The sequence below is a fragment of the Rhineura floridana genome, chromosome 11 (genome assembly GCF_030035675.1).
Source record: "Rhineura floridana isolate rRhiFlo1 chromosome 11, rRhiFlo1.hap2, whole genome shotgun sequence".
NCBI lineage: Eukaryota > Metazoa > Chordata > Lepidosauria > Squamata > Rhineuridae > Rhineura > Rhineura floridana.
The window spans coordinates 17796673-17940851 of NC_084490.1; the positions used below are offsets into that span (position 1 = coordinate 17796673).

General features: G+C 43.6%; 4 protein-coding genes and 1 pseudogene across 7 annotated transcripts in view; 2 read left to right on the forward strand and 3 right to left on the reverse strand.

The window, feature by feature from the left end:
- Window positions 1-2522, forward strand: part of LOC133366186 (uncharacterized) — a 22045-nt gene extending 19523 nt beyond the window's left edge. For both annotated transcript variants that reach the window (XM_061588992.1, XM_061588993.1), the window contains exon 2: window positions 1-2522. This exon is cut by the window's left edge and continues 1028 nt beyond it. In XM_061588992.1, coding sequence (XP_061444976.1) covers window positions 1-886 — 886 coding nt within the window. In that variant the 3' untranslated portion in view covers window positions 887-2522.
- Window positions 2523-10109: 7587 nt separating this feature from the next.
- On the reverse strand, window positions 10110-30362 carry SPN (sialophorin). Of its 3 annotated transcripts, XM_061588937.1 has the most exons (5): window positions 30251-30362; window positions 22547-27129; window positions 21811-21961; window positions 13568-13728; window positions 10110-13482 (listed from the first exon to the last, which is right to left on the reverse strand). In XM_061588937.1, the coding sequence occupies exon 5, from the start codon at window positions 13426-13428 to the stop codon at window positions 12259-12261; it is 1170 nt and encodes a 389-aa protein (XP_061444921.1). In that variant the 5' UTR covers window positions 13429-13482; window positions 13568-13728; window positions 21811-21961; window positions 22547-27129; window positions 30251-30362; the 3' UTR covers window positions 10110-12258. The 3 variants fall into 3 exon arrangements, 2 of the variants coding, with proteins under 2 accessions (XP_061444921.1, XP_061444920.1); XM_061588936.1 differs by lacking the exon at window positions 13568-13728; XR_009758359.1 differs by lacking the exons at window positions 10110-13482; window positions 13568-13728 and adding an exon at window positions 16946-17474 and having other exon boundaries at window positions 30251-30361.
- A 21350-nt stretch (window positions 30363-51712) lies between these two features.
- Window positions 51713-73347, reverse strand: LOC133366074 (serine/threonine-protein kinase NLK2-like). Its single transcript, XM_061588765.1, has 11 exons — window positions 70794-73347; window positions 70103-70232; window positions 66702-66757; window positions 65717-65823; window positions 63592-63677; window positions 60705-60914; window positions 60077-60178; window positions 59888-59974; window positions 56887-57085; window positions 53501-53594; window positions 51713-53375 (listed from the first exon to the last, which is right to left on the reverse strand). Exons 1-11 carry the CDS (start codon window positions 71030-71032, stop codon window positions 53327-53329), a joined length of 1359 nt encoding a protein of 452 aa, XP_061444749.1. The 5' UTR covers window positions 71033-73347; the 3' UTR covers window positions 51713-53326.
- A 12164-nt stretch (window positions 73348-85511) lies between these two features.
- Window positions 85512-92103, forward strand: LOC133366527 (zymogen granule membrane protein 16-like). Its single transcript, XM_061589734.1, has 3 exons — window positions 85512-85566; window positions 85690-85828; window positions 91782-92103. The coding sequence occupies exons 1-3, from the start codon at window positions 85512-85514 to the stop codon at window positions 92101-92103; spliced, it is 516 nt and encodes a 171-aa protein (XP_061445718.1).
- A 4970-nt stretch (window positions 92104-97073) lies between these two features.
- Window positions 97074-101323, reverse strand: LOC133367502 (zymogen granule membrane protein 16-like; annotated as a pseudogene).
- Between the last annotated feature and the right edge of the window lie 42856 nt (window positions 101324-144179).

A 144179-nucleotide genomic window follows, 5' to 3' on the forward strand; every position in this document is an offset into this window, starting at 1 on the left:
AAGATACTGTGAAGATGGCAAATATAGTATGGCAACGAAATGCAAGCCAGTCACTGAGGGAAACACGGGCCATATTGCTGCCCACCCCTGGGCGGATGACAAGGCAAACATGGCCATCAAACGCAGGCTGGTTCAGGGCACTAAGATGCACAACAAACACCATGTGACTTTTGACGCCACAAGCAGGAGCGATATGGGCTTTGGAAGCAGTGTGTGCCCCCAGCCATGGACATCTGAGGAATCCAACTGCAGGCCCATCAGTGGGGCGAAAATGGTGTCCGGACCAAGCATGGCTGCCGGACCAATGTTGTGTTGTCATGGCAATGCAGCCTGCACATGCACTGAGGCTGACCCATATCACATGACCCCCTGCTGTGAACCTCAGTGTGAACCCAGTTGCTGTGCCGAGACTACCCACCATGACGGGCACAGAGAATCCTCTGCTGGACCAAAGGAGAGAGGCAGGTTTTCCATCACTAAAATCTGTGGTGTACCCCTCTTTGATGTCTGGGTGGCGCTTACCCTAGCTATGGAGATCTGTTATCTCTGTTCCATTATTCTCATCCAGCTGCCTAAGCTTTGGGGTCGGTCGTGGATGTGCTCCTCGGAGGCTGCCAGCTGCCCCCAACCTATAGAATGCGCGGTGAAAGGGCGGGCTGAAAAACGGGTGGCGCTATGGGGGCTGGCTTTCACCTCCATCCTTTTCATCATAGCATGCAGTGGCTACTTTCACCTACGGATGTGCTGGAACAAGAGGTGCCGCCGAATGTGCAGTGAGAAAGAAGAGGAAAAGCATGAAGAAGTGTGTGCCGAAGAGACTGAGCATGAAGGGCGAGTGCTCAGGGGGGATGTAGAAAGTTGCAACGAAGAGAATGCAGGGGTGTAGTCATCCAGGGGCTTGAGGGGGGCTCTTAGGCCCCTTACTAGTTTGAGAGCCAGGTCCCAGCAGGGTCCCTATGTCTCCAGCATCCTACGAGCCAATCAGCATGAAAGGGGAGTGTGTTGGCCACTGAAAAGAGTCTTCCAGCATGCTTCCTTCTCCCTTCCTGCTGATGGGAGCCAATCAGAATGAACGGAGGTGAGTTAACTACTGAGAAGACTCTTCTCAGTAGCCAGCACACTCCCTTTTCACACAAATTGGCTCCTAGGGACATCTGTTGTTGTGGGAGAAGGCATTAACAAGCATCTCATTCTCAGCCTGGCAGCAAAAAAGGTGGGGGAGAAGAAAGATGTGTGGTTTTGTTCCGGCCCAAAGCCAGGACTAAGAGAGGAGGAGGAAAAGATAAATAATACGTTTGGGGCTGGAGAGGAGCCTCTGTGTGTGGGGTGTGTGTGTGTGTGTGTGTGTGTGTGCGCACGCGCTTGTGCGCTGCAAGGTGAAATGGAAATGAATATGCCTAAGAACGTGTGTGTGGTGTAGCCAACACCAGAGCTTAGGATCAGGAATTTCCATGCCTAAATTTCCTCCTGAAACTCATAAGCTCTGTCCAAAGGCAGTTACTCTGAGTCTTAGTATGGCAGCTAAGAAGAGAAACTCAGCAAAGGAAGTTCCTTATCATACAGTTTAATGATGAGGATGTTGATAAAAAACTGCCTGTGTGGGCTAAAACCCGTCTTTTTCCAATATTCTGGTAAGTGTGCAAGGAGGAGGGGGTGACTCAGGGAGATGGGGGTGGGAAAATCCTTACCTTTTAGAAGGTGACAAAGACCAAAAGGTTACAAGTTTCTATGCTAGATGAGTGCCTGGCCTGCTTAAGGAGTGTGAATTCCTTAATTAAGAAAAAAGCAGGCTTTGTCTTAGTCCAGCAGCAAAAAAACCCCCAGAAAAAAAGAGTGCCTGTGTACCCAGCAGTTTTTTAAAAGTTTGTTTTTCTTTATCGCTGTAGGGCTTTCTGAGTCAGTTACACAGGCCCCGGTGAGTGTCAAATTGCAAGCCAGCTTTTATTAGTTCCCATGTCAAAAAGCCAAGATAAGTTGTTGGGAGAATTCTGTAATTGCAGAAGAGACAATGAATCCTGACGATAGCATCCCATCTACATCATCAAGCAATTTGGTAGCAGCAAGAGATAAGCATGTAGACATTGAATTCAGTAATTCAAGCAATATCTCTGACAGTAATAAAAGACAGTCAAATGGTGACAGTGATAGAGAAGCAGAAAAGTATTTCCAAGCCTGGCCGGATTCGATAATCTTAGAAGGTTGTATAATCTTAGAAGGGGTGTGGCTGTGAGGAGGCATAGCTGTGAGTATCCTGAAGGGACCCTGCACTTCTGAATTTGCCACTACACTACTGGAATAGGACTGAGAAGATGGTGCAAGGCCAAGTCAACCATTTCAGACCTCAGGTGCTGCTGAGGTTAAGGAAGAGGGCTCGGAAGACTCAGAGCCAGTGAGGTGTAGTCTAGGAATGGGATCAGCACTTTGGTGTCAGTTTGATTTTTGCTCCGTTGAACTTCCTTTCAGTACTACTTCATCAGGGATCAATGTTCGTTATTTGCTATAAATACTGATTTGTGTTTCCCCCCCCCTGCAAAAAAAAGATAATAATATCAGTTTTTTAAAAAATATATAATTTTTCTTAGATTTTTTAAAGATATCAATATTTTAAATGAAACATCAATATTAATATATATATATTGAGGGAAATATCAATATTAATGACCATATTGTGAGAAAAATATTGATATTAATATTGATATTTTTGAGGCATTTTTTAAAAAAAAAAAATCTGTTTCAGCTGTGGAAATCCACTAGAAAAAAACCAATCAGCGGGGACGAAAAACCAAACCAAACCAAATAAATAGGAAACCTGGTGTCAAATTCATATTTTGCGAAATTGGAGCGCATCCCTAGTATAGTCGTAGCAGATGTTAATAGCAGGAGAGGAGATTAGGCACTAAGGCAGAGACAAGATCAGTTGTGGTTTTCAGTCATGGCTGGTGCCCATTGTGACAGGGAGCGGAGAAGCCAGGGAGAGCAACAGTAAGTGGAGCCAGACCTGCTTGGTTGGAAGGAGGCAGGCAGGCAGGCAGGCAGGTGGGGGCTAGCTGTGGGCAGACTAAGGCTAGTGGGGCCCTAATGGCCATTGATCGTTATATATGTGTGCCATGCATTCATACAAGGGCTGTGTGGTGCTTTGTGTCTCTCCCTCCTCCACTAACACAGGGAGGCCAGGGTCTCCAGAACAAACCATGCAAAACGTGAATATGTTCTCATCGGGAACCATTTATTTGGCTGCCTTAAACCTGAGTCTTCAGAGGCTGTAGGTGTCTGGTAGGAACTGAGGTGGCAGAGAGTACAAGACAGAAGGGTACACAGAAGAAGAGATGAGCATGGTGTACCATGGGAAAGGAACTGTAGCGAGGCAGAGAATGACGTGTGTGTGTGTGTGTGTGTGTGTGCAGGCAGAGAATTGACATTTATTCATTGATTCTTGTAAGCCCTGCTCAATTCACCTGTTTTCTGACTGTTGCCAAAACCTGCCCACATGCTTCAAGCCACAGCCATAAGGACTAGCGAAAAAGAGGAAAGCAAGCTGTGAACTTCAGGCCAACCAACTCTACATTACATCCCACACAGCTCCTGAACTACATATCTCAAAACTACATATCTCAAAACCAGATTCTTTACGAATGTAGAAGACTTGTATTTGCTGATGACAGACAAACTTCTCTAACCATTTATCACTGCCACTGCTGTGAAGCTCAACGTTTGCTTGATTTTATTGAGCCATTCTTGGTGATAAACAATGCTATAAATGTATTTTACTTTCATGCTTTTTCTTTGTTTAAAAGGTATTTCAGGATAGAGCTTTTCATGACAGCTGAGACTTGTTCAGCCAGTGAGGAATGCCAATTAGTCGACAGAGATTCTTGTGTTAGATGAGGGTGGTTTCACTAGACAGTTTATAAAATTAAAGAGGCTTACATGGGTCTGATGAATGTTAACTTAGTGAGATTGCTATTCATAAAGCAAGATGCTTTTAAAGCCATTTCAACCCCCCATCTCTAGCAAATTACCCATAATAACTCCAAGTTTTCCTCTTCATATCTGTAATCAAAGGAATATAATTTGGATGATGTTCAGAAGAATAAATAGAAAGAGCACAGGCACAGAGGTAAGGACAGTTCATTCCATTTCTTTTAAAACCACAGCATAATTAGTTTAATTAGCCTTGAGGCAATACTGAGTTCAAGGTAGGAGTTACAACTTTAGTGGAAGAGCAATCAAGAGGTTAGGAACACAACAACCATGCTGCAATAGTGCCCCACCTCAGCCTGTAATAAGGCTAGGTGGTGGAGCCTCCATGATATATGGGGAGAAATAACCCCAGAGTTCCTTTGTTTAGGGTCCCTGACCCAGGGAACCAGGTCTTCTCCCATACACCCATACACTACCAACCAGTTTCCATCACAGAAGACCTTGGCACAAGGCCATTGTCAAACTAATTTTATACAAGATAATCAGCATGAGGAGAGATTAGATCAAGTAATTCAGGTGTCCTGAATGCCATCGTTATTTTCTTTGGGATGAAGCGTTATTATTAAAATAGTTTTACATCTTCGTTGGCGTTTATGGCCAACAGCATGGAAGACTTTGTACTTTTACTAATGTATTACTAATTTTGCTTCAGAAAAAATGACAGGGTAGCAAAGGAGACAAGGGCTGAGTAACTACTCAGGCTTGCGCTTTACTACAATGCCAAAAAGACAATTTAGAACCTCCTCTCACATATTGCATCTCCACCTCTCTGCTTGGCACCCCAGCATCGCCCAGAGAAACGTTCTTGAGTCCCCAGAGGTTGTTGGACTACAACACCCATCATTCCCCAGCCAGCTAGTCAGGGATTATGGGAGTTGTAGTCCAACTATATATGGGGAACCAAGGTTGAAGAACGCTAGCCTACAGAACCTCCAGTTCCTCAGAGCACTGAGGCATTTCATCAAATGAGACTCTTGTGAGATGCTGAGGGACTCAACTAAATGCATGCTAGCCCAATACTGTTGCTCTGGCAACACCCCGATTGCTAGCACTATCAGATGACCTTTCTTGAAACTGCACTGTAGCTGCAGCAGTGATTACATCTGAAGGCACACAGAGAGGTCTGCCCATGGTTGATGGCCTATCTGTTCAAGTTAGCAAGGCTCCAGTCTACCCAAATGCCAGCTCCAGGCCCTGAGAGGGTTCCTTCCTAGACATTTAAGAGTGAGATACAAGAGAAAACCCCGTAAGGTTTTGACTGCAACTCAGGGCCGGCCCCAGGCATACCGGGGCCCTTGGATACCTGCCTGCCCTGGGCCCCTGCACTCCCCTTCCGCGATCCGTGGAACTTAAGCATCCGCAGACCGCAAGACAGCTTCCATGCCTCCTGCCATCCCCACGCCATCCCCACGCTTCACCTACCTTTCCGGGTTTTTTTGCGGTGCATGCAGGTTTGCCATCAATCAAGATGGTGGCCGAGGTTTCTCTAAGGCAGTGTTTCTCAACTGGTGTGCCTCCAGATGTTGTTGGACCACAATTCCCATCTTTCCTGACCATTGGCAATGCTGGCTGAGGCTGATGGGAGTTGTGGTCCAACAACATCTGGAGGTGCACCGGTTGAGAAACACTGCCCTAAGGGGCTGAATCCACTGCCGCCATCTTGATTGATGGCAGCAATGCGTGCATGTAGCATGCAACCAAGATGGCAGCAGAGGTTTCAGCCCCTTAAGGAAACCTCGGCCGCCATCTTGATTGATGGCAAATCTGTGCGCCGCAAAAAAACCCAGAAAGGTAGGTAAAGCGGGGGGATAGCGGTCCATGGATGCTTCTGCGGGTCACGGAAGGAGAGCGGAGGGCCCTCTGTAGCTCCAGGGGCCCTCGGGCCAGTGCCCCACCTGGCCGCCATTTAGAACCGGCCCTGACTGCAAGCAAAACTTTTTCACCTACCCCCCTTGTATTCCTTTTCATTTAAAGAATAGACCGCCCCTTACCCCCGCCCCACTACGGATGTGAATGGGGAAGGCACGAGGAGACAAGGCTGCTTATGTTGTATCTAAATTGATCCTAGGCAGCAAACACCACAAACATGTATATTTTCCAGGGTGATCTACACATCTAACTGCCAAATGCAAGACCAGAGGTGGGGAACCTCAGGCCTGGGGGCCAAATGTGAGGCCCTCTAGGCCACACCCCTCTCTAACCCTGCTTTGCACTCCGTGGTTTTGCCTAGCTGGAATGAGGCCTTGAACTCTGAACATGCCTCTCGTCTGGACGGAGGATAGAAGGGGAATATGTGAGTGTGGTCACATCTACACCATACATTTAAAGCACTCTTATACCACTTTAACAGTCATACCTTTCCCCCAAAGACTTCTGGGAACTGTCATTTGTTAAGAGTGTTGGGAATTGTAGCTCTGTGAGGAGTAAAGTACAGTTCCCAGGATTTTTGGGGGGAAGCCATGACTGTTAAAGTGGTATACGAGCGCTTTAAATGTATAGTGTGGATGTGACTTGTGTATAGAAACTAGCCTACTGTCCAAAGGTAAACTTTTTATGTGTTGCTTTGCCCAGTTTTCCCACTGGGTCTGCAGTCACCAATGGCATGTGGCCCTCAGAAAGCTGCCTAGAAGGGAATGTGGCCCTCCGCCTGAAAAAAGATTTGCCACCCCTAAAACTCCGAAATGATAGAATTCAGCACAGACTGGCCAAGTTGTTTGATCTGTTTCTGAAGAAAGAATTGGATCTACCTAGATACTATGTACAAATTCAGGACACCTCAGCAGTGGTTATAGAAGGTAAGAAAACAGGTCCTTTGAAGTGGCAGCTCTGTGGGGAAAGCCCATAGCTCAGAGATAGACATGCTTTGATGTAGAAGGTTTCAGAGTCAACACCTGGCATCTCCAGGTAAAAGACTCTCAAGTATCGGAAAGACTTCTGCTGGGAAAGACCTTGGACTCAGAACTGCTACCTGTCAGAGTAGGAAGCAACAATGGGCGAGAAATGGACCAGTTGTACGACTCAGTATAAAACAGTATCCAAATGTGCTACAGCCATTTCTCAGACCATTCTAAGAGGAAGAAGGGAGTTTCAGTTGCCTAACAATGACTGCATGAAAAGAGATAATGGGGCAAGTGTGGCCCAGGCTAAGGCCAGCCCAAGACCTTTTGCTGCCTGAAGAGAAACCACAGATAGTGCCCCTCCCAACAAATTAAGGTGCCTATTAGGGATGGAAAGATCTATCAATTTCGGTTCTCTCAGTTTCTTATTTTTCCAATCTTAAATTCAGTTCCCCACATTTCTGCAGCAATCTGCGAATTTATTATTAAAAAATCCTCATGAAAATTCTCCAGCATTTTAGTGCAAATTTCCCCTAATAAACACGTTTTTGTCAGCAGTTTTGACTAATGTACACATTTTTGCAAGCGATTTCTCATCATATAATGCATTTCTGTATGTTATTTTCACTCATATATTCATTTTTATGGACACTTTCCCCTAAAATATGGGTTTTTGAAAACATTGATTGGTGAACTGCATTGCAAAATTCGAGTAAGTGAGAATTTTGAAGGATGACTGTGTTCTCTTACTGTTTCAAAAAGTGCCAATCTGATAGATTTGGCTTGAAATGCAAACAGAATGAAATTTCTTGCTCAACCCTAGCACCTAGTCTATCCAAAGTTGGCCAAGGGTGGTGTTTTCTTCATCTGAGGAAGAAAGTCCTAGAAATGGCTTTCCCTTGTTTAATAAATTAAACAGCTATTAAGTTGCTGCCCTTCCATGACATTCAAAATCCATTCAGTGGCCCATGTAGCTAAAAGCTGGCTTTGCTGGGTGTGAGACATATGGGTTTGGTGTTTCTCAGCCTTTTTAACCCATGCCCCCTTTTAGCTAACATATTGTTGGGCGCCTCCCCAATCTTCGAGCGATGAGATCTCAGGGGTCCCTGCGCCCCTCCAGGGTTTGGTGTCCTTTGGGAAGAACGTCAGCGGAGACTGCGGTGTCTTTATGAAATATGGTTTATTTATTTACACACATTCCAACCTGAGTTTAAGATGGAGGGGATTCAAGGCATCGGCAGTCCAATATCCAGCTTTTCCATCTGTGTTGCAGGAGGCATCCTAAAGCCACATCTTGCTTCAGTTGTCCATGCTCTGGTAACCTCAAGATTGGACTACTGCAATGCACTCTACGTGGGGCTGCCCTTGAAGATGGTTCGGAAACTGCAGCTTGTGCAGAACGCAGCGGCCAGATTAATAACCGGGGCTAAGCGCTCGGAACATGTGACACCAATTCTGGCCAGTTTGCACTGGCTGCCTATATGTTTCCGGGCCCAATTCAAGGTGCTGGTTTTGACCTACAAAGCCTTACACAGCACGGGCCCACAATACCTGATGGAACGTCTCTCCCGCTATGAACCCACCCGGACACTATGCTCAACATCGAACACCCTCCTCCGGGTGCCTACCCAGAAAGACGCCTGGAAGGCGACTACGAGGAAGAGGGCCTTCTCAGTAGTGGCCCCCGAACTATGGAACACCCTTCCTGACGAGGTACGCCTGGCGCCTACTTTACTATCTTTTCGGCGCCAGGTGAAAACCTTCCTCTTTACCCAAGCATTTTAAAAATTTTAATTTTTTTTTAAAAATTTTAATATTGTAATATTTTTGTATCTTGTATTTTGGTATTCGTATTGAATCTATTTGTGTTAAATATATGTCTCGTCGGTTATTTAATTATTGTTTTAAGGATTGCTGTTTATAATTGTTATATTACTGTATATCTTTGTTGGTTGTACACCGCCCAGAGAGCTTGCTATGGGCGGTATAGAAATTGAACTAACTAAATAAATAAATAAATGGTGCAGAGGGATAGCCTCTCTGCCTGCCTGCAGCCCCAGCCATTCTCTAGAGCAGCCTTTCCCAACCAGTGTGCCTCCAGATGTTGTTGGACCACAACTGCCATCAGCCTCAGCCAGCATTGCCAATGGCTGAGGCTGATGGGAGTTGTGGTCCAACAACATCTGGAGGCACACTGGTTGGGAAAGGCTGCTCTAGACACAACTAAAAACACAAACCTCTCCTAGGCTCCAGGAGGGGAGGGGGGAAGGCTCTCCTGAAGAGTTTCAGTGACAAAAGGATCTTCCTGGCTCATTCATCAGTTGCTGGGCACCTAATAGGCCCATTAACTACCTGGCCACTCTATTAGCTTAACCATCTGACCAGCACAGCGAGTTCCTCATTCCAAGGCACAGGATTCCAAATCAGAGGCTGGAAGGGGACCCACAGGGATCATCCATTCTAACCCCTATACTCATAACAATATAAATCCCACACACCCCTTCCAATCCAGCTTCCCCTAAATATTTTATTTTAATTTTCAAAAGGATTGAAGTATTGTGACTTTTAATTATAAATAAAAAGTTGGGCTCAATTAAAAAAAGCAAATCAAAGTACTTATAATTGTTTAAACATTATTCAAATTTTACGTATTGTACATATTTTTTGAAACTCTTATGCCCCTCTTGAGATCTTCATATGCCCCCCCCCCCAGGAGGGCATGCCTCATCTGTTGAGAAATACAGTATTAGAAGGAAGTAATTCCTGTCCAGGGTTGAGGGGCATTGATAAAGCAGGGGTGGAGGGAGGAGGTTTGTTCAGGGCTGTTTTGAATCAGGCCAATCACCGGACATTTTGTGGTGGTGAAGTGATATGGGAAACAGAACCATTGGAGAACAGCCAGGATTTGCATACAGTAGCCTAATATTCAATATTAATAAAACAAATTATGTTTATACCCTTTTATTTTAAAATGCATGTCAGTTTTCTCAGTGACTTTGTGCTCATTGGCTAAGAGATTGGAAGGCAAGATCAAATTTGCTTATGCCTGACTGTTTTTCCTTATATTTCCACAAATAAAAAAAAATAGAAATTTCCTTTTTTAAATTTAAATTTAGGAAAGGGCTTGGAATATCTCTGAGGGGTGCCATACCTTCCTGTTGCTACAGCCCTGGTTTGAATAAATATTAAGGTATATTGTCACTCAGAACTGCTCAATATAGTGAGCTTCAACAGCATTACAAACCAGACTCCAAAAAATTAAACCAAAGTAAAACTTTTTTATTGATACACTTTAATACAGTCTCATGCGCTCGCAAAAATAAACCTCTGCAAAAAAAAAAAGGGAACTGCAGTTGAAAATACAGTGAACTCTACAGAGAGAAAGTTATTAAGAAGCTGAATGGAGGAGAGAGACAAATGAGTAAATGGCACATGAGCGTTTGCACAGCTCATCCTATTTTCAATGGGGCTTGTGCAGGAAAGCATTGTGGATTGTTATGGCCTGACAACGTATCTACATTACAAATCTAAACTGGAGCAAAATCATGTTTTCTCCACCAAGCATCTTGGCATTTCTAATTTCGTGAGGATTAAAGCATCTATCTTGCAGTGCTCTAACACCTTCAGAAAACTGTAGCAGAGAACTTTGGAAGAAAGTCATGACAGCCAATTCAGTTTAGGTGCATAGTGTAGATAAACATTCCCTAAGTGCATATTCACAAAATCACACTTTTATTTTGTATTAATGAGTATGAGAGGATTACCAATTCTGATCCCAGCGAAAACAACTGTGAGGTTTGTGGCATCTTAAGAAACTAAACAATTTATTGGGAGGCATAACCTTTCATGGACGAGAATCTTTTTTATCAGACACATCTGCTGAAATGGCTTCTAATCCATGAAATTTTATAACCAGATTACTCTGTTAGCCTCTAAGGTATCCTAAACCTCTGTCATTTTTTCCTGCTAACTGGGAACAATCCTTAATAATGGGCTGTGAGAATCCACTTTGGTGCACACCTGTAATGGTGACCCAGAATTAATTAAATATATCCTGACTGTACTCATCTTGGTGTTGGGATGAATTTAGGAGCACCTAAACTCTGGTTAACTTGCAATAGATCCTTAAGAACTTGAAAATCAGAATTCATCCAGGCTATTTCATTTCTGCAACTCTCCATATGATTCATCTGTATATTAGTTCGCCAGTTGTTAACTGGATGACTTACATGACTGATTATGCCCCACATGGGACTGTGACAATCTTCAGGATCAAAGAATATCACCCCTAGAAAAGAGAGATAAGAGTTTTCTAACAGTATGCACACTTTATCTACTCCATGCAGAGGCACGACCTACATATCTGAGCTACAGCAATGTGCTAGTTAGAATGCTGTTTTCTGTTTTGTTTGTTTTGTTATATGCTGGAATGTATGTTATTTTTTTTCTAAATTGACCTTACTTTTGTTTCATGGCTTCTTTGGTTTACCCCTGTAATGTTCAAAAGCTCCTTTTAGCCGGAAAAAAGAAAAGCCACTGGCTGCTTGAAACCATGTTCTTTTTATATAATACAAAGGAGTAAGCAGAATGGATGGAAAATACTTGGAAAGACACCTGAATTAAATAAGAAGTGTGTATATATAAACCTACATACATTTTACATCCAACTGTTGTAGATCCTCAGGAATGTCTATCTGCCTGGAGATAAAGAAAAGGATTGGGTGGTTTGAAATGTGCTGGGATATCTGGTTAGCCTATTCGCACTTGTGTTAAAGGTCTGCCGCCCCCAAGTGGTTCTGAGAATAAAGCTCATGAGCCACCCACAACTATTTTCAACATCATGGAAAATGTAGCAAAACTGAAGTTGTTCATTTGCTCTCTTTCTGAAAACAGCAATCAAAACTTTCTGCTACAAATAGAAAGCCTCACTAAGGCTTGTTTTTTCTACCGCAGCCTCCCTCCTATTTAGAGCCCTGGATTTCCCATCTCACAGACAGAGAGAAACAGGTGTCAATGTCCTCTCCATCACTGCCCCCCCCAAAAAAAACTGCCCTCCACCTTAACTCAAACCTTTTTTTCCTGTAGAAGGAAAATGAGGTTTGGTGAGACTGAGGCAAAGTTGGCTGGGAAACCAGAACTCCTGATTTATTTCTGTATTTGTCTCCACCCTACATATACTATATAAACAGGAAAAAGGATGCGGTCAGAAATTTCTGAACAATGGTGGTGCAAGATTTTCTCTCATTCACTCCCCCACCCTTCCACTCGCACATAACAGACCAAGAGACAAGGAAGACGATAAGCCAATGAAGCGTCCTAATCTACTGGAACGGGTGTAGGCCATGGGAGCGTTCAACTGTAGGAGGAACCTAAAAACAAGGAAGTGTTGATGCGAAAAAATCTACTCCTGGTTTGCTGGGGATAGAGGGAACCCTGTCTCTTAAGGGGATTGCATGGTGAGCTCCGGGAGTTTGCCATTAGCTTCCCCAGATGCCTCTGGACTGGAGGCTCGCCCAGCATCTCCGTGAAGCAGTTTCTGGCTCTCCTCCTTCTCTTCTTTCCCACCTATTTCTTCCATGGCGACTGAGGGCACCCTCGACTGACGCTTACCAGAGAAAGTGGTGAGGGTGTTGCGCTTTGTCTCCCCTTCCCCTGCAGCCGCTGCCCCTTGCTCTACCTCCCCATCCAAGCCTGAGTCATCTGGCACTGCCACCTGCTCTGCCCACCCTGCGTTGAAGCTGGTGGAGCCAGAGCGGCGACGGCGCCTACAATACAGAAAAGCAATCAAGAGGATCAGAAGCAACAGGGCAAAGATGACTATTGGCACAATTATTCCAAGACGGCTCTTCTCTGAAGGGCTTGCTGTCGGGTCAGAGCCAGATCTTGTTGTTTCTGTGATAGTTACTGTGGTTAAGGACCACTGACCAAGACCAGATTCTGGTCTTGTGGTTAAGAGCCACTTTCTGGGACCACGGGTGCTGATATCATATGTTTTGGTGTCATCAGGCACATACTGTTTTGGTGTCATACTTGGCATTATTTCCCCCTTAGTCTTTCCTGAATTTGCCCTTGGTTTGAAGACTGATGGCCGTCCAAACGTGGTCTTGAGAGTAGCTGTTGTTTCACTGAAAGTCTCCTCCTTGCCAGTGGTCATATGGGATTTTTGTACCACAGTTGCTTTTGTAGCATGGATGATCTTCTGGCTAGTAGAGGAATAGATGTCTGAAGTAGTGATGGTAGCTCCCGGTTCTGTTGAAGCTAGGCCATAAGTTATAGGGGGCAGTTCTGAAGATACCTTGTGCACTAAACTCAAATCCTTGCTAATGGATTTGTTGGGAGACAAAATTGTAGGTACAACAGACTCAGTGGGATGAGGCAATGGGGAAGTAGGCTGCTGCTCTAGAAAGTGTGTGGTGCTTAGACCCTCTATATCGTTTTTTCCAGATGTGAGAATTGTGGTGACTGGAGGGATGGAAACTTTGGTGATCTCAGGCAATGTGGATAAATCTTCAGTGCCATCAACATGTGTGGCCATGGTCAAAAGAACAAGGAAGCCAAAGGGCACACTGTAGGCAATTATTTGGCAGAGATGGGGTCTTGTTGTTTCCATAGTAAGAGAACTCCAAAGGACAGGGCCTCTCCTTGGCTAGTGAGAAACAGCAACCTGAAAACAACATGTAAAAAGTTGTAAAAGAAATTTCCAGAAGAAATCATTGAAAATGGAGGGGAGAAAGAGAATATTTCAATACCTATGCTTTTAAATTAGAGACAGAAACGGCCCAATCTGGCAAAGGAAGCAGGCATCTACACATCAGTCCATGTGATCGGTTGGGATTTCATGCAAATACCATATGATTTTTCCAATCTTAAATTCAGTTTGGCCTATTTCTGCATCAGTTTGCGATGGTTCCTGCAAGAACATGTGCATGCAATTTTTGTGCATGTTTCACCTAAAATATGCATTTTGCAAGTCTCTTTGCATAATATGCACATTGTTGCAAGCAATTTCCTCTAATATAATGATTTTTTGTACGTTATTTTCACCAATATATGCATTGTTGTGTTCAGTTTTGTACCTTTTTTGGTATGCATGTTTTTGTTGGAGAACTACACTGTAAATACTTGGAGAAGTCCAAATTTCAAAGGGTTGGTTTGTGCATTTTGTTTGGAAAGTACAAATTAGATAGGTTTGAATTTATATCTAAATAGGTATGAATGAATTTCTCCCTATCTCTAGTGTGCATCCAGATCCTTATGTCCTTCTAGGTGCAAAGGATTTAGTGTGGCCTCTACTGGTGTAACACAGTTTGGGTGGAAATGAGTTCTCCCACTGGTCTTTCAACAGGGATGGGAATCCACATCTCTATCTGCTTTCAGTGAGGTCACTTGTCACATGCAGCAACTGACTGAGCATGACTCTATCTGGATTGAGGCCACAATTTCTACAGGGCTTGTATGTACAACCATATTTAGGTGGTATCAATGTAGCCTCGGTGGCACAAAGTACCTTCCATCAGCTTCGACTGGTGGCCCAGCTGCGCCCCTATCTCAACAGGGATAGCCTAACTTTGGTTGTCTACATACTGGTAACCTCTAGGTTAGACTACTGCAATATGTTATACATGGGTCTGCCTTTGAAGACGGTTCGGAAACTCCAGCTAGTCCAGAATTCGGCAGCCAGACTCCTGGCAAGGGTAAGTCAGTCAGTACATATAACACCAGTTCTGGCACAGCTGCACTGGCTACCAATTAGTTTCTGGGCTCAATTGAAAGTGTTGGTTTTGACTTATGAAATCGTATGCTGCTTAGGACCTCAATGTCTCAAGGACTGCCTTGACCCATATGAACCAACCTGGACCCTGTGCTCGTCATCAGAGGCCCTTCTTCGTGTGTCCGCTCCATGGGAGGCTCAGAGAGTGGCAACATGAGAACAGGCCTTTTCAGTAGTGGCTCCCCCAGCTGTGGAATGCTCTCCCAAAGGTGACATGAATGGCACCATCTTTATCCATCTTTAGGCACCAGGCAAAGCCCTTCCTTTTCATTCAGGCCTTAGGCCCTTGGGATGTGCTAACTTTTTTCTTTTGTTTGGGCTTCAAGTTTTTACATTGTATGGTTTTAAATTTGTGTTATAGTATGTTTTAAAATATGTTTTATATTGTATGTTTCTAAATCTGTTGTAAATCATCTACGGACTGTTGGGTATTAGGTGACCATCAAATGAAACAAATAAATAAATAGGTCTGTGGGCTCCCTCCCCTTTTCCCCACTAGCTGTTTGGAGTGTGAGTCCTGCACAAGACACCCATTTCTATCATTGCCATCAGTTGACTGCATTTCACCAAGTTGATGCACTAAGTTTCATGGCGATGCTGTAACTTGGCTTGTGGGTATGAAGGAGAGCACCTGCACCATGCGCTCAGAGGGAGAAGGATGTTTTTAAAAATGATTATTATTATTTCAGTCCACATTTCAACATCCTATGTCACCTTCTTTTTTCAACAAGCCTTTTAAGTGAAGATTGTTATCCCAATCTTTATCTGGATTTGAAATTGTTTTTATATAGTTTTTTATTGTTGAAATTCATAAACAAAATGAAATAAATAAATATAATCTTCAAATGGATGCCTCCTCACAAGTGCAGAAAAAGAACGCAGACAAAATGTGACAATGGGTACAGAATACAGCTTTCTGAGACTCTACATTTGCCATTTCAACAGGCGTTCCTAAATGCGCTGTAATTATAACTCATGGCTTTCGTTTCCCTGGTTTCTACTCATATCTGGCACCAACACCAGGCAAGGCTGGGCATCTGCCAAGTCTCACTGATGTTGACAGGGTGTGCCAGATCAAACCAAGCACTGCGCCCATCCCAATTCCCAAAGGCCACCAGGATGGTGGAGGTGAACAAGAGGCATCCCCCCTCTCTCTTTGGGGGAATGGGAGCCCCTCAGAGCCAAACAACATGTGATATGGGAGATTGGTGAATGGATCTCCTGGTGTCAAAGTGGGATGGAGAATTTTGTTTGGTTTGCATTTTTAAGCAAACTGGCCTGATTTGCACATTCCAGACTAATAGATCGGAACATAATCATCCTTCACATTTTGCATTTCTCCAAATTTTGCAGTAGAGTTTTCAGATCAGAAAATGTACCAAAATGCAGTAAAATGTGTGTTTTAGGGTAATATACAAATAAATAAATAAATATACATATAAATGTGTAGATCAAGATAAAATACATATGCATTTAAGTACGTATTTAAATACAAATTTTCATACAGACTTTTTTTTTGAAGAAGGATTGCTGCTGTTGTTGCTGGTGATGGTGTTAAGGGGTTAAGCACACCCCAGCACCAGCTTTGCTGTCCCAAAGGGATTCAGCCCCCCACCCCACCCTGCTCATCTGCTTTTCAGATCTGCTTATATTGGAAGATCAGATCACAGAGATCTCATATGTTGTGTCTTGTTTGGCCCTGACTCAGGGAGCTCCACAGCCAATCCCCTGCCCAGGGGCTGCCAATATCTGGAGCTGACCCCATCCTTTCTATGGTCTTGCAAACAAGGGGTAAAGTAATAGAAATGTGGTTAGCAGCTTTGAAATGAATATGATATATGTAGTAGAAGAATTAAAGAATTGAAAGCAAATCTAGGAAAGAACCATGTGGTAAATAAAAGGATGCATTTTCAAGGGAGATGTAGGAGAACTTTAAAAATGGGGCTCCAGTCCAGGGACATTCCTTAGGAGTATGGACAGGAGCGCTGGCTGTTCTCTGCCTGGGGATGTGGGGGCAGACCCTCGTAACTACAACAACCATCCCAGAAGGCATTACCATAAGTAACAACACTTGCTGCCGTACAGACAAATGTCTCACTCCCCACATCCACCCATATCTGCAGTAAGGTAGCAACTTACGCATCAACAAAAAAGAGGAAATGCATCATCAAAAGAAAAAAAGAACAAACAATGACACATATATATGTATAGATGCAAACTTAGAAATAATTACTATAATTTAAATAGAAATACAATGCATCTCTCCATAGCAGAGAAGACGGTGAGCAGATGACCTGTCTACCTGTTCCTCCTGCTATCCAGGTGCTCACTGTTGATGGGCAACTTCAAGGCCCCTCCTGCTCTCACTTCTTAGGGTTCTTTATCTTTCAACTGGACTTGGACCCAGAGATGTAGCTAGGGCTGGGTCCTGAAGCTAAAGTCCATGGTCCTGAAGCTCAGGGGACGCCCCTTCCCAAACGGTCATCCAACAACCAGCAGATGATGGGGGCAGTGGCAAACAGATCCCACTGGAGCTGACACTCATCACCACAGCACGTTTTCTTCTTAAAAATGTGTACGAGTTAGAGGGCAGTCAGCCAGACATTTACAAAGTTATCAGGGTTGGGAAATTGGTTTATTATAGAAGCAGTTGTAAAGTATGGCATTGTGGGAGGGGGTAGAGAAGAGAGGGGAAGTGTTCATTGTGTACTTCACAAGACATCTAACTGTAATGTAAGACCATTAAGTTCAGGGACTAAAATTACCGAGTTGCACCACTACTGGGACCAGGAAGCCCTTCAACCAGGGGAGTCCTTCCGGTACAGGACTGTCTTCTGTAAAGTAGATCACGTAGCCACCTTTTTTCAGCAGCCTACTGGGTTGGCCTACCCCCAATTTAAATTGAATGAAGAGGAAAGGAAAGAGACAAGAAAGAAGGAAGAAAAGTGAGGCTAATGAGCTTTTTGGGCAACAGGAAGTCGGGGATCGCAAGGGGAAAGCGTGGGGCAGGCCGACAGCTGAGAAAGGCAATTAGGGAAACACCCTCTGTGCATGATTCCGCGCTTCAGGTTTCCCCCTCTAGTTTTCATTTGAATATGTTATAGATGCAAGTGTTTTCTATACTTTTGAACCTACGGGTTTGATGAGGGATGACTCAGAGCTCAATGGCAGAGCACATGCCTCATACCCCAAAAGCCCCAGGTTCAAGCCCCGACATCTCCTGCGTTGGTTGGCTGGTTTGAAATGGCTCCAGACGGCAGATCTACGCAAGGGCTCTGCCTGAGACACACACTGAGGTTGCCAGACTCAAATGGTTTGGAGGGACAAAATCTGCCTGCCCAGCAGCGCCACAACCAGGATTTTCCACTCAAGAATAGGGATGGGTGAGAATTTCGATTCAGTTGGCATTTGAAGCAAATTCGCAATTTCCAAAACAATGTGAGAACTGAAACACAGTCATCCTTTGAAATTTGCACTTATTTTAATTTTGGGATGCAGTTTGCCAAGTAACATTTACAAAAATGCATATATTAGGGGAAGGTGTGCATAAAAATGAACACATGAGTGAAAATAACACGCAAAAAGGCATTAAATGATGAGAAATGGCTAGCAAAAATGTGTACCTTTGTCAAAACTGCCTACAAAAATATGTTTGTTCTGAGAAATTCGCACTAAAATGGTGGGGAATTTTCATGAGGATTTTTTTACAAACAAATTCGTTGATCACTGCAGAAATGTAGAGAACTGAATTTATCACTGGAAAACTGAGAAACCGAGACTGACAGGTCTTTCCATCCCTACCCAGGAGAATAACTCCTTTTGAAGTGGCCAGTTGTAGGAGCAGCATAGTTAACTCCTCACAGAGCCCCTTGCACCGATGTGCAAAGTTTCCAGGGCCAAGGGTATGGTCTAAAAGCACGTGGGGCTTCCATCTTGCGGATGAAAAGCAGTTTTGAGTCTGAGCAGTGCCTGGATGGGAACCTACCAGAGAACCACCTGTTCACACTACCTTGAGTTCAATGGTGAAAGAAAGGCAGGGTACAATTGTATGAAGAGGAAAAAGTAAGGCCTTCCCTGCTGAAATCCTGGGCAAGCAGTGGCCATGCAGACTGGGCCCAGAGGAAGAAGGCAAGCAAATGGGCAGCGCTGATCATGTGCCCCAGACTGCATGGCCACCAAGAGGGAGAGGCTAGCAGAGGCTGCTGTTCCCTCTCCTCGCTCTTGTCATTCTTGTCTCTTGTCACTCGGAGACAGTAAGCAAATAGGCAACAATAGCCAGGGCTGGCAGTTAATGCCCTGCCCTGCTGAGGCAGGGGATGTGGCAACTGCCTGACGATACCAACCCTTGACACCCCCCTATCCCAAAGCTGAGATTAGAAGCTGCAAGGCTGTGTGTGTGTGCCTGGGGAATGAATAGGGAGCTGACAATTGGTGGTGTTGGTGATAGCAAAGGCATTTCAGAAAGTAAAGGACTGTCTCTTCCCTGTTAAGATCAACAGGGAAGACCCAGCTGAGGCTTCTCAGAAGGAAACAAGCAAGGGTGAAGTCTATGATACCAGCCTTTTGCTTTTCAGCAGAAAAACCTGAGATGCCTAATGGAAGAAATATTAACTATAAATGGGTCATAGCAGGCCAACGGAAGAGGCCTGTCTCTGGACCAGGCTATGGTCTGAAGGCATATGAGGCCAGCTCCCTGCTGAAGCTAAGCAGGGTCTGGTCTGCTCAGTGCCTGGATGGGAGACCGCCTGGGAATCATATGTAAGCTGCCTTGGGTTTCTGTCATGAAAAGAAAGGCGGGGTAGAAATGTAATAAATAAATAAATAAATAATAAATTAATAAATAAAATGGCGCGCTGCTGCTGGGACTCTGAGAAGCGAGGGGCCAGGTGGCAGCTGAGTAAGAGAAGCCGATGGAAAGGGCCTCTCCCTCTCCCCGCCTGCTACTTCTCCTTCGAATATTTCTCTTATATTTCCATAATGAAAAACGCTAGAAGCGGTTAAAAGAAAGAAAGCAGAAACAAAACGCACGCACACACAAAACCCTAATCCGGTCAGGGTGCTGCCAGCCCAAGACATTTCTCTGCCTGAAGCAAAACCCAGAGGGTGCCTCACGCCTGCTAGGCCCAATACTTTAAAAAGTATTGCTGCACCATTTAGACACCAATTTCTCTCCCACCCATCACCTTTCATGGTACCCTCTGAAGCAGATTGTATCAGCCTGCTGCATTACAGGGCTGGATCCAAGTCAGGGAAGGATCCTGGAATAATATCCCTGAATATCCCTGACAGCAACATGCCCCTGACAGTAGGAATGGGAGCAAATGTTGTTTTAGTTTCTCTTAGTTCTTCAGTTTTCCAACCATCTGTTCTCCACATTTCTGCAGCAATTTGCCTTGTTTAAAAAAATCCCCATTAAAAATCACTGGGAATTTAGTGGAAACGTCTCCTAAAATACATATTTTTTGTATACACTTTTGACTAAAGTATACATTTTTGTAAGCGATTTTCCCTAACATAATGCACGTTTGTACATCATGTTCACCAATGTATGCATTTTTTACGCACAGTTTCCCTTAATATAAGTGTTTTTGTACACATTCTTTGGTTGGAAGATGGCATTGCAAAATTCAGACAACTGCGAATTTTGAAAGATAGTTACGTTTTGGTTTCAGAAGTGCTAACTGGGTAGCTTCTCATTCAAGCGCAAACAAAATCAAATTCCTCCCCTATCCCTACTTCAGGGTCCACAGAAATACCACCAGGGAACACAGGAAGCTGCTTTATCCCAAGGCAGACCCGCTGGCCCATCTAGCTTAGTATTGTCTGCACTGACTGGCAGTGGCTCTCCATGATTTCAGGCACAGAATCTCTCCTCGCCCAACCTGGAGATGCCGACTGAGCTCTGCCACTGAGCTACGGCCGTTCTCCTGTCAAGGGGATGCCTTGTGTCTCCCATGTAGTTTTGGAAAGGGGAACGCTTGCATCGTACCCTGGGGGAGCATCGTGTGCGAGTTCCTACACAGGAAGCTCAGGCAAGAGATGCCAAATGCCCTCGTGTGATGTCTTCCCCAGTGTGTCTCTGTCACTTCTGAAGCTGTCGTGAGGTACCTCAGCAGAGGCGGATGTCCGGAAAAAGCAGGGGCTGGACACTTTCACTCATCCCTGCAGCATGGTAATGGTGACTTATCACTATCGAAAAATGATGCTGACTATCCACGTTGTGGCACGTGTTTTTCATGAGCGGGGAAGAGGTTAAGAAATGTGTCCAGCTTCCATTAAGGAAAGCTTTGCTGTAAAACCATAAAGCTGCCTGGATTATGAGGGTGAAAACAGGACCAAAAAGCCTATTTTAGCCGTCATAATTCATGAGGGCAAGCGGGGAGGAGAGGGGAAGAGAAATTTAGTGGTCCCATTAGTTATCCAAGGTTACAACCTCATTCCTGGCAGGAATTCTGTGCCCTTAAGAGCTGCACAACCCACAGGAATTCAGCTGGAACAAGCTCCCCTCCTTCATGGCACAAAAGCATGCTACACCTGTTGAAATTCTGCCTGTCACTCCTCTGCTATACACACAGGACGTCTGCTAGTCAAAAAGAGGATCACATACAGTCCTATGGAGAATGCCATGCCAGCTTAAGACATTTTGTCACCCGAAGCTGAACCCAAAGAGCATTCCCCTCTTGCTAGAGCCAACACTTTAAACATTCAAACTCCTGCCTTCCTCTGTCATGGTGCTACCTGAAGCAGGTTTCTTCACTCTGCTGCATGGCAGAGCCGGCCCTGGGAGGCTGCGTTTCCTGCATATCGCTGCCTCTTTTCCACTGCTCTTCCAGCCCATTCCCATACCTATTGATCCCAGCACGGGGTAGACCACTAGTGGACAAACTGTTTGATCTGCATCTGACTTCAAATCCCCGCTCTGCCAGGAGGCGCAGTGGGTGAGCTTAGGCTAGTCAATAACCTTCCTCACAGGGTTGTTGTGAGGAAAAATAGACAACGCTTGTGCCAACCCAAGCTTCTTGGAATGAGGGCAGGATGAAAATGCAACAAATGCAATTCAGAAATGCAGTCCAGACCCGTCTCAGTTCTGCAGCCACTGCCGTCACACACACACACTTTCCCCCATCTCTATTTCCACACAAAGCTCCTCAGTTGTGCCATAGCCCCATCAACAGCTCTCCATCCCACCACGCCCCACCCGACGAAATGACTCCATTCTACCTTTTCCTAGGAAGGCTGGGATGGCACCCAGCTTTTGAGGGAAGGTCCTTGCGTGGCCAGCCTCAGCTTTGCCTCCTCCGGGACAATTTTTTCGCTTGGTCAGGCAGGAAGGAGTAAATGAAACCGAGAAGGTGGTGGCAGTGGAGAAATACTGAAAAAGAAGAACGGTTACACTCACAGAGGAAGTGGCTTTGTGCGGTTGGCAACACTGTTAATTCCACCCATTGTGTAGATTGTGGGTGCTTTTTTGGGGAGGGGAGGCTTTTAGGCCCAAGTGGAGGGATAGGGGAAGCCAAGGGGCCCTCTTGCAACCAGGGATCATCAAGTTCCCTCTACCCCTCAATGCCTGGATTAATCCCCACAGGATAGGTGAAGAAATGAGGGGTGCCTCTGAGCTGGTGCAGAGTGCATCTTCCTCGCCAGTAAGTAAACACAATCAGCCCTCGCTTCCTGCATCCACTGGGGGGGGGGATAGACAACCACAGAGTGGCCAAAGAAAGTAAGATTGATGTCATTTCTAGCAGGGCTCATTTGCTTTTACTAATAGCTGTACAGCAGGCAAAAAACCAACTGTACGAAGAAGACAGGAAAGGAGTAGAAGAAAAGGTGGAACTCAAGTTGGAGCAAAGTGTTACCACAGAAACACAGAATTCACAAGCCCATTTTTTCCCTTGAAAGTCAAACCCTGACAGGGAGGGGCAGGCAGACTGGCAGAGGGGAGGGGGCTTCATCCTACCAGTCAATGATCTTGGCTGTGTTCAGAGTAGAGTAGCCCAGGTCCCTCTCTCCACGTCTGCTCATCTGCAAGGCACTGACAGGCTTCTTGAAGCGCTTATTTCCCATTAACCTTCTTCCTCTTATCGCTGCTGCACTGGAAGGGGGGGAGGGAGGGCCTTCTCAGTGTCTGCCTCCCAGCTCTTAACATCCAGTCCAGATAATATCTCGGCGGTTCCATCATCATCTGGCAGATGCTATAGAGACAGCCAGTGTGGTCAAGTGGTGGTTAGAGTGTCGGACTAGGACTTGGGAGACGAGGGTTCGAATCCCTGCTTGTCCATAAAGCACACTGGGTGGCCTTGGGCCAGTCACTATCTCTCAACCTAGCCTACCTTACAGGGTTGTTGTGAGGATGAAATGGGAAAGGGGGAATCATGCACGTCATGTTGAGTTTAGAAGAAAGGTGGGATATAAATGAAATAATGAACTGCCTTCAAGTTAATCCCGACTTATGGTGACCCTATGAATAGGGTTTTCATGATAAGGGGTATTCAGAGGGGGTTGACCATTGCCTCCCTCTGAGGCTAGTCCTCCCCAGCTGGCTAGGGCCCGCTCAGCTTGCCACAGCTGCACAAGCCAGCCCCTTCCTTGTCCGCAACTGCCAGCTAGGGGGCAACTGGGCTCCTTGGGACTATGCAGCTTGCCCACGGCTGCACAGGTGGCAGGGCATGCTACCCTTGAGCCACTCACTGTGGGGTGATCTTTAGCTGCCTCTTGACACCCAGGAGACATGAGCAGGGATTTGAACTCACAGACTCTGGACTCCCAGCCAGACTGTCCTCCCCACTGTGCTATACCAGCTGTATAAAGAAGGTGACAGAACCAACTTCCTGGTAAGGTCCACCAAAATTGGGAATTTCAGCATTTACGAGCTGACCTACACAGTTTGTCTTTGAGCACAAGTATTTTGTTTCCCAAACTGACAGAGCGGTGGGTGGGTGGGGCTTAGTCCACATGAGGATCTTGAAATGGGAGATAGGAGGGATTTAACCACTTTCCTGCTGCTGCATTGGGGCCCCAACACATGTATTTTGCATTGGGGAAGAGCTCCCATTGGAAGCTTTAAAAGAACTTATTGAAGTTTTAATGTGCCACTTTGATTTTGTTTGATTTTATTGGCTGTTGTTCAGTCTCCACACTAAACAATTCATTGGATGTTTTTATTATGACTTTGGCGTGTACCTTTTTTAAATTTGAGGGTGGGGATAAAGGCCCAGGTGCCAAACGCAACCCTCCAGGCCTCTTTATGTGGCCCTCAGAACTCTCCCTGGACTGTACTCTGCCCCTCACCCGTCCTACTTTGCACCGTGCTGTTTTTGCCTGGCTGCAATGTGTCCTTGAACTCTGACGACTCCTGCTTGCCTGGATAGGGTTGAGCAGAGGAGTGCGTGGGTGTGTGCAGACTCTAGCCTACTGTACAAAGGCCAAAGGTACATTTATTGTGGTGCCCACTTTTGCTACTCATCCTGCCCACCACCTGCCACGTTATTCTTGGAAGGTGGCCCAGAAGGGGATGCAGCCCTTGGGCTGGAAAAGGGTCCCCCTCCTGTTTGAATATGTTGAGAATTCTGTCTAAAGAAGGAAATTAATCCTCCAAATATATATATAAAAACCAGGGCTAGCCTTGCCATGGAGTGGGGTGAAGAAAAGCAATCTCCTTCAGGCAGCACCGTAAAAAGGCGGGAAGTAAATAAAGGCAAGAAGCAGTGGCCCACCAGACGTTGGACTACAACTCTCAGCATTCCTGACTGTTGGCCATTCTGGCTTGGGCTGATGGGAGTTGCAATCCAACAACTTTGGAAAAACCACAGGTTCACCAACCCTGTTCTAAATTGTTGGCCCGAGTGAAGTATACACATCTGGGCTCCACCTCTGGCAGCAAAATGTCTTGGTCTTTGATTTTGTGGCATGTAGACTCTCTGTACCCATCATTGTTGTGGGTAATGTCTATGCATGCATGTAAATCTCGTGTGTCATGCATGTAGGGCCACCATGATCATAGACACCAGGCAGCACAATCCTAACTTTGTATATTCAGAAGTAAGTGGGACTGATTCCCAGGTAAGTGGGGTTAGGACTGAAGCTAGAGGGTCCCTTTTGCATCTGCTTGATATCTGCACTCTGGTTCTTCTCATCACATCCGTTCATATTTTTAAATCATTCTTTTAATATTTGTTTCCCAGTATGAACACACAGGTGAAAGTTCAAAACACCAGTATCAAAACTATATGAATTAAATTAAATTAAACTTTGGTTGCAGGAGGAAGGGGGTTAAGATAATTTGTTTAAAATCCTATGAAAAGTAAATGCAAACTCAGTAATATATAGCAATCTAAAATGACCAGGAAATCCTTCCCAGTTCCCTGCAAGATCTCAAATATATATATGCATAATCCACTTTCAGAAGTAATACTCAGTGGAAGTTTTAAGCATTTCCTCCTCAGTTGCAATCTTGGTAAAAATCCCCCCAACGGCAATAAACCTGAGTGGGGCGTGGGGAAAGTTTCCCATTGGTTGCAATGGGAGGCTTTCATCTAATGCTAATTACCATGGAGGGGGAGGAGCAATATCTATCCATATTCCACCTTTCTTCCACCATGGAACCCAAGAAGGATTTTTACCAAGACTGTGGCTGGGGAAGGAAAGATTAAAACCTCCCCTCCCTGCACAATGCAATGCCAAAAACAATCACACACAAAACATTCAGGTATATCATTAATGCAACATTTCTTTGTTTTGCCCAGATGGTTCAAAAGCTATTTCCCCATCCCACTGCTCAAAGCAGCCAGTTGCTCAGAAACTTGATTACAATTAGGGATGGATAGATCTGTCAATTTCTCTTCCCTCCATTTCTCATTTTTCCAGTCTTAAATCCAGTTCTCCACATTTCTGCAGCAATCTGAGAGTTTTGTTTTGTTTTTTAAAAACCTCATGAAGATTCTCCAGTATTTTAGTACTAATACACATTTCTGTAGGCAGTTTTGACTAATGCACATTTTTGCAAGAAATATCATCAAATAATGCATTTTTTCATGTTATTTTCACTCATATATTCATTTTATGCACACTTTCCCTCAACGTATGCAGTTTTGGTTGATGAACTACATTGCAAAATTCGATTAAGTGCTAATTTGGATGGATGGCTGTGTTTCGGTTCTCAAGTTGTTTTGGAAAGTGCAAATTTGATCGATTTGGCTTGAAATGTGAACTGAATTGAATTTCTCCCCCATCCCTCATTATGATGCAAGGGAGATGTGAGCAATATAGGCATGAGGCTTAGCAGAGAGCAGGAGTTACTGGCTTTTTCATTGGCTCTGCTGTCCTCAGTGACCTGTAACAACAGCCTGAAATGTTTAGATTTAGCAGCAGAATCTTCTCCAGGGGTGGAGATAGTGTGATGAGAAGCATTTCGCTTGCTCAATTTGGACATTTCTGCCTGTCATTAAAGGCTGCGGGCCCTGAAGAAATGAAAGTAACAAGGGAAGAGAACTGGCAAGCCGCAGGAGGGGATGCAATCTGGGGCAATCTGATCATACAGCAACAGTTGAACAACCAAAGGGAAACAGAAAACAAGATCAACACAGGAAAGACTAGGTGGGGAGCTGTAAAAGTTATGCAGGTTAATCTGCATCTTGTGCGTTTTCGAGGATATGTTGGTATACATATGAAACTCTTCAGAAGACAGGAAGGTAATCTAGAGGTGCACTCGCGTCATTATAGCACAATCCAAGACCTTGAGAGGCAGATCTCAGAGCTATTGTTTCAAGAAATACAAAATGTACACACACACACACTATATTTGGGGCTTATGTGTGTGGAAGTGGAGGTCTCCCAGGCCATATTTGCAGCCCATAAGGCAATCCTACCATATCCCTTAATGAGCTGGCTTCATGATTTTGAATCAATCAAGAGGCTCAGAAGAGGCTCAGAAGCAACAGGGCAGAGGTAACTATTGCCACTGTTATTCCAAGATGACTCTTCTCTGAACGGCTTGCTGAGAGACAGTCATCAGGCTCAGAGCCGCTGGCATCAAGTGTTTTGATGTCATCCGCCCTCGTTTCTGTTTCCTCCTTAGCCTGTCCTGAATGCACCTTTGGGTGTGTGCCAGACAAACTCCCAGTGGTGTTCTTGAGAGTAGCCCTCGTTTCTGTTTCCTCCTTAGCCTGTCCTGAATGCACCTTTGGGTGTGTGCCAGACAAACTCCCAGTGGTGTTCTTGAGAGTAGCCGTTCCTTCACTCAAAGTCTTTGTGACCACCAAATGAGAGGCATGGCTAATGGATGTGTTTGCAACAGACTCGACAGAATGAGGCAAGGAGGAAGAAGAAGGCCCCTCTTGAGAGGATGTGGGGTTGCTCTCGGTTGTCCCAGGTGCTTCTGCATCAACACGTGTGGCCGTGATTAAAAGAATAAGGAAGCCAAAGGGCACGCTGTGGCCAATTATTCGCTGGAGGAGGCATCTTCTTGTTTCCATGGTGGCAGAACTCCAGAGGGAAAGGCCTCCTTGGCTAGCGATGTGTGGCGCAGCAGTGAGAAACAGCAACCTGAGAACAAAAGGTAAAAGAAATTTCCAGAAGAATATATTGCAAAGAGAGGAGATCAGGAGAATAGCTCAACACCTCACTTTGAAATTAGAGACAGAAATGGCAAAGAGCAAATTTCAAACGATAGTTGCATTTTGCATGGAGAATGCAAATTAGGTAGGTTTGATTTGCTATCTAATTGGGTACGAATTAATGTCTCTCTGTCTCTAGCGTGTGGCCACGTCATTATGCCCAGCCAGATGCAAGGGTTTCATTATGGCCTCTACTCGTGCAACACAATTTGGGTGGAGGTGAGCTTTCCCATTCGTCTGTCAACAAGACATTTCCATCTACTTTCAGGGAGGTCACTTGTCACATACAGCGACTGACTGAGCATGATTATAACTGGATTGAGGCCACGATTCCTATAGGGCTTGAACCATAAGTCGGTGGTATCAATGTGGTCTGTGGACTTCTTTCCCCCTTCCCCACTAGCTGCATGGAATGTGAATGCTGCACAAGACACCTATTTCTATCCTTGACATCAGCTGACCACATTTCACCACGCTGATGTATTTAAGTTCCATGGTGATGCTGAACCCTTGTTTGTGAGCACGTAGTAAAGTAGCTGTGCTGTGTGCCCAGAAAGAGAAAACATTTTAAAAATATTATTATTCTTTCACAACTCATATTTCAACATCTTAAAATGGATGTATCTACACAAGTACAGGGCAAAAAACCATGTAATGTGGCAATGGGTACAGAATCCAGTCTTTTGAGATTCTGGACTTGTTTTGTTTGGACAGACATTCCTAAACATGCTGTAACCTTATTGCTGCTCACGTCTTTCAATTCTCTGATTCCTCTTCTTTCTACTCATAGCTGGCGCCAACACCAGGCAGCGTTGGGCATCTGCCAAGGCTCATAGATGTTGACAGGGCCTGCCAGATTGGACCAAGCACCATGTCCATCCCAATTCCCTATTATAGCTCTCTTCTCAGCTTTCCTAGAAGGTCTTGAGGATTGTGGAGCTGAGCAAGAGGCACCCTTTCTCCCTGGGGGAATGGAAGCCTCTGAGGGCCAAATGACATGTGATATGAGAGATTGGTGAGTGGTTCTCCCAATGTCAAACTGGGATGGAGGAGAATTTTGTCTGGCTTGCATTTTTAAGCAAATTGACTTAATTTGCACATCCCAAACTAATACCCAGATCAGAACATAATTATCCTTCAGATTTTGCATTTCGCCAAATTTTGCAGTACACTTTTCAGCTTGAAAAATGTGCCAAAATGCATTACAAAATGGGTATTTTAGGATAAAATATGTTTAGAAATGTTTGCATTGGGACAACATGCATATTCACTATGCATTTTGTGACAAAACATGCATTTAAGTACACATTTTCCAATTTCCTGTACAATATCTTTTAAAAATAGCATTGCTGGTGGGGGGAGGGGGTTCAGAATACCAAATACAATTGATTTCCCCGCCTTGATCATCTGTTTTTCACCTATATTAAAAAAAAAAGATAAGATCATGGAGAGCTTATACACTGTGTCTCTTTTGGCCCTGACTCAGGGCGCTCCACAGCCAATCCCCTGCCCAGGGGCTGCCAATATCTGGAGCTGACCCCATCCTTTCTATGGTCTTGCAAACAAGGGGTAAATTGGTGACCTGATTTGTACTACGTTCATATCAATGTGGTTATCAGCTTTGAAATGAAGATGATATATGCAGCAGAAGAATGAACAAAGAGTTGCAAGCAAATCTAGAAGGACAGAACCATGTATTGAATTAAAGGATGCATTTTGAAGGGAGATGTAGGAGAACTTTAAAAAGGGAGGCAGTACGCCTTAGGAATATGGACAGGAGCTCTGGCTGTTTTCTGCCTGGGGATGTGGGGGCAGAGCTTCGTAGCTACAACAACCATCTCAGAAGGCCTTAACATAAGTAACAGCACTTGCTCCCAGACGGACAAATGTCTCACTCCCCACATCCACCCACATCCAAAAAAGAGGAAACACATCATCTAAAAAGGAAACAGAAGATGGCGCAGAGTTACACTGAATTTGCATATGTAAACTTATATGTAGCTGCAAATGTAAATATAATTACTATGTAATGTGAGCAGATGACCTGTGTACCTGCTCCATCAACTCTTAAGGTGGCAACTTCAAGCAACCCCTGCTTTCCATCCTTATGGCCCTTTAAAAGGGGCTTGGACTCTTGGGTGAAAATAGGAGCCATCATAATGCATGAAGGCAATGGGGGGGAGATGGACTGGATAATTGTATTGGTCTCATTAAAGTTATCTAGAATAGGAACCTCGTTTCTGGCTAGGGATGAATCTAGGCGAATCTATCAAATTGCCCTTCCCAAAGCAATATGAGGACCGAAACACAGCCGTTCCTCAAAATCTGCAGAAATCCAAATTTTGCAATTCAGTTCTCCAGTCGAACAATGTTTACAAAAATACACTCTATTAGGAAAAATCACTTGCAAAAAATGTGTACATCGGTCAAAACTGCATAGAAAATGTGTTTATTAGGAAAACTTTGCACTAAAGTGTTGAAGAATATTCATGAAGATAATTTTTTTTAAAAAAGCAAATTTCTGCAGAAATGTGAACTGAATTTAAGATTGGAAAAAAGAAAAACCGAGAGAACTGAAACTGCCAGATCCTTCCATTCTTATTCCTGGCAGGGCTTCTGTGCTCTCAACAGCTGCACAACCCACAGAAATGCAGTGGATAGAAGTACCCCTCCTGCATGGCACCAAGCCATGTTGTTGAATTTCTACCTGTCACTCATCTGCCAAATGCACAAAACCCCATGCCAGGCAAAAAGAGCTTCACATACAGTTCAGTGAAGAATACAATGTCGGCCTAAGACATTTTGCCACCTGAAGCCGAGCCCAAATTGCTAGGGCCAACACTTTAAAAATTCAAACTCTTGCCTCCCTCTCTCCCAGAAAAAAAAACAGTGGAGGTGAAAAGGTGGAACTTAGACTGGAACAAAACCTTACCAAAGAAAAATACAATTCCCAACCCATTTTTTCCCTCGAAAGGCAAAAGCTGACAGAAAAGGGCAGCACATGCAAAGAACAGGCAGAAGACTGACGGTGGGGGTGGGCTTCATCCTACCAGTCAATGTCTTGGTTGTCTTCAGAGCAGAGCAGCACCAGTCCCTCTCCCCAGGTCTGCACATCTGCAAGGCATCAACAAGCTTCTTGAAGCTGCCAAGTGCTTATCTCCTCTTGCACGTCTTCTTTTATCGCTACTGGACTGGGGGGGGGAGGGGGAAGGCTTCTCCATGTCTTCCTCCCAGCACTTTAATATTCAGTCCAGAAAATGTCTTGGTGGTTCCACCATCATCTGTCAGATGTTATGGAGAGGGCATTCTCAGTGGTGGCCCCAGGGGACGAACCAGCTGCTCCCTCCTGGTCCAGCAATATGGGAAGAAGCACACATTCCCCATTCCTGTTCTAAACTGTTGACCCGAGTGCAGGATACATGTCTGGAATCTACTTCAGGCAGCAAAATGCCTTGGGCCTTGATTTTGTTTTCTGTATGCTCTCTGTACTCACTACTGTTGTGGCTAAAGTTTGTGCATGCATGGATGTGTTAATGCTTATAGGACCCCCATGATCACTGAGAGCAGACAGCACAATCCTAATCTTGTTTACTCAGAAGTGAGTCCTATAGAATTCAGTGGGACTGACTCCTGGATAAGTAGGATTGCAGCTAGAGAGTCCCTTTCTCATCTACCCATTATCTGCCATCTGGTTCTTCTCATCACATCCATTCATATTTTTAAATCACCATTTTAATATTTTGCTGTTTAAAAAGAAACAAAGACTCCAGTATGACCACAAAGGGGAAAGTTCAAGACATCAGCAAATGCTACATATGACAATTGCATACGTTAAATTCTGATTATTAAGCCCTGGTCAGCTGAAGATGGAGGGTGGAAGGAAGCAAAAAGATAAAATCTATAAACAGTACTATAAACAGTAATACAATTCCAGTAATGCAAAGCAAATCTAAAATGATCAGGACAATGGACGGGGGAGAAATTTGATTCAGTTTGCATTTAAAGCCAAATTTATCAAATTTGCCCTTTCTGAATCAATGGAGTTCTCCAGCCAAGCAATGTTTACAAAAATACATAAATTAGGGGAAAGTGTGCATAAAACTGATCATATGAGTGAAAATAACATACAAAATGCATTATATTACAAGAAATCGCTTGCAAAAATGTGTACATTAGTCCAAACTGTATATCAATACATAGAAATTCGCATTAAATTCTAAAGAATTTTCATGATTTTTTTGCTGCAGAAATGCGGAGAACCAAATTGAAGATTAGACAAATGAGACGCTGAGAGACTGACATTGGCAGATCCTTCCATCCCTCCGTTCAGGGCTATCATTCCCAATTGTGCTTTCCCTGATGCTAGGAATGGGAGAGACATTCAATGCAGTTCACATTTAAAAAACCTTCCTAATTCACATTTTCCAAAGCAAACACAAAATGAAACACAGACATCCTTCAACATTCACATTTCTCCCAATTTTCTGATCATTCTCCAGCCAAGCAATGTGTACCAAAATGCATGTATCAGGGGAAAGTCTCCATAAAAATGCATATATTCGCAAAAATAACATACAGAAATACATGGTGTTAGGGAAACTTGCTTTGCAAAAATGTCTTTACTAGGAGAAATGTTCACTAAAATGCTAATGAATTTTCATGAGGACTTTTTTTAAAAAAAAATTGCAAACTGATGTGGAAATGCACACAACTGAACTTAAAAGTGGAGAAAAGAGAAACTGGGAGAAACACAGATTCATCCATCCCTACCTGCCACTCCCCAAAATATGAATTGTACCAAAATAAATTAATTTTTCTCCAAATCATCCATTAACAGAAGCAATACTCCATGCAGTAATCTAACCGTGAAGTTACTAGGGCCTGGGTTACTTTTCTTAAGTCAGACATTCCTAAGAACGGTCGAAGTTGACGGACCAGCTTTAATTTGGCAAATGCAGCTCTGGAGACGGCCGCAACCTGAGGTTCTAAAGTCAAGGTTGAATCCAGAATTATGCCCAAGCTGCGGACTTGAGTCTTCAGAGGAAGTAGCACTCCATCCAGTGATGGCAGAATTTCGGCTTCTTGGGGGGGGAACTTTTTCCGATAAGGATGACCTCTGTCTTTTCTGGATTAAACTTCAGTTTGTTTCTGGTCATCCAATTCTGCACTGCCGTGAGACATTGATTAAGGGGGTGGACAGCCTCTTTAGCATTTGGTGGAAAAGAGCAATAGAGCTGTGTATCGTCCGCATACTGATGGTAATGAATTCCAAATTTTTGAATGTTCTTGCCTAGAGGTCTCACATAAATGTTAAATAACATTGGGGATAGGACAGAGCCCTGCGGGATGCCATATCGTAGTGGCCAAGGCTCTGAACAGTAATCCCCGAGGGCAACTTTCTGAAGCCTGCCTTCTAAGAAGGAGCGAAACCACTGTGAGACCATGCCTTTCAGTCCAATTTCAGAGAGACGATCTAGCAGGATGTCATGATCGATAGTATCGAAAGCGGCTGATAAATCTAATAGAACTAGTAGGGACAAATTGCCCTTATCTAATTCTAGCCGAAGGTCGTCGATTAATGCGACTAAGGCTGTTTCTGTCCCATGATTTGGCCTGAAACCTGATTGTAAGGAGTCGTAGCAGTCGGTGGTGTCGATAAACATTTGTATCTGTGTATCTACGACTCTTTTGATGACTTTACTCAGGAAAGGCAGGTTGGACACAGGGCGAAAATTGTTTAGCAATGTGGGATCAAGAGAGGGTTTTTTTAATAATGGTGTAACGATAGCTTCTTTCAGGCATTCAGGTAAGTGGCCTTGTTGAAGAGAAGAATTAACAATTATGCTGAGCCAACTTGCCAATTCAGCTTTAGATGTTTTTATAAGCCAGGAGGGGCATGGATCGAGTAAACAGGTCGTTGGATTCATTCTACTTAGAAACTGAGGGATGTCATCTGGAAGAACAGGTCGAAAGGTGGAGTAGACGGAGGGGCAGACAGTTTCTGGTATGATGTTAGTTGTGTCTGCCACCTCAGTATAATCTAAGGTAGAACGAATCTGGTCAACCTTAGCCTCGAAGAATGTGGCAAATTCTTGGCAGCGGGCCTGGGAATAGACTGAATGGGAAACGGATTGAGGCGGATGCAAAAGACCATTCACTTGCAAAAAAGTTCTTTTGGTTGGTTTCCCGCTGAGGCAATTGCCATCGAATAGAAGGGTCTTTGAGCTGCAAGTCTAGCAGAGGCGTAGATTTTGGCAAATTTCTTTGCATGTATTCGATCAGCTAGGCTTTTTGTCTTTTGCCAACGCCTTTCTAGACACCGATAGGAACGTTTCATTTTTAATAGATCTTTCGAAAACCAGGGGGCAGATTTAGGTCTGGCTATTTTCAATGGGCGAAGAGGAGCCATTGCATCCACTGTTTCAGTCATCATATTGTTCCACGAGTTGGTCAAGGTATCAATTGGCACTCCCATAGAAGGACTTGCATAGTTCTTTAGCCTGGCTATGAACGTATCTGGGTCTAATAATCTTTTGGTGCAATATAGTTTAGTAGAGGACGTAGTCCTAGGAGAAGAAAATGTTGCTGATAATTTAAATTGAATCAAATGATGGTCAGACCATAGCAATGGAGAGATCACAATGTTATCTATTCGGAAGTCGTTTATATCTAGGTGTGATTGAAAGATGAGGTCAAGAGTATGGCCTGCAGTATGAGCAGAGCTTGGAAAAGTTACTTTTTTGAACTACAACCCCCATCAGCCCCAGCCAGCATGGCCAGTGGGTTGGGCTGATGGGAGTTGTAGTTCAAAAAAGTAACTTTTCCAAGCTCTGAGTATGAGTTGAGGCCTGCACTAATTGTTGTAACCCCAAAGTGGACATCATGGTCAAGAAATCTTGTGCTGACCGAAGAGAAGGAGAGTCCGCATGAATGTTGAAGTCTCCCAACATTAAAAGTTTGGGGGACTCCAACATCAGTCCTGAGATTAGATCAAATAGTTCCGACATGGAATCAGTTAGGGAATGAGGAGGACGATAAATTAATAGGATTACAATAGGATCCTGATGACCAAGCTTTAGACCAAGGAATTCAAAACCTGGATAATTTTTGTAAGGTGATCTGGATAAAAAGATGGATTCACGATAAATAAAGGCTACACCCCCTCCTCGATTATCGAGTCTAGGCTGGTGGAAGGCAGAGTATCCCCGGGGGGCAAAGGCTGTTTAAATTAGCTCCTCCTGAGTCTTCCAACCAGGTTTCGGTTATGCATGCGAAATCAGCGCGTTCATCTTTAATAAGATCATAGATGAAGGCAGTCTTGTTATTAACTGATCTCTCATTAAAAAGTAACGCTGAATAGTCAGAGTGTATTGGTTTGTTCAGGACGGGATTTTCAGCTCTTTGTGAGACTCGAGTAGGAGTTACTATGCAACGCGACGAACAAAGGCTCTTAAAGTGACGAGGAGTGGTTGGTCGATTATATCTCCCTTGACCTAATATTGTTGATATGGGGGTGGCGGTGGTGGCCATATTTTTAGCCCACTCATTTTTGGGTCCATTGGGTGCTAAAGGGGGTCCATAAGTTTTAGGTTGCCATTGCTCAGTGGTTCAACATAAAAAAGATTCTTGAGATTGAGATGACTCAGCGGTTGAAGTTATAGACTTGGGACATTCTGCATTTATATACTCCATGGTTGAGGGAGAAAATACTGGGGAGGTAATCAACGTAACATCAGCAACACCCACCTCCAGATCAGAGGTGGGTTGCTTATTCTGGAGAGTTAAGAGAAGGTTCTGTAAATTATCAATAATGTCACTTTGGATATCATCAGAAAAGTTGGGGAATTTAGATATTAAGTCATCGACGTTCTTATCCAAGAAAGTAGAAGGTTGAGGTTGTTCATCGGAATTAGCTGGTACCCTACCAGCCGTGGCCCTTTGCAGTTGGGAAGTTGAACAAATAATTTGGGAGTCTGAGATTGAGGCAGTATATCCGGGGACGGCAGTGTTAGATATAACTGGCAGCATAGCCGAGTGGTCAACTGGAGATATTTGCGAATTAAAAACAGTACATTCCGGTATTAAAGAATAAGGAGCGGCTACATTGATGAAATGTCTATGGAGACCTATGTCCAAGTTGCTAAAACAGCATCTTCTCTTTAAAAGTAAGGTCACGGTTTCACTAGTATTAAATGTGAGTAGAACTGACATGCCCGTTTGTGCTTTAGACAAGATTTCAGCTTTAATTAGATCTCTGGGATTGAACAAATTTAAATTCTGAATCTGCAGAAAATGCTGGATATATGTCTTGATATTAGGAAGTTTATGAGCTTGTTGTAGCTGGGTGCTCTAACCCCACCCTTTCAGGTTTGTAGCCAATAAGTGAAGTCAGGGTTGTGATTGACAAGGGATTTGTTGACCTCCAGGCAATAGCTAGAACCCATTGCAAATCCAGAAAACTCTTGTCTTTTTCTGCTAGTCTGAAACTCTTGTCTTTTTCTGCTAGTCTGAAAATCTCATAAATTGTGTTAGTTTATAGCTTTCAGCGGTAGCAAAACTCCCTTTCTCTCTGTACGCAAGAGATGTAGAACAAAAAATCACAGCAGGATCTTGGTAAGCAATTGTTTACTGTAAATAATATCAGTTATGATTATATGTGCATGCAGGGTTTTTTAAATTACTCGCAAAAATAGTGCATTATACATTTTATCTTTCAAATAATTTTTGAACAGAAATTTAAAAGAAGCGTACATGCAGCTTATGATGCCATTACAATGTGTTACACTTTTCTAATTATGAGGAATCGAACAAGTTTAAATTTTCCTGGTCTGTTGAAGAGGGCAGTTTATTTGTCTAATTCATAGCCTGCTTTAAAAACCTTCCCAATATGAAGCTTTAATCCTATAATCCTTTTTCTGAGAGTAAAGCTGCAATGCTAATCTCACATACTGGAGTAAACCCGATTGAATTCAATAGGACTTACTTTTGAGTAGACATGGTTAGGATTGTGCTGTAAATCAATGGGACATTTGATGAACATAGCAAAAGATTGTGTTTGTGCTGTCTTTCCCTCTCCCTCCAATCCTATTTTTAAAGCAATTGGGCAGAACGTACCTAGGTCACTGCTTTTATTTGGTAGGAAACCAATACTGGTTTTATTTTTTTTTAATCTGCAGTGACCAAGTGGTTTTGACAATAAACTGTTATAAAAATGGTTAGATGTATATTTACATTTCCAGTGTGTGTGTATATATGGAGTCTTCCCAACAACCCCATGAGGTAGGGTTTCAGACTGGAAACTAAGGCAGCTCACAATAAGAAATAAATCCCTTTAAAATCCAATAACCATAAAACAAGTATAAAACAGTTGCAAAACAGCTTAAAGTGGTATGATTCTTAATTTGGGGTTGGGTGAGTGAAGTTTCTTATCACTTGAGGTTGTAGTCCTGTACATGTTTCTCTGTTTGAGTAAGCCCCGTTGAATACATTGGGACTTGCTTCTGAGTAAACTTGCATAGGATTGCACTATAAATATATTTACAGGTTGTGTAAATAATAAACATCTTTGACAATCATGCTTATATAAATATTTCTTCATACTATGCCCCAATAAGTATCTGATTTCACATTATGGTTGTACATTATTGTTTCTTCTGCATTTCAAGTGTGCACTTCTTCCTTGGGGTGGTCATGGTTCCCCTCTGTTGTTAGGGCAGATTAGGCTGAGAGATGGTGAACTGCCCATGGTCACCCAGTATAATTTGTAGCTGATTTCTATTTTAAAAAATTAATTAAAATGATTTACGTGCAGGCAAAGTTTATTAAGTAGATCCACACAATCCATTTGAAGTGCTTGACTTCCCCCAAAGAATCCTGGAAAGTGTTGTTTCCCCATCATAGTTACAGTTCCCACCATCCTTAACAAACCACAGTTCCCATGATTCTGTGGTGGGATTCATGTGCTTCCAATGTGTGTTGAATGTGTTTTAAATGAATGGTGTGGATCTGCCCTAGGTATGTTGTGCATTCATTAGTGAGTTGAAAAGAACAATTTTAAAAGATACTTTTTTAAACAGGGAAGGGCTGTAGCTCAATGGTAGGGCATATGCTTTGCATGCATAGATCCAAAATCCAATCTCTGAAAAGATTATTGCCTAGAATTCTGGAGAGCCGGTGCTAGTCCATGTCATCAGTACTGAGCTAGGTGGTACCAAATGGCAGATTCCTTTGTTCCTAAAAGAGGAAAGAGACCCAAGGGCCACTGTGACTCAGAAATTTATTTTTATATATTTACAACATCGATATACCACTTTATTGTAAAAAAAAAAAAGCAGTTTACAGAAGGAATTAAAACAATAACATTATTGGCAAAAACAATTAAAGACAGGTATTTAATAACATTCAAAATAATGAAACCAACAATGAGTTAAAAACAGATTAAAAACATAATAGCTTCTATTTGGGTAGGCTTGCCTAAACAAAAATGTTTTTAGCAGATGCCAAAGTGTACAATGAAGGTGCCTGCCTAATGTCAATAGGCAGGGGATTCCAAAGCATAGGTGCTGCCACACTAAAGGATAGATTTCTTTCAAGAGCAGAACAAGTACTATGTGGCATCCATAACATGGAAAGCACACCTTGAACTTGGCTTGGTAGCAAATTGGCAACCAGTACAGATTTCAGGGCAGAGGTATTATGTGTTGATAGAGTCTCACTATGTCAGCAGTCATGCAGTACTATTCTGTACTAACTGCAGCCCCCAGGTCAGGTTGTGCTGCATGTGGATTTCTGTGACCTTAGCTGACTGGCTGCCAGGATTTTTTTAGTTTTGGTTAGGAATCCTGACTGGTTGTGGAATGCTGGGTTTTCTGCCTTACTTGTAGGAATCTTGTTGTGGTTGGTATGGTATTGCATTTAAGAAATCATCACTGTCTTTTCTTTTTCTATTTGCATTTCATTTACCTCTGACCTCACTCCCTTACATCCATAGAAACAACAACAATAGTTCCATGCGCTCAGCTCAACCCCCCTTAGACCCACTGATGGTGTACCTTGCTGTTTGCATGATAGTTTGTTTCTTGCCCAATAGTGGTAAAAGAGAATTCACATACTGGGAAGTGTGGCTTCAATTGCTGTTGTTCCCAAGCTGCTGTCTGTGAAGGTAGACCCATGTGTGTTTTCTCTCTGTCAATCATTACTCATTAGAATTGGGTGGCTGTCAAAGTGAGTTTGTCTCCTTAGCTTTTACTCATTTCTCAAACCTGTCTCTGCAGTGAAGGACCAAGTCTGTAAGAAGATTTGGAGCAGCCATGTTAAAAGGCAGGCAGGGCATTCCAGGTAGGGGGTTGCCAACCCTGCTTTGATATTGACATATTTGCAGAGGATCCCTAGTCAAGCCTTGCCAATAGCACAATTCTAATCATATCTACTCAAAAGGAGGTCCTGTTGAGTTCTATGGGGCTTAGGGCCTTAGTAAATGTGTTTAGAATTGCAGGCTTCAGGGGCATCCATCTTTACTCCTGAGTGCTCCCATCTAACATCTCCATACTAGGCTCCCTTCTTCCTACAGTGGCCTTCTGGTGACTGGCCTGGTCTGAGAGCACTTAAACCCTTCTTGCCAGGAGCGAGTAGGCTAGATTAAATGTCCCTAAGCAGGTGAGAAGGAATGATCCTGTCATTTCAGCTGGACCTGGAAACACTCTCATTTAGCTAAGATTTCTATCTTAATTTCAATCAGAAAAAAAAATTTTGAGTGGTATGCTCCAAGTGACTGTTTGATGCTTAATGTATCATGCTTAATGACATCACTAGGGCCTGTCCCCATGACATCACTAGGGCCTGCTCCTGAAATATCAGGTTTTGGGATGCTTCTGACCTGGCAACCCTACTCCCCAAACATGGAGATTTGAGAGAGAGAGAGAGAGAGAGAGAGAGAGAGAGGGAGAGAGAGAGAGAGAGAGAGAGAGTACGCACATGCACCCAGGACCTCATGCATTCGGCCACTAAACAAATCCCACTGGTAAGCTACTACAGAACTTGACTTCATGGTGTTACAACTTTCTTTGGTTAGTCCTGTTTCTTTGTTAGGGCATAATTACGTGTTACATTAATGACATGGTTTGCAAGCATGGATTGTAAAATATTAAACACCATCGTGGAAGGCATGAGTGTCATTGGCAGATCCACTGGGAAGGGAAATTCAAGCCTTTCCTCCGCAGGTGCAAGCTCAGTAAAAAAAACCCCATCTCGCAATTATTATTAGAAAAAAAGGTACACACTGGTGCCAATGGGAGGTTTTCTTATAATGCTAATTGCCACCAGAGGGGGTGGGGAGCAAGCTAGCTATCATTAATATTCTGCCCTTCTTCCCCAACATGGAACCCAACATGTTTTTTACCAAGATCTTGGCTGTGTGTTCCAGTGCTGGTAACAATCACCCTTCCCACACTGGTATTTCTATAATGCAACATGTAATTAGGCCTCTAATTGTCAAGGATGTTGCATGAAGTTCCATGAATGACAGCTACTGGTTAGGAGATGGCCTCCTGATAGTGGGGAATCTCCCTGTGTTTCTCAATGAGATACACATTGCAACTGGAGGAAGCAGACAAGCCATCCACATGGCTCCCTGTTGCTACACAGAAGGTTCATTGTCACTCAGAACTGAGCAACACATAACAGCATGATAAACTAGACTCCAAAAAATTAAACCAAAGTAAAATTCTTTTATTGATTCACTATGATATGGTATCATACAGACACAAAAATATATCTCAGTTTAAAAACAACAAACAGGTCGACTTCCCAGGAGGATCCCTCCGCCTGTGCAGCTCTGAGACGGGCTCCCGTCTTGGATGAAACTTTTTCAGTTTTAAATTCAGTCAGAAGGGTCTTTTCTGACTGGGGATAATTTCTTCCGGATAAGGAAGAAACGTGAGATTTTCCACACAGCTTCGTTGTGATTGTTGGAGTCTGGAATTCGTCAGAATTGTCTGTGAAAGAAGGTCTTCCAGCTGCTCAGTCGGAGCGAGGATTTCTATGCTAGCTCAGCTGAATAAGTGACCCGTTTTTTTTTTCTTTAAAGAATAACGGATTAACAGGCAAGCATCCTCCTGTCTATGCTTATTTCTTTCTTATCTATATAGCTAAAGAGATTTGTCAAAGTAACAGCAATTAAGATAACCTAGGTGAGTTAAGACTTTCCTTTTTTAACTCACGGAACTAAGGGGGAAGAAAATAAAAATAGCCTATCTTTCTTTTATTGCAAAAAGCTGACATGGAAAATAGCATTGTAAAGATTACAACGGATGAGGGATTTCTGATTGGAAGAGAAAAGAAAAATCTTTTTGATTTATAAGACTTTTGTGTAATATATGTATGGGACTATTTTTCCTGATCTACTTTTTTTTTGACGAATCTGCTCATTCTCTCTGCTACTAGGTATTTGGACGCTGTGAACTAAAGCTGTTTTTGCACTTCTGGGCATACAAGAGATAAGGGCTGTCTAGCGTGTGACGCCAGTTAGTTGGAAAGATTAACTCCTTTGTAACTGGATAAAGAAATAAACTGCTCTTTGCTTGGGACATTGAAAATTGAAAGAGTTTTGTTCCTTTGGCTTTAAGAATGACAATTAAGAAGATCATGGATGTACAAGAAGGGGCTTTATCTTTAGATATGTTTCAGAAAATAATGAATGGGATTAAGTCAATAAAACAAGAACTGAGAAATAATAGACAAGCGTAGAAAATTGAATTTCACGAAATGAGACAGGAGCTGAAAGAAATTCAGGATTCTATGAGAAAGGAGAATAAAGATAGATTTGGAAAACCAAAAAAGGATGAAAGAGAAATTAAAGGCAAGGTTCAAATTATGGAGATTGGATTAAATATGGACATGGAAAAAGATTTGGATTTCCTGGCTGTGATGGATCCTGGAGACAAATATTACAGTTTGGAACTCAGCGCTGTCCCTGAAGGAATTGAAGAGATTGGAGATAAAGATATTATCGGTTCAAAAAAATTCCTGGACTGGAAGGATTTGATGGAATTTGAAATGGAGAAAGTTAACAGAATTAATCCCTGTTTTGTGTCAATGGAAAATTTTTCAAGAAATGTACTAGTGTATCATGTGGAAAAGAGGAATAGAGATGCGGCTTTGCAACAATACTTCAGTGATATGTTCGGAATTGATGGCAAGAAAATATCTGTGATGGAGGAAATTCCTATCAGACTTTTATTATATGACTATGACAGCAAGATTATTGGGTGCGTAAAGATGGAAGATGGAAGATGGAACCAATATGGATAATGAAAGAAGAGCGATTTGAAATTACTGGACTTAGTAGAATTGATGAGTTGGATTAATTGACATGTTTATCTAGAAAAAAAAATTGATTGACATTTATCTCAAGGATTGGAAACTTCTCTTTGACTTTTTGTGGAAGATTAAAATGATATGATGTTAATGAGATTTGAAACCAACTAAGATAACCGCTGGAGGAAGGTGATTTTATAATCTATTAAGAGATAGGTTTGTTATATATTATAGATTTATAGCTGAACTATGACAAATCGGAAGTCAATATTTATATATATATATATTTGTTTTTTTATTGTATTAGTTATTGATTTGTGTTTTTTCTTTTTGTATTGTTTTGGTTTTGAAAAATTTGAATAAAAATTAATTGGAAAAAAAAACAGTAACTGAATGTACGGTGAACTCTACACGAAGTTATTAAGATGCTGAACGTGGGAGAAAGGCAAGTAGAAAAATTATTATTATTTTAATTGATTTAATTTGTATCCCGCCCTTCCTCCCAGCAGGAGCCCAGGGCGGCAAAAAAGGCCCTAAAACCACTTTAAAACATCATAAAAACTAATCTTAAAATACATTAAGACAAAACAGCGTTAAAAACATTTTAAAAACTTTTAAAAAAGGGTTAAAAACATTATTGAAAAACATATTAAGCAATTCTGACACAGACACAGACTGGGATAGCTCTTAACTTAAAAGGCTTGTTGAAAGAGGAAAGTCTTCAAAAGGCGCCGAAAAGATAGCAGAGATGGCGCCTGCCTAATATTCAAAGGGAGGGAATTCCACAGGGTAGGTGCCGCCACACTAAAGGTCCGTTTCCTATATTGTACAGAACGAACCTCCTGATAAGATGGTATCTGCAGGAGGCCCTCACTTGCAGAGCGCAGTGATCAACTGAGTATGTAAGGGATAAGATGGTCTTTCAGGTATCCTGGTCCTGAGCTGTATAGGGCTTTGTACACCAAAACTAAAACCTTGAACTTGGCCTGGTAGTAAATGGGCAGCCAGTGCAATTCTTTCAGTAGCGGGGTGACATGTTGACGATACCCTGCTCCAGTGAGCAGTCTCGATGCCACATATTGCACCAGCTGCAGCTTCCAGACCAACCTCAAGGGCAGCCCCACATAGAGCGCATTACAGTAATCCAGCCTGGAGGTTACCAGTGCATGGACAACAGTGGTCAGGCTATCCCAGACCAGAAACGGCCACAACTGTCTCACCAGCCAAAGCTGGTAAAAGGCACTCCTAGCCACTGAGGTCACCTGGGCTTCTAGCGACAGAGATGGATCCAGGAGCACCCCCAGGCTACAGACCTGCTCTTTCAGAGGAAGTATGACCCCATCCAAAGCAGACAACTGACCAATTATCCGAACTCGGGAACCACCAACCCACAGCGCCTCCATCTTGCTAGGATTCAGACTCAGTTTATTGGCCCTCATCCAGCCCACCACCAAGTCCAGGCAGTGGTCCAGGGCTTGCACGGCCTCTCCTGATTCAGATGTTACAGAGAAATAGAGCTGGGTATCATCAGCATACTGCTGACACCTCGCCCCAAAGCTTCTGATGACTGTTCCCAAGGGCTTCATATAGATGTTAAACAGCATGGGGGACAAGATGGTACCCTGTGGCACCCCACAGTACAGCTGCCAGGGGGCCGAAAGACAGTCATCCAATGCTATTCTCTGAGAATGTCCCTGGAGATAGGATCGGAACCACTGTAAAACAGTGCCTCCAATACCCATCTCTCCAAGTAGGCCCAGAAGGATACCATGGCCAATGGTATCAAAAGCCACTGAGAGATCAAGTAAGAATAACAGGCTCGCACTCCCCCTGTCCTTCTCTCGATAAACGTCATCCGTCAGGGCAACCAAGGCCGATTCAGTCCCATAGCCAGGCCTGAACCCAGACTGGGATGGGTCAAGATAATCTGTTTCATCTAAGAGTACTTGCAGTTGCTGCGCCACAACCCTCTCAATCACCTTCCCTAAAAAGGGAGCATTTGCAACCAGTCGGTAGTTGTCACAAACCAATGGGTCCAGGGTGGGCTTTTTCAGGAGTGGTTGAATCACCGCCTCTTTCAAGGCAGTTGGAACCACTCCCTCCTGCAATTATGTGTTGGCCACACCCTGGATCCACTCAGTTAGACCCCCTCAGCAAGCTTTAATAAGCCAAGAAGGGCAAGGGTCAAGAAGACACGTTGCTGGCCGCATCATCGCAAGCACCTTGTCCACGTCATCAGGTCACATCAACTGAAACCGTTTCCAAGAAATTGCAGCACACGTTGCACTGGACACCTCATTGGGGACTACAATATATGTAGACGGGGCATCAAGACTGCTACAGAGGCGAGCAACTTGACTCTCAAAGTGCCTTGCAAACAATTCACAGTGGGCCTCTGAAGGGTCTAAGACTCCATTTCCTGGAGTTGATGTCAACAGACCCCTGACAATACGGAAAAGCTCCACTGGACGGCTACTTGAGGATGCGATGGAGACAGAGAAGTGGGCCTTCTTCGCCACCCTCACCGCCACACAGAAGGCACGGTTATGATGTTTTACTCGTGCCCAATCAGCCTCACAGCACGTCTTTTGCCACTTGCACTCTAGCCGTTGTCCAGCCTGTTTCATTGCCCTTAGCTCACTGGTGTACCAAGGTGCAAGCCGGGCTCCACAGTGCCGGAGAGGGTGCTCGGGGGCAACCATGTCAAAAACCCAATGCGCCTTGCTGTTTCACAGCGTGACAAAGGCTTCAACAGGGTCACCTGCTCTATCTACTGGGAACTCCCCCAGGGCATTCAGGAATTCAGTGGATTCCATTAGACTCTGGGGGCAGACCATCTTAATCTGTCCACACACCCCTGCAGGGAAGAATCGGAATCATAAGTCTAAATTTCACCAGGAAGTGATCTGACCATGACAATGGGGTGACATCCACCCCCCCATCTCCAGACCACCCCTTCCTTCATCTGGAGCAAAAACCAAGTCAAGGCTGTGCCCTGCCCTATGTGTTGGGCCAGTAACAACTTGAGAGAGCCCCATGGTCGTCATGGAGGCCATGAAGTCCCGAGCCAGAACACTAGAGGCAGCCTCTGCATGGACATTGAAATCACCCAGGACTATCGTTCTGGGCTGCGCCAGTGCCACAGCCGAGATGACCTCCACCAGCTCAGTCAGAGAAGCTGCCAGGCAGCAGGGTGGACGGTACACCAGCAGCAACCCTAGTTTGCTGTCTCCTTGGCCCAATACCAGGTGCAGGCCCTCACAGCCAGCTCCAAGACAGAGTGGTTTCCTGGTGACAGAGATGGAAGTTCTGTAGACCACAGCAACTCCTCCCCCCCTCCCCCGTCCCTGCAGCCTGTGCTGGTGCTGCAGCGAGTATCCAGGTGGGCAAATTTGGGTCAGATCAACTCCTCCAAGCTCACCCACCCAGGTCCCGGTAATACACACCAAATTGGCACCTTCATCCACAATCAAGTCATGGATGAGAGTGGTCTTATTATGTAAGTTCATGAGCTCATGCACACCTCCTCCTAATCATTTCTATGGGGCTTTTCTGTGATGCAGGAAAACATCATAGTGGGTTATGCCTTGATACATCTGTAGTACACATCTAAACTGGAGCAAAACCAGAATAATTGCCATGTTTTCCCTTCTAAGGAAATGAGAAAAACTCATGTTGTGAGGATTTTAAATAATCTATCTTGCAATACCTTAGCCACTTCAGAAAACTGCAGTAAGGATGTTTGGAGAAAGCTGTGACAGTTTAGGTGTATAGTATAGGACAGATAAACATTCCCTAAGTGCGCATTCACAAAATCACACTTTTGTTTTGTATTAGTTGAGATGATTACTACCTCTGATCCCAGCAAAACAAATGAGGCTTCTGGCAACATAGAAAAGGGGTCACCCAAGTGATGCCTGTGGGCATCTGTGTGCTTGCCAGTACTTCCTATGGCACCCTCAAAAGCTTTCAGTAAATATCCCGTTTGCACTGGCTCAAGCCTCTCCTAGACTCATAGAATTTGGAAGGGCCTATAAGGCCATCGAGTCAAACCTCCTGCTCAAGGCATGAGTCCAAATTAAAGCATCCCCGACAGGTGGCTGTCCAGCTGCCTCTTGAATGCCTCCAGTGTTGGAGAGCTCACAACCTCCCTAGGTAATTGGTTCCATTGTCATACTGCTCTAACAGTTAGGAAGCTTTTTCTGATGTTCAGTTGAAATCTGGCTTCCTGTAACTTGAGCCCATTATTCTGTGGCCTGCACTCTGGGACGATGGAGAAGAGATCCTGGCCCTCCTCTGTGTGGCAACCTTTCAGGGACTTGAATGTGCTATTATATCTCCACACAACCTTCCCTTCTCACGGCTAAACATGCCCAGTTCTTTCAGTCTCTCCTCAAAGGGCTTTGTTTCCAGTCCCCTGATCATCCTTGTTGCCCTCCTCTGTTCCAGTTTGTCTGCATCCCTCTTAAAGTGCAATGTCCAGAATGGGACACAGTACTCAAGATGAGGCCTAACCTGTGCCGAATAGAGGGGAACCAATACCTCACGGGATTTGGAAACTATACTTCTGTTAATGCAGCCTGAAATAACATTTGCCTTTTTTGCAGCCACATCACACTGTTGGCTCATAGTCAGCTTGTGATCAACAACAATCCCAAGATCCTTGTCACATGTAGTGTTGCTGAATCAGGCATCCCGCATCTTTATAACTGTGCATTTGGTTTCTTTTTCCTAGGTGTAGAACTTTGCACTTATCCATTCATTCTGTTGTTTTCAGCCTACAGTGAACATGCCCCTGAAAATGTGCCCACATTTCATGGGGTGTTTGGGTCTGGTGCCAGATCCCACAGAAAAAATGGCAAGGCTGTAGGTGAGGCTGGTCAAAGATTGCTGGATCATGGATTGCTCAAGCAATGATTCCGATCAGACCAAAGCCTTTTAAGTCTCTGTCTCCAGACTACCTTCTTCAGGTGCCAACTACCTATAGAGAGCTTCAGAGCCTTAAAGGACCAGCCATCTGGCCTGAAGACAGGCACTACTCCATTCCCGAACTTCGTTCCTGGTGCACCACTGAGCTGGTGATGTGCAGTGGGAGATATCTGGTTCTTCTTCTGCAGCCATTTTGTGATATCTTCCCGTCATTTTACAACTGGTACTCATGGCACTGTCTCAAAATTCCAATGTTCTCATTGGCCCCAAAATGTTGGCCACCTAGATTATTCAAAAGCTATTTCCCCCACCCCACAAAGGCACAAGTTGCCCAGAAACCTGATTGCAATGCAAAGAAGAGGTAACAAGCACAGGGCACCAGGCTCAAGAGAGCAGCAGGGATGACTGGCTTTTTCATTGGCTGTGACTCCTGACAAAAAGCCTGAAATGGCTTCAGCAGCAGAACCTTCTCCATGCATAGAGAGAGCGTGAGGCGAAGCATTTCACCTGCTCAATTTTGGTATGCCTGCTTGTCATTCAAGGCTGCGGGGCCAGAAGAAACAAAAATAACATGCAAGCACTGGCAAGCCGTGGGAGGGGATGCAATCTGGGACAGCCTGATAACGGCTCTCGTGCAGCAAGGGTTGAACAAAGTAGAAGACCAAATAAGATCAACACAGGAAAAGTCGGGTGGGGGCACAGCAAAGGTTATACTGGTTAATGTGCGGCTTGTGCGTTTCCAGGAAGGGATGGCACATGTGTAAAAACCCTTGCATGACTACCCCGCTGGAAATTAGATAGCTGAGTTGAGAAGAAGGTAATCTAGGGGTTAGATCAGGCCCACTACTCCAGTCATGAGAGCTCGAGGGCATGCCCTTGGAGACGTTTCCTTCAAGAACTACAGAATGTCCTTACAGCACCGCCCTGCTATATTTGAGGCTTCTGTATGTGGAAGTAAAGATGCCCTAGGGCAGCGGTGGTGAACCTTTGGTACTCCAGATGTTGCTGAACCACAACTCCCATCATCCCTGCCCATGGGCCATGCTTGCTGGGGATGATGGGAATTGTAGTTCAGCAACATCTGGAGTGCCAAAGGTTCGCCACCCCTGCCATAGGGCATATTTCTAGGCAATACAGCAAACCTACAAAATCCCTAACTAAGCTGGCAAACTCTCCCCCTTCTGCAGACAAGATACAAGCAGTGGGCCCATTTTACCAGTGAGAGGCAGAGGCCAGTGGTCCAGCTAGATAAGTTTACTCTGGATTTAATGAATGGCCTTAAAGGGAGGGGGTTAGATGTCCATGTGTATTACTTCAGTTGCAAAGTACACAATTAACATTTCTCCCAGCGCCATCCCATGCTTTAGATCTTCTTCTCCTTTCTGGATATGTTACAGCAGAAAGACCCCTCAGCGTGTGCTGCTTTGCATTTTAAACTCATTGAAATCATAACACTTAATTTTGTTTATTATTCTGTTTAAATGTATACCCCACCTACTTTTCAGAAGAAATTAAAAACAAACAGTATTAAACCTTCCTGGAAGGTTTTAATTTCACTATTAAACCCCCAGATTTACCTCTCTTTCTTGTAATGGCAACTATGCTGGCCCTAACTCAAACATGGAAAACTCTTGAAAAGCTGGATTTGGCTTTATGGTACAGAAATGTCTGGAAATAGCAGAAAAACGAGTGCATGAAGTTTGGTTATTAAGAGGTGTAAGAAAAGCAACGTCTATGCAGTGTAGCATATTTTTATTTCTTATGTTAATAATACAGAAATGCAATACCCTCTCTGTCAAAGGCTATAATAAATATCTGGAACCTATAGAAAATCGAAATACTGTCTTTATAGTAAATACATGTAGTTATCCATTATTTTTTCTTACTCTGTCAGGTAACAGCTATGTTGTATGTAATATTTTCCTTTTGTGACTTCTTCCTGTTTACAAAAATTGGGAAACTGTAATTCACCCACGACATGCGAAACTATAAATATGATTTCAGTATAATATGGAATTGCTGGTTAAATTGAAAATTGTTGTTTTAAAAACCTAGTAAGCTTTTTTTTAAAAAAAGTAATAAAGTATAAACAAATCAAAAGGTTAGCATAAAAAGTTATGAGCACAAGAACGTGCAAAGCATCCATAATTTGCTTCATTCACTCTTGTGCACACCAGACATACTGTTGAGTTTTTGAAGTGCCTGCTTTCGTCCTTCATCAGTACGGGGTTGGACTAGTTGAACTTTGAGGTACCTTTCAATGCTAGGATCATCGGATCCTAATGTATGAGCAGTTTCATGAAGGAGAAGATGGTCCTTCAGGGCTGTCCACTTGTAAAAGAGAGGGGGGCATTAGACCCCTATGCCCAAAGGGTTATTTTGCATAAGAGAGATGTATGAAGTGAGGCAGTTTGGAAAGCATAAAAAAGGGTATTTGATGAAGCAAAGCCTGTGCATTTCTCATTTTTTAAAAATTGACCTTCTCAAAGCCAAGCACACCTCGACCTAACTCCTTGGTCCAAAATTCTCATTTCCAATGACCTGTCATTTTAATCTCTGCATGTTTACACCAGCTGCCAAGGTGCCAATGCTCTGGAACATTTTCGTGTCCCATTTCCCATCCACTCCCTCCTAAGCACAGGCAACCCACGGGTGAAAGCTTGCATTTCACATTGCACAGTGACCTTTGAGCCTACTTGGATTCAGGAAGTGGGGGGGGCAGGTCTTGACATCTTAAGCTTAACCTGGAAAGGAGCACTTTAGGTACGCCGACTATTGTGTCGGAAAAAGCCCTCTAGGTCCTGAAGGGTTACATGTGGCTGGATCCTCCATGTTGGTTCGTCGGGGTCCCAGAAAGGGGCAGAACTGCTTGGGCTGTGTGTCTCCCTATGGAGATCCTCAGTAGAAGCACAGCTCCCTTGTTCTGCTGGGAGAGAGTCCAAAAACCAGTCATTAGAGCGCTGGATCCACAGCGGGACTGTTTCTGATGGCCTTGAGAGGATATCTGGCTCTCTATGGCTCCGGGTAGGCTCAATCCACAATGTCCCACCCTGCCTCCAGACCGATGGCACTCCTCTTCTTTGTGGGGGCAGAGACCCACGGAAGACCCGTTCACAGAGGATGGCGGAGATCACCATGAACAGGCCTGCAACGAAGGCAAGGACTGTCATGATCAGCAAGCAGTCGGTACAGTCGCCGAGCAGGGAGGCAGGGGAGGGTGGAGGCATCTTGGCACTCGTAGGGGGCACCAATATGGAAATGCGGCAGGTAGACCAGTGGGGTTGACCCAGATCAAAGTTGCATCCACAGCCAAAATGGGTTTGTCAGAAAGAAGCTGGACTGTGGAGAAAGCAGGTGAATCAGTGATTTGCCTTACTGATATTGCATTTGGCATTATTTCTGACGCAACTGGAGTTGTGTATTTTAAAAATACAATATGATGTTTTAAAGTGTTTTTAGTGCTTCTGTTTGCCTCCCTGGGCTCCTGCTGGGAGGAAGGGCGGGATATAAATCAAATAATAAATATAAGTAATTAAATAAATAAACCTCAGCCCTAAAAACAAATGAAAAACAGCCAGTATTCCTCAGCCCCAGTAAACTCTGCAAACTTGCATATACTGTCATATATTTGCAAACATTTGTGCAAGCCAAGGGGTGGAGTACAGTGCTGCGAGTCCCAAACCTCAACCCGTTGGAAGGCCTTCTGAGACCTCACCAGGCAGTGACCATGTTTATTTTACCCCTGCTTAACTTTGCAGCCATAAGGACCAGAAACCTGCATTGTTGTACCATGAAAGGTGTGCTGTGTGCTTTCTCTGGGGCCCCTCGGGAACGGTGGTATGCATGCAGACCTGCAGAACTTCGCTTGAAAGGCAGCATGGCACAGGGCTCAAAATGTGGACCATTCTTCTAACCTCTACCCAGCCACAAAGTTCACTGGGTGACTTTGAGCTAGTCACAAAAGGGAGAAAGTACAATGGGATATAAATTTAATAACTGAATTACAATCAAAATAAGATCTCTCCCCGTTAAAAACAAAAGAGTATCAGAGGAATATAGGAAGAAAATTGAAGTCAGGCCATTGGTCCATCTAGCTCAGTATTTTCTACCCTGACTGGCAGTAGCTTCCCATGCTTCCAGATTGGGGACATTCCCAACCCCACCTGGAGATGCTGGGGAAAAACTTCCCGTTAGAGCCATAAGACAATGGAACCAATTACCTAGAGAGGTAGTGGGCTCTCCGACACTGGAGGCATTCAAGAGGCAGCTGGACAGCCACCTGTCGGGAATGCTTTGATTTGGATTCCTGCATTGAGCAGGGGGTTGGACTTGATGGCTTTATAGGCCCCTTCCAACTCTACTATTCTATGACTGAACCTAGGGCCTTCTGCACGCAAAGCAGGTGCTCTTCCACTGAACTGTGGCCCTTCCCCTACAGCAGGGATGAGGAACAGGTGGCCTTCTAGTTGCTGTTGGACTACAACTCCCACCAGCTCCAACCCGTATGACTAATGGTCCATTGGGAGTCCCAGCAACATCTGTAGGGCCACAGTTCCCCACCCCTGCCTTGTAGGACGGGCAGGTTTATTTCTGATATAAGCAAGGGATGTGGGTGGAGTTGTATTAAAAAAGATTCAGAAAAGAAAAACAGCAGTTATTTTGTAGCCCCACTAAACTATACAAATCTGTATATACTGACTTCTATTAGCAAAACTTAACTTGGTGCTAGCTGTCAAGTAAGGAGTGGGCCTCTTCCTCTGCATGTTGTTTTCAGTAGGGAGTTGCCTTTTCTGATCAGGGGTACGTTAGTTCAAGAGAGAAAGTAATTCCATTAGAGCCACCTAGTAAAGGCTGGTTCTGGAGGGCGGGGAAACTGGGGGGGGGGAATCCTCACCTCAGGCATCTTTGTCATTGCTGGATTCCTCGGTTTGTGAATCCCCAAATGCATTGTATGCAGTTCTGCCTCAAAGAAGCTCTGTGACAAAGCAAAGGTTGCCTCTACTTTGACAACAGTGCAAGAAAAGGATGTGGTGGTGACGTCCCAATTGCATCATTTCCTGAGCACACCCTACGAGGCCGAGGCCACAGAAGGGCACTTCCTGCTTTCACTCTCATCCAGACAGGTGCACGCCCCCAAAGCAACTGCCACCTCAACACCAGAAAAGAGATCCAGGTGGGTGATACAGTCAGCGGAAGAGCCAGAAAAAGTGCCTCACATTCAAGAGACAAAATTCATAATAATCATAAAAAACTACTTCACAGGAGAAAAATACAGAGCATAAATTTAATTCAGCTACCATGGAGCACAATTAAATTAGGAAAAAAATTATTACAGCCAAGAGAGTTCAAGTTTCCAGGTTGTTGGTTGTGTTTTTTCTTTTTCAGGGACGAAGAAAAAATACACACACACGCATACACATTCAGGTTTTGAGTATATAAAAACTGATGGGATCATAAATTAATAAATGAAACTGAAAAAAGAAAAATCCACCAGCAAAACGAAAACAAAAAACACCAGGAACACAAAATACAAATTAATAACAACAAAAGTATAACACACACACGCACACAAAACCCCACAAACCAAACACACACTAGGAAAAAAGAGGTAGATTTTTGAAAGGGTGTAAAAATAACAAAGTGGGGGGAATCTAGTAAGAGTGCTAGGAAGAGCAGGGAGGTTTATCTGGCTGTGGGGGGCGGGAAACCTTTCAGATACTCCACCAACAGGATGAAGGCCTGACTGAACTTTACATGAAACCCCAACAGTGTTTAGCACGTGGGAAGATGGCAAATTGGAGCAAAGTGGTAACTCAGTACCTTGTTTTTCTCTTTGCAGTTCTGAGTCAATTGGGGCGGGTACATTTGGAGCCAAAAGAAGTAGACAAGGAAAAGTTTAGGCACCCCCTCACACACACACACTTCAGATTGGCCCCCTCCATGTGCTTTTAGAGTAATTTCATTTGTTTAGAAGTCCACTGGTGTTCCATCACATATATTTACTTAGGCCAGATGTAAGGAACCTGTAGTTAAGAAACATCTGGAGGCCCAAAGGTTCCCCACACTTGACGTAAGCCCAAATTCTCTATGATTGTTAGAACAACAGTTGGAAAAATGTCCAGGGTGGGGGAATGAGGTAAGAGAACAATGGTGTATAGTTATTGGGGCCGTATGGATGTTGCCCAGGAAATTGGGCTTCTTTCCACTTCCTATGCCAGGGTCCTTTTGGATGAGGGCCTTTAGGGCAACTAATAAACCTCCCACTTATTTATGAGAGGGTATCTTGTAGCGAGGAGGACAGGGGCAGCCAGTGAAGAAGAGTATTGATTAATCCGAAGACTTTTTGGGGGGAGGGAGGTGGGAAAATTGCAGAGTTTGGAGCAGAACGGCCAAAACATATTCATCAAAGCAAACTCCCTTCACTCCAACCCCTTTGGGGTCGCAAGACACTACCCCACGTATGGGAATAGAGAGGGGAAGGTAGCTCAGCAAAGAAATGGAAAATACAGGCATGTCCGGGAACGGTGCAATTTGGGGGAGTGGAATGGTTGCACAAAGAGGATACTACCACCTAAAGGGTTTTCCAGTGCAGAACAGTAAAGGTGGAGGGAAAAAGATACCAACTGATGCAAAAATAATCCCTTCCCAGCCCTCCCAACCCAAACAATAATAATAATTAAAAAAGGACAGACTTTTCTCCCCACCCCCAAATGTTTGTCCATGAGTCAAAATATTCAAGAGTGCAGGATTAAGTAGTTCTTTCTTCTCGCCTCTCTCTCTCTTTCCATCTCCCGATGAGAAGGCCGTCTCATTCTGCCCTTCTTCTCCTTTCCTTTCTCCTTTCTTTTCTCCCCACCTCATCCACTGGGAGATGGACAGCGCCTTCATCTCTCCTCCTTTTTGGACACTTTGGAGGAATGCCATGCTGTAGAGCTGCCAAGCAGAAATAAAGAGTTTAAACATCACGGCTCCTCAGACAAGGCTGTTAAGATGGCGGACATGCATAGGGTGTGGGGAATTCCAGCTACACCACCACTAGGGGAGAGCATCTCACTCACCGGATGAAGGTTTTGAAGGCAGCTGACTGGGGATTGATACAGAGTGGGACTCGTTTCCCCCGCTGCTGGTCCAAGATAAACCTGTGCACCAGTTCTGAAAAAGGAAGAAGGGATCCGTCATTCTATTCTTCCTATTTATTTAGTCTGTCATGCCCAGCTCATCTCCATTCTCACCCATGCTCTCGTCATTGCTTCCCCCATGTTTAAACAGATCTTAATGTCTATATTTTGCTTTTTAATAGGATGGTTTGGGCAATCTTAGCTCTACTTTAAAGCTGGGAGACCAAAATATATTCATTCTCACCCAGTGTTCCTTTCTCATCCCCAGGTCTGCTAGACATTCACACTTGGGACGTAGCAGAGGGCCTTCATGTGTCAATATACTGCAGCGCACTGTACATGGGGGCTACCTTGGACTTCTCGTAAACTGCTGTTAATCCAAAATACACAACTATTTGGACTGCTAACTGGGGCCAACCTAAGTAAGCCCATCTTGCCAGTTTTGAAAACAGCCTTGCAGGCTGCTGGTCTATTTCTGAGCTCAATTCAAAGTGTCCTTTTATGTCAGCGATGGAGAGAATGTGGCCTTTCAGATGCTGAGTTTGTTATTACATTTCTACCCCACCTTTCCTCCAGGGAGCTCAAGGTGACATACATGAGTCTCCCCTTCCCACTTTATCCTTGTAACAAATCTGTGAGGTAAGTCAGGCTGAGAGACTGACTGTCCCAAGGTCACCTAGTCAGTTTCCAGGCGGAGGGAGGCTTTGAACCCTGGTCTCTGAGGTCTTAGTCCAGCACTCTAACCACTATACCACAATGAAGGTACCAGCAACATTTGGAGGGCCAGATTCCCATCTCTGTTTTAAGTCCTATACAGCTTGAGGCCTGGATACCTGAAAAACAGCATTTTCTCACATGTACCTGCCTGGGCAGATATTGCTATCGAAGGCCCTTCCTCAGGTGCCATCTTGAATGAAGTGGGTGGAAACTAGTGAGGGGGCCTTTTCAGCTCTAGTGCCCCATCTCTTTCCCAAGGGAAACTCACCTCATGCCTACACTTACAGCCTTTCAGCAGCAGGCAAAGGCCTCCCCACTAACGCCCCCCACACCCCAGGGCCTTTTAAAACATTAATCGAACCTGGTTTTATTCTGCCCCGTGATGCTCAGGTGTTTTTGTTACCTCTGCCATTTTAAAGTATTGCTCTTGTGTGAGATACTGGGGTCCTTTTAAAAAAAAAAAAAAAACACGATTATCCTGAGAATATATTATTGTAGGACGGAATTTTTATTTTTTGTTCAAAGAAATGAAATGTACCGTATCTCAGCACAGACCAGATGGACAATTCCCAGATTTTATGGCTAGGGTATTGTTTGCGCGGTAATGATCTACAGACATTTGGGGTTTGCACACCAGGGTCCCTGTGGAACGTCTGGGGCAAGAGACTGCTGGAGAAAAGGAGGAAGCTTATCTGGCTGCAAGGAAAGTGGGGCGGAAGAGGAAGCTTTTAGATGCTCCGCTGTCAGGGAAAGGGACCAATTAAATGCTGTGGGATAGGGCTGACCCTACCATTAGCCGTCTCAGCAGCTGATTTGGGGCGTCATGAAAGGGCCGCAAATTCTAAGCTCTTTCACGTATTGTTGTATTTTAACTTCCATGAGGAGGCACTTGCATGATTTTCTGCCGCAAGTGCCAAAATAACTTGACTGGCCTTGTGTAGCACAGGGCTTAAGAACATCTGTTTTGCATGCAGAAGGACCCAGTGGTGGAGGGGTTGTTGGGGGCGGAACCATTAGCAGCACTGTGCTGAGGGCACCCCAAGTCTGGTGCCAGCCTTGCCCATTACCCCTAACTGCTGGCTGAGGCTGATGGGAACTGGGAGCCCAACAGCTTGAGGGGACCGAGTTAGGGAAGGCTGGTGCCATCTTGCCTGCTCACAAGCTCCTGGTCTTTCAATGCCCTCCGTGAACTTGTCACCGCCTTCTGTCTCTCTAATCTTATATCCTAACGCATCCCTTGCCCGTGACCTTTCCTCCTCCATCCCTGTCACCCTTCGGGGCCTGGAGGTTTCCTGCTCCTGCAACAGACTCCACACTGTCTCCCTTTCACAGGAACATCGGGATCTGCCTTATTCTGTGCCTGACCATTAGTCCAGGTAGCTCAGCAATGTTTAGACTGACTGGCTGGCAGAGGCTTCCCGGAGCTTGAAGCAGACGCTTCTCCCAGCTCTACCCGGAGATGCCATTGGGATCGAACCTGGGGCCTGTTGCATACAAAGCACGCACTCCACCACTGAGCTGTGGCCGTTTCCTGCCCTGTATGCTTAGAGTTGCCTCCCAGAGCACCTGCATGATGCCACCGTCCTTCAAGCCCCTCCTCAAAGCCTGCTTTTTCCAGGAAGCAGCTGGCTCACCTCCTTGGTCCCCATGCCCTACTGTGACTCAGCCTGAGCTGAAGTGCATGCCGCCACAGAAACGTGCAGCTTCCCTATTTACCCCCGGCCTCCCCCTTCCTCGGCTATTTATTTGAAAGCGTTAATATGCTGCCTTTCCAAATAAAAATCCCTCCAGCGCCACTTTTTCCATCACACACCAACAACCGTTATGATATGCGCCTTGGAGCAGGAACCTTTCCTCCTGTCCTCCGTAAAGCACGACAGATGGTGCTATGTAAATAAAGAATCTTTCTTCGTGTTTACACGGAAGTGAAGTCGCAATGTCTCCAACCGGACTCACCGCTCGCAAGTGGGTCCTGGTACTGCAGCATTTATTGATTATCCAGTAGTAGGGGATATAAGGGTGACAGGACGCGCTGAAGCAATCCCTCCTCCTGGATTCAGGGCTAGCCAAATGTGTTGGATTCCAATTCCCATCAGCCCCCAGCCAGCATGGTCAATGGTCAGGGTCGATGGGAGTTCGAGTTCAACAGCATCTGAAGGACACTGTGCTGGTTATCCCTTGGCTTAGTTTGCAGCCAGCTGTTTTTCTCTGCTCATTTTATCCATTTTTTTAATATACCGTTTTTTTAAAAAAAGCACTTACAATGGATTTAGCTTGCATTGGGTCCAAGGACAAGAGATAAGGAGACAACCCAACAGTACTCATTTTACCAATTAACTCTCTCTTAGCTCTTAAATCCTCTTTTGATTTTATGACTATGTATTTATCCAGTCGGTATGTTTTAATGGTTGGTTGACCACAATAAAATGTTGTTGTTGTAAAGGGTATTATTAAATTGTAATTGTACGCATCATCAGTGTCAGTTGCCTCAGGAGCCTGGTGTGGGAAGCCAAGATAAAAATTAAATTCATAAATAAGGCAAGTGTGGAAGCCTTCGAGCACTCAGAGTCCCACGGGAGGAGCCCTGCTTAGGATGAGGCCAACTCTACCTTTGACCTGCCAGACAGAGGTGAGGTTCTTCTCATATGACCCATCGAATCTAGGCTCTGCCCGGGGCTCAAAGTCACTGGTGTAGACGCGGCCGGAGGAAACGGAAAAGCAGCAACTGCACATGCAGGTGTGGTAGCGCAGACGGCCCTCGTCCAAGTAGGGGTGAGAGAGCGCGTCCTTGGCAGAGATCCTTTTGGCCTGCAGGCGGGAGAAGGAAAGACAGACATCACGCCAGGCAAGAAAGGCTCCCTCTGGACCTGCAGCGTCTACTGAGGAAGGACCCATTGAAAGACATCCCAGCCAGAAAGTTTTAGGCTGCAAGCCTGGGCATCGGTGGCGCCTGGTGCCCCTTGGAACTGGTGGGGCAGAAAACAGACAGCCCGGTGATTGGTGGAGCCAGAGCCAATGACAGGCAGAGCTAGTTTGCCCCCCTCTCCTCCTCCCTGCTGAGTTCTACAAAGGCAATGCTGAGGCTAAGGAGGAGGAAACAGCCAGCCAGTGTCATCCTGCAGACTGGTTGTAAGAAGACGAACCGATGGAGCAGACTGAGGTTGGTAGCAGGGCTGTGGAGTCAGTACATCACACCTTTGACTCAGACTCCTCTATTTTTCTACTGTCCGACTCCAACTCCTTCATAAATTGCAAATGTATATTAATGTATTAATATTAATAAATTAATATTAATATATTAATTTTATGTTGAAGCCAGAGTCGGTACATTTCTACCGACTCCAACTCCACCCAAAATTGGTTCCGACTCCAACTCCACAACTCCGACTCCACAGCTCTGGTTGGTAGGGTAGTGCCCACTTGCCCTACTAGACTAGCCCCCACTGCTATGCATATTTATGTATGAGTAAGCCTCACTGAACTCAGTGGGTCTTTGGCAAAATGGAGCATGTCCAGAAAAGGATGACCAGGATGGTGAGGGGTTTGGAAACCAAGATCTACGAGGAATGGTTGAAAGAGCTGGACATGTTCAGCAGGCGGAAGAGAGGATTAAGGGGAGACCTGACAGCGGACTTCACAATATCTGAAGGGCTGTCATATAGAAGATGGAGGAGGCTCCCTTACTGTGGCTCCAGATGCCAGGACTTAAACCAAAATGGGTGGAAATTGCAAGGAAGTTGATTTTGGCTAAATATTAGGAGAGATATTCACTAGAAAAGACGATAATACTGGGGAAAACAGAAGGGAGTAGAAAAAGAGGAAGGCCAATCAAGAGATGGATTGATTCCATAAAGGAAGCCACAGACCTGAACTTACAAGATCTGAACAGGGTGGTTCATGACAGATGCTCTTGGAGGTCGCTGATTCATAGGGTCACCACAAGTCATGATCGACTTGAAGGCACATAACAACAAACAACACCATTAGGAGAGATTTCTTTAGCGGTAAGGGCTGTTCAGGAGTGGAACTGTCTGCCTTAGCAGGTGGTGGACTCTACTGGAGTTATTTAAGCAGAAGCTGGAAACCCATCCACTAGTGATGCTATAGTTACAAGGTGCCTGTCTGGAGCAGGGACTCAGACTAGATGACCTCCTAGGTCCCTTACAACTTTAAAACTGAAAGTGTGAGTGCACTGAGGCTCAGTCCTGCCTAAGTATATTTAAGACTGCAGCCCACATTAAGCAAATCTTAATGTTTACATACATTTCCATACAAATACATTTCCATACAAATAAAACAAGATAGCCAACAGCATGTAACACCTCTGCTAAAAATCTGCACTGGCTTTCCATATGCTACCAGGCCACGTTCAAGGCTCGTACTGTTATACAACTTAGATCCAGGGTACCTTAAAGTCCACATGCACCCTTATATCGCAGCCTGATCTGAGACCACTCAGGAGTGCTGTTAGTGCTGTTAGTTGCCCCCCACCCCATGTTGCCAATGCCTGACTAGCTTCAACTAGAAGTCAGGCATTTCGTGTCACCAGTCCCATGCTATATGGAACATTCTTCCAGCAGAGATATGGCAGGCACCCTCACTTTTGATCTTCCGTGGGTGTGGCTCTGATTAGCCAAGCCAAAACATTATTAGCCTGGCTTTTAGAACACCGACAGTTGGTTCTTACTGAGCATGCATGTGGTATCACAGACTCAATGTTAATTTTCTTAAATTAAAAATCAGCCATAAACTGCAGAGAAGAAAGTCAGAGTATGGGGAAAGGGCAGTAATAGGATTCCATGTACTCTGTGAACATGGCTGATTTTTAATTAATTTCAACATGAAATTAAACAGCAGTCTGGATTATTTTACTCTTGTTTTAGACTCTGAACTCTGGATTCTCTCTGAGTGTTTTGTGTATCACCATGAAAACTTAGAGGGTTGTTAAGCAAGCGTTTCTGAGTTCAGGACTGTAAGTTTTTTAAGATTTTGTTCTGAAATGAGCTTATGGGAAGGAGCAGAATGGCATGTTGGGGTATTTTCAATTTAACATGGCAGAATGTGAAAAATCCATGCTACTCCCGTGGCTGTATAATTAACTTCTGCTTAAAGCCAGCACTTTTCTCAAGGATAGTTATATTTGGATTTCCTACTCTCAAATGGCATTCCAGCACTCTAGAGTACCTAAATTAGATAATCTAACACTCATATTAAAAGCAACCCACAATGGGTACTGAGGACAAAACAGCAACTAACTGAGGTTCTAAGGCTCAAGTCTGGCTAGATGACCTACATAACAAAGGCTGTCTGTATACTCTGTAGTGCACTCTGTAACTGTGGAATAACAGGAGATACACAGCTTCATGCTTGGGGGTGGTGAATAGGAAGGCTCTGATATCACTGCGACTGCTTGTTAGGGCACTTTTCTCTACAGTGGGAAAAGACCTGCACCGTAACATTTTATTTTTTTAAAAAAAATTATATCCCACCCATCCTCCAAAGACATCTTCCCCCTCCCATTTTATCTTTACAACAATCCTGTGAGGTAGGTCATGCTGAAAGAGAGTGACTGGTGTTAGGATCTTACTTGAGATTACGTCACCAACTCACCGGGTCAAAGACCAACATTCGGCAGAGCAAATGGACGGCTTCATGGGTGGCTTCTCCAGAGAGCATGTAAAGCACAGACAGTGATGGCTGGAAAGGGGAAAACCAGAGAGCAACAGTTGGGGGGGGGCTGGTGTCATTCTCTCTTCTTTCTCCCTATACCCCCACCCTCACAGTCCCAACTATACTCACTGGCTTGTGATTGCCACGCAGGATGTGGGCACGGGCCCCCTCACAGGCTGAATGGAGGGCGGTAACAGGTGGAGTCCCCAGGAGATCCGTAATCAGATCCAGCTGCCACCCACAGAACAGGGAACAGTAATATAGGAGAGAAATGTACTGCTCATTCATTAAGATCAACTACAGAGACCCCACCCCATGAGTGCCCACAAGTATAGCCAATTACATTTGTGGCAAGACAAATGTGGTGTCCCTGCAGAACTCCTTCCTACAAAATAGCAAAAGCCCCCCTCCAGATACAGGCCTTCAAACATGCCTTGAAGTCCAGCCTGTTTTTCTTTAGCAAGTACTTTCTTTCTTGAGCACTGACTCCCAACTCTTGGTGCGTCCTTACAACTTTGGATTTTTAAAGGCTTAAAAAAAAGTTTCACTTTAATGTCACCTGGTGGTCATTAAGGAAAATTAGGACCTAGGTTTCACATAAAGGGGGTTGGATGAACTGCTCTTTCGTGCCAACTGGTGGGCATTTTGTAGAATTACAAGCAATGGTAATGGTGAAATGTTCTTCGGCACCATCTGGTCCCCACTCCACCACCACACACACCTCCTTCCCCAGTTTTCACTTTCCTGTTACAGGTACCTGCTGGATAGGACTCTGGGCCTGGAAGAGGATCCGCCTGCCCAAAAGTTCAGCAAAGATGCAGCCCACAGACCAAATATCAATTGGGCGTCCATAGTGCCTAGTACCCATCAAGATCTCGGGGGCCCGGTAATATTGAGTCACCACTTCTTGAGTCATGTGCTGGGACTCATCTGGCTCCTCTACCCGGGCCAAACCAAAATCGCAAATCTGAGGGAAAGACAAGGAAGGTGTCAAACACTGGAGGGATCTAGAAAGATGACAAAGGTCATAGAGATCTGGCCCAAAGGTGTTTCCAACGTCACTCTGGCGTGTGATGCCTCCTGGCGGAGTGAACAATCTTCCCTTGATACCACATGTTACCCTGGTTTCATTGGGAGGTGTGGGGCTGAAGCCTACCTTGAAGTCATGGCATTTGACCTGGAAGGATTTGCTTCCTGATTCCAGCTGCAAATGGGTAGGCTGTGGTCATTCATTTAGCAGTGAGAAACAGAAAGGCTTTCTGAGTGTGCCGCAACGTTCCTTTCCTTCCTTGTTGTTTCACGTATACCACTAAACTCTGTATCGAAGAAAAGCTGCACTGTGCCTAAGTATGGGCAAATTTGTGCAATGTTGCTTAATTTGAACAGTTGATCCCCGCAGCATTGCTCATTATTTACAGAGCAAAGTGCTTTATAATATTTACCTCCTTTGTCCTCAAGAGCACCCTATGATGCAGCTCTATTTTATTTGCAATGCCGGGGGGGGGGGGCAGGTATTGACAATGACAAAGACTGAAGTGAAGGTGGGCAATTCACTGGAAGCTACCCAATGAATACATTGCAAAGGCAGATCTTGACCCAAAATCATACAAATCCTTTCGGCACAGGGATGGGAAACCTGTGGCCCTTCAGATGTTGCTGGGGCTCCAATTCCCATCAGCCCTGGGCCAGCGGTCAGGGACTCGTAGCCCAGCAGCATCTGGAGAGCCACAGGCTCCCCACCGGTTTTAGAGGGCTGTTTCAGAGGCTAGTACGACTAGAATTAACAGGGAGAAATAGCAAAGAAGCAGATTTCAGCTAAACGTTAGGAGAAACTTCCTAGCTGTTCATTATAAGAACCTTGCAGCATTAAGAATGTGACACCCCAGTACGCTTGTTTTTCTTCTCCCTCCCCATCCGTTTTCCCTTTTGTCTCACATCTGCCTGGGATCAAAGGCTGTGTTATTTTTATTTTTTTATTTTTTTCCCTTTTTTAAACTTAAATAATTTTATTAATTTTCAGAAAAATAAATCATACATCCATTGAGAATAAGGGGTAAACAACATATATGTAAAATAAAATGTCCTGAACTTAATATACAAGCAAATAATCAGTTATTATTTGGTCACCTTTATAAATTCCATAAATTTTGAAATGCCTTGGGAACCCTGTTTTAATTGTCTTCTACATTAGTATATGTAATAGAACTCCCCCACTCTGCCACAAAAGAATTTTTGCATTTCTGTCCTTTTGCCATCTTTAGCTTCTGCGATAATTTCTCTATTAAGGCTAATTGCCAGACTTTACTGTACCACAACGAAATACATATACCTTTCAGATCCTTCCAAAATTGTGTTATTAATAACTGGGCTGCAACTAAAAGAAACCTAATCAATTGTTTATCCTTAAGGGTCTGGTTTCTGTTCAAAAATGGATTTAATAGGGCTAATTCTGGAGTTTTATGTATCACCTGCTTTGTGATTTTTTTCTATTTCTGTGAACACTGAGTCCCAAAATTCAGCCACCTTAACACATGTCCACCACATGTGGGGGAAAGAACCTTTCTCTGAGCATCCTCTCCAGCATAGAGGGAAGATGGTTTTATTAATATGCAACAACTTGACTGGGGTAAGATACCACTTTTGTACCACTTTTAACATTAGTTCCTTTGTGGCCGCTGATATTGAATGGTATGGAAATTTAGTCCGCATAGTTGTTCATGTTGCTTCTTCAGTCTCTATATTCCATTTCCCACATTCTCCTCAGCCCATCTGGGAAGCCCGTATCACTGGGTAGAAGAAGTCTGTAGATAAGGGCACGAATCCTTTGCCTGTGTCATCTACAGACCGCATTAATACTTCCAATCGTGTAAGGTCTCTCAGAGCTTGTCTTTTAATGTCAGGTCACCTTCTAAAATTCCCGACCTCATACCAAGAGAGCCAGGAGACCTGATTATTTCTGAGATCTGTTTGCCAATCTTCTCTAGGCAAGGGGTTTTGCATCCGTATAAAATTCTTTAAGCTTAAATAGCTGTACCAGCTTATACGCCTTCATATTAAATTGCTTATCCCCCACTGCAAAATCTGGATGTCCCCCCAGGGGGATAAAGAGAGATAACCCTGGCATAAACTTGTCCTTACGCCTTTTCCATACCCGCATCATTGTCCTGGAAGTAGAGTTCCATTCGATAAAATCCAATGTAATAATAAGACTGCTGGGTAAATATCTTTCAAGAGAGAATTTCGATTTGGACCCACTATGAGCTCCATTACAACGATAAAAGTAAGTAAATGTCTCAGTTGGTATGCCTCATAATAGTTTTTGAGAAAAGGGATAGCCCAGCCCCCATTCAATAATGTCCTATATCTCAAAAATTTAGCCATTCTAAATTCTACGTTATTTTTATCCATCTGTAAGCTGCTGTGGGACTTTTTCCAGTTAACGAGCAGGACATTAATACTTTAAATAAATAAATGATCACTTAGTATAGAATTTGCCTTCTTCCTAGACATCACATTCTGAACAGAAGTTTTCAGTGAGCTATCAACCATGACATCTGCTGATTAGCAACCTCAAAAGGAATTTGTGGTGGTAAGAGACAACTGCTCCCTAAGGGCTCCCCCTGGTGGCTATAATCCTGAATTACCTTGAGGACACAGTTGCTGTTGACCAACAAGTTCCCAGGTTTGATGTCCCGATGAAGAACACCAGCAGAGTGCAAATATTTCAGCCCTGGTGAAGAGAGGGGGGAAAGTGTCACAAAACTTGATTGAAACAAATGGTCTGAAATGTATAATTTATTAGGGTACCTCCAATTAATCAGATTAAAAAAAAACGCAAGTACTTATAAAAAACTGCAGATGGGCAGCACCATTCTAAAAAAAGCATCCCCTTTTTCTCTCACAAAGGAGGGAATGCTCCTTCTGAGATGATGTATGCAATGGCACATGATCTAAAAACAAAGGAAAATAGGCTTCTTGCTTCAGAACTATTATTTCACCAATATACCAATAGGATTAATAATAAATCAATCAACCACAACTCATACAATTAATCAGCTAAAAATGGTTGTTAATCAGGTCCCGGCTCTGCAAAGAATGATACAGAGTGACCAAAAAAAAAAAAAAAAATCAGAGATGGAAGGGATTGAAAGATGATTTTAAAAAATGAAGCATGATAGAACAAGGTTGAGAAGGAAAAGAATTGAAAAAGCACAGGAGAAGGACAGAAGAAAATAGGAAGAAGAAAGAAAAGAGAGGCATGAAGGAAGGAGGAAAATGTAAGAGGATGGATGGATGGAAGAAATATTTCAGGAATGGAACTTCAGAGCTGGATTAGACATCAAGTCTCCTTTAACGAAAAGCCATGTCATCCCCACACAATACAGAGATTGATAAGGCACTTCCACTAGTTCCCCATGTCCCTGACGTTTGGTTGGCCTTTACTAGGGATGAAGCCTTTGGTGTGGCAGGACCTGTGGAACTCCCCGCCAGTAGAGGCTCAGCAGGAGTCAGCCCTGCCTACTTTCAGACATTTATTGAAAACTGTGTCATTCAGATAGGCCTTTGAAACATGAATTTCCTTTTCCCAACCAGCTTTTATTGATGCTTTTATCAAAGTCCCTGTAATTCCACAATTTTATCAAAGTCACTGATGATACCCAGCTCTATTTCTCTGCAATACCTGAATTGGGAGAGGTCGCGCAAGCCCTGGACTGCTGCCTGGACTTGGTAGTGGGCTGGATGAGTCTGAATCCTAGCAAGACGGAGACGCTGTGGGTTGGTGGTTCCCAAGTTTGGGTAATTGGTCAGCTGCCTGCTTTGGATAGGGTTGTACTCCCTCTGAAAGAGCAGGTCCGTAGTCTGGGGGTGCTCCTGGATCCATCTTTGTCGCTAAAGGCCCAGATGACCTCAGTGGCTAGGAGTGCGTTTTATCAGCTTTGGCTGGTAAGTCAGCTATGGCTGTTTCTGTACCGGGACAGCCTGACCACTGTTGTCCATGCACTGGTAACTTCCAGGCTGGATTACTATGATGTGCTCTATGTGGGACTACCCTTGAGGTTGGTCCGAAAGCTGTGGCTGGTGCAAAATGCGGTGGCATGCTCATGGGGCAGGGTATCGCCAGCATGTCACCCCACTGTTGAAATAATTGCACTGGCTACCTATTAGCTACCGGGCTAAGTTCAAGGTTCTAGTTTTAGTGTATAAAGCCCTATACAGCTTGGGACTTACCCCTTATATACCCAGTTGATCACTGCGCTATGTAGGTGAGGGCCTCCTGCAGATACCGTCTTATCAGAAGGTCCGTTCCACACAGGAAACGGACCTTTAGTGTAGTGGCACCTTCCCTCTGGAATTCCCTCCCCTTAAATATTAGACAGGAGCCATCCATCTGTTATCTCGAAGACCTTCCTCTTCTAACAAGCCTTTGAAGTAGAGACATTATTCCAGTCTGGGTCTGTTTTGGAATTGCTTTTTAATATGTTTTTAAACCTTCTGTTCTTTAAATAGATGTTTTGAATGTTTTTTTAAAAAATGATTTTAAAGATGTTTTGTTTTAATATATTTTTAGGGTTGTTTTGTTTTAATATACTTTAAATATTACTGTTTTTAAAACGTGTTTTTAGTGCTTTTGTTCACCACCCCTGGGCTCCTGCTGGGAGGAAGGGCGGGATATAAATCAAATAAATAAATATATTTGCACACTGTATGCTGCCTTGCTGAATTTTAATGTAAAGTGCAGTCTAGAAATATTTAAATAAAAATACTTACCCCTGAGGATCTGATACAGAAAGACCTTGATGTGATCAGCGCTGAGTGGTTGTGGAGACACTATGACTTTGTGAAGGTCACTTTGCATCAACTCAGTGATGACGTAACTGGTGGACATCGTCAAGGAGGGTGAGGGAGATGGGACCAGAAAATGCAGATATGTGAGTGCCCAACCCTTCCCATCCTGAGCAAAAAGAAAAAAATGGCTCTCCACTGTTTAGTTGAACCAACTACTTCCAGCAAAATTAGGAGGCAGAAAACACAGAAAGGCAAGATAAGAGAAATTTAAAAATGCAGCGGGCCACAGCGCAGACCAAAGAAAGATAACAGATAGGAAAATAAGTTGCAAAATGAAATAATATAGTTAAGGCAATTGAGACAATGGAAGAGGCCAATAAGAAAAGTCTAAGGATGAAAACAAAGAAAGGGAATTATTGAAAAGAAAGCAGAATTAATGATAGGTTTAATTGTGGGGGACAAACAGTAGTAAGAGCAGAAGCAAGAAAAAGAGGCAGGCAAATGAATCACAATATCATTCATTTTAGAAACAAAAAGACCTGAAAGCAAAGGAATTATAGAAAAGGGGAGATACTGAGGAGATCTAAGAAAGGATACGGAGAACAGAACTGAAACGGAGCCAATGACAACATGTAAGAAGCTGTGAAAGAATTGTGTGAGAAAACAAATTGAAGAATGCTCAACAAACTGTAAATGAAGGAAGCTAAACACAGATGGGAAATAAAAAGAAACAAAAAACAAACATAACTGAAGGAGAGAGAAAAAAATGAAACACAATCCCAGAAAATTAAACAAACTTTAAGAAAAACAGTTTTTTAAAAAAAATACATAATAGGAAAAAAGACAAAGAAAAGACATATATTGGCCCCTTCCACAAAGTATAGAGGGGGAGAGTGATAAGGAAAGGAATACTGATGAAATAAGTGAGTGACAGGCCCCACTGGCCTGAGTGTGGGATGAAGGATACATCTCCTCAAAACAGTCGATTTGTGGAGGCTGGAGAATGTCCAATGCTGACAGGACCTGAGGGAAGGAAGAAAAAAACATTCAAAAGGAAACTTTTTTTAAAAAAAATGTCCAGTTATAGAAAGATATGGGGGATAGGATATCTCAATGTATTTGCACTACATTTTGACACCAATCTAACAGTTATGGCTCCTCAACCCTCTTTTATCAGCCAAGGACAAGTTAGTTTGGTGCTTGAGATGGAAAACAAACTCAAGGAGGCATCTAAAGAAGGAACTGCTATAGTGATGGGCGACTTCAAATTACTTTCTTACAGACCGAGTACGTGTGAGTTCCGGCCACAACAAAGAGGTCAAATGTCTAGATACTCTAAATCAGCCTTTCCCAACCTTTGAGTCCCCAGATGTTGGACTACAACTCCCATATATCTGGGCACCCAAAGGTTGCACCCTGGAAAAGACAGTCAAAGGAACCAACTAGAGAGGCATCAAACCCATATACTGTGACACCCAGAATCTGGTGCAATATGTAAGTATTGTTGAACCAACTGGTATCAGTGACCACAGTGCTATCAAATACAACATATATATAAAGTTGGACAACTGCCAAGAAAGTCCAACACAGTCACATTTGACTTCAAAAGAGGGAACTTCTCAAAAATGACGGGACTGGTAAAAAGGAAGTTGAAAGAGCGTCAAATCTCTCCAGAATGCTTAAGGGTTGTTCAAACCACAAAAACAGACGCTCAGCTAGAATGTATACCACAGATCAGGAAAGGTGCCACCAGGGTCAAGATAATGCCAGTTTATTCAAGGAGCAGAAGCAAGAAAATGATTGGAGGCAAAAAACTTCCGTCAGAAAATGGAAGTCTTGTCCAAATGAGGAGAAAAAGGAACACAAACTTTGGCAAAAGAAATGCAAGCAGACAATGAGGGATGAAAAGAAAAAAGAATTCCAAGAGCACATCACTAAAAATATTGAGACCAGCAACAAAGAATTCTTTAAATATGTTAGAACAAGAAGACCTGCTAGGGAGGCAGTCTGACTGTTGGATGACAAGGGAGTCAAAGCTGTGCTAAAGGAAGAGGAGATTATAGAGAAGCTGAATTAATTATTTGCATATTACCAGAAGAAGATATAGGGCAAGTGCCTGTGCTTGAAATAAATTTCACAGAAATGGAGTCTGAGAAACTGAGGCAAATAGATGTGGCAAGATGTGAAATTCTAGGCCTTATTGCCAAATTAAAATCTGATAAATCACTGGGTCAAGGGGGCATCCATCCAAGAGTTCTTAAAGAACTCAAATGTGAAACTGCTAATCTTCTAACAAAAATATGTAACCTGTCCCTAAAATTAGTCTCTACACCTGAGGCCTGGAAAACAGTAGGTAGTACCAGTTTTTAAAAGGAGGGGTCCAGAGGGGATCTGGGAATTTATAGGCTGGTTAGCTTCATGTCAGTTCTGGGAGAACTGGTGGAAAGCATGATTAAAGATATAATCACCAAGTATATAGAAGAGCAAGTCTTGCTGAACCAGAACCAGCATGGCTTCTGCAAGGGTAAGTCCTGACTCACTTTAAAGTTCTTTGAGAGTGTCTACAAGCATATTGATAGAGGTGATTAAGTCAAAATGGTGTACATAAGACCGTTAAAAGCTCAGCAGTCACAAAATAAGAAGAGAAGCCCTCTTACTGATCAGTAACTAGTTAAGGAACAGGAAGCAAAGAGCAGAGCTGTCAGGGGTAAGCAGTGAGGTAGCCAAGTTTACTGATATTAAATTGGTGTTAGTGTTGGTTAAAACAAAGGGATTGTGAGGAGCTCCAAAAGGACCTCTTCAAACTCAGTGAACGGGAATTAAAATAATGAATACAATTCAGTGTAAGCAAGTGTAAATTAATGAACAGTGGGGCAAAAATTCTATTTCACATATATGCTAATGAGGTCTGAACTGATGATGACTGACTAGGAATAAGACTTTGGGTCACAGTGAATAGTTCAATGAAGATGTTGACCCAATGTACGGCTGCTATGAAAAAGGTGAATTCCATGTTAGGGATCATTAGGAAAACCATTGAAAATAAAACTACAAGTATCATAATTGCATCATACAAGTCTATGGACGACCACACTTGGACTACCATGTACCCCACCTCAAACAGGATACTGTAGACCTGGAAAAAGTTCAGAAAAGGGCAAACAAAATTACAAAAGACTGGAGCAACCCAACTATTGTAAGGGGAGGTTACAATACTTCAGGTATTTTAGTTCAGAAAAAACTGAAAAAACTGGGGGAGGAGGAACATGACAGAGGGGTATAAAATCATGCATGGCATGGGAAAAGTGGACAGAGAAAATTTTCTCTCTCTCTCTCACGGAACACTAGAACTTGGGGACATCCAATGAAGCTGGATATTGAAAGGATTCAGGACAGACAAAAGAAGGTACTTCAGACAGCACAGTTAAACTAAAGAATTTGCTCACACAAGAAGCAGTGATGGCCTCCTACTTGGATGGTTTTAAAAGTGGATTAGACAAATTCATGGGAGGATAAGGCTAGCAATGGCTACTAGCCATGATGGCCTCCACTGTCAGCGCCAGTATGCCTCTGGATTCCAGTAGCTGGGAATCATAGGTGGAGAGAGGACTGTTGTGCTCAGGTCTTGTGTGTGAGCTTCCCATAGGATCCAGTTGGCCACCATGAGAACGGGATGCTGGACTAGGCAGGCCACAGATCTGATCCAGCAGGGCTCTTCTTTCTTTCTGTCTGTCTGTCTGTCTCTATACACACACCGCCCCATAGACAAAGCTCTCAGGGCGGTTTACAACAATTAAAAACATAAAAAATAAATATACAAATTTAAAAACACATTTTTAAAAAGCAATTTAAAAGCACATGCTAAAATGCCTGGGAGAAGAGGAAAGTCTTGACCTGGCACCAAAAAGATAACAGTGTTGGCGCCAAGCACACCTCATCAAGAAAATCATTCCATAATATCTTAAAGTGCTTCACCCCTTCCCCAGGATAAAAAACACAACACATTAAATAGCATTTGCTGCTTTTCAGTGACCCCTTATCTGACTGAAGCAGCTGCCTCACTTCGTCTAATGGTAAGACTGGCTCTCCCTCACAGATACCACCAATAACAGAAGGAAACTCCTTCCATAACTAAGTAGGCCTGGGAGCTGCCATTTTAATTTCCCACAGTGCCTCAGTGCAGGGAGGCTATCTGTACCCCTACATCAGTGCTATTGACAGAAATTTAAATGGCAGCTGGTACTAACTGGAGCGCTGCTGCCACCGCTAACAAGTCAGCCCACCAAGGGATCCATTGACATAGTAGAGCGGCCAACCAGATGGCACTTTGCTGAGCCCTGCCAACCCCACCCACCCTTGTACACTCACATTGTCGTGCTTGAAGTAACAGAGCATTCTCAGCTCCCTGAAGACCCGTTTGCAAGAAACTAAGTTCTGAAAAACGTTGGGCATCTTTTTGAGTGCAACTCGTGACCCATCTCGGGGATCTGTCACTGACCTGTGGAAAGAAAAACAGCATGCTTTTGAAATTACAATTCACTGTTCCCCAATCCTCTAGCCCAGGGCTGAGGAAATTGTGGCCTCTAGGTGTTCATAGAATCATAGAATAGTAGAGTGGGAAGGGGCCTATAAGGCCATCAAGTCCAACCCCCTGCTCAGTGCAGGAATCCAGGTTAAAGGATATCTGCTGGGTGGCTGTCCAGTTGCCTCCGGTGTGTGGAGAGCCCACCACCTCCCTAGGTTATTGGTTCCATTGTCATATTGCTCCAACAGGAAGTTTTTCCTGATGTTCAGCCGAAATCTGGCTTCCTGTAACTTGAGCTCATTATTCCGTGCCCTGCACTCTGGGATGATGAAGAAAAGATCCTGGCCCGTGTTGTTCAACTCCAACTCCCAGCAGCCTCAGCCAACATGGCCAACAGTCAGGAATGATGGGAGTTGTAGTCCAACAGCATCCAGAGGGCCAGAGTTTCCTTATCTCTGCTCTAGCCCCTTCCTTCCCTGCCTCAGACTTTACTCTTCTCAAAAAAATACACACAAAAAAACCCTCCTCACTCACCATACCACGCCAAAAGCTCCATAACCGATAGGCCGATCTGGCTCCGGTTCCACCATCACCGCATTGCTGGGTGGCGCCTGCTGCTGCGGGGAGGCTATCTGTACCCCATTATTGCAATAATACTTCTGCCCCCCACCTAGCCCAGCTGCTAAAGGGGGTTGTATTAACCCAGTCAGTGCCCCAAAGACATTGCTACAAAGTTGGGCTTGCAGAGGGTGATTCGGGTCCTGAAAAGCCATTGGACAAACCTGGGTGTGAAAGAAAAAGCAATTTTGGACGGGGGTGGAGAGCTGCTTGAACTACAGACAGCTGCTTCAGGAATCAAAAGTGGGATGCGCTCTTGGGTTTGAAATGCAGGTTTCAAGCCGTCCTTTGGACAACGAGAGTTCTGAGCTGGGGGAATTTTTGCGGTTTCTATGGGGTGAAGGACTGACTGAGTGCAGGCATCCAGGGCTGAAGAAATGTCTGCAAAATTGGGTGCTTAAACTTTTTGAGGTGTCCTGGAATCTATACGGAAGCGTTATTGACAGTCATATGACCTTGGTAGCGCTTGTTGGCAAAGGCTCTCTAACGTCTTAGGAACAAAAATGTGGTATTTTGGGGTACCTTGAATGTGGAAAGCTCTATACTGCTACTGGAAACAATGTGTGCGGGGGGGGGGAGTCTTGGATTCTGGGGCACTGTGGGGTCAGCGTGGAGAGTGTCAGATCTTTATACTCTTGCTGAAAGTAGGGTGATTCAGCAACTGAAAATTCTAGTAATCCAATCCACGTCCCTCTGATTGGGGGTGGGGGGAAAACGATGGGGAATATTTCCAAGGAGGTTTAAGTGTTTTCCCTGTGAATTTCAAACAGAATTACAAAAAAGGGATAACTTGTATTTTTATTTTATTTATTTGTTTATTGAATTTATATCCTGCCCTTCCTTCAGAAGGAGCCCTGTAATGGGTCAAAATAGATATATGGAGCAAAGAATCTACAGAGGGAGTAGAAACGTTGGATAGGACCACTCTGAGAGGTTGGAAGAATTCTTGGCTTTTTTAATCAGGGACCTCTGGGATTAGGATTGTTTTAGAAGTGTTTACTAGAGAGTAGATAGGCACTCAAATTTTATCCCACCATATAATTGAGATCTAGGGAATAGCAATAATTAATTACTATTATTACTCATTTAGAAGCAGATAAAATGCTGAGCCCTATAGAAACGTTGTGGGGGCGACTCAGCCTCTTCCCTGCTAAGGGGATGGAAATCTTGGGGATCCCCGTGTACATAAATGGGTGATAGGAACAAGCTTTCCTGAAGTCAGGAAAGCGAGAGTAAATTTCAGAAGTGCACTTCAAAATATAGGGGATGAGGGTCTACTGCCTTTCTAAGTAGGTCAGGAAATTCAGGGGTGCAGCACAGAAATTATTAGAAGTAGCAGAGCAGAAATGGGGAAACTTTTAAGTAAGTATATGGGGATCCTCTACAATTATGAAACAGAGCTGTGAATAAGATCCAGAAGTTTAAGAGAGATCCCTTTAGAGGGGGGTGAAATCACTTTTAGGTAAAGTTTAGTACGAATAGAGGAAGGGGAGTCCTTCTCCTCTTTTAAAGATATACCTGTATATATCTTCCTGGAATCAGGCCTTTTATGATTTGGAGAAGTGTGATAAACTCTAGGGGTGTCTGAAACACCCCTCAAGGGCAGCTTTTGATTGGAATGGGGGATGGTGTTGTTGATGCCTGGGGGGCTTTGAAGTCTGCAAAGATAAAGGGGGTGCGGGGGGGCAGGTCTCCTAGTGGAAAAAGGTGTTCTTTAGAAATATAGTACGCTGTTAGGGTGCTCAGAGAGGATGAATGGGGGGAGGGAAAAGTCTTGTATGCGCCAGTCCTCAATCAATGTGAAAGGCGACCCTCCCGACGCGGAAGCCCCTCCAACGGTGGGGGGGAAGGTGGGGCGCCCATCGCGGCGGAATGGGGTGCTTGTCCCCACCCGCCCCCCCGGGTGGGCTTCCCAGAGCCTCAGCAAGGCATGGGGAGCGGCGGGGGGTGCTGTTGCTGCGACCGGAGACAAAAGGGGCTCCCCGGGGAAGGAGACAAGAAAGACAGCCCCCCACCCGCAGCAGAAAGCCAAACCCGAGCGAGGCGGCGTCGGCGGCAGGAGCGACGTCTGGGCGGGCGCCTGACGGGGTCTTTGTTAGACGCGCGGCGGATCCATTTTTGCAGGCAGGAGCAGGAAGGCAGGCAGGCGAGAGCAGGAAGGAAAAGGCAGGCGGCGGGCGAGGGAGCGCGGGAGGAGGAAGAGCAGGCGGGGAGGGCCGGCGGGCTCCATCTACCGGCCGCGGGGAGAGAAGCAGGCAGGGGAGAAAGGAAGGACGAGAAAGGGGGCCAGGAGAAATGGAGGGGAAGGAAGAAAAGGAGAGGACAGAAAGGAAGAGGACAGATTAAAAAGTATTGAAATGGAGGGGAGAGGAAGGGAGGAAGGGGGCATACGAGACAAGAAACAGCAGAGAAAGGAAGAAATGAATGGAGACGGGGGGAAAGGCAGGAGCAAACAACGGGAGAGAAGACAGAGGGAGGCAAGGAGAGAAAGAGGAATCCGGAAAGGAAGGAGGTGGAGAGAAGTAGAAAGGGAAATGAGACGGAACATTTCGAAGGAGGGATGAAGAAGGGATGAAGAAGGGGAACTAGAGGGGAAAGGAGATGAAGGGCAGGGGGGAATGGAAACGAGGAGAGGGGAAGGGAAAAGTTAGAAGGGGGGAGAAAGACGAGGTCTGGGAATGAATATGGATAGAGAGTAAATGTGCGTCTAGGGAAGAGAGGAATTCAAACATGCCTGATGCAAAGGCCATGTAGGTTTGCAGGGAAGGGCCTGTGAGGAGAACCTTGGTGTGCCGCTGTTTCCTTCCATAGCCAGGGCTGGATTCTTCAGCAGGCACAGTGCTTAGGGCCTACAAACGTCCTAGGGGGCCTACGAAAAAGGGCGATTCAATTAAAGTAAATTAAAGTAAATAATTGTAATTGCAGAGTAGCTTTTAAACTGACTGAGGGGGGAAACCCGACAGGAGCTGAGAAAGGTCCGGTTCGGAATAAACCTCCCCCCTGGGATAAAAACCAAAGAAATGATGAAATTTTAAAAGGGGTAGGCCTAGAAGTAGGCATTGTGAGAGCAGGGGCACAGGATATAAATTCAGAAGAGCAAAATTACCACAGGCCTAACCACAAGTGCCAAAGACACTTGAAGAGAGACACTGCTTACAAGTGCCTGTACGCTAATGCTAGGAGCCTCCGAACCAAGATGGGAGAACTGGAGTGCTTGGTCTTAGAGAAGAGCATTGATATAGTGAGCATAACCGAGACCGGGTGGAATGGAGAAAACCAGTGGGATACAGTTATCCCTGGATATAAACTATATCGGAAGGACAGGGAAGGACGTATTGGTGGCGGAGTCGCTCTATACGTGAAAGAAGGCATTGAATCCAGCAAGCTCGAAACCCCAAAAGAGGCAGACTCCTCCACAGAATCGCTGTGGGTGGTGATACCATGCCCCAGGAGGGACTTAATACTGGGAACGATCTATCGTCCCCCTGATCAAAATGCTCAGGGAGACCTTGAGATGAGATATGAAATTGAGGAAGCATCCAAACTAGGAAATGTGGTAGTAATGGGTGACTTCAACTACCCGGACATAGACTGACTGCATATGTGTTCCAGTCATGACAAAGAAGCAAAGTTTCTAGATATTCTAAATGACTATTCCCTAGACCAGTTGGTCATGGAACCGACCAGAGGGACGGCAACCCTGGACTTAATCCTCAGTGGGGACCGGGACCTGGTGCGAGATGTAAGTGTTGTTGAACCGATTGGGAGCAGTGACCACAGCGCTATTAAATTAAACATACATGTAACTGGCCAATTGCCAAGAAAATCCAACACGGTCACATTTGACTTCAAAAGAGGAAACTTCACAAAAATGAGGGGATTGGTAAAAAGAAAGCTGAAAAACAAAGTCCAGAGGGTCACATCACTCGAAAATGCTTGGAAGTTGTTTAAAAACACTATATTAGAAGCTCAACTGGAGTGCATACCGCAGATCAGAAAAGGTACCGCCAGGGCCAAGAAGATACCAGCATGGTTAACGAGCAAAGTCAAGGAAGCTCTTAGAGGCAAAAAGTCTTCCTTCAGAAAATGGAAGTCTTGTCCAAATGAAGAAAATAAAAAAGAACACAAACTCTGGCAAAAGAAATGCAAGAAGACAATAAGGGATGCTAAAAAAGAATTTGAGGAGCACATTGCTAAGAACATAAAAACCAACAACAAAAAATTCTATAAATACATTCAAAGCAGGAGACCATCTAGGGAGACAATTGGACCCTTGGATGATAAGGGAGTCAAAGGTGTACTAAAGAACGATAAGGAGATTGCAGAGAAGCTAAATGAATTCTTTGCATCTGTCTTCACAGTGGAAGATATAGGGCAGATCCCTGAACCTGAACTAACATTTGCAGGAAGGGATTCTGAGGAACTAAGACAAATAGTGGTAACGAGAGAGGAAGTTCTAAGCTTAATGGATAATATAAAAACTGACAAATCACCGGGCCCGGATGGCATCCACCCGAGAGTTCTCAAAGAACTCAAAGGTGAAATTGCTGATCTGCTAACTAAAATATGTAACTTGTCCCTCGGGTCCTCCTCCGTGCCTGAGGACTGGAAAGTGGCAAATGTAACGCCAATCTTCAAAAAGGGATCCAGAGGGGATCCCGGAAATTACAGGCCAGTTAGCTTAACTTCTGTCCCTGGAAAACTGGTAGAAAGTATTATTAAAGCTAGATTAACTAAGCACATAGAAGAACAAGCCTTGCTGAAGCAGAGCCAGCATGGCTTCTGCAAGGGAAAGTCCTGTCTCAGTAACCTATTAGAATTCTTTGAGAGTGTCAACAAGCATATAGATAGAGGTGATCCAGTGGACATAGTGTACTTAGACTTTCAAAAAGCGTTTGACAAGGTACCTCACCAAAGGCTTCTGAGGAAGCTTAGCAGTCATGGAATAAGAGGAGAGGTCCTCTTGTGGATAAGGAATTGGTTAAGAAGCAGAAAGCAGAGAGTAGGAATAAACGGACAGTTCTCCCAATGGAGGGCTGTAGAAAGTGGAGTCCCTCAAGGATCGGTATTGGGACCTGTCCTTTTCAACTTGTTCATTAATGACCTAGAATTAGGAGTGAGCAGTGAAGTGGCCAAGTTTGCTGACGACACTAAATTGTTCAGGGTTGTTAAAACAAAAAGGGATTGCGAAGAGCTCCAAAAAGACCTCTCCAAACTGAGTGAATGGGCGGAAAAATGGCAAATGCAATTCAATATAAACAAGTGTAAAATTATGCATATTGGAGCAAAAAATCTTAATTTCACATATACGCTCATGGGGTCTGAACTGGCGGTGACCGACCAGGAGAGAGACCTCGGGGTTGTGGTGGACAGCACGATGAAAATGTCGACCCAGTGTGCGGCAGCTGTGAAAAAGGCAAATTCCATGCTAGCAATAATTAGGAAAGGTATTGAAAATAAAACAGCCGATATCATAATGCCATTGTATAAATCTATGGTGCGACCGCATTTGGAATACTGTGTACAGTTCTGGTCGCCTCATCTCAGAAAGGATATTCTAGAGTTGGAAAAGGTTCAGAAGAGGGCAACCAGAATGATCAAGGGGATGGAGCGACTCCCTTACGAGGAAAGGTTGCAGCATTTGGGGCTTTTTAGTTTAGAGAAAAGGCGGGTCAGAGGAGACATGATAGAAGTGTATAAAATTATGCATGGCATTGAGAAAGTGGATAGAGAAAAGTTCTCCCTCTCTCATAATACTAGAACTCGTGGACATTCAAAGCAGCTGAATGTTGGAAGATTCAGGACAGACAAAAGGAAGTACTTCTTTACTCAGCGCATAGTTAAACTATGGCATTTGCTCCCACAAGATGCAGTAATGGCCACCAGCTTGGACGGCTTTAAAAGAAGATTAGACAAATTCATGGAGGACAGGGCTATCAATGGCTACTAGCCATGATGGCTGTGCTCTGCCACCCTAGTCAGAGGCAGCATGCTTCTGAAAACCAGTTGCCGGAAGCCTCAGGAGGGGAGAGTGTTCTTGCACTCGGGTCCTGCTTGCGGGCTTCCCCCAGGCACCTGGTTGGCCACTGTGAGAACAGGATGCTGGACTAGATGGGCCACTGGCCTGATCCAGCAGGCTCTTCTTATGTTCTTATGATTTAGCAGTTTACTCAACAAACAACATGCAGGTGTTACAATGAGTTAAAATTAAAATGTTATAATGTTATAAAGTTAATCCATATTACATATGCATAGCCATAATTATAGCATGTATGGTTTTTATTATGTTGCTTTATCTTGTATTCTATTTCCGGCATGGACATGTCCCTTGACCAGAAACGGGTCCTTGTCACAAACCAACACCTTCCTCAAACTGGTGCAGGAGGTAGTTACCCAGTTCCAACTCACTAGCTGTTGGGTGTGTGCCCCTTTACAGGTGCAACATGGCCAGATTCCACTATATCCTCTTCCTCTCACCATACTCGAATTGGCTGTAGACCATCCAGCACATAATCAGACTTGGCCACAAAGGGATCAGGTACAAGTTAAGAAAAGGAAAGGATTATGGTGTTGGGAAAACAATGATGGCATAGGGCCCCAGTTGGGCTACTCCTCTTGTTTCTACACACACAAAAGAGGCCCATGGCAGAAGTGGCCAGATGGGATCCCTTGTCTTAATTTACAGCGTAACAACACCCACATAAATAACACCAGGTGTAATTGTACACCACAGGGCATGAAGTACACATTCCAGAAAAATCCCCCTTGTCATTGTGGCCACACAGGATTAGATGATTACTGGCAATGGTATGGTTTAACCTTACGTCATGCAAATAGTTGGACCACCAACATTCCAGACCAAACCACTATGCTTAGATGGTACAAAGGAGATCAGCCCCAAGCTTGGTCTGAAATATATATAGCTTCCGACTCTTGGTACGCCAAAGAGCGGAAGGGAAGGGGGATAGATACCTGCATGCCCACAGTCCCTGGAGTAACTAGATGCAATGCTAGTGGCCCTATATACACTGAGCGATTGTTCATGAGCTGGTACTTCACCCCACAGCATGGTTTTCAGTCTCATTTGAATGGAATCCAGCAAGCCCATCATTCACAGATATGGCCCTTGGGTAAATGTGCACTTAAACATTATTGGTTTGTTTGTGGAACTACTGCATATACATGCTTGCCCCCTGATTGGAGAGGAAGCTGTTATGTGGCCTACTTAATACCTAACATCAATGTTAAACCCAAAGGGCAACATATCTTTAGACCCCTATATACCAATACCAGAGACAAAAGGCATGCCTTACATGCTGGAGACCATAACTGGGGAAGTAAGGTTTGGACCCCCCAAGATTTGATTGATGAATACAAACCACTGACATGGAGCTCTATTGGGATCGTTGGAGCCAGGTCCATGACCAATGGCCTGCTGAGATTGCAAGCCGTAGTAGAAGTAGTTACTAATGCTACTGGCGAGGCAATATGCACCTTAACAGAGGAAACTGAGCAGATACGTAAGAGATTGGTCATTCACCAACAGGGTCTTGACCTCTTGCTCGCCAGCTCAGGTGGGCTCTGCGCTACCTTAAACACTAGCGGTGAGTGTTGTGTTGAAATTGGAGATGAATCACAGGTAATCAATCAATTAGTAGACCATGCAGAAATAACAGCGTATGTGGGCAATCAGCAGTGGAAGGGCCTAAATTGGGACTGGTTTACTAGCTGGCTGCCAAACTGGGCCTGGCTGAAACATCTCTTTGTTATTGGCTGTATTATATTCCTTATCCTTATGTGCTTACCATGTATCATATCCTGTGTATCTGGCATGCTTATTCGGGTCATGAAAAGAAAGGCCCAACTGATGATGTATCAGCAGCTAGCCTTGCATGAGATACAGGGAGAGTATACTGAAATGGCACCATCTCATGAGGAGGTATGGAACCATACTGTTTATGCCCCCCAAGCAGTTCCTACCAGAGAGGAAAATGTTTATGCCACCATAGATAATTAAGAAGATACTTTCTCACTTTTTGAAATTAAGAAAGTATCTGAGGGGCAAATGTTACAATGAGTTAAAATTAAAATGTTATAATGAAATCAAATAATGCAAAATGAAACATATGCTTGTTTTCCTTGCTTATGAAAAGTATGGGAGTTTTTCGCTTATCTGCTTTGCTAGCAATTAAAGATGTTATTCCCAGCTTGTAGCACCAAAGGTCAAGAATAAAGGAAGTTTGAAGATGAGAACAGAGAAGTGGACCAGAATAGACAGATGCTGAGAAATTAAACAATGATGTATTCTTGATTAGCTATGCATTTCTGATATTATGTATGTGACGCATCTATAGCCTATAAATATGATGACTGTCAGCTATTCTAGAGAGCCACTTGACTGTGGCCCTCCCTTTGCAAAGGTATTAAAGGCAAGACTTTATACTGATCTGGTCTCGTCTCTATTCCTTATTGGCATCTCAAGGAATTGAGAGCCTTTATCAGTCAGGCTTTCATCCAGGCCTGGCTCCTTTTTGTAACACAGGTATAATATATCTTAAGTAAATGAATTAAACATTAACTTTGTGGCTCTTAGCAAAATCACATATTACATCTTCACTTCTTTATTTTTATTATTTAGCTTGTTCTCAGTTGAGAGTAGTGCAAGTGAAATGAAGATACTCGTTTCTGTCTCATGGTTGACCTTAAACAGTTGTTTATAAGTTTCAGCTTTGAAAAAGAGCGCTCCCCTTATAACATGTTCCAAAAATGGCAAGACGTTCTAAAAGCAATATAGACATTTGGAAAACTTGTCACTAGTTTGCCCTTTCTTTGTGCAGTGATCATTTTGGCCACAGATTTCCTCTTTGCATACATACATGAGAACAATAGAAATTCATCTGCCCTTGCTCTTGGGGCCACTTCACTGGACAAAGACCTGTCCGCAAGAAAACTAAACATTTCATTCACTGTAGCAGAAGCTGCTCGTTGTCTGCTCATCTCGATATGTTTATCCATTATAAGATAGAAGGACTCTGTGCAGAATTTGTCCTGGCACTCAAACTTGAGTTAATATTACCCATGCCAACTTCATCCAAAAAGGGGGTTCTCGGTTATTTGCATTGTGTAGTCGCCTTGTAATTAGATGGTATGAGGTCTTTTGCCATGGCTACAAACACATGAAATTTACTGTGTGTGTATCACCAAAGTGTGTTAACAGACCATCATAAAATGCCAGACTCCTGTACAGCTTTATTTACAATATTGCCCTTTTGGAGTGTTCCAAGTGACGCACACTGACGCTGTCTCAAACTGATCCAGCTTCTTAATTAGTGACCTTGCCTCATGAACAGCTCTGGTGGTTGTCTGTCACTTTATGCTATGTCAATCAAGGTTTGACAAATTTCAGAATAGTTCATACAAAGGGCTCTGGTACCATCAGTCTGCGCTGACCATCTTCTTGCCGATAAGCTTTGTACAACATAGAGAGAAATGCCTATCTATAGAGAAGACATGCATTGGCTTGGTTGCGTGGTTAGGGCAAAGCAACGCTCATCTTCCATTGATTTCTCACCTCAGTCATGAAGCAAGCATGCCTTCCTTCCGCTACCATGAAAAAATAATAAATACAAATTATTAAATAACTCATTGCTCCTCCTCCATATTCATACACAGATAACTTTATTTATTTACTTTATTTCTCTCCCTCAAAACTACTAGTAGCTAGATCCACAAAATATCTTTTAGCTTGCTCACAAAGGTGAAGAATCACATATCTCTCTCACGAAACATGCTGGAAACCAACTGAGCAGACCGCAGCTACTTCCCATGTTTAATGATCTATGATTATGGGGGCTATGCAATGTAAATATTTATCTATAGATCTATCTTGGGGGTCTATGATTATGAGAGTGCCTAGGGCCTACGAAGACTTTAATCTGGCCCTGTCCACAGGTGAAGGATGATGTTCAGTCCTGGGAGAAGTGGACAGTGAAAAGGATAAAGGGACACAGGTGTGTATTGTATCAAAACTAGCAGAATGTGGAAGGTGCTGGGTTTCTGCATTTTATTGCCATTTCCTTCCCCTAGGGACGCTGCAGATATTAGATACCCATAGAAGGTTTTACACATACACCCCAAAACCATACTGTGTGAATGCAACAAACTTGTGCTTTCAGCCAAGTGTCTCGTACAGGTATTCTTGTGGCAGGGAACCAGAACTGGCCACAGACGTTCCCTCCTCTGTGCGGCAAAGGTGTGCCAAACAGGCCTTAAGTCCACACACACCCCTGTGCAAGCTCACATGTTGTTGTAAAAGGGCAACAGGATAGCATGGAATCTGAGGGCGTTTGTCCTCTTAAGGGATATCTCAAAAATCCTGTTTGGACCTTTCCCTGAGTAATCAAAGGAACAACATATGGCTGGGTTGGGCCAGGCCTAGCTGACATTGGCACCAATCTCATGTTGGGTGTGGTGTGTCTTCATCATGGGTAAGGGCCTGCTTATTTTCCAGATGTCTTTAGCAATCATCATTGTGGCCATTCTTGGGGCATGGCCCCAGACTTGCTGATTGCTAACAGGCATGCAACCTCCTCTGTCCTCCACCATGTCCTTTGTGTAACTTCATGAGGAAGCCACTGGGCCATCTTAAATCCTGAGTGGAGATTGTCCAAAGTTATCCTGTCAACTTTTGTGGCTGAGCAAGGATGTGAACAGGAGGAGAAAAGGAATGGCACAAATTACAGGCCCCCTTTTTTTTACTTCTTAGTTTTTCCATTTTCTTCTTGGGTCATTGGCAGACAGAAGGGGGTGTTCTTCAAAGATGGGAGCAGGATCCTCATTAAGGTACAAACTAATGTTCACTAATAAAGAGTAAGGGCACTCTTTAACATAGGAAAAACATTCCCTTCATGTAGAAAACAAGCACGCCAGAGAGAAGGTTCTCAGCCATCCTCCCTGTGCTAATTTTCTACATACAGGTTGCTTTTTAACAATTTTCAGATTGCTTTTGTATCCCAGCCTTCCTCCTAGGAGCTTTCCACCCTCCCCCTTTATCATCAGAATTCTGTCTTCCACACACATCCCTGCATCTCCCTTACAACAATCTTGTGAGGTGGTGACTGGCTCAAGGTCATTCAGTGAGCTTCATGGCTGAGAGGGGATTTGAACCCAAGTCTGAGCCTCCCTAACCCCTACACCAGACTATCTATTTGTTTTCTTTTTTAAGGGCATAGCCCTCACAAGATGGTGGTGGTAGTAGTAGTAGTTGTAGTAATAATAATAATAATATATTAAAAGAACACGAAAAAATATTAAAAGAACAAGAAAAGCCCAATAATGATAAAATAGCAGTATAAAAATGACATGTGCCAGATATATTCAGAGATTCATTTTAAAAAATCATTTGAAAAACAGCAGCTTAAACTTCAATAAATAAGACATTTTAGTGTTGTCTTTTTTTAATGAAGCTGTTTTTACTGAGCTATCCTTAAAATAGGTTTAAAATGTTTTTAAACGTTTAAAACCTGTTTTAAGGACAGCTCAGTGTTTTAAACTAGCAGCATTAAAAGATCTTAAGAGAAAGCAACTGAAAATTAGTATCTTTGTGAGTTCCACAGCCTGGGGACCACCACAGAAAAGCCGGTGTCTCTTGTGTCTGCCCTGCTGGGGTGGTATATAAAAAATGACACTGCCACCACTTGTGATCTCAAGAATCAGAGCCTGTTCTGTCAACTCTGCACTCTACCATTATCTTCAGCTACAATGGCAGAGGCAAATCCAGCTTCCACCTCGCCATACTCAGAGAGGTTTACTTCTGTCTGACTGGTGAAGATTTGGATGAAAATCATCTGCATTTTCTGAAGCTGGCTAGGATGCATTGGAGTTGGACAATTATGCTTCCACTTCTATTGTGTCTTCATCATTCGAGGATCCCCCCCCCCCCAAAAAAAGAAATCCCAAACCAGGCCCTTGGTTTGTTTGTTTGAATGACTCCCAGGAAACTGCCACTTAGAGTTTTATAACAGATGAATGGTGTTTGCCCAGCAGGCAGGTTCCCAAGATAAGGTGACGCCACATTGTACTTCATGGGCAGTATAAAACATAAAGCTTCCCTTCAGCAGATTTTGCAGCACAAAGGCAACAAGATCCCACCACCAAAGGACTGCTCAGGCTGCCACGTAAGTCAGGGTGGAGTGGAACCTTTCACATCAATATTTATTGTATTGCATTTATATCTCACTTTTCCTCCAAAGAGATCAAGGTGACATACATGGTACTCTCCCCCCCCATTTTATCCTCACAACAACCTGTGAGGTAAGTTAGGCTGAGACGCTGTGACTGGCCCAAAGTCACTCAGTGAGCTTCATGGCTGAGTGGGGATTTGAACCCTGATCTTTGAGGAATCTACTACCTTGGCGTGATGGGGGAAACTGGCCTTGTCTAAGTTGTGTATCTCTTTTGGGGGGCTCTCTGGGGGTTCGGAGTGGTTTCTGCTGGGCCCTGGGTTCTAGGAGGGTTCTCGGGTCTTCTATGAAGCTCTGTTTCTATAGAGATTTGGGGTATTTCTTCAAGGCTATCTGGAGTTGATTGTCTGTTTTAGGGAGCCCTCAGGAGGTTTGGGTGTCTTCAAGATGGCTATATGTTAAAGGAGGAATGGAGAACCTGTGGCCCTCCAGATACTGATGGACTCCAGTGTCTTAACATCCCCATCCAGCATGACCAATGGTCAAAGGTGATGGAAGCTGGAGTCCCACAACATCTGGAAAGCCATATTCCCCATCCCTGTGTTAAAGGAGGCTTTGAAGAGTTGGGAGGCATTTGCTCTATGGGTCTGTTAGTGAGTAGTTCACTCCCACTCCCAAATTGTCATCTTTGATCCCACCCACCCATGTCCACACCACACATTTAATGCATATTTATACCACTTCAACAGTCATGGCCTCCCCCAAAAAATCTTGGGAATCTGCAGTTTACTCCTGATAGAGCTACAATTCCCAGCACCCTTAACAAGCTAAAGTTCTAGGATTCTTTGGGGGAAGCCATACACTTCAAATGTATGGTGTGGATATGACCCAGTCTCTGATTCTGGATCTCAGAGAGCCCATGTTTTGAATCTTGCTCACACGAATAAGGTTGTCAGCATGGAATTTGAATCAGGAGGACTTTGCCTCCAGAAAATGTTTTCAAAGCTGTAACTTAAGTAATAATAAAGAGCAGAGTACCACTGAACAGATGCAGAGAGCAGACCACTAGCATAACCACAATCAATACTTACACATACGCACACACACACACTGGACCTTTTGAGACAGAGTAATGTTGACACAGTTCTTAATTACTAAAAAGGTGTGGGAGTTCAACTCTTCATTGAAGTCCAGCCCTCTGTCTCAGAAGCCATTACCACCAAATTGTAATGTTGTGGTAGTTATTCAAAGGAGAAGGCAAGTCATTCTGCACATGCTCAAAACCACTCTCTTCTTTTGCTTCGCATATTACAGGGCTAAACGAAAGCACTGAAAAGACGTCCCAGGGCTAAGCCTTGGAGAATCTGCCTCAAATTACACTTGGGTTTGGTTTTCAGTGGAACCTCAACGTTGCACGTATGTCTAAGTCCATGATAGAGAGACCTTGAGTGGATTCTGCAGTCCTGATCTGGTTAGGGGAACTCCCTTAAAAAATTGATACAAAGCTGATATGGGTAAAGGGTTTAGCATTTTTATGAAGCAGGGCTCTGGCAGGCATGTCTTGGCCTCCTTTGGATCGTTGTAGCAGAACATCTGCTTTGCATGGAAAAGTTCCCAGGTTCAGTGCCCAACATCTCCAGGTATGGCTGGGAGAAACCCAAGTCTGAAACCTCGGACAGCTGCTGCCAGTCTGTCAGTGTAGACCAGGAGTTCCCAAACTGTGGTCCAAGGACCACCAGTCATCTGCAAGCTTCATTCCGATGGTCCACGGCGTGTCTGTGAATTTGTGGTTGAAGATGGATGACGGGTGGCACATTCATCATTTTAAACATTTGAATTATTGTCAGTTGTCTTTTATGGCTTCTTTTATTTCTTATATCGTTATTTAGAAGTAAAAGAAGCCACAAGAATACAATTCAAAATCATACAGCATACAGCACCATGCATTACAATTGCTACAATGGGCAGAAATATCATTAAGTGGTCAACTGAGGCCCTCACCAACTTGCGATGAGGATAAAAGTTTAGGAACCGCTGTTGTAGACACTGCTGAGCTAGATGTCTAACACAGCATCCCAAGTGAGCAGAAAGATTAGAATACTGGGCTTTGACTGGAGAGACCTGAGCTCAAATCCCTTCTGTCATGATAATCATTGGGTGACTCTGGGCCATTCACTCTCTCTCACCCTCTCCTACTTCAGCTTTTCCCAACCTTTGGGTCCCCCAATGTTTTTTTGGACTATGACAACCATCAGCCCCAGCCAGCGTGGTCAGGAGTGCTGGGAACTGTAGTCCAGCAACATCTGGGTACCCAAAGGTTGGGAAAGGCCGGACTACTTCACAGGAATCAGTCTGTGCATGTGTGACTCTGAAAAAATTGGGAAGGGACAAGATAAACATGTAAAAGTACTGAACTAAACAGATTTTAACTCCAATCACTCTCTTTTCTAGGATGTTTTGTTTCACGCTCCTCGCTGTACTTTGTTGTGGCATCACCATCCATGCAGGTAAATCCCAGCGAGGGTGGGTGATGGTGAATGATGGTTTCGCTGTTCCACAGGGAATATATTGTTGAGATGCAGGAGCAGATTGCTGTCATCAACTCTTTGCTACTGTGGCTTTTCCTTCAGGGGCCATTCAACCACGCTCTTCTTCCTACTCTGGCGAGTATGGCGGGGGAGGCGGAAAACGCTTTTCACATTCTGGAAACCAGCTGGACGGACCAATAACTGCAATCAGGATTCGGGTTAACCGGTGGTACATTGTGGGGTAAGTGTATGAAAGTCCAGGGGAAGTGGGAAGGGACTGTGGTTTGGGGGCTTGCACTTTTTGAAGAAAAACTGATCAGTTGATGGACTGAACTTAAAAAGTTTACCCTTTCCTCTTTGTGTGTGAAAATTGAGGGCAGCCTCTGGAAAGTCAAGTCTCTTCCAGACAACCTGTTTATTGGGCCTTCATCCTCAATAAAGTTTGAAGGGAAGTTAGACGACACCAGCTGTTTATTGAGCATCTGTTCTGATTTGTTTGTGGAGAGGATAGACAATGCCACATCAAGCAATTCTTATCCTACACTTCCCAGTGCATTTTCCCATCACTTTCCTTACCACAAAAAGTCTGGGGTGTTTTGGGGAAGCAGGTTTTTGTTGCACAAGAGTTCCTGGGCTCCTTTTGGTGGAAGGGTAGAATAGAAACGTAATAATAAATAAAATAAATAAAATCCACTGTAATAGCACAACCTGAATTTGCCGGTATGCCACTGAAGCCCACCTGCAAAGTAGCAGCAGGCTGGAAGCATCCTCAGCAGTGGTGGCTGGTGACTCCATGTGAAACCTGCTCCGGGTTTTAATCCAAACCTTCGAGGAGCTGTCCAAGGTGCTTCGCATATATAGTGCAGATTTAGATTTAAGGGCAGAGAAAGGAAGTGTACATTCCCAAAGATGCAGCCACATATCTAGCCAGTAGGAGTCCGTGTGGCAGAATAAGAGGAGATCCCAAAGTCAGAGTTAGCTCAGCATGCGGACTCCATACTACACTTTAGCCTCTGTGAGATAGTTAGTTAAGTTAGTAAAGTGCTTAATCCAGGAAGAAGCAGGAACTGTGGCCTCCGAGGTAGATCTTATTTCCTTTAATCCTCGTGCAACCAGCTCCCAGAATTTACCTTCATTGTGTTCCCTTACTGTTTGTTCCAATTCTTGCCACTGAGTTTTTATATATACCCCTTTCTTATTTTTAAGTAAACTTTTATATTCCGTCCTACATTTAATTAACTCTTCTGTTATCTCTTTTGAAGGTTTCTTACAGGATTCTCTGATTTTTTTTTTTAATACTTTCTTAGCCTTCCTACACTCTGCGTCAAACCAGCCATGTTGGAATATCTGTTTACTTTTATCTTTAGTTGTTATTAAACAAGGTCTAAGTTCAGTAACTATTTGCTGGAAAATGTCTATATGATTCGCTGAATTATCCCCAAATTGTTGTCGCCTGCTCATCAGAAAATTGCTTTGTAGTTTTTGCTGGATGTTACTACTTAATTTGTTAGACCATTTCAGTCTCCTTTCGCCCAGCATTTCCCCGGTAAGATTAGTTGTATCGGTTATTGGCATCCGTTCCAACAAGGGATTTAAAGTCACCACTAAGGGGAGATGATCGCTTTCTGTTCTTCCAAGAATTTCAAAAGCACTTACTAAAGGGAAAAGTGAGACTGAAACCATTATCGATAACACTGGCACCCAAATTGCTCAAATAGGTATAATAACCTTCAGTTATGTCCAGTGGACTCCCATGCAGCGAATATAAATTTTGATGGTATATAAATTCTAAGAATTTAAGACCTTGTTGATTGTATTTGCTGTCCATCGAGGTGTGGGGAGTTAGAAAGATCTCTTCCAGATCTAAACCGAAGGGATGAAAGAAACCTTCTGAAATTGCCCCAATTCGGGCATTAAAATCCCCGCAAATTAGAATATATGCTTGCGGGAACTTCTGATCTATCTGTTCCAGTAAAGATACTAAATCCTTCCATATCTTGGTAACGGTTACAGGGTTGTTGGGCGGTGGAAAATATGTGTGTATGCAGAAGAAGGGGTCTCCAGTCTCTGTTTTTAATTGTACTGGAAGAAGATAGTTGTTCTGAGATTCCAATTTGACCAATTGGGATTCTTCAATTAATTCCAGCGATAAGAAGGACACCAGTCCACCACTACCTCTGCCCTTCTTGAATTTCTTTGTAGCTGGTAGATAGAATGATTTGTAACCCTGCAGCAGTGGAGAATTAAATTCATTAGTCCAGGTCTCCTGTAAGCAGACTATATCATATAGTTGGAGCATCTCAATAAATTCTTTATCTGCCATCTTATTTTCCCAACCTGCCACATTCCAGGAGATTATCTTTAACCCTTTATATTTTGTACCAAGTCATTTAGAATAGTCCAAAGAGGTTTTAGGAGAGTAATCTCTGGGCTTATTATTATCACCCTTGATCCAATATTTATCTTTAATAGAGATCATGTGTTGTTTTCTCCAATTTTCCTGGTTGTGGGTATGCGTTTGCAGCCTGATGTTATTTGGGTAAGTTACAAATTTGGGGAACTCGTATCTCTGGTTCCTCCAGCCTCTATTTTCCCCAGTGTTATATTCCAGCCATCTTTTACTTCCAGTCTTTGGAGTCCAAGTGGAAATATTATGATGCCCTTGAGAGGACTTGTTTGGTGTTCTTATAAGTTCAAATAGTAGCCCTCTGTTGGAAAACCTATGTAACAGGGACCAGAAATTGTACCCTAACTCCGATCTCTGAAATGTGAGCTCAGTGCTTCCCAATTGACCAAAAGAGGGTAGACAAATGCAAAAAACTCCTTTTCTTATGTCAAGGGCTGTTCCCAGTATAGATTGAATATCAGTTAGGAGTTCTTTCCACGATCTTAATCTCCCTCCTGATTTTCTCACTAACCAGTTGTGGATGATCACTTGAAAGTCATTCGGTATTCTTTCCTTTGGTCTAGTCCTTTTCTTATAATAAGGGTTGTATTTACTCCTTTTCCTTCTATTGTCTTTATAGTTATATTTTAGGGGATGTGATGACTCACTGAGTTCCTCAGTTGCCTCCCATCTACGTTGCTGAACCATACGGGGAGACTGTCGGTGAAACTTGACTGAACCATCTTCTTCTGATGGAGTTTTCAGGGTTTGCTTAAAGATATTAGGTGGGCAGCTCATGTTTTCCACTGTCAGTGGAGTAGAGGCCTTATCTGAATATTTATCAATTATTAAAAGTCTTGGGTCGGAGGGTGTGAGATTTAAAATGGAAACATCGTTATTACTGAGAGCTTGCTCTTGGTTACCAACATAAGGGAATGTCTCTGAGTACTTGTTCCAGTCTTCAAATATATCTTTTAGTTGTTGAGTTGTTGTGTTTTGGTCGAAATCCTCCTTATGCCGAATATCTCTAACTGATTGTTCTTTCTGTGACACAGTGTCCTCCAAACCTTGAATAGTAAAATTTGTCTGAGGGGCTATCGTCAAAATTCCCATCTCTACAAGGGCAACTAAAGTTCCAATGGTAGCTTTCAGGCCGGAGACTTCCTGCTGCAGTTTATCCATGTTATGAAACATTTTTTCCGTTGTCTGCTTAGTTAAAAAACATTGATCTCTTAAAATTTCCCACGAGGAGGGAGTTTCTTCCTCGTTTTCTCCCAAAACTAAATTGCCTGAGTTTTCCTTTAAAGAATCTAGAGTTTCTTTGCTTACTGTAAGTTGTGTTTGTCTACAAAGTTGGAAAATGTCTTCTCTCAAATCAGGATCAGTGGACCAGTTTGTTGGACTTTTGTTATAGGAATACTTGTCTGAGTTTCGTCTATCTTCTAGATGATCTCCTGTCTCAGTTATGAAACTGGTGCTGTCAAAGAAACCCAGACTCTCCTGGGTGTTAATTCTGGAGTTCTTTGGTCCGTCTGCTGCTCTTTTACTTTTGCTGTAGGTTCATTACTTTTAATTATCCCGCAATAGTCTAATATTGATTTTTGGATTAGATTAGGAGGTGAGCTGTTAATTATAGTGCTACGGCTTTGGGCACGCGTGGTCACCATTTTGTACCCGTCAGGTGAATTTCAAAGAGTGAAATATGCTTAAACAGCACTAATTTCCCTTCACCTCCTAGCACTCTGTTCTGATTTCAATAAAAGATACTTTGGCAGCTGTATATGTGAGCTGGATTTACATCTATTCAGCTACAGAGATGTACTTTGAAAGAAACTGGAGCTTCCTTGCTTCCTTGCTTCCTTGCGATACAATAAAGAGGCAGTAGATGTTTTCAGCTTGCTGTTCCTGTGTGTTCCCTCCTCCAGGTCTCGACATAAACTCATGAGATAGTTAATGCAAGTGAGTCCAGATTTATAGATAATAACTCAACCTGCAATCCAGGGTTTTTAAAAGCAAATTTCCCAATTGCACAAATTCCTTGTCAGACACCCCACACTGGAAAAAAGAGCTGAACAAACACAAAGCATGCTTTGCTCCTTGTATACATTCTGTATCGGTGGTAGTTTCTCCATAGGTAGGAGGAGGAGGAGGAGTCACTAGTTCTTATCTACTATACAGTGATGATTTGTCAGTATATAACAGGTGCAAAAACCAGGAGGACTTTAAGGGTATTTGCAAGGATATGATGAAGCATTCCCTGTCAAAAGATGAAAGTGAGGAAGAGGAGATTCCAACCCAAAAGAAGAGGGTGTTTTAATACGATTTGGCCAGTTTGTTTTAAATATAGAAACTGGCTCATTCTACCCTTATTTAATTTGTGTATAAGCTGCGCCTGACATTGCCCGTCATGTAAGTGCTTAATATGGAATAATGGGCTCAAGTTGCAGGAAGCCAGATTTCAACTGAACATCAGAAAAAACTTCCTAACTGTTAGAGCCATACGCCAATGGAACCAATTACCTAGAGAGGTAGTGGGCTCTCTGACACTGGAGGCGTTCAAGAGGCAGCTGGACAGCCATCTGTTGGGAATACTTTGATTTGGATTCCTGCATTGAGCAGGGGGTTGGACTTGATGGCCTTATAGGCCCCTTCCAACTCTACTATTCTATGATTCTAATAAACATGTATGTGTCTAATTTTACCCTCCACCCTTTTTTCCAGCTGCACGTTATCAGCTTTCCAACTGCACAATTAAAACCTCATAAAAATTCTCCAGCATTTTAGTGTGAATTTCTCCTAATAAACACATTTTTGTAGGCCGTTTTGACTAATGAACACATTTTTGCAAGCTATTTCTTATAATAGAATGCATTTTCCCCTATGCACTTTTGTAAACATTGGTTGGTTGGTGAACTGCATTTCAAAATTCAGATGAGTGCGAATTTCAAAGGACAGCTGTGTTATGGTTCTCATATTGTTTTGGAAAGTCTGAATTTTTTAGATTTGGCTTGAAATGCGAACTGAATTTAATTTCTCACTCATCCCTAGGAGCAAGTCCAGAGTGATAAAAGCTCCACAATTAAATCAATATGAAGAATCCCCTTTCAGGATATGAAGAGTTAGGTCCAAGAGCCCAGTGCCAGGTTCTGAACCATATTTTGGTACCAAGAACAATATTCAGTCTTGTCTAAAACTGGCTACTCTGTCTTGTTATTATTCATTTGTTTTCTACAATGTCATCAAATACAAGTCACTGGCCCTAAGAGTTTACAATCTAGATTTTTCAATTGTTCTCACATAAAGGATTGTCGCATAAAACTAGCTGGAAAATGTGTTCTGTTTTGGAGAACTGACATGGGGTTGGGGAGGAAGAGCTGTATCATTCATTAGAACTTATAACCATTAACTGACCATGACAACCCGAAATTACATCTCGTATGGTACAGTAGGAACAGAAGGGATGTCTGGGTCGAGTGTCATATTTTCTCAGCTACAGCATAGGAATATTTAGGGAAATGGAGTATCCTTGTAATCAGCAGCGCAAACAATGTAGATTGTGCAAGACAAATAACAAATATGCATTTCTTGTGCAAAAGAAATGTTCACAAAGAAAGGCTGCAATAACAGGCAATCAACTGATAACATCTGGAAACTTTGGGACTGAAAGATGTATAGCAATCCAATACAAACTTCGGTGCAGTTAAACCCTTTTATTTCTTGGGGCTTCAATGTGACTAATTCTGCCCTGGATTGTGGCCTATTAGGCCCAAGAGGTCTGTGGCCTGCCATAACCCTTCCCTTATTCCAGTCTCCAGGTCCGTTACGGCCGGGAATGGAGTAACTATGTTGGTGGCTCATCTGGTGACCTGGAGGAAATCTTCCTGCACCCAGGCGAATCCATCATCCAGGCCTCTGGAAAATACAAATCCTACGTCCGCAAACTTGTGTTTGTCACTGACAAGGGGCGCTACTTCCCTTATGGGGTGGACACAGGCATCAGCTTCAACGCAGCTCCGCTCTACCCAAACACCGTCCTGCGTTACTTCAGTGGTAGCTCTGGTTCTGTCATTGATGCAATAGGTTTCCACTGGGACTACTATCCTACCGATTGCCCCAGTTGTGGAAAGTGACAGCAGAACAGTGAGAGACAAGCTGATCAATGGGGTGGGACACAGGGCACTCAGGGCAAGGGTAGCCTATGGCTTTTCACCCATCTCTTGAATTTTCTTCCTCCTTATTCATGAGGCGGATAGTTCTTTCAACCACCTCAATATCTAATAATTTATTCTCCTGGATGGTGCATCCCTTGCACTAATTTAACCACCTATCAGTTTATTCAACACATTTTCTGTCACTCTTTTGTTATTCTGTTAAACCGCTCAATTGGCATCTGCCTCAACCCTGACCCATTTCTTCAGAGCTTTCTCTCTTGTCAAATGACCAGCACACACTGATGTCAATGTGTCAACCAATTGTGTCAACCAATAAAAAGCAAATTTGGAATAAGGGAATTGAGTATCTCTTTTTTTGTTATATAATAGTCCGTAATATAAATGTTTCCTCAGCCATGACCTTATTACATGTCCTTTGGCAAGCTGCTGACTCACAGCTATATCTCTAATGAGGGGATAATAATCATATTATTATTAATAATACTTTTCCCCCAGTGATGGTTTTGTCGTATTATTATCATTATTACTGTTTATTCCGGTAATCATCATTAGCATTCATATAGCACCAGAGAGTTCAAAGCACTTCACACACATTAGCTCAGTAATCCTTACAACCACCTTATAAGATATGCCAGAATTATTTACTGGTCTACCTTACAGGGCTGTTGTAACTCTGACCTAATGTGTGTGAAGTGCTTTGACCATTCTGGTGCTGTATAAATGCTGACGAAGCTTATTGTAATAATAACAACAACAATAGTAGTAGTAGTATTACTAGCCAAAATTAAGACAGGGAATATGTGATAGAGGAGGGGAGATTTAATTGCTGAAGAAGCTTACTTTCTTGCCACTCCTCACACCTCAGCATCTTCTCCCTGAGGCAACTACCTCACCATATAAAGTAGAGCCAGCCTTGGCCCTGCTTATGTCTCAGGCATGTGTGTTTATAAAGAGGTCTCTAGAAACACTCTCCGTCCTCTGCAGGGCCCTACAAAAGGTTCTGCTACTGTATTTGAAAGTTAATGCTTGGTTGCAATACAGCCTGTAACCTCTAGGTGGGGATGCTTGTCTGAAAGAAATAAGAAGAGAAAGCTATTATATTAATTTATATTTTATATACCTTTCACCCTCTCTCCAAGTTATGTGCGTGTATGCGCGCCTTCCTTCAGCCAAGCTTGTTCGCTGTTCCTAGAACCATTTTCCTTTTTATTATTGTGCTGTGCTTTCTCCTTTCCAGCGGGGTTTCTGGGCATATATGGTTCCCCTTATCCTCATAACTACAACCCTGTGAGGTAAGCTAGTCTGAGGGTGCTTCCAGATGTGTGTTTGTATTGTGGAATCAGTGCTGCATTTTTTGTAGAATACATAAGACATTGTTGGCATCAAAATGCCAGCCAACCCCCTCCCTTTAATTTGGATTTTCCCTTTCCAGGGGAAATCTAGCAAGTTTTTTAAAAAATGTGGCCAATGATGAGCCGTTTGTAACATTTCAACAACCCCTTTGCACTGTGGAAGACCCTGAGAGAAAGTAACTGGAGTAATGTCACTGGATGAGTGGGACTCAAACCCTAGTCCACCCAACAGTGTAACCACTACACCACACTGCATGAAACCTTTTAAAACAGCAAGACAAGTGGAAAATTAAGCATGTTCCCCCAGCCCCCAACATGAAGAAACAACAATAATGAATGCTTCACTAGTGACATTTCTGCTTGCTCCGCAATTGTTAAACACAGAAGCTTTGCCAAGAAACTGAAGTTGGCACCGCTATTCTCCATCCACCCAGCATTCTCTTCCTCCAACTCCCTCTTGAATGCTCAATTCTTTGGTAAAGCCTTTCTTGATCTGTCCATCAGTCTTCAAACCCTTTACCTAGTGGTGGGAGGTGTCCATTGGGATGGGACAGGTTGTACGGAAGGCAGAGGGCTCAGCAATAGCCAGAGCTAATGCCAGGAGGTTATGCTGTTGTGCTGGAGACTGCTGGCTTCAGTGCATCTCCATTTCTGTTTTCTGAATTGGGAGACACACAACGCTAGTCAAACTCGGTCCCTTTTTACTCCAAAACCTGGGAAAATGCCACTCCAGTGCATTTCTCTGTGAAATCAGCTTCACACAGAAATCAAAACTGTTTGGTAAATCAACTCGTTGCCACTCTGTGGTTTGTCCAACAAAAACACTTTGCTGTAGGTTGGGGAGATGCAGCGATTGGCCCAACCCTTTGCTGTGGGCGGTCCTAAAAGGTCTGAGATGTGTCCAGCCATGGGCAAATGCGTTTTAGACACATTTTAATCTGTAGCCAAAGGAAACGGTCTGGCTGCTTTTGAAGCCCAATTCTAATTCTGGCAACCTGATTCTAGTTTTGGCCTTCTCCTCCCTGCTGAGTTCTACACAGGCAACACTGAGATGGAGAAGGGCAAAGCTGACAGCCAGGGCCATCTCCCTGGACAGATTATAAATCAAACAGCAGACAGATGAAGGCTGGCAAGTGAGGGCAGATTGAGGTTGGTGGGACGGTGCCCCACCAGCTCCAATGGATCAGCCTCCACTGCTTTTACCATCGAGAATGTTTTGGGTGCGCACACACCACTCCGTTCTGTGTTTCAGGAGTACTGATATGCATGCTTCTGCCTAACCTACTGGCTCTACTGCCAGCGTTGGCTGCTAATGTTGTGGTCTGCAGCTGTAACTATGCAATCCATTTATAACAGAGATGGGAAACACCAAAAAGGTCTATATAATAATGACACTTCTAGATGCATTGGGAATGAGAGATATACAGCAGGCACGGGGTCCCTTTTTTAGCTCAAGGGCCACATTCCCTTCTGAGCAACCTTCCAGGGGCCACATGCCAGTGGTGGGCAAGGCCAGAAGCAAAAATGGGCAGAGCAACAAAATGTAAATGTTACTTTTGTACAGGAGGCTCGTATCCGCTCATACTCACACACCCTTCCCTATCCTCTATCCAAGCAAGAAGCACTATCAGAATTTCTAAAAGGTGTAGATGGGCAGTGATGTGGGGAGAGTCCTGAGGGCTAGACAGAGAGGCTTGAAGGGCCACATTTGGCCCCCAGGCCTGAGAGTTATCACCGTGATTTAAAGCAAAATTAACTTTGACTTGGTACTGGGTATCCCAGTATAGCAAATGACCCAGGGCCTGTACTTCTGCCTTAGAAAAGTACAAGTTCAAAAAACAAGTAAGTTACACTTGCTTTTAACTAATGGGTTTTCCCTGTGGCAACTTTTCAACAGGATGAAGTGTGCACTTTGCTCAAAACAATGCTCCCCAACCAGGTGCTCTCTAGATTGTTGGGACTACAACTCTTAGTAGCTCCAGCCAGCATAGCCATAGGCCAAAACATCTGGAAGGCAGCAGGTTGGAGAAGGCTGCACTGGGTCTGCTATATCCCAAGTAAATGTACGGTAAAGGCAGAAATCTTGCCTGCCCCCATAAAAAGTGGGGAAAGGTTTGTCTTTCACTGATACGGGACTTCAGCTCCCATCATCCCTAATTATTGGTGATGCTGGTTGAGGCTGATGGGAGTTATAGTCCAACATCTGTACAGCATGCCATTGGCTGTGGTTATGGAAAAAGAAGAAAAATAATCATTCAAACAAGACCAACATTGCTTTGAGCTCTAGCAAATGGCATGAGAGCTTCCACCAAGCAAGCATATATCTGAACATTCCTTTGGACGGGAGGCCACTGGGAGCTTCATGTAGGAATGTAAAAGCAGATTATAGGGGGGAAACTACATTGCCTTTCCAAAATTGAAGTTTTAATGTCTTCAAGGGCAAGTCCTTTCCTTCAACCCTGAACTTTATTTATTTATTATGACATTTATATCTCATCTTTCCTCCAAGGAACTCAAGGTGACATACTTGAGTCACCCCCTACACACACACACACACACTTTATCTTTGCAACAACCCTGTGAGGGAGGTTATGCTGAGAGACGCCTAGGGAGGTATGCCTGGTGCAATCATTATCTATTTTTTTAGGTACCAGATAAAAACGTTCCTTTTTACCTTGGCTTTTGGCCCTTAATTTGAAAGGTTTTAGGTATCAATGGCCTCTTTTAATGGGGCAGGTCTTGCAAGGCCTGTCTTTATTTGTACTGGTCTGTTTTTAGGATGTGTTTGTTATTTTAATAGGTTGGTTTGTTATAGTTAGAGAGCCAGTGTGGTGTAGTGGTTAGTGTTGGACTACAACCTGGGAGTCCAGGGTTCAAATCCCCACACAGCCATGAAGTTCACTGAGTGACCCTGGGCCAGTCATTGCCTCTCAGCCTCAATGGTAAACCACCTCTGAATATTGTTTACCCTATTCATAGGGTTGCCATAAGTCGGGATTGACTTGAAGGCAGTCCATTTGAAGGAAAGTGGTTAATTAATATTAATAATAATACCCATTTTTCAGGTTGTTATGTATATTTCATCTTTACTATATATATTTTATACATTTCTGTTGTACACCACTTCAGAAGCATTTTGTTGGGAATTCACAAATCCTTAACTAACTAAATAAAAGAAAGTTGGACACTGAATAAAGCGATACCTTGTTTCAATATACTTTTTGTTGGTCAACACTGACTACCAGTCATGCTCACGTTGCTCATTTGGCAGGAGGGGAATCTCTGAAGAAGAGACAGTGCGAGATTGAGGCAGATGTTGGCTGGTTCAATTAATGGACAGAAGAGGGATAGAAAATGGGCTGGAAGACCTGCTGGGTAGCCAAGGGGGTGGAGAAGATGTGCATGGGAGAAAGGAGAAGAGGCGGGTGGCGGGAGAAAGAGGCGATTGTGTTCGCGGAAGGAACCATATTGTTCACAAACAAGGGGGAGGAAAAGCCTACAGAGATGAGCAAGAAAACAGCCTGCCCTAAACTCTCTCTCCCCCCCCATGCCATCAAACAGCTTTTCTCCCAGTTTTCACCCTGAAATAATCCCAGCTGGGTTATCAATGGGGAAATCCCAATGGAAAGTGATGGCATCAATGTAGAAGCCAGAGCAGCCGCTGATATAACGCAGGGCGGTGCCCAGGAAGAGCGGAACCGCATTGAAGCTGGTGCCTGCACCTTGCCCAAAGGAGAATTGGCGACCCTGGTTAGTGATGAACACAAGCTTCTGGACGTAGAAGAAGTACTTCCAGTGATTTGGGTGATGGACTCGCTGGGGTACAGAAAGAATTCCTCCTGCTTCCCAGATTGGCCGCCTACATAGTTGCTCCACTGCTTCCCGTAACGGACCTGGAGACTGAAATAAGGGAAGAGGGGTGCAGTTAGGACAGGCCACACTCCTCTTTCATCTGCTGCCCTAAGAAAACCACGGTCCAAAACAGATGATTGGATCCACCTCTTACAGATACCTGATTCTGGGATGGACGGTAGTCTGTATAGCCTTCAACCCTGAGGTACCTAGACACTATTCTTCAACCTTGGGTCCCCAGATGTTGTTGGACTACAACTCCCATCATCCTTGGCCATTGGCTAAGCTGGCTGGGGTTGATGGGAATTGTAGTCCAACAATATCTGGGGACCCTCAGTTGAAGAACAATGACCTAGAAGGTGTCACTTGATTACCCATTAGCAGAGCTTGGAAAAGTTACTTTTTTGAACTACAACTCCCATCAGCCCAATCCAGTGGCCATGCTGGCTGGGAGTTGTAGTTTTAAAAAAGTAACTTTTCCAAGCTCTGCCCATTAGGCAGAACTGGCTCAAGGGTTGGGGAAGGGGGTCTTAGCAACTAGTGGGGCCTCCATCCTGCCTCTTCCTCTCCCACCTCCTCTCTGGTCAAAGGATAGGCAGTGGCAGCTGTTGCTTGATGCTGCTTCATGTTGCTTGATGCCAGTGGGCAAGCAGCAGTGGCTGCTGCTATCAGCAGTCCTATTTTATGTTATTTATATTTATTTAAATAATTTTTACCCTGCTCTTCAACAGGGGAAAAGAAGGCTCCTAGAGTGGCATAGAAAAATCAGTAATGAGACAGTCCCTACCCTTGGGCTTACAATTTAAAAGACACAACACAAAAGGAAAGGCGATTGGGAGGGAGAAGGAAAATAGTAGACTCAGGGTTATTTCAATAACCACCTAGAATGGAAAGATTTCAAAGATGGGAGGAGCCATGCTTGCTTTCTAGCCATTTTAACCTTCACATTTGGAAGTGACACAGGAGAGGGTTTTCCCATATATCTATATCTATATATGTGTACACACACACACACACATCTTTCTAGTAACTTCATACTAGCTATAATGGCAGTGACTAGAAAGGGTTTTTAAAAACTAATTTCATAAAATGAGTATTATAATACTATAGTAATATAACACTTTTTCATTTATGCGCTATTTCAGACACACAAACACTCACACTTGGGAAATGATTTTATTTATCTCAAATATACAAACGGCAACTTCACCAAAAAGGGATTTGGGGTGGCATTCATATGGGACCAGTGTTGGTTAGTGCTAATGAAAAGATTAAAAATAATAATATTGGGGTGATACCATGATGCCCAGTGCAAAGATTATAGCAAAGGTGTGCTGAGCTTCAAAACTAGCCCCCGCCCCACTGCTGTGTCACACCTCTGACTGTGAGTGCAACACAGCAGGCTGCACACACTGAGAAAGCTCAATACTCCCAATAATATGGAAAAGCAACTGCAATTCTAGTAGTAGCGGGGGGGGCACTGTCCCATTAAGGATAAAATGCAGGAAGAGGGCACACTTTGAGAACGAATTGTCTGGGACAGCCTTGTTCTTCTTTGGACTCTGGGGCCTGTTATGGGAGTGGGACTAATACAGTTGGCTGCAACCTTTCCTTCCCCTTAAAATGTGTACCTAAATCAGTTTACACTGACGTAGTCTACACTGTGCTTTCTCTTCTGAAGGAAACTGACTTTCCAGTGCCCCTAGCCAGCAATATGTGTGGTTCATTTAAGAAGCGTGGAACAGATTTGAAGCCAGGCTTTGTATTCTAAAGCAGCAATTGCTTTTCTGTCCCAGAATCCAACTGTAGCTATGAGGTCATCTTGTAGACTCAGGCCACATCTGCATCATATATTTAAAGCATTTCTATACACTAAAGCACTACTATACGCAGTCATTCTGTCTTCCTCCAAAGATTCCTGGGAACTGTAGTTTGTTAAGGATGCTGAGAGTTGTTAGGGGAAACTACAGTTCCCAGGAATCTTTGGGGGAAGCCATGGGTGTTTAAAGTAGTATAATAGTGCTCTAAGTGTATGGTGTAGATGTGGCCTTCGTTCCCACATGGAGGATTGCAGGCTGAACATTCTGTCTTGGAACTCCATCTTGGAATTGAGTCTACAAGCTAACCTGCTGGCTACAACTTCCAACCTAATTTTTGAACTTTTTTGGTTATTTTTCCATCTTTCCCTCGCTCCCTGTTTTGCTTGATGAAAACCTCTGGAGAATTCAAAAGTTTGCCACTTTTGGTTGGCCCTCCTAATAAAGGTATTGCCCAACTGTGGATTATGGAATTTTGACTGTACAGATGCAAGTCACCAAACACCCACACAGGGAAAGGGCAAACCATATTTTGCCTCCAGTCCATCCACAGAATGAGTGATATTTTTTTAATCTATGGGATATCCAGCCCACAAACAGCAATCCCTCCCACTGTTTCAGGCCTTATTTATAAACTGACCCCACAATGTAATACAAGTTAAACTGAACCCTGATGGCAGTTATAGCTCCATCCAGTTGGTTCCCGGAGTGTGAAAAGGGCTTTCCTCCCTTCCCACCGTATTCACCAGAAGAGGAAGATGACACAGGTAAAATAAGATCTAGAGAATAAAGAGTTGATGAGCTGAGGCAAAGCAGCCTATTCCTGCCCCCCAATATTCCCTATGGAACAGCGACACCACCACCACCACCCGTCCCCCACTGGGATTACCTGCATTGATGGTGAGACCACAACAGAGTAAAGCAAGGAGCATGAAACAAAACATCCTAGAAAGAGAGTGTTGGGGAGATAGTTAGTTTGAATATTTTTATTATTACCTTTTTATCTTGTCCTTCCAAACTACTCAAGAGCTTCATTCACAGCTCCTTTCATTTCATCCCTCACAACACCCTATGAGGTAGGGATGGGGTGGGATATTGGGACTGGACCACAGTCACACAATGAGTGCCAAGGCTGAGCAGGGATTTCAACCCACATCTCCCTGGTCCAAGGCCAACACTCTGTCTACTACACTGCACTGAGCCCCTGGGGCAGTGCTGGGGAACTTGTTGCTGTACTATAACTCCCGTCATTCTGTAATGGGAGCTGGAGCTCAACAACAGCAAGAGAGCTCAAGGCTGCATGCACACCATACATTTAAAGCACATAACTTCCTCCAGGGAACAGTAGTTTGTTAAGGGTGCTAAGGGAATCCTGGAAACTATAGTTTGCCAAGAGTGCTGGGAACTGAAGCTCTGTGAGGTAAACAACAGCTCCCAGGATTCTTCTGGGGGAAGTAACGTGCTTTGGTGGAAGTAATGTGTCAAATATTCCCCTTCCGTGATTTAGGGAGGTAATGAGCTTCCACATACCAAGGGCATTAAAGAGCTATAATAATATCACAGTTAAAGCAAAGTAGGCCCTCAAACCTGCCTCCCAGGCTGCTGTCTCATAACAATACCAAGCCACTTATCTAATCTAGGTTTGGCTGTATCTCTGATGGATGTCCCTTCAATTAGATCTGAACTCCAGAATCCATTAAAGGTCCTCCATAGGTTTATGGATTTGCAGCAAGTTGAGGGTCTGTTTGGAATAAGAGCAAAACCTAATTGGAGCCAGGGAGCCATTAAGCCTTAGCCACAGGATCCAGGGCTTTAAAATCACTTCTGGATTATTGCCAGCTCTTCAGATGTCCCTAAAATAAAAGTCCTCTGAAGTCACCTGAATCTCCTTAGGGCTCCCTAATACAGAAGCCCACCCAAACACAGGCAACCTTTAAGATACACCTTAAAGCTCTGTAAAACCTCATAACCCATTAGAAGCTACATCCAGAACTTTAGAAGGAAACAGCTCTCCTCATTCCTCTTTGAGAGGAACAAAATATTCCTCCTTTTTATAAGATTCATCTGAACATCCCATCCCACTCCGGACTTACGTTCACGACTGAGCAGTCCTGTGTCTGTGCCTGTGTTCTGCATTATCAGCTGAAGGGATGTTATACCAATCACTGGGTAAGATGTGGCATCACCTTTCTGACCTGCTGGGCCAATACCAAGGGGAAGTGTGTGATAAAGAACGAGGAAGTGAGAGAGGGAGGGGAAGGCAGAGGGGGGTGAGTAGAGTGAGATGGGGGGGTAAGATTAGGCACAGGCAATGTCCAAGCATCCTTTTGAGGTGCCCAGCACAAACTTGGAACATGCCCCCCAAAACACGCACTAGGGTCCCATCCCATACATACAATCTCACAAGCCATGAAATAATAGTTTCCATTTTAATTCCATAATTGCACTTTCTACATTTCTGATCTCTACACAGGGACAAACCCTTTTTGCTGTTTTTTTTATGACATACATCCACCCTGAAGAACAGTCCTACAAAGGTTGCTGACTATTTTGTAATGTTTCAGTCAGCCCTGGGGATTACTTTGCTGATGTCTTGAATTTTAATTTTAGCTGTGTTAGTTTCTTGCAGTAAAAACAACAGAGTCTCATGGCACCTTAAAGATGGCAACAAATTTATTATGGCATAAACTTACGTGGACTTGAGCCCACATCTAATGAAGGCTATAGCTAATGAAGTTGGCTTGAGTCCATGAAAGCTTATGCCACCCATCATCAATTAAATTGACCAAATCACTATACCACTTTGTTTTTCTGGTCTTTTTCATTGCAAAATCATGAATGATCTCTTGCAAGTTCACACAGTAGACTGCAGTCCTAACTACACTTGTCTGGGAGTACATCCCACTGAATTCAATAGGACCTCTGAGTAGACATCTTTAGGACTGTGCTGTTAACAGTTTTTGCTGTGTGTTTCTGTGTGTGTGTGAAATAGACATTTATTCACATATGTTTTGGGTTGGTAAATCATACCAGTAGCACAGGCTCCCAGTGCTTCTCTAATCAATGTCCCTGATTATAATGATGTATGTTCCTCCCACCAGCTGTCCTCCTCTCCTGTTTATGAATGGGGAACTCTGTGGTTTTTGAGAGTGCACGGCAGATAGAGAAGCACAAGTCTTCCTCTCAAATGACAAATTCTAGATTTAACTGCACAAGCATCCTCTACCTGTTCTGGAGAAGGGCCTGAGTCAGCAACTCAGGGTGTTGCTTGTTCTGCTCTAACACTAGTTCTTATTGGCTCCAGCAAATCTCACAAGAGTGGAACAACCACTTTATTTTCTAGTCACTAAGCTGTCTGGATGTGTTCACAGTAGATTTGTGTATTTTAATATGCACTGTTTTTCAGACTGTGCGCTTATTTGCTGATGGTTCTATGTATTTCTTGCTGAGGGTTGGGTGGAAGGGAAGAGATGGGGATGTTATAGTTAAGGGTTGTTGTTTTTTTGTAATTTACCTGCATGTGATGTTCTTTTAACAGATGTGAAGGTTTTTTCCCCCTTTTCTATTTTCCCATGCTTTGTACCTCTTTTTCCAAACGTTCAGTAAAGTTATATATTTTTAAAAAACACAAGAGCTGAACAACAGGTACATAAATTCAGGGAAATAAGTTTCCATAAAAATCCTTATAAGCATGATCACCATAATTTAGCCTCAGTCTTTTCCCCACATGATAAAGGGCTGCAGTGCGAGCCAGGGCCCCCTGAATCCCTGGGCCCAGGTAAATTGCACCCTTCTCCCAGTTGTGCTTGGGCCCTGGACACAGGAGGAGATTTAGGGTAAGCCTCACTCGTGTATGGCCATCCCTTGATGACTGAAACCTCAAGCAGTAGATTATATGTATAAAACATCCATCCCAGAAGCCCAAGCATTCTAATCACCTGACATCACTTCAAAAAACACAATATTTTAAATGAAGGCAATTCAGACATGCAGCTGCATTATTGGGAGATATGGCACTCAGTTTTATACTGTGTGTGTCTGAATCATTCCTCAACCATGGCAGAGAGTCAAGGAACTTTAAAGGAACCTTGACATTGGCCCTCAAACCTGTTTCACAGAATGCATTAAGTCAGAATGAACCACAAGGCCACCGGCCACCTAGAACCACTTTTTTCCTTATGAGTCTACCCGTACTCTGAGATTTTCCTCAGAAGCCTTGCTTTGGGTTCCGCCGTTGACACTCTAGGACAGCCTTCCCCGACATGGTTTCCTCCAGATCTGATTTTGACACATCTAGTTCCATTTCTACCAGGCCCCAAAATGGGTCCATTTCTATCAGAGCTAGAGCCAGCAGGAAGCCCAAACTCTAACCTTCCATTTATTAAAAAAAGGAAAAGGAAGTTTCTAAGTGCTCTGGAACAAATGTTATACACCAAAATGTGAGACACACACCCAGCCGCAATTTCTGTGGAATGAGCTAGCTGCTCCAATCCCCACGCTTCCAGGTTTTTAGCCAATGAGTGTAGTCAGAGCTGTGATTGACAAGGTATTTATTGAATACCAGGCAATAGCTACAAACTCTTTCAAATGCTAAAAAGAGCTGCCTTTTCCTGCTTGTCTCTGCACATTGGTTAATGACATGAGCTAGGTAAGCTTATAGCTTGCAGCAGCAGCTCAGCACCTTAGACAACTCCTTGAGAGTTTGGACTAAAACCAGGAGTAGATTCACTGTCCCACGGACATCAGAGCCACCAGCCTCCACTGATTGGAGCCCAACAACCTGAGGTGGGCCTTAGGTTGCCCACCTGTGATCTAAGTCAACCTCTGGCCCCAGAGGGAGGACCACTCATCCACACCAGCTCACCACAGATCTGTACACCCAGGCCAGACAAGGACGTGCCACAAACTAAAAAGCCAGATGTGTTGCACAATGATACCACAGAGACCTTGATATTTTAAAAAGTGGCTAAAACCCTGAAAGAGAAAAGACCATGTTGAGTAATGGAGCTAAAGCCACAAAAAAACTCTTATGTAGCTTAAAATCAGGGATGTTACATTGACTTTGGAAAACTGTTCAAAATGAGGAAACTTGTAAAACCTGTAGCGGTGGAAAAATGTAGTTAGACCAGTCCATCATGCCATCTCCATCTTCTCAGAGGCATCGTCCTTCCTGTAAGGAAGAATATTTTCAGGGACCACCTTGAAATCAGATAACTCTGGCCAATACACCCATAAGAACTCATCCACCGTAAGACAAGGAAATTATTAGAAAGTTTACTTGTACAACGTGACAGACTATAACATGATGCTGTAGAATATGATTGGTTACTTGGGAAACTTGCTAAGGGGAGGGATTAGTAGACCACTGAGGTGCAGTTACGGCACTGAGGACCTTTTCTGTAAGAATTGGGGTTGCCACTGGTCAGGTCAGCAGCATCTCCTTCCTTGAGACTCAAAGGAAGGGCTTCAAAGACAAGCCCTGGGTTACAGCCCAATGAGGAAAAGACAAAGCGCAGCAGTAAAGGGGTAAGAAAATGGAGGAGGGGTCAGGCAGAAAATAGGGTTTCCCTCCTAATCTGAGGAAATATTTCCCCTCAATTTGACCAGTGGAAAAATTGGAAATTTGGAGCAAATGGAAAAGCATGTTATACAATATTTCCGTTTTCAGCATAATGAGGTGAAACAGTTTTAAAACCAGTAATGCTGCTGCAGAACTTCAAAATCTAGGATTCAAAGGCAGTGATGATAGTATCTCTACTGCATTTATCTGGATTACTAAACCATGCCCTCCAGCATTTCACAGATGGAGATCCAATACCAAGGAGATGCACTTAAAGATTGCTATACTTGTTCCCTCTGCAACAGCCCATCCCAGACTGATTTAAAATTCAAGAGGTTGTTTATTCTTTTGGCTAAAAATATCTTCTGTATTTTTCCTTCGGAAATCACATTCCCTGTTGTTGTCTTGTTTTGCCTTTGGGGGGTGTTTTGTGAAAGTTATGCTAATGTGAATAACTCAGTCTTCAGGATTTAGGTGCCTCCAAGTTACATCTGTGTGGCTCAGTGAATGTATTTGGGGTGTTTCCGCAGCGCTGCTGAGAAGTTGCTTTTCTGGACTTCAATCAGATGCAGACAGAATTAAAACGGCGGTTCTGTGTGGCATTTAGTATTCCCTGTTTTAAAAAAATAATCCAACAATAACCATCTCGGTGTATGTTTGCTATTCAGTAAATGATTCGCTTCATGGGATTCCCCTCTCTAGAAATTTTGTGTAGGACTACAATCTTCAATTTCCCACACCAGTTTCCCAAAGGCTGATTCCTCTTCCCATGCACACTCATATATATCTTAAGGCCTAGTGCCTCTCATCCAATGTGAGTACCCAGTAATGCTCTGAGGGCAAGACTTTGGAGCAGAAGCTGATGGCCCCACTCTGCAGAATGAGAAGAAGGGCTCTCAAATGCAGCGGGACTGCAAAGCAATACTCATGACCATCTAAAGAAGGGACTCTTTTAAGACCCATTCAAAGTAATTGAAGTCATTGTCCTCCCCAAGGGCAGGAGTGTGGAGCTGATGTGACAGTTTGATTTGGGAGGACAGTTGCCTGAGTGGGGGTAGGGCTGCGGCCCACAAACATGGGTCTATGTGACTGGTGTTCGGACGTTTGGGTACAGAGCTTGGAAAAGTTACTTTTTTAAAACTACAACTCCCATCAGCCCCAGCCAGCATGGCCACTGGTTTGGGCTGATGGGAGTTGCAGTTCAAAAAAAGTAACTTTTCCAAGCTCTGCTTGTTACAGTATGGTTCTGTTTGTAGGTATTTCTGTCAGATCAGGGTCCTCTTGTATGCTGCTGGGCTGTGTATTTTAATGAATTGAGTAGAGGGAATGATTACTGAGGTAGCGTGCATGCATGTGGTGGGCAGGGATGGCCGAGAAATTTGACTCAGTTCACATTTAAAGGTGAATCTGCCTAACTTGCACTTTCTGAAATAATATGAGAACGGAAACTCTGCCATCCTTCAGAATTCACACTCTCTGAATTTAGCTGTGCAGTTCTCCAGCCTATTAGTGTGTACAAAAATGCACATTCTAGGGTAACGTTTGTATAAAAATGCATACATTCATGTAAATAACATGTAAAAATACATTACGGGAAATTGCTGTGCAAAAAATTATATATATTATGCAAAACTGCATACAAATGTGACTATTAGGAGAAAGTGATGCTAAAAGGCTCATGAATTTTCATGAGGACTTTTAAAATATACATTTGCAAACTGATATGGAAATGTGGAGAACTGAATTTAAGATTTTTTTAAAAAAATGAGAAGCTGAGATAAACTGAAATGGACAGAATTGCCGATTCCCAGTGGCAGGGTCTGGTGTAGGTGAATGTAAGGCTGACCCATTGCTTTTTGGGGCAGGTGGCCCCCTCCTGGGTCCCTCGGTCTCTACAGCCAGAGCCAATCAGCTCAATCAATCTTCCCTTACTGCCGCTGAGGGAGAGAGCCTCCGGAGCTGGCTCCTTCTCTTGATGGATTTACACCACACACGCCTTGTGTGCCGCACATTCTGTGGGTGGTGGTAACTGACTGTGCTGGCCGGAAGGAGGGGAGGAAGGAAGGGGAGGCAGAGGTGGCTGCAGTGCACACACATGCAGTGCGGACTCGCAAGTGGGTGGCGAGCAGAGCAGCTATTAATTAATTTTTAAATTAATAAATTATTCATCGCTTGGCTCTATGTGACCCCCCCCAGGGATGATTTTCCAACCCCCCTGGGGGTCTGGCTCCCAGGCTGGGAACCACTGGTAAACTACTTCTAACAGTTTTATTGATTTGTTAATGATGTTATGGGACTTGATAGGGTCAATTTTTATTGGCCGAAGCATTATTATCATCATTTGTGCTGTAACTGATATTTTATCATGTTTATTGCTGTTGTTGTTACTTATTTGTCAGCTGCTTTTGAGTTCACTTGAATGAAAACAGCATAAAAATGCAGCACAATATAGGCCATTAAGGCCAGAGCCTAAAATTACTACTTCTGGTGCCTGTTTTTCAAGGGTGCGAAAACAACAAGAATCCCAATCCAATCTGTGTGTCATCCCCTCCCTCCCCCAGTAGGCTGTGCTTCCCACTTTGCAACCACCAACATCAGCACAAATATGGTGGTTCTAGGAATAGGGTTCTGCTGAGACAGGTCTGTAGTTACAGCTAGGGATGTGCTGGAATTCCATCCAATTCGGATCTGGTACAGAATTTTCCATTAAGTCGCTTATTCTCTAGAGTTGTGGATCAGATTCCTAAATCGCAATTTTCCATGACTATTTTTGAAAACAGATTTTTAAAAAGAAAAATACCCACCTCTAAAATAGCAATATTAAGAATGATAATTTTATTGATATTTCCTTTCAAAATATCAAACTAACATCAATATTTTTTGCAAGGGGAAAAAAAGATTGGTAAAAGCAGCAGCTAGCAGACAAAGAACTGTAATCAATACTGGCTGACTGAATGCTTTCCAACTAAAACCAGCCAACAGATCCCATCCCTAGTTACAGTTCCCTCCAACCTCCGCTTGCCCTCCTTCCACTACTTAGCTCAGCCTCAACACCCAGGCTATAATCACGGTCTCCAATCTGCAGACATCCCCATTTTCAGTTTTGCAGCTAAGAAGCGGCTTGGTTTTTTTATATATATATATATATTATTTATTTAGTATTGTCAAAGTTATTTGGTTTGCATCGGGAGACTGGGAATCGCACTGAGTGAATTTCATAGATGAGTTGACTTGAGCCTTTGGGCGCTTCCAGTCTGTCACTATTTTCAGGTTGGATTCACATGCAGGGAAACTCAGATTGCACAATTAAAGTTGATCAGGACTTTTTGCGATAAGTGATGGGGAAATGCACTGGAAAGCGTGAGATAACACTTGCATGACTCAACATCATCTAAACTCTCCACAAACAGGTCAGGATGAATGCTCCCTAAATAGCCAGCATTGTCTAATCTCCTTGTAAATGAATCAGGATGAAAGCTCAATAAACAAGGTGTCTGGAAGCACCCCAAGACTCTGACTGGCCCTCAACTGCATGAAACTTCACAACAGAATGACAAAAAGAAATTCAGCTTGTGAAGGTTTTTCCTCCCAGCATGCAGAGTCAATAATGTCAAAGCTTCACCAGCTGAATTTCTGCTTCCCTGCAATTGTTTAATGCAGCCACAGAAACCCCACCAGGGACCAACAGCTGGCACTACTGTGCCATCCACACTCACTCAGCATTCTTAGGGCCAAACCAGATATTGAATGGAAGTCTTTGCATTTAATGGGCACCTTTTTATAATGGCAAATTGCATCATCTTGGGGATGGGAGCTGATAATAATGAATGGGATCAGACCGGGCATTGGGGTAATTTAACCCCTTCCTCTTATGCTGTGGTCCTGAGGAAAATCTTTCCTCTGAAGGGGCTATTTGCAGTGGGAGGGAATTCCTCCGTTGGAGCCAGTGGAAGTTGAAGAACATAGAAAGTGCCCTAAAACAGACCAAACTAGTTCTCACAGTGGCTATGCAGATGTCTGCGGGTAGCCTGCAAGCAAGACCTGAGTGCCACAGCACTCTCTCCACTTGTGATTCCCAGCAACTGGCATGCAGAGGCATCCTGTCTCTGACAATGGAGATAAAATAGGCTGTATACAATTCCCAGCACCCTTAATAAACTACAGTTCTTAGGATTCTTGGGGTGGGGCACTTTAAATGTGTTTAAATGTGTAGCGTGTGTGCATAGCCCCTGCCATCATGGCTGCTTGCCAACTCCCAAATACCAGCTTCAGAAGAGAGGTTTTCTTCATAGAATCACAGAACAGTAGAGTTGGACGGGGCCTATAAGGCCATCAAGTCCAACCCTGCTCAATGCAGAAATCCAAATCAAAGCATTCCTAACAGATGGCTGTCCAGCTGCCTCTTAAATGCCTCCAGTGTCGGAGAGCCCACTACCTCTCTAAGTAATTGATTCCATTGTCATATGGCTCTAACAGTTAGGATGTTTTTCCTGATGTCCAGTTGAAATCTGGCTTCCTGCAACTTGAGCCCATTCAGGACTATAGCAGGGAGGAAAGAGTTAAATTACCCACCCACCCCATGCCTGCTCTGACCCCTCTAAGTATCAGCACCTCAAGCTGATGCAATATGCATTTTTTAAAAACCTGCAGCTCAGATATATATATCAGATATAGTCTAGCCCTCATTCTCTCCCTTCAGACTCCATCTTGCTTACTTTGCTTACAAATCTTTTCACTGACAGTCCCCCCTGCCCAGATCTGGAAAGCCTTTCTCGTTCAAAGTGTTTTGGCAGGGTAAGAAATGTGAGATAAGCACCTGAGCAGGCCACTCAACTTCTGTAGTTGCACCTCTGTCTTATGGGTAAAAAAAACCCTAGCATTTTCATGGCTAACTTCCCCCAGGATTCATGCAATATTTTGCTCTGAACAACGAAATAGGTCTATGTACCTGGGATGATAGGCACAAATTCCACACCTGAAAAAGAAAGCAGGGAGGAAATGTTTATCTTTCGAGGGTAACATTTTAATGCATTAAGTTACATATAAAAAAGAAGGAAACAAATATGGAATGCCTTTTTAGTTATTATTGCCTTTTGTCTAGCACCCTTGACGGCAAGGCCGGCCTACCGCTCTCCCACTTAGGTCGGCCATCACCCTCTATCTTAGGGTTGCCATATTGCCCGGATAGCCGGGTTTTACCCGGATTCTATGCATGCCACCCGGCACCCAGCTAGCCCCTTACATGGCCCGGATTCCCAGCTTTAATTTAAAAAAAAAATTAAGTTTCTAGGTGGTCCAGTTCTCGAGATATACATAAAAACGTTAGCCACCCCCCTCGACTGTTAAATCTTTCTTTAAACAGTACTGTACTATAGCACTTTGTAGCTTTAACCCCGCCCGTTCAACATTGCAGCCAATCAGGGATTGTGTTTCAGTTTCATTGACCTGAGGCAGTGTCTAGAAAACAAAATGGTGGTTTGACCCCCCACCCACCCCATTTATCTGAAAATCTCATAAATTGGGTAAGTATATACATTTCAGTTTTTTTTCCTCTTGTGTGCAGGAGTCAGAGCTTGGGCAGTGTTTTGAAAACCTTCCCAATACTTGCTTTTTGTAAAAGCAATGCTAATCCCATATGCCCAGAGTAAATCCCATTTAATTCAATAGGATTTACTTTGAGTAGACATGGTTATGAATGTGCTGAATATCAATGGGACTTTGGAGTGAATGTAAAAAAGAATTATGCTTGTGTTCTAACTCTTTCTGTCTCCAGTCCTATTTTAAAGCAAGTAGGCAGGGCTTACTTAGGTATTACAGTTTTTATTCTGTAGGAAAGTAATACTGATTTTTTTAAAACTAATACTAATTTTTCTGCAATGACCAACTGGTTTGACAATAAACTATTATATGGGCTGTATGTATTTATACATCTGCAGTGTGTGTGTGTGCGTGTATGGAGTCTTTCCAACATCCCTGTGAGGTAGGGTTGGAAACCAAGGCAGCTCACAACAAGAAATAAAGCCATTTAAAATCCAATAACCATAAAACAAGTATAAACAGTTGCAAAACAGCGTAAAGTGGCATGATTCGGAATTTTGGGTTGTGTGAATGAAGTCGCTTATCACTTGAGGTTGCAGTTCTGTCCCTGTTTGAGTAAGCCCCACTGAATACGCTGGGACTTCCTTCTGAATAAATAAACTTAGGATTGAACTATAAATATCTTTACAGTTTGTGTAAATAATAAATATATTTGATAGTCATGCTTATATACATATTTCTTCATTTATCATGTTTTTGGTTAGCAATCCTGACTGGTTGTGAGATGCTTAGTTTTTTGCCTTACTCACAGGAATCTTGTTGTGGTTGGTATGGTATTACATTTAGGAAAGTGTTACTGCCTTCTGTGTTTTTTTTCCTATTTGCATTTCACTTATCTTTAACTTCACTCCGTTACAGCCATAGAAGCAACAGCAGCATATGCAAGATAATTAACTCCCATTAATGATAAGAACAAGAATTTATAATTATTATTTCAATTAAAACAAGAGGCTTAACAATACTTTGAAGAGGACCAGATACTTATTTTCTTTCTGAGCCCAGGACTGGGTCTTTCATGATGCCTGGGGGGGGGGGGGAGAGAGAGCAGGAGAGTAGTCGATAAGACAGACATCCTGGCATTGGTAATCTAATTAGCAAGGTATGTGTGGGTTGTTGCACACTTCCAGGCCCAGTTTCATTTTGAGTATGGAGGTGGAACCTGTGTAGATGTGGTTGAGAAATTTTGAGTTAAGCAAAGCTCTGCTTTTATAAAACCTAAGAAACATACAGATACTTTGAATGTCTGAGTGCCTGCACCAGTGGAATACTGGAGGAACTTGTAAAACTTGCTGCAGCAGTATTTAGAACGGAGCATGTGGTGTGAAAGACTCCTTTTCCTAACAGTTTGGCTTGTTTTTCTCCACCCACCACATCTCTGAAATATATTGTATCTGTAATGGTTAACCATACTAAAAAATGTAAATAAGTTTATTTTGGTCAATGACCAGCAAAGGTAACCATACTGCTGCCCAGACTTACTTTATGTTTGTTGCTATTTTGTGTTTTTATTATATTTTTATATTGATTGTGTATTTTTATTGTTTTTATTATATTTGTAAGCTGTGCTGAGCTCTGTTTTTAACAGCAAAAGGGCAGGATATAAATTCTCTTAATCAATCAATAAATACTCCATAGTGTTGGAAACTAGAGTCTAGGCATTTAGGGCTGAAAATGTTGCTTTTAAAAAAAGATTTCTCACATCTTTCCCCAGTTTTTGGTAGTAATTCCTAGGCACAAAAACAAAACAACTGGACAATCCAAATATTAATATGCAAATATTTGCATAATATGCAAATATTTGCATAATATGCAAATTAACCTGCCCGGATTTGTGGAACTGGAATATGGCAACCCTACTCTATCTTACCCTGAGCCAGAGGAACTCAAAAAGTTGCAGGTTAATTTTTTCACCTGGGAGGGGCAACTACCAGCTAACTCCCCTCCAGTCACTGTTGAGTGAGTTCAGCCTGTTTTCCCCTTACCCCCCCCCCCGGTCAGGGCAAATGTCAAGGCTTGGCGTGGCCAGGCATTGACCAACGGCCCCAGGAATCAGAAGGGCCCATCACCACCCATGCCCCGCACTCCCACCGGGGCTTCTGTCTGGTACTGCTGTTGCCCCCAGCACTACCACAGCCAGTCAACTCACTCACTCCATCACCATCACCACCTGGCTGTGCCTTTTACTTCCATTGGCAGCACCTCAGAATGACAGCCAAACCATTGCTAGGCTCCCAATGCATGACTAAGTCTAATTGGGTTTTAAAAAAAAATCCTATTTGCATCTTGGATACATTCATAAATTGTATATTACATGTGAATTTTGGGGGGAAATGTGATATATAACATTAGGTTATGTTTGCAGTGAACTACCAATTAACAGGAAAGCAAGCTGTTCAGTCAAAAGATTCCATACCAACTGTTGATGCATATCATGAATTTGGATCCATTCCGCAAAGAAGTTTATTGAACATACTTTTCCCAAGGACTTAAAATCGTTGAGACATATTTGAAAAAAGACTCCGTAGTCAAAAGGGATCCATAACTGGTTGTTTCTTGTCCTACCATCTATCATTATTTATTCCTTTTTATAATATGTTCCTTGAGTTCAATGTAGAACAATTTATTTTCATATTTGTGGGTCTTTCTGTTGGTTGTGTGTTATCCCAGTGCATGGTGCCAGCCACCATCTTAGATTTCCCAAAATGCAATGCTCCATGCCAAGCATTAAAAAAAGATGTTTTGAAAGCTTTTAAAAAATGTTTTTAAAGATGTTTTGTTTTAATGTATTTTAAAGTCTGTTTTTATGATGTTTTAAAGTGTTTCTAGTGCTTTTGTTTGCTGCCCTGGGCTCCTGCTGGGAGGAAGGGCAGGATATAAATCAAATAAGAAACAAGTAAGCATCGCCAGCTGAACAATGGATGATGGCAGGTGGCCACTGTGCATTAGAGTGAGAGTCCATTCAGCTCTTTTAACAAAGGGCTGTTGCCCCCCCCCAGTAAGGAGATGCATCTGAGCTTTGGTGGGGGAGGGGAGAGGAGGAACACCTGCCACAGCAGCACCTGCAGGGGCGAAATGGGAGCAGGGGGGCATCATGCCAAGGGCCCACTGGAATCTGTCGCCAGCCCTGCCCTTGAGCAAAGTGTGGAGCATGGGAGGAAAACCCAGCACACAAAAGGGAAAGATCCTTGGATCGTCAAAAGTGTGCAGTCAAACTCCAGTTTCCAAATTAAGAAGCTTGATTAAGAGGTGGAAAACAGATGGGTGGCATAATAAGAAACAAAACAGCCTCCTCTCTAGAATCTAAATAGCCTACACAAGACAAACTCAGAGAGAAATCTCAAACTTACTGGTGGGAGCAAGGATAACCCATGATATTCAGCAGATGACAAGCTGTTCTAGGAAATATCATCCCCATTTTTAACTCCGAATTAGAGGAGGAGGTTGAGGGGTGGGTGGAGGATCCTCCATAGAATCATAGAATAGTAGAGTTGGAAGGGGTCTATAAGGCCATCAAGTCCAACCTCCTGCTCAATGCAGGAATCCAAATTAAAGCATACTCAACAGGTGGCTGTCCAGCTGCCTCTTGAATGCCTCCACTGTTAAGAGAGCCCACAACCTCCCTAGGTAATTGGTTCCATTGTTGTACAGCTCTAACAGTTAGGATGTTTTTCCTGATGTTCAGTTGAAATCTGACTTCCTGCAACTTGAGCCCCTCATTCCGTGTCCTGCACTCTGGGATGAACGAGAAGAAATCCTGGCTGTCCTCTGTGTGGCAACCTTTCGAGTACTTGAAAAGTGCTATCATATCTCCCCTCAGTCTTCTCTTTTCAGGGCTAAACATGCCCAGTTCTTTCAGTCTCTCTTTATATGGCTTTGTTTCCAGTCTCCTTATCATCCTCATTGCCCTCCTCTGAACCCGTTCCAGTTTGCCTGCATCCTTCTTAAGGTGTGGTGTTCAGCACAGGATGCAGTACTCAAGATGAGGCCTTACCAGTGCCGAATACAGGGGAACAATACTTCATGCGATTTGGAAACTGTACTTCTGTTAATGCAGCCTAAAATAGCATTTGCCTTTTTTGCAGCCACATCACACTGTTGGCTCATGTTCAGCTTGTGATCAACAACAATCCCAAGATTCTTCTCGCATGTAGTATTGCTGAGCCATGTATTTGTTGCGCTGCAGCCGACTCAGAAGGGACAAGAAGGGGGGAGGCATGAGTTTCAGGCACCTCCGCAGCCAGAAGAAGCAGAGTTGGGGATTGTTGTGCCTGAGCAGGATCGTGCGGGAGGGGGGCAGCCTGCTCTCCAGCCAGTTCCCACGAGTAACGCCCTTTCCGAGGAGCCGAACGCACTGCCCCCAGTTGATGCAGAGGACTTGTGGGGGGAAGCTTCAGAGTCAGTGCCAGCTCCTCCTTTACCAAGCAGTTCCCAGAAGGATTCCAGTGTGGCACCGCCCCCTGACCTTGAGCCCGTTGCTCGGGAGCAGATGTCTTTTTTTTTTCATTAATTTTTATTCAAATTTTCAAAGACAAAAAAAACAAAACAAAACAAAGCAAAACAAAAACAATTAAACAATAAAATAAAATGTTGACTTCCGATTTGTCGCAGATCAGTTATAAGTCTACAATATATAACAATCCTATCTCTAAAATTATATTATAAAATCACTTTCCTCCAGTAGTTATCTTAATTAATCCTCAGATCTCATAAACATTATTTTATTCTTTCCACAAAAAGTCAAAGAGAGGTTTCAATTCCTTGAGAGATATATCTTTCAATTTTTCTCCAAATAAACATGTCGCTTAATCCATCTAATTCAAATCTGTTAGGCCCAATAATTTCAATAGCCATTCTTCCATTATCAATATTAATTCCATCTTCCATCTTCAATAGTCCTGTTAAGTCCAGTAATTTCAGTATCCATTCATCCATAATCAGTATCCCATGATGATCTTGCTGTCATAGCCATAGTCATATAACAAGAGTCTGATGGAAATTTCCCCCATCACAAATATGTCCTTGCCATCAATTCTGAATATGTTGTTGAAATATTGTTGTAAAGTCACATCTCTGCTCTGGGTGCATCTCTGCTCTGTCACATATTTGTAGTTAATTCCATAAATTTTTTCTATGTCAAGCCCCATCACACCATTCCAGTCAAGAATTCTGAATATGTTGCTGAAATATTGCTGCAAAGTCATATCTCTGTTCTTCTTTTTTACAAAATGCACTGGCTCATCTCTTAAGAGTTTCTCCACTGTCACATATCTGTAGCCAGCTCCATAGATTTTTTCTATGTCAAGCTCCATCACATTCCAGTCCAGAAAATTATCCAAGACATTGATAACTTTACCACCAAAATCTTCATTAATTTCTTCAGAGACGTTGAATTCCAAACAGTCAACTTTATTTCTATCATCCATAAACTCCAAATCTTTTTCCAATTTCACATTTGTTCCAATCTCCAGGGCTTGTAACTTCCCTATCCCATCAAACTCCTCTCTCACAGAATCCACTATTTCTTTAAGCTCCTGCGTCATTTTATTAAATTCAATTTTCATCTCCTGTCTACCCTGTCTCAGGGTTTGTTTCGTTATCTCAATCTCATCCATTATTTTCTGAAACATAATTTCTTCCATGGTCTCAATCACTTTCCTGGCTGCCATTCTTAAAACCACAGAAACAAAAATTATTTCAGCCACAATTGGGTTAATATTCCAAGCTTGCTTATATCAGTGTAGACAATACAGCCTGCCTTATCTCTATGTGTTCAGGAATACAAAACAAACTTAGTTCCCAACATCAAAACAATTAGTGGCGTCGTAAACAAGCAGATTCGTCAAAGTGAAATAGACCAAAATAAAATTAAAAAAAAAAAATTTCCCCCTCCTCGAAATAGAAATCCCTCTTCCGTTGGTATCTTTAGAATGCACCTCCAGGACAGCTTTTTGCGATAAACAAAGATAAGCTTTTTCGATTTCTTTCCTCCTTAATTTCGTTAGTGAAAGAGAAAAGCCATAACTCACCTAAAAAGTTCTTCACAGCTGATTCATTGACAAATCTCTTTTTTTTGCTGCACCAATTTAAATCAAGTGAAAAAAGAAAAAAGAAAGAAGGATGCTTATCTGCCTGTTAAAGTCCGTTATTCTTTAAAGAAAAGATAAGCGTGTCGCTGTAATCAGCTAGAGCTTGATGAAAGTCCGTCCGGCATTGCAGTTTGAACCTTCTCTCATAAATAAATGAAATCCAGTCCTCCCCACAAAAACAGGCTTTGTGGTTAATCGCTTACGTTCTCCCTGCCTGGGAGAAAATCTTTACCAGTCAAAAAGAGCGTTGTGACTGATTTTATAGCTGAAAAAGACTTCCGGGAAGGGTTGCTTTGCCTGTGCTGCCTCTGAGCCGAGCTCTTGTCTCAGAGGGAGCAGATGTCTTCAGATGAGCTGTTGGATGCGCATCCCCTGTCTCCTCGTTCCTGTTGCCGCGAGAAACGGACAGGGCAAAGACAGGAATTACGAAGGAGTCAGAGATTACGTTCAAAAACATTTCCTATATAAGCCTGCCGCTCCCAGTGGGGGGTCGTTGAGTCAACTTCCTTCACACGCTGCAGAGCATGTCTAGAGTATAGTTAGGGATTCTAGTGAGTTAGCGTAGGGTTTCCTATGAAGCGCAATGCCTTTGATGTATCCATTACTCTAATAAAACGAGATTTACTTGCACACACACTCCAGCCTCATTCTTTCGGCTCTGGACGGGACAGTATTCCCCATCTTATAATTGGACAATTGGTTTCTTTGTCCTAGGTGTAGCACTTTGCACTTATCCCTGTTAAATTTCATTCTGTTGTTTTCAGCCCAATGCTCCAGCCTGTCGTGATTACTATTCCCCTCATAGAGCTCCAACAGCCAGAGTGATTTAACATTCAGCCCCTCTTCCCAAAGAATTCTGGGAATTGGAGTTCTGCGAGGGGAATAGGGCATCTCCTAACAACTCTCGGCTCCCTTCACTAACTGCACTTCCCAGGATTCTTTGGGGGAAGCCATGACTGTTTAATGTGGAATGAATGTCTGGTGTGGATGTGGCCTTCTCAGTGTTGCTCTTGTAGGGAGGGAACCATGAGAAGAATGAGGGCAAGAGTAGAATTAGTTGGCTCTGCCTGTTATTGGCTCTAGCTCCACCTACTGTGGCTACTAGGTCAACAACAAATACAGAAAAAAAGATACTTTGTTTCAAACTTGCTTTTTATTAGTTGATACTGATTACTGTACTCACTTCTTCACAGTAGTCCCCTGCTTATGTCTTGTGTGTGTGTGTGTGTGTGTGTGTGTGTGTGTGTGTGCATGCGCGCCTTGAAAGAGATCTCCAACAGAATCCCTCTCCCCTTCTGAAGGGCTGAGGATCCAGTTACTGCTCAGTTGCAATGTATAGCTTCAGCCTTTAGGTGGAGACTTTTGGCTGTGAGAAGCCATCTGTATTTGCACTGCAAGGGATCAATTACTGTGAATTCGATTTAAAAAAAGAGGAGGCAAAATCCGATGGAAACAGTGACCCCTGGTTTATCTGGAAAGGGCAAAGTATTTGGTGGAAACAGAGTAGGAACGGGTGGCAGGGAGGAGAAGGGGATGTGGGATCTGATAAATAAGAAAGATTTCTGTGGCATGGAGGGGCTGAGAGTCAGATCTTTAGGGCTTCTAGGATACTTAGCCCCCTCTAGAATGCACACCTTAAAGTGGTGAGGGGGTTTGAAAGTGTTGAAGAAGCTGAGAGCAATGCTGTCAGGAGTCTCGACCAAGAGGCTGGACTCCTAGCAGGGGCACCCAAGTTGAAATGGTCAAAGCTGAGACACCAGACTAAGATACATCCAAACTCAGAGGAAGGCAATGGTAAACCACCTCTGAATACCTCTTACAATGAAAACCCTATGAACAGAGTATGAAAGTTAAAGAGGAAAGCACAAAAGCAGGATTTACAGCTGAACGTCAAAAAGACTAATGTCAACAGAAGATTTATGCAACTTTAAAGTTGACAATGAGGACATTGAACTTGTCAAGGATTATCAATAACTTGGCACAGTCATTAACCAAAATGGGGACAATAGTCAAGAAAGCAGAAGAAGGCTAGGACTGGGGAGGGCAGCCTTGAGAGAACTAGAAAAGGTCCTCAAATGCAAAGATGTATCACTGAACACTAAAGTCAGGATCATTCAGACCATAGTATTCCCAATCTCTGTGTATGGATGTGAAAGTTGGACAGTGAAAAAAGTGGATAAGAGAAAAATCAACTCATTTGAAATGTGGTGTTGGAGGAGAGCTTTACGCATACCATGGAAAAAGACAAATAAGTGGATGTTAGAACAAATTAAACCAGAACTACCATTAGAAGCTAAAATGATGAAACTGAAGTTATCATACTTTGGACACATAATGAGAAGACATGATTCACTAGAAAAGACAATAATGCTGGGGAAAACAGAAGGGAGTAGAAAAAGAGGAAGGCCAAACAAGAGATGGATTGATTCCATCAAGGAAGCCGCAGACCTGAACTTACAAAATCAGAACAGGGTCGTTCATGACATGCTGTTGGAGATCGCTGATTCATAGGGTCGCCCTAAGTCGTAGTCGACTTGAAGGCACATAACAACAAAGGATACTTAGCTATACTTGAAAAAAAAAAGAAAATTCACTTTGAAACTGCCAAATTAACACCTTTCAAGAAGTTCAGTTCTGTCACTTGTGGCCTGAACTGAGATAATGGGCTTTTATTCCACTATGAGTGTTAATTAGCATGCCAATGCTAGGATGTTTGTGTTTTCATCAACATTGCTGTGTGTGTACAGTTACCATAGTTCTTTTATCTACCTGTTTGTCTTGCATTAGATTTCTCTCTGATCTCACTGCTAATGGACAAACAACAGAGCCCAGAGGCTGTTGAGCAGCAACTGAGGTTGGGAGCGTTGCATTCTATAATGTTGCATGCTACCTTCCAGCAAAGCACCTCTTCACGCAGTGGTCAAGGAAAGACTTCATGAAGGACAGGAGCCAGAGTACATGGAGCAGAAAGAAGCTGCAGAGTCCCAAGTGCAACTTCCTAGAGTGGATGAGAAACATTAAGATTTTGAAAGTCATTCAGCTATGTATCCTGAAAAAGTTTTCCCGTTTGTGACGCCTTGCTCTTCTTTTACAATTTTAAGCCACTTTTTTTTTGTCCATTGTTTCTTCCTCGATTTGTTTTGTTTATTTGATTAGAGTCTTCATAAAGACCTGTAGTTACACCAGAGAACTTTGGAGACAGTATGGAAGGTATTTAAGGTTTAGACAGAGGACACTTTTTGTTTAGGGTGATTCCAGAGTGTTTATTGTGGAATGGGTGCTCCTCATGCATGCACCTTGTCAGGTGTTTTTTGCAGCATCCACACAGCATCATTGGCATCAAGATGCCAGCCTATGTTCCCCTGCCCCATTTAATCTGGATTTTGCCTTTCCAGAAAAATCCAGTAAATTAAAAAAAAAGTTTTCAACAACTCATTTGTGATATCTCAACGACCCATGTGCAGTATTAAGCTCCTGTCTGGAAGCACACTTAGGCTGCAGTCCAATACATGTCTACTCAGAAGTAAGCTCCATTGGGTTTAATGAGACTTACTCCCAGTGCACTGGACTACAGCCTCAGTCTAAAATAGTTGGGGTTGGTGCTTGATACTAGGGATGGGGAAGAAATTTTGTTCACTTTGCATTTAAACCTACCTAATATGCACTTCCCGAAACAATACACGAGCCAAAAAATACAAAAATTGAATTTTGCAATGCAGTCCCCCAGCCTAGTACTGTGCACCAAAATGCATATAGCAGGCTAAAGTGTGCATAACAGTGTTTATCTTAGTGGAATTAACATACAAAAATGCATTTTATATGAGGCAAAATTGCAAACAAAAATGTGCATATTAGGAGAAATTCACACTAAAATGCTGATTGAGTTTCATCTTTTTAAAATTAATAACTGATGTAGAAATGTGGAGAAATGAACTTGACATTGGAAAAATGAGAAACAGAGACAATGCAGCTGACAGATTTACTCATCCCTACTTGACACACAGGTAACAATTATGTCCTTTGTGAGTTTACTGACAGATGGGTCCTTCTGGATTCAATGGGACTTACTCTTATGTAATGATCACTGAAATAATGACGTTTTAGTGTTTTATTGCATCTTAGGTATATGTATATGTATACACTATTATTTTTTTCTTTGTTAGCTGCCTTGAACCTTTTGGAAAGTGTCTGAAACAAACAAACATACAGCAAGCATTCCCCACCCTCCTCTATCCCCATGTGCCAACTCAGGATAACATTCCATGCATCCGATTAATAGATTCTATTCTATGAAAGCGTATGCTGTAACAAATTTGTTAGCCTTGAAGCTGCCACAAGATTCTTTGTTGTTTTTGCTGTAACAAACTAACAAGGCCACCCCTCTCGAAAACATTTAAGTAGAAGAGATGAGGAAAGAGGGAGACAATATAGAGAACAGAAAAGAGAAATAACATGATTGTAAAATTATAAAACAGTGTGCCAATTTGAAATATATTTGCATATGTTTTATGATCATGTTTATATTTTAGAACAAATGGTACTCTTTTACTTATTTTTGGAGACTTTATTTAGTTATTACATTTATATTCCATATTTCCTCCAAGAAACTCAAAGGTGGCGTACATGGTTCTCCTCCCTATTTTATTCTCACAACAACCCTGTGAAGTAGGTTAGGCTGAGAGACTATGACTGGCCCAAGGTCACCCAGCATCTGGTCAGGTATATGGTCTGAAAAATGCTGTTGTAAAAGAAGACAAATATGTTTGCAATTATGTAACAATTTCTATTCTGCTGCATGATTTCATATTGTCCACATATTAATTAAAAAGTATGCACATTTACAGCAGCCAACACTTAACAGTACCTTGCTAAGTCATAGGCACAATGTACGAGAAGCATAGACCTAAATTTCATGTTGGCTGGGTAGGCCCCAGCCTGCCCTTAAAACAATGCACTGTTGGCTGCTGTCATGGAAACGCAAGGTCAATCATTTCTGAGAATACATTTGGAGTCTACCTTAGCTTTTTAAAAACTTACTGCCTATGTGTGAAAGACATGATCAGCGAATCTTGTTGATCTGATCCCAATGCATGCCAAGTCCGTGAGCCAAAACCCAAGATTGGATCAATCAGATTTGCTGATCACATATTGCATTTCCCATAGGTCAGCTTTCCTGGTGGATTACTGGGAAAGTGATAAGAGTTGGCTGCTAATATAAAGCTTTCTATAAATAATGAAGTGAAGGTATGATACGGTTATGCTTGTATTGAGAACAATTGGTCTTTTTGTACAAGATTTGGGGAGGTAGTCTGAGGAACAACAGAGTCTGTAATGCCTTGATTTCTCCCTTTTATTTTTATTTGTTCAAGTGCAGCTCACTCTCCAAGGAGCTTAGGGTAGCATACTTAGGCTTCCTTGACTGGTAGCGTGGCAGTGGTATTTTGCAGCCATTACACAAGGAGTGGAAGAGTCCCTTGTTTTCAGAATGGATATCTGTAAGTTTTTCTTTCATATATGCATCTTGTCTGGATAGAAACACTGGGCATGTTTTGTTGTGATAAGGGTTGTCAGGTAATATAAAGGCATTAGCCTTCGGAGACAGCAAACTGCGACATCTAGAGACAGACCACAGGTTTACATGACATATCAGTTGCTTCCAAAGTGAAAAGGAAAGCTGCAAACAGTGACATTTAGAGGCTGAATATAGCATTAGCCCTCCCAAAACAGTTAGAGCATGCCATATGTCCCCATGGCCCACACTGAACATTCTGTGTACCTCCCTGCCAGTATTTTGCAGGAGGAATCTAAGCGAATATCAGAACTTTAGATTTGTGTGTTTAAAGTGGATTAAAGCTCTCTTTCACCCTAGTATGGCAAATCCACTTAAAAAGACAAACAAACTTTTCGCAGTGTGGAAAGTGATGGAGAAATGTGCTGAAAAGTGTGGGATGAACAAATGATTAACGGGAAAATGTGTAAACACACCCCACGAGTAAATCAGGATGAATGCTCATTCTCATATAACTTCCCTATAAATAAATCAGAATGAATACTCAATAAAGACTGGAGATAGGCTGTTGTTTTGTGATAGAGCATCTGTTTTGCATGCAGAAGATCCCAGATTCAATTCCTGACATCTCAGAAAGGGCTGGGGGAGAACCCTGTCTGAAACCCTAGATAGCCGCTGTTAGTCAGTGTAGACAATACAAGCTAGATGAACCAATTGGTCTGACTCAGCACAAAGCAGCTTCTCATCTCCTTTGCTGCATAAGCTGTGTGCAAGCAAATCAAGATAAATGCTGAATAGGTTGTTTGGAGGAGCCCATTATACAGAGACAAGCGGAAAAGATTAACCAAAGCAGAGGCCCTCCAGGGGAATAAGAAAAAGATTGCTCAAAACTGTGGTAGGAAACATTTAAATCTATATGAATTTTATGAAAACAATCTAAAAGATTCAAATGGAACACATTTGGAAAAACAACAACTGCCCACCTGGGATTTGGATTGTGTAAATCTCCCCTAAATTGCAGGCAGTGCTAAAGGAACAAGACTCTTGGAGGCTCTGTTTAAAAACAAATTTATTTACAGATGTATGGGTTGAGCAAGTGTTATGAAGAGCATAGCTAGGATCACCAGCTCCACCTAGAGATAGCCTGTTTCTGAAAGAACTCCAAGACATAAACAAAGACATTTTGCAGTAACAATTATTTTTTGGCACATAGATCTTTCTCCTGCTTTTCCCAACCTGCCTTAGCAAGCATGACTATAGAACTGGCTGCCTGGCTGATTTGTGGAGTCCTATGGAGGTTTAATAGAATCACTGAATCATAGAATAGAAGAGTCGGAAGAGGACACTGCTCAATGCAGGAATCCAAATTAAAGCGTATCAGACAGGTGGCTGTCCAGCTGCCTCTTGAATACCTCAAGTGTTGGGGAGCCCACCACCTGTCTAGACAATTGGTTCCATTGTCATACTGCTCTAACAGTTAGGTTGTTTTTCTGGAAGTTCAGTCAAAATCTGGCTTCCTAAAACTTCCTGTAACTTGAGCCCATTATTCCATCCCCTGCAGTCTGGGATGATCAAAAAGAAACCCTGGCCCTCCTGGGAGAGTGTTTTAAGTTCTACAGTCATTGTAGGGATATATTCTCAAGAGCAGCGAGACTCCATTAGTAAAGTGGTTGTAGTTATGATAAAAAAGTGGCAGCTTTGCGTGTACTTTAGAATTCTCAGTTGTGGGTTCAGTGGATGCATCTGAAGCTTCTTCCTCACCCTCAGGGCTCCCCAGATGTAAAACTCAATGAGTATCTTCCAAAATGCCTGCTTTATATTACTGAAAGTTGATTCTGGGATTGAGAAACATTATACAAATTTAGCCCTGATCATGTTCAGCACTGCTGAGATGCTTGCAAGAGGCTGGAAGGATACACATCCAGCAAATGATCTGGGGCAGAGGGAGAACATACAGACAGGCCAAGCCACTCTCAGATAGGACTCTAGTAAACAACAGACAGGACCCTGGAGACAGTCCACCTAATAGCCGACTTGTTTCAAAGACAGCTGTTTTAATCGAGCCATTTTATTTTCCCTAGGTCTGATTACACTTTTCAGGCTCCGCCCCCCCTTACTAAAGAGCACAGGATGGACCCTGGAATAGGGGGTAGCAGGGGGCACTCAAGTCCCCCCTAAGACTAGGCTTGGGTGGGCTGACCCTCCTCCTGAAATGACCAGGCAAAATTGATAGTGGTGCAGCACTGTTCCTAAATTCTGGCAAAAAATGAATGGTTTCCAGCCCTGCCACTACAAAGAGGTCTCTAGAGCACGAGGATCCCTTTTGTAATCAGTGAAGACCATACCAGGAATACTAACAGATTGTGTGTTCATTTTGTTCTGTTTTCATCAAAGCCTTCGCTTGGCAGCCATTTTAGGAACAGCTCCAGCCAGCAAACTGGAGCATGTTCAGTCTCCCTTTGCTAGAGCGAAACATCTGCCCTTTGGCCACTGGGTGGCAACACACTTAAATTACTCAGAATGCTTTTCTTCCCCCCCCCCCCCCTAGATTTCTGTCTCATTATTTTGGGCGTATGTTGTTCATAAAAGGGGCTCACATACCTTAGAAAGGGACAATTTCTTTTAAAAAGTATTTTCATTGAGCTAACAAGAAAGGAGCTGGGAGAACTCTGGGAGGAGAGCTTTGCGGCAGCCATTTTTAGTCTGCATGTTGGAGCCCTATTGAAGATTAACAACAAAGGCCTGCAACACAGTGAGTCAGAATCGTTCTTCAGTGAGTATAATGCTTTATAAATATCAGTTTGAGCTAAATGCTCATATAGTACAGTTGAAATTGTGATAAAGAACAAATATACAGAATTCTCAAACTTTCAAACAGTTTAACTTTAACATATGCAGGTTCACTAACTTAATGCAATTAGTGTCATAAGTAGAGATTATAGTTTATACTACAGTTACGTTGACAAAGGCTAGAGACGTGATTGTTAATATTTTTTTGTTTTCAACTGAGACATTGTGTTAACCCCTAAACAGTTTAGTTGACCTGCATAGAAAACGGAAATCCTGTTTAGCATCAAAATAGTTTTTAGATTATAGTTGCAGCATGAATAGATAAGGGATGCAAAAATAAGCTATGCAGCCCAATTTGTATGCTTGTTTACAGAGAAGTCCATTGAGCTATGAGATTTATTCAAAGGTAAATGTGCATAAGTAGCAGCTGTTTAAGCCACAATTCCCAACACAGAGTTCCTATTGGGGAGAAACTCACCCAGTGTATTCATCAATTCTGTAAAAAAATAAAAATTCATTTTTTGTTCTAAAGCCATAGCAGCAGCATGGCTTCTTTGCAGCATGCACTGATTTTTCAGTAGACACACACACAAACAGAAAGAAAAATTGTTGGTTCTTCTGATTACTTGCAGGACAATGTCCAAAAAATGGCCATTGCTTGATGCCTGGCTGCTGCCATCAAAGAAAACAGATTCTGCCTCAGAAGAATTGTCTAGACACATATCAATTCAGCAAGCTGAATGAAGACAATCAACACCTTGAGGATGATCCTCAAGAAAGAGATGGACCACCATATTCGTCTATTAGATTTGTGCTCTCTAAATTTCCAATAAGTAAGGGTAGTAAGTCTTGTCAGCTGAAATGGTTTCAGAAGTTCACCAGGCTTCATTATGAAGTCGATCATAATGTTGTTCTTTGTCGTGATTGCAGTAGAGCATTTATAGAGAAGGAGAATTCTTCAAATGCAGAAGTGAGCTTTATTCTAAAAGGTTTCTCAAATTGGAAACATGCTGTTAAAAAATTCTAGTCTCATGAAAAGAGCATTTACCACACTGATTCTGTAAGGTACCATCTAACAAAAGAGAAAGGTATGAATATTGCTATGCTCCTTACAAAGCATTCAAGTAAGCAGCAGCAGGAAGCTGGAGAGGCACTACGTATCATAGTTCTGTGTGCCACCTCTGCCACACAGGTCAAGCATTGCAGGGGCGCACCAACGCACCAAAGATGATGGTAACTTGATTGACCTTTTGGAGGAATGCTCAGAAGATGTACCTGCCCTTAAAAGGTGACTGACATGAAGAGACAAATGGCTGAGTGGTGATATCCAAAATGAGCTACTTGAAATTATGGCTCAAAGACTTCAATGTGACATCATTAAAGAGGTGAAATCAAGCCTTTTTTTAATAATTGCTGATAGGACAACAGATGTGACTGGAGATGAGCAGTTTACATTGTGTCTGTGTTGGATAGAGAGTGAATCATTAACATACGAGAATACCTTGGTGTTTATATCCCTACTTGACAGCTTGTACTCTCTTCAGTGCTGTGAAAGACATGATCATTCAACTGGGGCTTGATTTCCATGCTTTGCATGGACACTGCTTTGATGGTGCAGCTAACATGTCTGGGCATTTCTCTGGCATTCAAAAAAATATCACCAATATTCAATCCAAGTCAGTTTACATTCACTGCAGCAACCACTCACTAGATTTGGCTCTGCAGGAGGTTGCCCGCAGCTGTGACATGGTTGGTGATGCACTAAGTACTGTGAAGGATATATCAAACATGATCTTGGTCTCAGTAAAAATTGAAGAGCATATATTTCGACACTGTTCTTCCTGAAGCCATAGAAAATGCAGAAGGGATGTGGAAACCAGTCTCCTTCCTTTGTGTCCAGCATGTTGGGCTTCAGAGTTAAGTCCATACAAAAGTTCCCGGAGAACAATGGAAGAACTCAAGCAACACTCCATGAAAACTGGGATCATCCAGGATCCTTTCAAGATGACAGAAAGGCAACAATGAAAAGCTACTACAAAATCCTTGGTAAATTTGAAACAGTATTTGGGCTAAATACATCCATAGCAGGGTTTGGGCCATGCAAAGAGCTTGCAAGTACCCTACAGAGCACCAAATACAGCGCAGCTAGGGTTGCCAGGCTCAGGGCTTGAGACTGATCCTGTATCTTTAGGAGAAGAGAAAGTCAGCCAAGTGCAGGTGTTCTTGCAACTCTAGAATGAGAAAAACCACAAGGTGGAATTCTCCCTTCCCCCTGCACAACTTTTAAAGATACAGAAGACCTCTTGGAGGACGGGCCTGGCAACCAAGGGGTCTTCTGTATCTTTAAAAGTTGGGCAGGGGGAAGGGAGAATTCCACCTTGTGGTTTTTCCAATTTTAGTGTTGCAAGAACACCTGCACTTGGCTGACTTTCTCTTCTCCTAAAGATACAGGATCAGTCTCAGGCCCTGAACCTGGCAACCCTAAGTGCAGCAGAGGCAAAGCAAGCAGCACAAATGCTTATTTGTACCCTGTCAGACCTAAGATCAGAGAGTGCATTTGAAACAATTTGGCAAGACACAAAAACTGCTGCTGAGAAACTGGGCTTGAAGATGCCGTGCATTTCAAGAGGTAGAAAACCGCCAGCATGCTTTGAGCATACAAAGACACCAACACCACCAGTGGTCCTGGATGCAAAGAAAACTCTTCAGAAGGATTTCTTTGATGTAATTGATCACATAACATCTGAAATCAAACATTGGTTCAACCAGCCTGGAATGGACCAACTAGTGAAACTGGAAAATGCTTTAGCAACTGCTGCATGTGGAAGGCATTTCAGCAGCACAGAAGAGCTCAGAGGCCTTTGGTGTTCACAGCTGTGACTTTGATTTGAACAGGCTTCTGGCACAGCTGTTACTCCTCCCAACAATCATTCCAACTGCTGAAGTAAAGACTATTGAAGACATCTCACAATCATTGAGACGATAGCCCCAAACAGTCCGAAATCTCTTAGACCAAGTTGTCATGCTGGTACAACTCTTACACATCATATCTGCATCAGCAGCATCAGGAGAACGTTCTTTCAGTGCTCTGAGGAGAGTGAAGACATACCTGCATAATCGCATGACACAGAAGCGCGTTACATATCTGCTCCTTTTTCATGTGCACAAGCAAAAAACTGGCCAAATTCTTTTGGAAGACATTATGAATGAATTCATCACAAGAACTGCTGAACACCAAGCCACCTTTGGCTTAAGTGTGTCACAGTAATGTTTATGGTTTATTAAAATACAAATGAGTCTGTGGCACCTTAAAGACTAACAAATTTATTTAAGGTGCCACAGACTCCTTTTTTGTGTTTTCATATCTCAGACTAACATGGCTACTCCTCCTGAACCTATCTTTAAGGTTTGTTGTTATTAAGTATAATACATACCTGTTATGATGTCCATGTTATAAATAGGAGAATACAAGAAACACTATACTATATTTTAAAATATTTATTTTATTTATTTATTACATATTTTAAGATCGTTTCATTTATTTTCTTGTACTTTAAAATTTATTCTAAGATTGTTTTATTTTAATTGTACTTTAGTTTTTGGGGTTTTTTAAATTTTTTAAATTATTTTAAGATCTTTATACATCTTTATTTTAAAAATGTTACATGAAATTCCAGTAATAAATGGAAAGCGTCTAACTTTCTACAAAAGGCCTTGCTTTCTTCTTTTCCATCTCCGAAGCAAAAACAGGTTTGCTGGAACTGACAAAGGATATTCCATTATCCATAAGCATTCTGTAATTTTTACTTTAAGCAATTACTACTTACGTTTTTTCTTTTTTATTCAAGTTTGTTTATGATTGAGGGCCAGTGTGGAGTAGTGGTTAAGGTGTTGGACTACGACCTGGGAGACCAGAGTTTGAATCCCTGCACAGCCATGAAGCTCACTGGGTGACCTTGGGCCAGTCACTGCCTCTCAGCCTCAGAGGGAGGCAATGGTAAACCCCCTCTGAATATTATTATTATTATTATTATTTATTAAATTTATTAGTCACCCATCTGGCTGGTTGTCCAGCCACTCTGGGTGACGTACAAGATAAAACAATACATTAAAACATTAAAATTTAAAACCATAATCAGTAAAAAACCTAACCCACCCCAAAAGCCTGCCTGAAGAGCCAGGTCTTCAAGGCCCGGCGGAAGCTTATCATAGAAGGGGCATGGCGGAGATCATTTGGGAGAGAGTTCCACAGGGTGGGAGCCACTATTGAAAAAGCCCTCTCTCTAGTCCTCACCAGTCTAGCTGTTTTAACCAGTGGGATCGAGAGAAGGTCTTCTGAGGCTGATCTTGTTGAGCGGCATCCCTGATGATGCTGGAGGCGCTCCTTCAGATAGACTGGGCTAAAACCGTATAGAGTTTTAAAGGTCAAAACCAACACCTTGAATTGGGCCCGGTAAACAACCGGTAGCCAGTGCAACTCCTTCAGCACTGGAGTGATGTGATCTTGCCGGCGGCTGCCTTTAATCAGACAAGCCGCTGCATTCTGTACCAGTTGCAGCTTCCGGACCGTTTTCAAGGGTAACCCCACGTAGAGCGCATTACAGTAGTCTAGGCGAGAGGTGACCAGGGCATGTACTACCGGTGGGAGCAGATGGTTGGGAAGGTAGGGGCGCAGCCTCCGTATCAGATGGAGTTGATACAGTGCCGCCCGGCTCACAGCCGAGACTTGAGCCTCCATGGTCAGCTGGGAGTCAAGAATGACCCCCAGGCTGCGGACCTGGTTTTTCAGGGGCAAACGTACCCCATTGAGCACCAGGTCCACATCCCCCAGCCTTCCCTTGTCTCCCACAAACAGTACCTCGGTTTTGTCAGGGTTCAGCTTCAGCTTATTCCTTCCCATCCAGTCACTCACCGACTCCAGGCACTTGGACAGGGTTTCTACAGCCAACCTCGGTGAAGATTTAAATGAGAGATAGAGCTGTGTGTCATCCGCATACTGATGACATTGCAGCCCAAATCTCCTGATGATTGCCCCCAGCGGCTTTATATAGATGTTGAACAGCATCGGGGAGAGGATGGAACCCTGTGGCACCCCACAAGTGAGAGGCCAAGGATCTGAAACCTCATCCTCCAATGCCACTCTTTGGTACCTACCAGAGAGGAAAGAATGGAACCACTGCAATACAGTGCCCCCCATACCTAACCTCTTCAGGCGGTCCAGGAGGATAACGTGGTCAACGGTATTGAAAGCCGCTGAGAGATCAAGGTGGACAAGGAAGGTGCATTCGCCCCTATCCCACGCCCTCCTCATATCATCTACCAAGGCAACCAAGGCTGTTTCAGTCCCATGTCCAGGCCTGAAGCCCAATTGAAATGGATCCAGATAATCCGCTTCCTCCAAGTGCGCTTGCAACTGTTTTGCCACCACCCGCTCAATCGCCTTGCCTAAGAATGGCAAATTTGAGACTGGGCGAAAGTTGTTCAGATCTTGGGGATCCAAGGAGGGCTTCTTTAAGACTGGTTTTATTGATCCCCTCACCCAGTCTATCTTTGCAGCTCATAATGAGCCACGATGGGCAAGGATCGAGTATGCAAGTGGTTGGCTTTAAGGTTGAAAGCACCTTGTCCACTTCTTCAGATGGAAGAAGCTGGAACCGATCCCACACCACCAGAGCACCACTGGTCACCTCTGGCTCGCTCACTGTGTCCACAGCGCACGGAATAGCACTCTTAATACGATCAATTTTCTCCGCAAAGTGTTTAGCAAACTCATCACAGGAGGCCTTAGCATGTTCCATTGGTTCCGGAGCAACTGGACCGACCAGGCTCCGGACCACTTGGAACAGTCTCCTGGGACAGCACTCTGCAGATGCAATAGAGGCAGCATAAAAATCTTTTTTTGCTGCCCTTATTGCCACATGATAGGCTGCCGCAGCCGCTCTAAAATGTGTCCAATCGTCGTCAGAGCGCTCTAGCCATCTCACCTCCCGCCTCAGAGTTCGCAACCATGGGGGTGAACCACGGTGCCGCCTGAGTTCTATTCAGGGGGAGAGGGCGTTTCGGAGCCACCTGGTCTAATGCCCTGGCGATTGCGGCATTCCACCCCTCCACCAGGGTCTCAGCCGAGTGGCTGTGTGCATGCTCCAGAGAATCCCCAAGCGCATTCAGGAATCCATCAGGATCCATCAGACGCCTGGGGCGGACCATTTTAATACCACTTACCATGTAAACCCTGTTCATAGGGTCGCCATGTCAAAATCGACTCGAAGGCATTCAATTTCCATTTTATTCATGATTGGGACACTGCTAGAATATGACAGATTTATTATTGATTTAACCCATTAAATAAGCAGATGTAAAAACGCACCTGCAAGTAGGTCATCATGACATGAGCTGCCTGCCAGTCTTGAGCCCCCCACCCCTTAAAACAATTCTGAGGTCTGTGACGTCCTTCCCTGGTTCTCCCTGTCAGGTTTCCACCTGCTTGTGGCTACTGCCTTTCACTAGGCACCACCAGGGACACCACCAGTCAGGACCGTCCTTTATATGGTTTCTCACTCCGCTCTAGCACAGATCTCACTAGATCCCACAGCTAGGCAGCACCACCAGTCACTTCCTGTAACCAATACTCCCAGAGACCTTGCCTCAGTCTCTCTATAGCTTGTTACTTTGTGACTGTGTGCCTGTGCTGTTCCCAACCCCTTTGTATCTTTATATATAAAGCATACAACTCTGGGTTGCTCTGGATACTTGACTTGTTACAATATCTCCCTTCACTGCTGCCACCATTAGATACAGTTTCTCTTCAGCCTTGGTAATTACCTTGCCCTCCCTTCTGGTCTGTATATTCCCCCAGCCAAGGATCAGGCCTTTGGTAAACCAAATAAGTATTTATTTACTAACAACAGGAAATAACAAGATGACTTTAGGAATGTTTCACAAGCGTATGGTTTCATATATGGTCACTCTTTATGTTTCTGTTCATATATATACTCTTTAAATGTCAGCCAAATACAATCCAAACTTCCCTCAGAACTCTGCCAACCAACCCTCACCAAACGACCTCACTCCAACCAACTCAACAACTTCTCCCCCTTCACCTTCTCCCAAACCTCCATTTATACCTTCAGCCAGCCAGCCACTCAGCCAATCATCATCCAGCATACTTCAGCTTCTCACCCATGTACTCCCCCTTTCTCTCTCAGTCAATTACCATACATCACCGAATAGACCCGCACTTACCATATTTACAGATGCTTAACCTACAGGAACATCAATCACATTGTCCCAGGAGCACAGAGCCATAAGGGGAAAGCACTTCAGCATGGAGCCCCACACTCTTGTCACCTCTCCATAATTTCTCACCCAGCATGGTGGCTGCATCCAGGAGCTGGCTCAATGGAGTGCAAAGGCACCAGGCCCTCAATGGAATTGGGTTTTAATGATGCAGTCTATGACATCCACAGTGGCTAGGTTAAGGTTCAGTGTCGAGGTTCAAGGCCCAGTGCCTTCTAGATGTCCTCCTGGATCCTGCCCTGCTGCTTGATTATCAGGTGGCTGCAGTAGCCAGGAGTGCTTTTGGCCAACTCAAACTGGTCTACCAGCTGTGTCCGTTCCTGGAGGCAGTTGACTTGGCCACAGTGACACATGCATTGGTGACATTGAAGCTTGATAACTGTAAAGCACTCTGTGGGGCTGCCTTTGAAAACAGTTTGGAAATTACAGTTAGTTCAAAATGCAGCAGCCAGAATGTTAACTGGAGCACAGCGCAGGGAGCATATCACCCCTGTGCTTTATTGACTCCACCAGCTCCCAATTTGCTTCTGGGCCCAATTCAAAGTGCTGGTTCTGACCTTTAAAGCCCTAAATGGCCTTGGACCAATGTACCTGAGGGACCGCTTAAGCCCATATGTACCTGCCCGGGATTTAAGATAATCTGCCTCTGGTTTCCTCTGTGTGCCTGGAGTGAAAGACGTTAGACTGACAGGGACGCAGGAGCGAGTTTTTTCAGCTGTGGCCCCCAAGCTTTGGAACACCCTACCCTGATGGTTTTCCACAGAGCCTTTGGGAGGGACTGGAGGTAGAGCCTGACACTGATTTTATGCCCTCTTTGTTAAATTTTAGCCGTGTAGTCCTCTTTAGTACCACTCCATATATATCTGTCAATATATATTGTATTTTATGTATTTTAATTGTATTTTATGTATTTTAACTTATTTTAATGTTTTTGTGGTTTTATTGTTTACAATTTTATTATGTATGTGTTTGATTTTATTTTTGTAAGCTGCACTGAGTGCCCTGTTATAGGGTAGAAGGGTGGGATAGAAATATTTTAAATAAATAAATACGCTCTCATTTTGTGCTCCTGCCCTCTCTCCACATCCAAATCATTGCTAGAAACCAGAATCATGGCAGAGTACAGCTTCTTCTGTAGTTATACATCCCTGTGAGGCTTGGAAATGATCCGGGCTGGCTCTACCTTCAGTCAGAGTCAGGCAGCTGCCTCAGGCAGCAGATGCAAGGGTGGCAGAGGGAGGTAGAAAGATGTTGAAGGATACAGCTAGGTGTGCCAGATGGTCTGTCCTGTGCCCACTGAGGTAACCTAACGCTGTCAGGTGCAGTGGAAGATACCGTCCCATCTCCAGTGTTGACATGACGACCAAAACAGATGATGTACTGGCTCCATGTAGAGAAATGCTGTGTATATGTCTGACTGTTTTGTACTTTAAAAAAATATTTGTGACCTCTGTTGGTGTCAGGGTGTAACTGGCCTAGACTGCTGTCATGCTGCATTTTATTCCACTATTCTGACAATTTCTTACCTGGTAATTTGCGCATTATATTTGATCTTTCACACAACATAAAAGCTAGTTCCAGAAATCTAGTGGAATATAGTGGACATTTAGTGCTAATTTACATGATAAATAATGCCAGAAATAATCAGTTTGCCAGCCTGGGAACTTGGAAGCAGGGCTGTGGAGTCGGTATGCCAGACCTTCAACTCTGACTCCGACTCCTCTATTTTTCCACTGTCTGACTCCAACTCCACAGCCCTGCTTGGAAGATCTTGGGAGATTTGTGCTATCTGCAGCCACTCAGGTGACGGGCATCCCAACATCCAGTGCATTCCCGCCCTTTAGGTGCACACCAATATTTTTTGCTTGATGAAAATTGTACCGGTATTCCGGTGTAGGCGCAGCAAGCAGCATTCCCTTCCTCCTTGGCCCACCCACCCCGCCCGTATCTAGACACTAACTCAAGCAGTGAATTATGAGGGAACTACAGTGCACATGTGTAGAACTGGTGAGGGTAGAAAACAAGGCACTGTTTGTTGCAGCAGTGTGAAAGATAGTTGTGTGAAATGCCAGTATATCGGCCAAAAAAGCTGCAGTGCAACTGCAGTGTGAAAGGTATTTTAGAAATCAGAACAGAAACGCTACTATTTTATTCTGTTAAAATAACACAATAAGCCCCATGTCTGAATGCAGCCCTAGTGCTGTTGTTATGTTGCAGACCTGTTTAGCAATAGCTGCTTGGGAACAGGTTCTGCAAGGATGGCGAGGAAGAGAGGATTGCTTTTAGTATTTATTGACAGGCCCTGAGTCAGGTCAATTTGTTTTGATTAGGAAACAGCAGGCTCTGATTGGCTGGAGGTTATAGTCAGTAATGAAAGGCCAAGTTAACTGTCAGCTGGGAAAGTCAGTGGATGAGGGAGGTGTGAGGCAAAGTTCAGAGAAAGATGAAGTGAAAGTGGATAGCTGAGGCCTGATTATTAAGTTATTCATCCCCAGTGTTTACTTTGCTGGTGAAGATCAGAAAAAGGAAGCCAGCAGCTGCATTAGGCTAAGGTTGAGAAGAGGCTAAGAAGAAGGTTGCACAAGCTGGTTTTTAAAATCAGCCAAATTGTCCAAGCAGCCAGAAGTACAACTGGAGAAGCTTTGGGGTCAGAGGCAGATAATCCCCAGTAGTTGGACTGGACCAGTATGTGGGTGAATTTGGCTAGAGAGGAGGTTTAGAGAATTTGACCTGAGGTAAAATGAATCTTTCCTTTGAATTAATAACTATTTTTCAAATCTATTGCTTAGTGGATTAAAAGTATTTTGCACAAGTTATGGTATGTGTGCTCTCTGAAAGGACATGCCTTTATTTGGAATAATCTCTTATGCCAGATCACAGCCTCACAGAATTCAATTGATGCATGCATGTCTTATCTAAGTGTCACTTCAAAATTGGTTCTTTTAAAAAAAAAAGTTAAGTCGTGTCTCCATATTGGGGATCCCTCACCCACTGCCATGGTATCACTGAGCATAAGAATTGCCTTGGGGTGAACATAAACACTCAGACTTATCACAGCAGCTTCTTCACCCATGATACAAACTCAGCTTCATCACACAGGTGTTGCAAACATGCATATTGGCAAGTCAAATGCTGGATCTGCCAGATAGTTCCTTGTCAAGGAGGTTGTCAACCCTCAATCTTGTGTCAACATGTCATGAATCAGGCAGGCTGTCTTTTTCTTTTCTTTTACAGAGTGGCACATATCCTTTGATTTATATATAGATTCAGCCTCCAGTTTACCAAAAAAAAAGGAACAAATATTTTAAGAACAGTTGCAAAATTGCTCAAGGTATTAGGAGTTGGAGGTGTCAAGATGATGTCATTGGAATGGGACAATAGGCAATTGCCACTGCTGACTTTTCCCTCAGTTCATATTGATGATGTGCAGAATAGTGGTTTGTTGTCTGTTAGTGCTCACCATAGGACAGGAAAATGTGTGTGGTCGGAGGACAAGAAACAGCACTATGCAAAATCTGCCTGGGTTAGACCCAAAGTCCCTCTAGCACTGTCTCACTAATAATCTGTCTTCCTGGAAGATCATAAGGAGATCATGATGGACAGACAATGCTTGTTGTTTGTTTCAGACATCTGGAAATCAGAAACACAAATGGGACTGGCAACAAAATTGTTGTGTACCCACACTGCTAAAAAGAGTGCTCCTGCTCAGGATTTTGTCAGAATCCAAGCAGGACATTCCACTCCTCTTCCCGCCTCTACCCCCTATTTTCTATTATTCCTTTCCAGCTGGCATTCTACATTCCATGGCTACTAAGCATGCTCAGTCATAAGCCATAGGTTTTTTGTGGTGGTTGCCCTCTTGAAGTTGTTGCCATTGCAGAATGTACTTCTGCAAACCTCAGGGTTCCCCCAAGCACACTGATATTTCCCTCTCATTTCTCAGTGGCCCCTTTTTAGCTACAATCCTGTTGGCACTCACCACTTGAGTTCATTATTAGAAGGACTGGAAGAGAAGGATGCTTATAATGATACTGCCTTCGAATATGTAAGGTGCACTGGTCTTATCCTTGCAGCGACCAGCAAAGAAGCAAGCCTATAGCCACCAATGCTTGTCGACAAGACTAGCAAATCAGGGCCAACTAATTACTGAAGAGATGGGAGGCCTGCCTGAAATCCTGACCCTCGAGGGGCCTCTGAGAAGCTATTAGCACTTCTGCTTGTATTTCTCTTTCAGCCTGGCCAACCAATCTGCTGGCCTGATCAGAAGAAAATAAAGGTCAGTTTGTGGTTGATAAGCAAGTGCCGGTTTGCTGCATGCCAATTAGCACAAGCGACTGGAGAGCAAAGCTGAGCTGAAACAAGAGGGAGAAGTTTTGTGAACATTTTTTGTGACCCACCCAAAGCTCCTCCATCCTTGGGGGGGATTTTTCAGTGTGGTGCAGAGAATGCACTGGTCTGTGGCTGATTAGACCACAGTGCTTTCCATCATGCTGCACTGTGCCTGTGCCCGATGAAACCACACGGCACGGTATGGTCGTGCTAGAGAATTCTGACGGAAATGGGATTGGGAATTGCTGATAATTTGCGTCTTCATCCCATGTCCAGAATGGGAATCAACCCAGCAAATATGATCAGTATTTGCTGCTGTTGTTTTCAGTCCACAAATTATATGCAATTCCCCTCCCTATTTGCGTTGTTTTTCCTTTGCATTGAAATGGCCTTTGCTTTGAAATGGATGATGTGGAATAATGTAATAACATAATGAATCATGTAATTAACAATGTAAAATTCTGCCACAGCAGACAGCAAGATGAATAATGTAGTTTTTTGTCTGAAGCCTAACTGCAGTGCAACGGAAACAGCACTATATGTGACGAACACGGTGCCTTAAACAGAAGCTTCAATCCAACCAAGGAGACTGACGTGCAGAAACAAAAGCAGAGACCTTACAGAAAGCATGAGGGCATCCCAGTGCTATATAGGTCTGGCAATGTGGTGATATTTTGTGGTGGCGGTGGGCAAACAAATGCTTTCTATAGCCTTCATTCTGAGAAGAGGGAAAGCAATGCAGTGCAAACGGATGGCATTTGGATACAAAGGTACATCCAATTGAAGTTGCAGTTTATGCTCCCAGTAATGATAGGTGAGTGGAAGCCTTGTTCTCCCAGTAAATGATAAGTACTGGAAAAACTTGTTCTATGGACCATTTTGTCTGCCTTGTCGCACTGTGGTAATAATTTCACTGGCAAAACTGCATGGCAAAATGCATCCCATCCCTCTACATTCAGAACATGAGGCTTCATTTGCTCTCAGCAATGTCACCACATAGCCAAATATGATTTCCTATGTAAAATCATGATGTCATCACACTAGGTATGTGATCCCTGATTGTCTGGATTCCCATTGCCAAAAGGATTTTTTTTAATGGTGTTGCAGAAGCTGCTGGAAGGGGCAGACAACAGATGCACAAAATATGAGGCCAGTAAACACTTTGAGGTCCCCTAAAACTTTTTTTCATATAATAAATGTTTCCACCCTTGACAATGTGGCAGACAACACTGTTGGCAAGTGCTCTCTGGGGATGCCTAGGATATACAATATGCTTTCCGGGACAGAAGGCCCCTCCAGACTGAAGTTTTATTGCGAGCATATTCTGCAATATGTTCTTGACACAATAAGAGTGACTTAGTGGTTGATTTATTCTGCTTTATTAGTTGTTCTGCAGTGCTTTCCCAATGCTACCACATTATTGCTGTTGAGAGGGGCTATAGTGCAACAAAAATAGGACAACAAAAACTCACAGCATTTGTGATATGAAAAATCATGGGATTTCAGCAGAAAGTTACAGGATATGCATTGACTGGAAATGAATCAGCATGACTATCTCAAAACTTTTGCAGGCATAAATTGTACTGAAAGTGGGATTGCATATGACTACCCCATAGCATCATGAGCACAAATCATCATGATGGACAACTGGAGGGACCCAGAAACTGGAGGGACCCAGAAACTGGAGGGACCCAGAAACTGGAGCAGCAGTCAGTAAAAGAAGAGGAATGGAGTGAGAGGGAAGACCTTGGTAGTTTATGCATTAAGGAAAGTAGAAGCAGTAACGATGCTGCCATATTCTGAAGGTGGGGTGGCAGTGGAGAGAATAGGGATCTAGCCTGAACACCTAAAGGCCTTATGGTCACCATTTTGAAGACACTGAAGCCTGTGGGAACAACATGGTCAGAACAGGGTCCATTTATCCACTTGTCCGTCCCTCCCTGTCATCCTGTCTTGTCAAGAGGCAAGGATTCTTGTGGATTCAGAAACAACACACAGGCAGGTGGAAGTCAAAGATTTTATTAATTAGCAGGCAAAATAATACAAAACAGCAAAATCTACTGAGTTTACTTTCTCTGTTTAGTTGTTGGGATGGAGAGACCTCAGCTGATGGCCAGTATGCAGAATCTCACGGGTCTAAGGTCTGCATCAAAGTTCCCTTGGGCAAAATCTTGGGGATTTATAAACCTAAAGGCTCCAGTTGCTATGTGCTGATTCTCAACAACAAACTCAGCAATCACACCTGTGGTGATGGTCCTGTTCTTGGTCTTATCATTGTTTATTAATTCCATCTATCTCCCAAAGATAAGTGAACTAAGGGCAATGAAACAGGCTGGATGACGGCTAGAGCACAAGTGGCGAAAGACGTGCTGTGAGGCTGATCAGGCAAGAATACAACATAACTGCCTACTGTGTGGCGGTGAGGGCAGCGAAGAAGGCCTACTTCTTTGCCTCCATCACAACCTAAAATAACTGTCCAGTGGAGCTTTGTCATATTGTCAGGGATCTGTTGACATCAACTCCAGGAAACGGAGTTTTAGAACCTTCAGAGGCCCACTGTGAATTGTTTGCAAGGCCCTTTGAGGGTAAAGTTGCTCGCCTTCATAGCAATCTTGATGCCCCATCCACATCAACTGTAGTCTCCAGTGAGATGTCCAGTGCAACGTCTGCTGCAACTTCCTGGGATCAGTTTCAGTTGATGCAGCCTGGTGACATGGACAAGGTGCTTGTGACTATGCAACCAGCAACGTGTCCTCTTAACCTTGCCATTCTTTGCTTATTAAAACTTGCTGAGCGGTTATGACCGAATGGATCCAGGGTGTGGTCAACTTGTCTTTGTGGAAGGGTCCCAGCCACCCTGAAAGAGGTGGTGATCCAACCGCTCCTGAAAAAGCCCAGTCTGGACCTACAGGTTTGTGACAACTACCGCTCAGTCAAAAATACCCCCTTTTTAGGGAAGCTGATTGAGAGGGTTGTGGTGCAGCAATTGCAAGTACTCTTGGATGAAACCTATTATCTTGACCCATGCCAGTCTGGGTTCAGGCCTGGTTATGGGACTGAATCGGCCTTGGTCTCCCTGATGGATGACCTTTATTGGGAGAATGACAGGGGGAGTGTGACCCTGTTATTCTTATTTGATCTCTCAGCGGCTTTTGATATCATTGGCTACACTATCCTTCTGAGCCAACTTGGTGAGAAGGGTATCAGAGACACTGCTTTACAGTGGTTCCAATCCTATCTCCAGGGTCATTTTCGGAGAATAGTATTGGATGATTGTCTTTTGGCTCCCTGGCAGTTGTGCTGTGTGGTGCTGCAGGATACCATCTTGTCTCCCATGCTGTTTAACATCTGTATGAAGCCCTTGGGAGTGGTCATCAGGAGATTTGGGGCAAGGTGGTGGCAGTACGCTAATGATAACCAGTTCTATTTCTGTGTAACATCTGAATTGGGAGAGGCCATGCAAGCCCTGGACCGGTTTCCTGGACTCGGTGGTGGACTGGATGAGGGCCAATAAATGAGCCTGCTCCACGAGCTAGAGGGAGCCCCAGCTGACGAAGCGTCAAGGCCCCAGCTACGAAGCGTCAAGGCGAGTTAAGCAGCAGAGCGAAAAGAGGGTAAGTAGCTCCCATTTATTCCATTATTTAATTGAAGTAAAACAGCTCAGAGCAATAACTAATAAGGGCAGCCCAAGGTCACCCTGAGCTAGGAGCCAAATCCTGAAAGAACCTATATCTTAGGAGACAGATCCTAGGAGAAGGAAGCGTATAGAAAGCTAGTTTTCAACACCACCCTAGCAGGAAAGCTTCAGGGGACACTGTAAACAAGGCTAAATTCCAGTCGGAGAGAAGGGGGAAAAGGAAACTCCACCGATACATACAGGGAGAGAGTCAGCTCAGTCCTTGCTAAAAAGGGCAGCTTCAGCCTTCCTGAAACACAACCACAAGCTCTGTTTCCCTAGGTTAAAGAAAGGTCAGGCTGTTCTAGGTGGGAAAACAACAAACACAAAAGACTTGCCTGGAAGGCGCAGCCCCTTGCTGAGATTAAAAGCAGCCAAAAGCTTAAACAGCCCCGCCCCTCACTCAGGAAGGAAGCCTGAGAGAATACTAAAGAGTTAAGCCCCAGCTGATAGCCATCAGCCTCAAGTAACACATCATTGGCTGGCAGCAGTAGCTGGGAGGAACCAGCCACACATATAAAGTCAGAGCACCCTAGCGAGGGAGCCTGCTCCACGAGCTGGAGGGAGCCCCAGCTGACGAAGCATCAAGGCAAGTTAAGCAGCAGAGCGAGTTCGGCAGCAGGGCGAGTTGGCCAGGGCCCCCCACTCTGCCCGTCTGTTCCCTGACCTCAACTAAACCGCAGTCTCCAACCCACTGACGTAATAAACCTTAAGCAAAACTATGCAGGTAAGAAGCCAGCAGGGGTGTGGGGGCTTTCCAGTGTTTTGCACCGCCTGCAGCATGTACAACTATCTGCCTGTTGGACAGAAGTCGTGGGTATGCTCTCGGTGCAATGAGCTCCTGGCTCTCCGGGAACGACATCATTTACTTGAGGCCAAGGTGGCGGACCTGGAAAAGCTGAGAGAGGCAGAGAGGTGTGTGGAGGAGGCCTTCAGGGACATTATAGCTGTGTCCCACTCCAACGATGATAGCTCTCCTGCTATTATGGACAACGATGGTCTCGGGGAAGGAGAACATCCAGCTGAGGAAGAGGGAAACAATCCCTTAGAAGGGACCCATTCCTTGGGGGATGAGCAGCTATCCTCTCGTGCCGAGGATATATCTCCAGGGGGTGGAGGGATCCTTGTAGTGGGTGATTCGATCATTAGGAACATAGACAGTGGGGTGTGTGATGGGCGTGTAGACCGCAAGGTGTTTTGCCTGCCTGGTGCGAAGGTTGTGGATATCGCCCGTCGTTTAGATAGTTTGGTAGACAGTGCTGGGAAGGAGTCAGTGGTCGTGGTGCACGTTGGCACCAACGACATGGGGAAATGCAGCTGTGAGGTCCTGGAAGCAAAATTTAGGTTGCTAGGTAGGATGCTGAAAGCCAGGACATCCAAGGTGGCTTTCTCTGAAATGCTACGGGTTCCACGCGCAGGACCAGCCAGACAGGCCCAGCTTCGCAGTCTCAATGCGTGGATGAGATGATGGTGTCGGGTGGAAGGGTTTGGATTTGTTAGGCACTGGGGAACATTTTGGGACAAGCCGGGCCTGTACAAAAGGGACGGGCTCCACTTGAACCAGAATGGAACCAGACTGCTGGCACTTAAAATTAAAAAGGTGGCAGAGCAGCTTTTAAACTGACTGAGGGGGGAAACCCGACAGGAGCTGAGAAAGGTCCGGTTCAGAATAAACCTCCCCCCTGGGATAAAAACCAAAGAAATGATGAAATTTTAAAAGGGGTAGGCCTAGAAGTAGGCATTGTGAGAGCAGGGGCACAGGATATAAATTCAGAAGAGCAAAATTACCACAGGCCTAACCACAAGTGCCAAAGACACTTGAAGAGAGACACTGCTTACAAGTGCCTGTACGCTAATGCTAGGAGCCTGCGAACCAAGATGGGAGAACTGGAGTGCTTGGTCTTAGAGGAGAGCATTGATATAGTGAGCATAACGGAGACCTGGTGGAATGGAGAAAACCAGTGGGATACGGTTATCCCTGGATATAAACTATATCGGAAGGACAGGGAAGGACGTATTGGTGGCGGAGTCGCTCTATACGTGAAAGAAGGCATTGAATCTAGCAAGCTCGAAACCCCAAAAGAGGCAGACTCCTCCACAGAATCGTTGTGGGTGGTGATACCATGCCCCAGGAGGGACTTAATACTGGGAACGATCTATCGTCCCCCTGATCAAAATGCTCAGGGAGACCATGAGATGAGATATGAAATTGAGGAAGCATCCAAACTAGGAAATGTGGTAGTAATGGGTGACTTCAACTACCCGGACATAGACTGACTGCATATGTGTTCCAGTCATGACAAAGAAGCAAAGTTTCTAGATATTCTAAATGACTATTCCCTAGACCAGTTGGTCATGGAACTGACCAGAGGGACGGCAACCCTGGACTTAATCCTCAGTGGGGACCGGGACCTGGTGTAAGATGTAAGTGTTGTTGAACCGATTGGGAGCAGTGACCACAGTGCTATTAAATTAAACATACATGTAACTGGCCAATTGCCAAGAAAATCCAACACGGTCACATTTGACTTCAAAAGAGGAAACTTCACAAAAATGAGGGGATTGGTAAAAAGAAAGCTGAAAAACAAAGTCCAGAGGGTCACATCACTCGAAAATGCTTGGAAGTTGTTTAAAAACATTATATTAGAAGCTCAACTGGAGTGCATACCGCAGATCAGAAAAGGTACTGCCAGGGCCAAGAAGATGCCAGCATGGTTAATGAGCAAAGTCAAGGAAGCTCTTAGAGGCAAAAAGTCTTCCTTCAGAAAATGGAAGTCTTGTCCGAATGAAGAAAATAAAAAAGAACACAAACTCTGGCAAAAGAAATGCAAGAAGACAATAAGGGATGCTAAAAAAGAATTTGAGGAGCACATTGCTAAGAACATAAAAACCAACAACAAAAAATTCTATAAATACATTCAAAGCAGGAGACCATCTAGGGAGACGATTGGACCCTTGGATGATAAGGGAGTCAAAGGTGTACTAAAGAACGATAAGGAGATTGCAGAGAAGCTAAATGAATTCTTTGCATCTGTTTTCACAGTGGAAGATATAGGGCAGATCCCTGAACCTGAACTAACATTTGCAGGAAGGGATTCTGAGGAACTGAGACAAATAGTGGTAACGAGAGAGGAAGTTCTAAGCTTAATGAACAATATAAAAACTGACAAATCACCGGGCCCGGATGGCATCCACCCGAGAGTTCTCAAAGAACTCAAAGGTGAAATTGCTGATCTGCTAACTAAAATATGTAACTTGTCCCTTGGGTCCTCCTCCGTGCCTGAGGACTGGAAAGTGGCAAATGTAACGCCAATCTTCAAAAAGGGATCCAGAGGGGATCCCGGAAATTACAGGCCAGTTAGCTTAACTTCTGTCCCTGGAAAACTGGTAGAAAGTATTATTAAAGCTAGATTAACTAAGCACATAGAAGAACAAGCCTTGCTGAAGCAGAGCCAGCATGGCTTCTGCAAGGGAAAGTCCTGTCTCAGTAACCTATTAGAATTCTTTGAGAGTGTCAACAAGCATATAGATAGAGGTGATCCAGTGGACATAGTGTACTTAGACTTTCAAAAAGCGTTTGACAAGGTACCTCACCAAAGGCTTCTGAGGAAGCTTAGCAGTCATGGAATAAGAGGAGAGGTCCTCTTGTGGATAAGAAATTGGTTAAGAAGCAGAAAGCAGAGAGTAGGAATAAACGGACAGTTCTCCCAATGGAGGGCTGTAGAAAGTGGAGTCCCTCAAGGATCGGTATTGGGACCTGTACTTTTCAACTTGTTCATTAATGACCTAGAATTAGGAGTGAGCAGTGAAGTGGCCAAGTTTGCTGATGACACTAAATTGTTCAGGGTTGTTAAAACAAAAAGGGATTGCGAAGAGCTCCAAAAAGACCTCTCCAAACTGAGTGAATGGGCAGAAAAATGGCAACTGCAATTCAATATAAACAAGTGTAAAATTATGCATATTGGAGCAAAAAATCTTAATTTCACATATACGCTCATGGGGTCTGAACTGGCGGTGACCGACCAGGAGAGAGACCTCGGGGTTGTAGTGGACAGCACGATGAAAATGTCGACCCAGTGTGCGGCAGCTGTGAAAAAGGCAAATTCCATGCTAGGGATAATTAGGAAAGGTATTGAAAATAAAACAGCCGATATCATAATGCCATTGTA

What these genes read in the sequence shown, in the direction of transcription:
- SPN (XM_061588936.1), bottom strand. Translation starts at nt 13,428, where the DNA reads ATGGAAACAACAAGACCCCATCTCTGCCAAATAATTGCCTACAGTGTG.
- LOC133366074 (XM_061588765.1), bottom strand. Translation starts at nt 71,032, where the DNA reads ATGGCTTTTCAGGACCCGAATCACCCTCTGCAAGCCCAACTTTGTAGC. An exon ending in TGCGTGGCAATCACAAGCCA is followed by an intron (nt 59,975 to 60,076) that starts GTGAGTATAGTT and finishes TCCCCTTTCCAG; the next exon opens with CCATCACTGTCTGTGCTTTA. An exon ending in GCCTTCAAAACCTTCATCCG is followed by an intron (nt 53,376 to 53,500) that starts GTGAGTGAGATG and finishes TCTGCTTGGCAG; the next exon opens with CTCTACAGCATGGCATTCCT.
- LOC133366527 (XM_061589734.1), top strand. Translation starts at nt 85,512, where the DNA reads ATGTTTTGTTTCACGCTCCTCGCTGTACTTTGTTGTGGCATCACCATC. An exon ending in TGGCATCACCATCCATGCAG is followed by an intron (nt 85,567 to 85,689) that starts GTAAATCCCAGC and finishes CTTTTCCTTCAG; the next exon opens with GGGCCATTCAACCACGCTCT. An exon ending in AACCGGTGGTACATTGTGGG is followed by an intron (nt 85,829 to 91,781) that starts GTAAGTGTATGA and finishes CCCTTATTCCAG; the next exon opens with TCTCCAGGTCCGTTACGGCC.